The sequence below is a fragment of the Muntiacus reevesi genome, chromosome 3 (assembly GCF_963930625.1).
Source record: "Muntiacus reevesi chromosome 3, mMunRee1.1, whole genome shotgun sequence".
In the NCBI taxonomy this organism is placed as follows: Eukaryota; Metazoa; Chordata; class Mammalia; order Artiodactyla; family Cervidae; genus Muntiacus; species Muntiacus reevesi.
This window is the reverse complement of record NC_089251.1, coordinates 17,721,996-17,841,204: the sequence shown is the minus strand read 5'-3', so window position 1 is coordinate 17,841,204 and position 119,209 is coordinate 17,721,996. Positions and strand designations below refer to the sequence as shown.

The 119,209-nt window shown below is 43.7% G+C and overlaps 1 protein-coding gene and 1 non-coding gene across 2 annotated transcripts; both read left to right on the top strand.

The window, feature by feature from the left end:
• The first annotated feature begins 1,708 nt into the window (after positions 1-1,708).
• Positions 1,709-104,039, top strand: MBOAT2 (membrane bound O-acyltransferase domain containing 2). The gene is made up of 13 exons (XM_065928559.1): positions 1,709-1,879; positions 47,831-47,976; positions 52,000-52,077; positions 71,737-71,832; positions 81,203-81,258; positions 81,838-81,892; positions 85,431-85,614; positions 91,143-91,335; positions 91,908-92,011; positions 92,951-93,015; positions 94,282-94,414; positions 95,096-95,247; positions 97,918-104,039. The coding sequence occupies exons 1-13, from the start codon at positions 1,787-1,789 to the stop codon at positions 98,141-98,143; spliced, it is 1,581 nt and encodes a 526-aa protein (XP_065784631.1). The 5' UTR covers positions 1,709-1,786; the 3' UTR covers positions 98,144-104,039.
• On the top strand, positions 85,960-86,032 carry TRNAK-UUU (transfer RNA lysine (anticodon UUU)). The gene has a single exon. It is a non-coding gene; the product is annotated as a tRNA-Lys (tRNA).
• Positions 104,040-119,209: the final 15,170 nt, after the last annotated feature.

Sequence of the window (119,209 nt, the reverse complement as noted above, 5' to 3'; positions counted from 1 at the left end):
TTGAATCAATTAGTCCAACCGCCTCCTTTTCAGAGAGACCACTAAGTTCCAGGAAAATTGATGATTTACTGAAGCCTGTGTATACAAATCTGTGCTGTCTCACCATCCCGAGAGTCTACAATAGCTATCAAGTAAATGGCACGCTTGACAGTAGGTGAGAATTTCTGGGCTGGGTTTAAGAGCGAAGAGGAAGAGGGTGTAGTATTTAAGAAAAACTCCTAAGGCCCATTTCTTGGATCCCAATCCAGCCTCGGCTATTTATTCACAGTGCTGTCTTGGGCAAGTTACTTCTCTGTGACTCCATTTCTTTAGTTGAGGGTGTTAACTAAACTAACTATAAACTAAACTACCGTTTAGTTAACGGCACCACCCTCACGTGGTTGGTGTGGGGATTAAGTGAGCTACACCTTTAAAACAGCAATGAAAGCATTATGAAGGCGTGCGGTTGAAGTCTAACGAATCATTGTTTCTACGAAAAATTTCAGACGCTTAGATCTTCCCATTGTGAGCTCTCCCATGCTCTATCCTGGCATTCCTCAGCGTTTTGAAACCTTCTAAACAAAGTCGATACCTGCATTTTCGAAGAACTCAAATGGTTCACGTTTATGAAATACTGAACAAACAGATACACATTACACACACCAGCACACATCGAACGCACGTGTTAACAGCACAATAGAAAGAGTCTGGGGGAGCAGGTGCTTCAGGGGTTATTAAGAAATGGGGAGAAACAGCGTTCGATCCGAGCAAGGCGGTCCTGGGATGTGGATACTGGCAGTTAAGGACACACACAGGCCGCAGGCACGGGTGACAACCGCGTCCCTCCCTGGGGCTGGGCGCGATCACGGCGTCGAAGGGGACCAGTCTCACCCCGCCAGGCCCAGGTGACCGAAAACTGGCCCCAAGTTTGTTTTTTTTTTTTCACAGCAATCGTGTGATGCTGGCTATGGGACAGGGAGGCCTGGCGTGCTGCAGTCCATGGGGTCGCAGAGAGTCGGACACGACTGAACAGCAATCCTGAAGACAAAGGCACTTCTTATCTAGGTCACCATTTTGGGGGGTCTGTGGCCCTCCTCCTCCTCCCAGCCCCCCCGCCCCCCCCCCCGGCTTTGTCCCCAACTTCCCCCAGCGCTGGTTCGACGGCGCCCCGCACGTCCGCCCGCCTTTGTCCGGCGGCCGCCCGGCTCCCCTTTGTTGTCCACCGCTGCTCCTGGAGAGGGGTGGGCTGGCCGCTGCGTTTGAGGAGAAGGAAGGAGGAGGCGCTGGGGCGGGGGGGGAGCGGGGAGAGGAGGCGGAGAAGCCCGCACCCGAGGCGGGAGGCCTGCCCGCGAGCCGTCCGCCAGCCGCAGCCGGACAACCCCTGGTTCTCCCCACGCCAGACTCCGGGTCCCCGGGGGGCCCGGGATGGGGGCGGAGCGCCGCGCGGCCGGCGGGCCCTGATTGGCTGCGGGCGTCGAGGCGCCGCGCCGCGATTGGGCCGCGGGGCTGTCTGGCGCGAGGGCGCGCGAGGTGGGGAGGGGGCGGCTGGAAGCTGCTGGAAGTCAGGGGGCGGGGCGCGCGCGGGCGGCCCCGGGGGGCGCGGGGGGGACGACACGAGGGCGCGGCCGCGGGCCAGAGGGCGGGGGCGCCGAAGGAGGGCCGAGCGGGTGGCCGCCCCCCCGGCCCCGCCCCGGCCCCGCCCCGCGCGCTCCGACCGCGGGCGGCCAGCGGGGCGGGCGGGCGCGCCGGCTGTATCCCCATCCTCTCGGGCGCGCACGAGCGGCTCGGGCGGAGCGGCAGGCCGGCCATGGCCACCACCAGCACCGCCAGCACCACCAGCACCACGGGCTCCACCCTGCTGCAGCCCCTCAGCAACGCCGTTCGGCTGCCCATCGACCAGGTCGGTACCCAAGGCGGCCCCGCTGGCCCCGCGCCGCCCCCTCCGCGCGGGAGCCGGGGCGCGGGGGCTGGGGCGCGAGCCCCCCCGAAGGGAGGGGCGGCCCTGCTTGTTATTGTCCTCGCGTAGCCAGGCGCCGACTGCACACCCCCCCGCCCAGCTGCCCACCCTGCCCCCACCTCTCCGGGGCAGCCTGGGGGTGGGGGGCGCGCGCAGGGCCCCCGACGTGCGCGCGTGCATGCTTGGCCCCGGCTCTCCGCCTGGGCAGCGCCCGACCCCGGCGGGCAGTCGGCGATCGAAGCCCCGAGCGGCTTCCAGTGCGTGGTGGGCACGGGTGTAGACAGTGCGTGGAAAGGCTGGCTTTGCGGGAGCCCGGGGTGTCTGTGCCCTGCGCGCGTGGCACCCGACGTTCCGCCGGGGGGTGTAAAAAGGATGGATGTGCCTAGGTGGAGGGCGCGCTTGGACGCGCCGTGGTGTGGCCTGGAGGAGGCCAGCTCCGGGGTCGGCCACTGGCCCTTGGGGACAATTGGCGTTGAAGTGCGGCTTATTCGAGGAGACCCCCTTTTGGCGGGGGGGGCGGGGCGGGAAGACAGAGGTTCTGCAGAAAAGTCAAAGTGAGTTTAATGACCAGCGTTTCCAGCGGAGAAAGTGGCAACATTGTAGACGGGAGACACCCTACCCCGCTCCCGAAAAGCATTTGACACAGTATAGGGGAAGATTTGACATTTCAGTCCTCACTTGGGAGTTTGCAAGGAAGGCCTAAAGGGTTACTGAGAAAGAAACAGTCTTGAGATGGGAAAAGCAGCGCCATTTTTTTATTCAGAAAAGAAAGTTTGGGAGTTGTCAAGAGTGATATTTAGGGCAGTTGGGGGCTCAGAGACCATTGCTTTAGCCCCAGGCTAGAGGTAGTTCGCTGAAAATTTTGCTTCAGATTGCTTCAAGTGGACCTGATCTAGAAGTGTTTGCACTTTACAGGGGATCCTGGGTCACTGTCCTCTTGAACGTGTCGCTGTCATTGATGTCATCAGGGATTTCATTTCTAATACAGGATTCCTCTGTGTTCAGACTCCGTTTCATAGCAGCAAGAGGGGACATTATCCCGTGCTTAACGTGACACTTGGTACTTTGTGCTTCACTGTTGGAAAAGTAAAACAGAATTATGTCCAATGAGTATAGAAAAATTCTGTCTCTGTTCAGATAACTGAATTCCTTATATTTCAGTCATAACTGTTGGTTCTTAGTGAATACTATCCCCCATACATCTTTTTTAAAAATTAAAGATTTTACGTTATGTTGGAGCGTAGTTGACTTACAATGTCGTGTTAATATCAGATGTACAGCAAAGTGATTTGGTTATATATATGCAAATATCTATTCTTTTTCAGATTCTTTTCCCATGTAGGTTATTACAGACTGTGGAGTAGCGTTCCCTGTGCTGTACTGTAGGTTCTTATTGATTATGTTTTCTATAGAATAATGTTTATAAGTTTCTCCCAAACTCTTAACCCCGTACATCTTCAATGAAAGTTAGAATATGAATCTTGCTAATAGATTCAGGTGCTGATAGTGAAATTCATTGCATGTTGTAAGAAAGTAGTCTTCTCTGTTTATTAATAAACCGACAAGAACTCAGGGTTTTTTGTCTTCTCAGTCCTGTGGAGAATTCTCACTTTCCTGCGGTGGAGCACAGTGTATACCTTTTAGTGTATTACAACCCCCTTGACTTAAGTAGGTGGCAGCTAGGATATCAGCAAATGCGGGTAGGTATCCGTTTTTTGAAAAAAATGTTTTGCCATTGAAAGCAAGAAAGATAGGCCTATAGCTTTTCACTTGATTTAGGGATCAGGATTGTGTTCTTTTTCCTCCCTCTATCTGTTTCTCTCTCTCCGTATCATGATGACATATTTTCTCTGCTGTGCTAATGCCTTTTAGTTTTTATAATGCTTGTAACTTTAAAAGTGATTTGATGTAATGAAATTATTTAAAAAAAATCTCAGCAATCAGGAGCAAGTTCATTTCGGTCCTGACATAAAGCAGGAGAATCAAGGGATGGTGACAGGACTTAAAATTTTGACTTTCCTCCTTTATCATCTACAGGTATTTTTTCTTTTTTTGTTGATTTACTTTCAGCTGCGCTGGGTCTTCATTGCTCTGCATGGGCTTTCTCTAGTTGCAGCAGGCTGGACCACTCTTCTTGGTGGTGCGCCAGCTACTCATGCTGTGGCCTCTTGTTGCAGTGCTTGGGGTCAGTAGTTGTGGCTCATGGGCTTAGCTGCTCCGCTGCACGTGGAATCTTCCTTAGTCGGGATCGAACCCACGTCTGCTACATTGGCTGCTGAATTCTTAACCACTGCCGCCACCAGCGAAGTCCTCCACAGCTTTTGATTTTGTACTTTGAACACCTTCATTCTCTGGAGACTACTCTGAATTTGCATAGCCAGTTGTATTTTGGGTTGTTTTTTTTCTTAGCAAGTCTTAATATTGGTTTAATACAAGGCTTAACTTTTTATGGTGATAATACACTGTTTTTCTGAAGCACCGAAGAATTAAATTTTTTTTTTTGCTGATAAAGCACTTGGAATAACTAAAAACTCATTTAGTAAGACTAGATAAGTAGTCATTGAGCCACTATTTTGAAGTTGAACAAAACAGAAATTAAATTTGGTAACATGTAAATAATCGGGTCCCAGTTGAGAGAAAGCCTAAGAATTAGTTGTAATCAAATAGTGTGATTCAACCGGAGAAAGACAACTCAGGAAATGAAAATGTAAAAATATAACTTCTTAATATGTTAATTTGGTATGTGCTAATTTACAGTATTTTGAAAAATTAGGAAATTATAAAAGCAGTTATTTGAGGTCAGAGGATGAGAAGGACCTTAGAGCCAGAAAATAGCTTTTTATGATAGAGTATGAAATTTCGGAAATGATAGAGATTATGTATGGGATATAAGAATGCACGTTGCAGGATCATGTAGGTGAGAAAGGAGGAAATATGTTGCGCTGAGGCCAGGCAAAGAAAAGGAGCAGAGTTACGGCTTGACTGAGACTCCTGAGAGTTCCAGAGACACCTTGAGGGAACCGTAGTGTTTGTTCAGTAGGTCTTACATTTAAATATTGATAAATACGACTGAGTGACTGAACTGAACTGAAACATATAAATCTGGTATTGAGTGAGGTTCCGTGATGCTCTAAGATGGGAAATATCTAGCATCTGATGTTTTCCCTTTCCAGGCATTGCATTCCAGCCGACTTTATTTCTAGGGCGGTTTGTTATCACTAAAGGGATCTGTGAGGATATTTGGGCTAAGGTGGGGAGACAGGGGCCAAACGTGTTACTGAGAAAACATCAGATGTCATTGAACAGAGTTGTATTCTTTATTATTTGCTGAGAATTTTTAAATGGTGAATTTTTAAAAAGCCCCAACATGAATACCAAACAGGAGACAGTAATTATGTGTCCAGATCAACCTTTTTTTTAAGAGCGTTCTTTTTTTTTTTTTAATCAGATCGAGGGATTCTCTAGCCTTTTTCTTCTTCCCTCTCTTTACCCTTCCTTTTAAACCATTTTTCTTCTTTTTTTCCCTTGATGCTGGAATTACAGTGAGGTTGAAGTAAGTTTCCCTGGTGATGTGATGTCCAGGATGGCATACTTGGTCTCATGCGACAGGGCTGTTCGGGACAGGGTCTTTGTTTTAGAGATGAGGTGCTGAACTTTCTGGGGCAAGGAGAGGGGCGGGAGGGAGACTCAAGATATTTTGAAAGGTTTGGAGGAAGGAGAAATAAGGCCCAGTGGTTGTGACAGGTTCTGCAAAGTCAGGTAATAATCGTCATGGGTAAAACCTGACAGTTGACACACCTCTTTTACATTCTTTGTATCATTCTCCTCCATCCTCGCAACACCTTGTAAAGTCAGATAAAATTCCAGGCCTGAACTATTTTAGCTTCAGGTGTGTATGAATGTGGGGTTTCCCTGGTGGCTCAGTGGTAAAGAACCCGCCTGCCAATGCAGGAGACTTGGGGTCCATCCCTGAGTCGGAAGGATCCTCTGGAGGAGGAAATGGTAACCCACTCCAGTATTCTTGCCTGGAAAATTCCATGGACAGAGGAGCCTGGAGGGCTACAGTCACTTGGGTCACAAAAGAGTTGGACACGACTTAACGATTAAACAACAATATATGTGCATATGGTATTAAACATTTGAGTAAAAACTCTGTTTTAATTAACATGTGGCAAGTTGTTTGGTAGATCATTGTTTTAGATCCAGGTTGCCCAGTGTATTTTTGAAGGACAAGATGGAGAGGAAGAACTTTCCTAACGCCGAAGTGCTGGTGGAGATGGTTGGGGTGGGGAAAACCCAGTGTGGACAGAAGAGAGAATCCTTGTATCCTTTTTTTGGGGTCATTTTGTTGATTGATGGTTTCTGTGTCTTCTCCCCAACTTAATGACATGTAAACAACCCAGGAACTGAAATACTGTCTTAGGGAAAAGAGTAGTTTAAAATGTTAACCGCTTTAATTCTCCTACAGTTGTGTACTGTGATGAACCCTGTTCTAAGGTGAAGAAGCAAATGACATTCTCAGTTTTGAGCCTTTTTAAGATTATGACTTTCAGGAAAAGAAGGTTATTGGCAACAAAACAAGCAAATCAAAGGTCTGTTTTATTTTAAAATTGCCATTTGAATGCTTTAGGTTTTGGACATAAATATTTAACTCATTTGTCTCTCCTGTCTAGTTTTACACTTGTAATGAGCCTCAGCCTTCATCCTGAGAACCCTGCCGTATTGAGGCAGTCTGCTGTGGAAGAGTCCTTTTAATCAGGAAGGCATATGGGCCTGAGAATCTTGACTCTCTCTTTTGGGCCCTGCCAGTTAACTAATTTTGAATACGTCACTTTACATTAATGAGTTTCCCCCTGTGTAAAATGTGTGTTGCACTTGGTTTTAAGATTCCATGATTCTGTGTTAGTTTCATCCAGCTGCCCCAAATTCTTTTTGGACTGAGTTGAAGGGAGTATAAATATGAACTCGGGGAGGAAAATGGACTAATAAATTTTGATGTCTTCAGCAATAAGTTTAAACTGCCCATCTGGTTAGTCCCAGGGCAAATGCAGAGGACCAGGTGCTCTAGGTTGTAGTCTATGTCGGTTTCCCTGTGTCAGTTTCCCTTCCTTGATAGAAAGTAGTAATGCCGTGGCAGGGTAGAAATGGCGTGGTTGGTTTGGAACGAGATTCTGCCAGCCTTGTGCTTGTTGGCAAATTACTGTATATTTCCTGAAGACCCAGTTTCCTCATCTATAAAATAAAGATAATAAATAGTAACTTATTTGTATGCCAAGACATGGAAGCAACCTAGATGTCCATCGACAAGTGGGTAAAGAAGTTGTGGTACATACACCTAATGAAATGTTACTCAGCCATAAAAAAAAATGGATTTGAGTCAGTTCTAGTGAGGTGGATGAGCATAGAGCCTGTTACACAGAGTGAAGTGAGTCAGAAAGTGAAAAACAAATACTGTATATTAACACATGTAGAGAGACTCTAGAAAGATGGTACTGATTAGCCTATTTGCAGGGCGGGAATAGAGATGCAGACCTGTGGACACAATGGGGGAAGGAGAGGGTGGGATAAATTGAGAGTAATATTGACATATATTTACTGTGTAAGATAGATAGCTAGTGAGAAGGTGTATACCACAGGGAGCTCAGCCCAGTGCTTTGTGATCATCTAGAAGCGTGAGATGGGTCGGGTGGGAGGGAAGTTTAAGAGGGAGGGGATATATGTGTACTTATGACTGATTCATAAGAAACCCATGGTTTCTGTATGGTAGAAACCCAACACAAAATTGTGAAGCAATTATCCTCTGATTAAAAATAAATAAAAAATAAATAGTAGCTATTTGTAGATGATTGTGATGGTTAAAATACATGACCTATGTAAAAATACCTGGCTCTTGGTATATGTTTGCTGCACGTTCCTTTCTTCTTTACAAAGTATGAAATATTTGGGATGTGTCTTCTATTTTTCTTTTGGGGAGCTGACATCTGTTCATATATATTCCATTTTAAGTCTCTAGGACTTCCTTTTTAGGAAGGGAAATTTCAGGCTCAGGTTTAGTCCTATCCCCCACATGGTGATTAAACTGGGATTAAAATCTCATTTTGAATTTGGAGTCAAAAGTGGTTTTTCTGCTTCCTCACTGTTCAAGAGTTCTTTGTCCTCTGCTTTAAAAATGCCTAAATAGGCTCAGATAACTCTAGTCTCTGTTTACCGTGGCCCATTAGAGCTGACTTTCCAGGGAAATAAAACAGCTCACAGACAGCTTTTGCATGCAGTCAGTTTAGCAGGTGGGATTCTGCGATGATAGAACTTGGCAAGATTTCTTTCAAATAAAACAAGCTGCAAACAGGGGCCCCTGGAAGAGTGGTCGTGTAATGGTTTTATGAGTGACCTGGGTCCTGCTTTGGTAAATATGTAGGATGCGGAACAGGGCAGGGACAGCTGAAGCGTGAAAAGGTAGAATTGGGTTTCAGGGGATTTGAACAGGCAGCATGTACCCCCTCCTTTGCTTATCAGAATCCTCGCTGCTCTTTCAAGCCCGCATCCAGTGCCCCTTGCCCATGAATCTTCTCCCGAGTCCCATCTGATGTGATTGCTGTCGTGTTTGAACCACAGACGCATTTTGGATCTGGCACTGTTCTGGCATTTATGTTCTGCTTAATGTTGTATGTATCTGTTCGGGTTCTGGTGGGAGACAGGCTGAACTAGGTAACCACGGAGACTCCAAGAACCATTTACTAAGAGGCGGACAGGTTTGGGGCAATCAACGAGGACTGGATGGTCTCCCAGGGCCAACTCCTCTGGGCCTGGGGGAGCGAGAGGAGGGAAAGACAGAGTCCTTGGGAATGAGACCCGCCCCGCAGGGGTGGAGGAGCAGCTGTGGCCCGCCGTGAGGACCCAGCCAGCCTGCAATGGGCTTGAGGGAGAGGGGAGGGGGGTGAATACCCCACTCCCTCCATCCTCTCTTTCCGGCTGGTGCCTTGGTCAGAGGGCAGGCTGATGCTTCGGTGGGGGCTGGGGGGGGGCACAGAGTGCATTGGAGAGTGGATCTGGAGGGCACTGAAGTCCTGTGCAGGACACTGCCATCACTGATGGGTCCTTCACGTGTCACTCATCTCTCCACGTGAGGAATATGATAAAAACCCTTTTGTCGGCCATTAACGCGCGTCCTCCTCCCGTCTCTTTCTTTGCAGTCGCATATTTTGAAAGAACAGTTGGCTCATGCCTCTTCCATTTTTCTCATTTCTGTTTACTTCCAGCCATCATAATCAGGCTTCTGCCGCCAATGCGAATAACCACACCCAGTGGCAGGCTTTGTGCCTTGTAAAACTGATGGGTTACATGCTTACAACGCTGCCCTGCTTCCAGGCTGCCCTTCTCAATGCCGTTCTCTCTTTTCTCTTTTCTTTACTTAGGTTTCACTGGGTGTTATTTGCAGCACACGAGATCACATGAGATCTCTGATTGTCATTGCCGCACACGTGGGATCTTTCGTTGCAACATGTGGGATCTAGTTCCTTGACCAGGGATTGAACCCTGGCCCCCTGCATTGGGAGCTCGGAGTTTTAGCCACTGGACCACCAGGGAAGTCCCTGCAGTGCTTTTTAAAGTGTGACCGCTAAGATCTCTAAGACCATTTGTGTCAAAAATCGTGAGGATAGTTGTTTAAAAATGTTTATTCCCAGGCCCTCCCCAGACCTACAGAATGAGGGCCAGGGAACCTACGTTTTTAACCAGGCTCCTTCTTAGCCCCTCCCCTACCATCAGAGGTAGATAGCTACCTGATAGATAGAACCTTTTTTTTTTTTTTTTTTTTAATATTATTTTATTAGTTGGAGGCCAATCACTTTACAACATTTCAGTGGGTTTTGTCATACATTGACATGAATCAGCCATATAGTTACATGTATTCCCCATCCCGATCCCCCCTCCCACCTCCCTCCCCACCCGACTCCTCAGGGTCCTCCCAGTGCACCAGGCCCGAGCACCTGACTCATGTATCCCACCTGGGCTGGTGGTCCGTTTCACCATAGATAATATACATGCTGTTCTTTCAAAACATCCCACCCTCACGTTCTCCCCCAGAGTTCAAAAGTCTGTTCTGTATTTCTGTGTCTCTTTTTCTGTTTTGCATATAGGGTTATCGCCACCATCTATCTAAATTCCGTATATATGTGTTAGTATACTGTAATGTTCTTTATCTTTCTGACTTACTTCACTCTGTATAATGGGCTCCAGTTTCATCCATCTCATTAGAACTGATTCAAATGAATTCTTTTTAACGGCTGAGTAATATTCCATGGTGTATATGTACCACAGCTTCCTTATCCATTCATCTGCTGATGGGCATCTAGGTTGCTTCCATGTCCTGGCTATTATAAACAGTGCTGCGATGAACATTGGGGTGCACGTGTCTCTTTCAGATCTGGATTCCTCAGTGTGTATGCCCAGAAGTGGTATTGCTGGGTCATATGGCAGTTCTATTTCCAGTTTTTTAAGAAATCTCCATACTGTTTTCCATAGTGGCTGTACTAGTTTGCATTCCCACCAACAGTGTAAGAGGGTTCCCTTTTCTCCACACAGATAGAACCTTTTTAAAGTTCTCTATATTATTAAAAGAATTATTATTCTCTGTATTATTAAAAAAAATGTGATGCATTTTTTAATTGTTTGCATTTTTCAATGTTTGCATTTAACCAATTAACTTGTAGTCTCTAAAATGTAATGCACTGTAATTGTGCTATTGACAACATAGTCACAGTTTTGGGAAAGATAAAATCCATAGTGCACACTGGGCAGTGTGACCCTGAGTTTTCAGCGAATGGTGTACATGTGTCCTTGTAGTCCTATCGTTGTATCTGTAGTGAGTGTACATGTGACCTCATTGGAGAGCATGTCAAGAGTCTTAACTTTGGGATCCTTCCAAACCACGAGGCCTGCTCTGTAAGAGGCCCTGCCCCCACCCCCAGCCCCTACCACATTCTATGCGCTCACCTCTGGGAACCCCAGGCCTGAAGGAGAGGCCTAGAGCCTCCCTGAGCCAGTGGAGGCCAGCTCCCCTTCTGTTACTCAGATTCCACCCTCACTTTGGTCTCCTCTCACATACCTCCAGCTGTCTCTGGCAGGAGCTGGAAGTTGCCAGAACTGCCAGAGGTTGTCAGGCTGGAGGTTAGATCCTGGTCTGCTGCCCACAGTACCTGCATGAACCAGTTACTTAAGGTTCCCACCGTATGTCTTCCTATCTTTTAACTTCATGCCTTTGATCAGACTTCTTCTGCCTGAAATGCCCTCTGCACTCCTTTGGGCCAGCAAACCTGTACTTGGCAGTACTCAGCTAAAGCCTGTGCCTCGTTGATGAAGAATTTTAAAGACTGGAAAATCCCTTGGACTGGCAGGCTACAGTCCATGGGGTCGCAAGAGTTGGACATGACTTAGTGACTAAATCACCACCACCATCCCATCCTTTCCAGTCCCTTGCTGCTCCCTCTGGGCCTCCTGTGTGTCTGACGCAGGCGCACACAGTAGGTGAATGCCTGCTGCTGCCTGAGGCTCTGGGCATTCTGGGTGGAGCCTTGTCAAGGAGGTGCTTCTCGAACCTCTGGGGTGTTTCTGCCATGAGGCTGGCGCTGTGGAGGAAGCTCAGAGAGGAGACAGACAACGGACAGACAGTTGTCCTGTTTTTATCTAGAAGGAACAGAGAGCTGGGCTTTGGGTGCCCTGCCCTCTCTCTTGTGGGTGGGGGCCCTGCAAGAGGGTTCCTTTCAGATACCACCCCCCCAGCCAGCTCCCCCAGCCAGTTAGTCCAGGAAAGCCCGGCTAGTGGCAGGTGTCACCAGGGGCCCCTCCCCGGGTGGCCCGTGTCCTTGGGGAGAGATGAAGCCAGGGGCCAGCCCAGCTACCAATCAGATGGACCTCACTCTTCCACGAAAGTCCCAGCCTCCTACCAGCTCAGCATCGGACAAAGATGCTTTCTGTTTTAATCCGTAATCCCGTAGAAGCTTTTTTAGTTTTTCGAGGTTTTCTATGCCAAACTGGTTATCTATAGAAGGTCAGAGTTATAGGTAGTATATACATTTAAATATATTTAAGTTACTCAGTTACATGTTATTTTAAAATAAATAGCTCCCTACTTATACAAACAAAAAATTCTGAATTCTTTCCTTTTCTCTTTGAAGGTAGGTTATAGGTAAAACTACAATGTATGAAAGACATTTAAGTGATACTTACCTTGTTAAAACTGCGGAGTGAGGCGCTGCGTTTTGCAAAATACTAGTTTCAAAACCACTGGTCCTTTGGGTGCATAATAAATAGTGATTGAATTGAGTGTATCTGATTTAACAATATGAAATATCAAAGGTAAATGTGAAGACTTGCAGTGAAGTACTAGAAATTAATTATATAGAAGGAGACTTGCCTGAGACTAGCATTAAATTTTATAAACCATGGGAGTTTCTGTGTATTGTAAGGTGTTGTGACCTGACAACGTCATGGGTCAGGTGAAGTGGTTAATATCAACATGAATTCCAAATTTATGTCCTGGCCAGGCAAGGAACATAAATAGATGTAAATGAAGGTATGCACAGCCTGACTGTCTGGAACACCCATGCCCAGCCTAAAAGGAAAGCCCACATTCACATTCACTGTTGGTTACCAGAGCTGGTTTTTCAGGGGAAGCCGGACTTCTGGATTTTTTTGTGTGAAAATTTGTGATTTTTAAAATTTTGCCCAACATTTTCCTAAGTTTTCTTTCTTTTTGAGCCCAAACATCTTAGCTAAGGCCAGATTTAGCTTATTGGGCATTAGGAAGAAGGTTGCTGTTTCTATTACAGTCGATAGTGGTCATCCAGTCTGAAGGACACTGTCTTCTTTGGAGACATCAAGGATACTTGACAGACCCTATGATAACCATACCAGGCAGTCAGGGCTGCAGAAAGCTTGGGGACCACGTCATGTGATCCTTGAAGATGTAAGTCTCGTGTTTCATCACTTAGTAATTTTGTCCTTTAAACTGGCCAGCAGGATTTCAGATTAAGTTTTGTCTGACTAGTTCTTGTCATTTGGAAAGAGTCACATCTCAGAAATAATCTTGAACATTAATCTCATTGAAGTGGAAAGGTTGGAATTTCCCACTACTACCATTTTATTTTTTTTTGCAGATGGATTATTTCAATTATTACTGGACCTAAGTGGTCAAGGCTGTTTTATGGGGTGTGAAGTTATGAAAAATATGTCTAGCTAGTAGAGAATAAAGTCATACTTGGAACAGTCTTGATTGCCAGATAAACCCCTACCAATAAGTGTACATTGAATTTTGGCCAGCATCTTTTATCTTATGATAACTGTTTGGGCTTTGAAGTTTAAGTTTAATCTACAGTGAGTTTCACTTGAGGTTTAAGTTTAATCTATGTGAGTTTCACTGTGAGTGTTCGTGTGCCTTTTCTAATACTGGGATGGACACAGCTGTTCTTGTTAGCTGCTTACCAAGAATAGATGTGACGGAGACTTTTGGTGTCTGTGTAGAGCTGAGAGGGTAGAGATGGAGGGCAGGGTAGGGTGCCCTTGGCTGCTGCTTATACCTTCGGGGATGGTTTCGTGTGCTCAGTCTAAGATTATCATCCGCCATGGGATCCCTGCACCTTTCCTGTAGGATGAGACGAGTCATATCTTCTCCTTTTGTTCTTGGAAAATATTTTAAAAGCCACACAGTAAAGGAAAATCTTGGTATATTTGGCATCACAGCTTTGAGCTTCAGCCTTCCATTAGATTTGAGTGGAAATTCTGATAAACTAGTCAAAATTGAAGAATAGAGTTTCTGGGGTCTTGTTGAACTATATGTTTTTTCTTCTTTCCCATATGGATTGGAAGGATTCGTTTCTAAAGAGTTAGGTTTCTTTTTTTAAATTTTAGGAAATATAAATTAGTGGAGAAATAAATATGTTGTTCCGAGGTTTTTGGCACAGGCTCAGTTTCAGCACATGGGACTATGAAATAATTTATAAAGTAACTCTGTTAGGAACGTGGCATTTGGTAGGAAACACGTGTCAATTTAGAAAAAAATCCTGCATGGAATATTAAAGATAGAAGGATGTTGGGATCATTTCAGCGAGGACAAAATAGATTGAAATAGTGCCAGAAGGCTGGTCTTGGATTGTTTCCCCTTTTTTTGTATTGATTTTACTGAAAGCAGGAACCTCTGGAAAATAGTGAAAATATTAAATTGGTTTTGCCCTCTCTGCCCCTAACTCCAGATTTGATAAGTGTACCAAACATCGGAGTTTTAGCTCTTGTAAGATGAAGCACTGTCAGTACAGGCCAGCGCCCTGGCCAGGCTGGTAACGCGGGTTTGCAAGGAGACTGGTCATCTTTCTGCTGGACAGTGAGCAGCGAGCAGTGAGGGAAAACCTAATGTGCGTTAGTAGAAGTTATATACTGGGGGAGATGGTCAGGGTCAAAATCAAGAGCCTTCTCTGAAACTGGGGCCCAAGTCAGCTATGTAGGAGCAGTGCGAAAGACAGGCCTTTGACAAGTTGGCATCACTCTGACAAGCTGAGAATGTGTTAGTCTATAGTGAGTGTTGTTTCTTTTAGAAGGTTTTTATACAGGGAAGCTGCTGGGTCGTCGGTGTCATTGTAGGTGTTAGGGATTACCGTTTTGGCAGTAAAGATGGAAAAGAATGTAGGTAGCACTGTCGATCCAGCACGTGGTGTAGGCCAGGGGTTTTCTCAGGCCCTGGGGAGATGCAGAGATAGCGTGAGCCAGTCTGGCTCCCCAGCTTCTAGTCCAGAGGGAGGGCAAACCCAGACACACCTGTATGGCGTGTGAGGTGTTTCAGAGGAGAGATGCCGGGCTTCGTTGGGACAAGGCTGCTGTGCGGAGTCCCCGTGATAAGGGGCTTTGAAGAGACTGGACTGTGCTTTTCTCACATCCGTTTTGATGTAAATGGTCCAGATTGGTGGTTAGATCCACTCCACCTGGTCCTACCGAGAACAGTGTTCCTCCCAGCACGTGTTCTGCTACCCATCAGCCTGACTGTGGTTGAGGCTGGTTACCTGAGGGCAGAGGTCCTTACATGCGAGGTTTCAGGGGAGTCTCCTGCTGCTGCGGTGTGGTTGCTCAGTCGTGTCCGACTCTTTTGTGACCCCATGGACTGCAGTGCGCCAGGCTTCTCTGTCCGTGGGATTTCCCAGGCAGCAATAGTGGAGTGGGTTGCCATCTCCTTCTCCAGAGAATCCCCTGCAGCGCTGTTTAAAACGCAGAATTGCCTAAGCTACAACCAGAGTTTTTAATTCAGTTAATTCCGAGTTTGCAAGTGTGAACGGTTCCCAGATTGTGTAACTGCTGTGATTCTGGCGACCAGACCTTGAGAACTTGAAGGGGAAAGAGGAAAAAGACAAGGAGGGTCCCAGTTGTGGGCCAGAAGTGGCACATACATGTTACTTAGACTGTATTTCCTTTTGCCAGCGCTCTGTCACGTGGCCATAGGTCCCAGGAGGGGGCTGGGTGGGGGTCGGGTAGGGAAAGGCTGTACCACCCTGGAACCTTCTGGAGAGAAACATCTGTAACTCGGGATTGGACTGGTTGGAGCGAGGTAACATTTGAGCCAGCATCTTGGAGGATAAATTTTTTCTGGTATTCCAGAGCAGAAGTGCAACTGGTAGTTAAGCAAACAGTGTTTGCAGAGGCACGCAGGGCAGGCTCACCCTTTGAGTGAGTATGGACGGGTGGCTAAGCTCCGCCTGAGGCCTTGAGCTACGGCAGTGAGAGCGGAGACAGGCAGGGTCTGGTGATGCCGCTGGTTAACAAGCAAACAGGTTTCACGGGTTAAGAGTCCAGCGGTTAAGGCTGTGGACTCAGGAGTCCGCTTATGTTCAAGCTCTGGTTCTGCGTGAGTGGTCTGAGCCTTGCTTTATCTACGTTGCAGAGCCTTGTGGGTAGTAAGCACTGTGTAAACGTCAGCGGTTGTGGTTGTCACACTTGTGGTGTGAACTGCTAGTGTGAAACGAAATCTTCCCCCAGAAGTCTCTGGTGAATGGTCGTCTGGCTTCTGCATGAAGGGTTCTGTGATGGAGAGCTTGCTGTCTACGCTGGGGTAACCAGGCCCATTTCTGCATAGCTGTCGTGGTTAGAGAGTTTGTCGTCTTGGTGCTTACAGACTTTCTGGAGTAATCCAGAAATGGTCTGAATAAGCCCACTTCTTCATGGTCACCTTTTGGATTGTGGTAGACACTCCATTCTGTCTTCACATGGTTGGCTGATGAACAGGTGCACGTTAGTAAATCAGGTATCGATACCCCTAAACCTTCTACTGTGGAGTAGAATGTTGCTAGCTCTCCTGCACCTGGAAGTCCAATTTCCAAGGGTGACGTCTTTAGAGCATTTCAATGTTGGCATCCTTGTTTGAAGACTTGTTGCTTTTTGCCTCTAATAATTTGCAGTCATATCTGACTCTTTGCAATTCCACAGACTGTAGCCTACCAGGCTCCTCTGTCCATGGGATACTCCAGTCAGGAATACTGGAGTGGATTGACATTCCCTTTTCCAGGGGATCTTCCTGACCCAGGGATTGAACCCTGGTCTCCTGTGTTGCAGGCAGATTCTTTATCATTTGAGCTACAGGGAAGACTTCTATTATTTGTTAATGTGTACTAAAAATAAAGCTTCTGACTTGGTAATAAGCATGTTTTTTTGAGAAAAGTAATAGTTGAGACACTGTGGAAACCATTAGGCATGCCCCAAATACCAGCTCTTTAGATTCAGTGGACTCATTGTACTCATGGCTGATTGTTTTCAGGCATGAGAAAAAGAGCGTAACAGAAGAGCGTGGATGAAATACTGGAAATGTATGATCTAAGGTTGCCTCTAAATAAGGGTCCATCAAATCACAATCTGTGTCTGATGGTTGAGGGTTAAAATCAACAGAGAGTCAAAGCTGAAAGTATCCAGACAGATCTCAGAGATTTCTTTGTCTTCAGCTCAAGTAATCACAGCGTGTCCTGTAATCATTTCTGCAAACACGTCTGTGGCCTCAAAACAATAGGAAGTCTCTTAGAGCATTCTTATGAAGACCATTGATCTCAGGTTTGATCAGTGAGAATGAAACATGTTTTGGGAACCCCAGTTCTCTTTAACACTTTGCTTTTGTCCATATTTCTTATATATTTTTATTATGTATGTATGATTCATTATGGATATTAATGGCGTGTGAGTTTAGAGTTCTTTCTCCTTGTGAAATTGAGATGACAGAGCTAATTATTTGGCTTTTAGTTCATTAGTGTAGAGTTCCCAAATAGAGCTTCTTCCTTAAAAAGGTCATTTTTTCAAGACTTAAGAGGGAGCTAAGATGGCGGAGGAATAGGATGGGGAGACCACTTCTCCCCCACAAATTCATTGAAAGATCATTTGAACAAACTCCACAAAACAACTTCTGATCGCTAGCAGAGGACATCAGACACCTAGAAAAGCAGCCCATTGTCTTCGAAAGGAGGTAGGATAAAATATAAAAGATAAAAAGAAAGACAATAGAGTTAGGGACGGAGATCTGTCCCAGGAAGGGAGTCTTAATAGAGGAAGTTTCCAAACACCAGGAAACCCTCTCACTGGTGGGTCTGGGGGAAGTTTTCATGACTTAAAAGGAACTAAATAAGTAAAAGTCAAATATGGTTCTTAAAGGTTTTTTTAATTTTATGATAGTACACTAAACAATTTTATAAGTAATAGAATTATAAAATAATATAATCTTTTCCTGACTTCTAAAAAATTTATAAAATTTTCCTCAGTGGCTATAATGTTCTTCATAAAGTTGTCATATAAATGAACCTTTCTCAACACTCACATTAACTCATTTGCTTTCCTGTTAATAGTATTTATACTCATCAATTACAATAGCATTTTATTGTCATAGTAACAAGCAACTATTTATATATTAACTGACAGAATATTAATATAAAAGTAACATAAGATGATTTCAAGTGAAATGTAGCGTACTTATCTCTATATATGTATATTTGAAAGTTAATTTTCATTTATAAACAATAAATATGAATGACATTATATTAGTGGTGTTATTTTGCTGATCAGAAATGACAGTAGGTTAAAAATCTAAATGTAAGCCTGGAAACCATAAAACTCCTAGAAATAAGCATAGGTAGAACAGTCTTTGACATAAATTGTAAGTCTCTTTTTGGACCTGTCTCTGAAGGCAAAGAAAAAAAATGTAAAAATAAACAAATGAGACCTAATTAAACTTAAAAGCTTTCGCACAGCAAAGGAAATTACTGACAAAATGAAAAGATAACCTACTGAGTGGGAGAAAATACTTGCAAATGACATGACTGATAAGGGACGGATATCCAGAATGTGTAGACAGCTCATACAACTCAATATTAAAAAAACCAAACAACCAATTAAAATATGAGCCGAAGACCTGAATAGACGTTTTCCCAGAGATATCATACAGACGGCCAACAGGCACATGAAAAGACGCTCAACATTGCTAATCATCAGAGAAATGCAAGTCAAACCCACAGTGTTATCACTTCACACCTGTCAGAGTGGCCACCATCAAAAAGACCACAAATAGCAAATGTTGGTGAGGCTGTGGAGAAAAGGGAACCTTCCTGCACTGTTGGTGGGAATGTAAATTGGTGCACCCCTGTGGGAAACAGTATGGTGGTTCCCCAAAAAACTAAAAATAGAGCTACCATATGATCCAGCAGTTTTACTCCTGGGTGGATGTCTGAAGAAAATAAAAACACTAACTTGAAAAGATACATGAACCCCAGCATTCATAGCAGCATTATTTACACTAACAAAGATATGGAAGCAGCCTAAGTGTCCATCAGCAAATGAATGGATAAAGAAGAGGATATATCTGTGTGTGTGTGTAGCGTACACGTATATACATATATACACAGGTACACATATGCTTGCATATATATAATGGAAAAATTAAATTCTGCCATTTGCCACAACATGACAAAGACAAATGCTGTATGTTTTCACTTATATGTGGAATCTGAAAAATAAAAGCAATGAATGTAACAAATAAATAAATAAATTTACAGATCTAGAGAACAAACTAGTGGGTACCAGTTTGGAGAGAGAAGCAGGGAGGGGCAAGATAGGGATAGAGGATGAAGAGATACAAACTACTAGGTATAAAATGAGTAATCTACAAGGGTATATTATACAGCATAGGGAATATAGTCACTATTATAATGACTTTAAATTGCATATTATCTATAAAAATATTGAATCATTGAATGTAATATAATATTGTACATCAACTGCACTTCAATTTAAAAAAAAAGAAATGAGAGATTAGTGTATCTCAAATGATAAAATTGAGATAAGTGACAAATTCCAGGATGCTGGAAGTGACCAGGAAAAGGCATTAGGTCTTTTTGTCCTTTCACAGGCTGTGATTCAAAGCAAAGTAAAATAGTGGATTTGAACTGAGTGTCAGAGTGAAACCAAACTGTAGTTCATCTATAACGAAAATTGAAAAGCGGGTGAAATTAGTTTTCTTTTGTTTGTTTTTTGCTCATTGGGAACTGATTCTTCTCTGTTTATAGCAAATGGATGTGTTTGATATTTGTGCATCTCCAGTTTTGTGAGTTTCAACTAATGTATTGTGTACCTGAATAGGGAACTGAATATAGTTTATATGTTTTCTGTCTGATTTTAAAAGTAGTATATGTTCATTCATAAAATGCAGAAAGGTATAAGATGAAAATTTAAAAATCACTCATTGTTTTTCAACTTTCACAACCATTTTATTTAGTGTGTGTATTTAAAAAAAATTGGTTGCATACCAAATATGAGATTGTGGTAACCTTTTGTTTTTGCTTAACACTTTGATAGTCACATCCAAAACCAATGTAATGTTCCATAATTTGGCTATATCATATGTAATTACTCTTCTGTTATGTACAATTTTTTGCTACCATGATTTTGCAACAAACTTCTTTGTATATATATTTGGTGTATATTTGCTGTTAATTTCCTTAGGAAAAGAAGCTTTTCAGTCTGAAGCAGTATGCAGAATCACTGGTTTTGAAACAATTATTAGAACTTTCGCTTTTGCTTGTATTATAGTTTCATGGTTCACATGCTGTTGAAGCCTGGCTTGGAGAATTTTGAGCATTACTTTGCTAGCACGTGAGATGAGTGCAATTGTGTGATAGTTTGAACATTCTTTGGGATTGCCTTTCTTTGGGATTGGAATGAAAACCAACCTTTTCTGGTCCTGTGGCCACTGCTGAGTTTTCCAAATTTGCTGGCATATTGAGTGCAGCACTTTCACAGCATCATCTTTTAGGATTTAAAATAGCTCTACTGGAATTCCATCACCTCCACTAGCTTTGTTTATAGTGAAGCTTCCTAAGGCCCACTTGACTTTACATTCCAGGATGTCTGGCTCTAGGTCAGCTCTAGGTGAGTCACCATCGTGGTTATCTGGGTCGTGAAGATCTTTTTTGTATAGTTCTTCTGTGTCTTGCCACCACTTCCTAATATCTTCTGCTTCTGTTAGGTCCATACCATTTCTGTCCTTTATTGAGCCCATCTTTGCATGAAATGTTCCCTTGGTATCTCTAATTTTCTTGAAGAGATCTCTAGTCTTTCCCATTCTATTGTTTTCCTCTATTTCTTTGCATTGATCACTGAGGAAGGCTTTCTTGTCTCTCCTTGCTACTCTTTGGAACTCTGCATTCAGATGGGTATATCTTTCCTTTTCTCCTTTGCCTTTCGCTTCTCTGCTTTTCATAGCTATCTGTAAGGCCTTCTCAGACAACCATTTTACCTTTTTGCATTTCTTTTACTTGGGAATAGTCTTGATCACTGCCTCCTGTGATGAATGTCACTAACCTCTGTCCATAGTTCTTCAGGACTCTATCAGATCTAATCTCTTGAATCTATTTGTCATTTCCACTGTATAATCGTAAGGGATTTGATTTAGGTCACACCTGAATGGTCTAGTGGTTTTCCCTACTTTCTTCAATTAAAGTCTGAATTTGGCAATAAGGAATTCATGATCTGAGCCACAGTCAGCTCCTGGACTTGTTTTTGCTGACTGTATAGAGCTTCTCCATCTTTGGCTGCAAAGAATATAACCAGTATGGTTTCAGTATTGGCCATCTGGTGATGTCCGTGTGTAGAGTCTTCTCTTGTATTGTTGCAAGAGGGTGTTTGCTATGACCAGTGTGTTCTCTTGACAAAACTCTTGTTAGCCTTTGCCTTGCCTCATTTTGTACTTCCTACTTTTGCATTCCAGTCCCCTGTGATGAAAAGGACATCTTTTTTGGGTGTTCATTCTAGAAGGTCTTGTAGGTCTTTGTAGAACTGTTCAATTTCACTTTCTTTGGCATTACTGGTTCGGGCATAGACTTGGATTATTGTGATATTGAATGGTTTGCCTTGGAAACGAACAGAGATCTTTCTGTCATTTTTGAGATTGCACCCAAATACTGCATGGTGTGAACTCCCAGATGTTCAAGCTGAATTTAGAAAAGGCAGAGGAACCAGAGATCAAATTGCCAACATCTGTTGGATCATCAAAAAAGCAAGAGAGTTCCAGAAAAACATCCACTTCTGCTTTATTGCCTGTGCCAAAGTCATATATGGATGTGAGAGCTGGACTGTAAAGAAAGCTGAGTGCCGAATAATTGATGCTTTTGAATTGTGGTGTTGGAGAAGACTCTTGTGAGTCCCTTGGACTGCTAGGAGATCTAACCAGTTCACCCTAAAGGAAATCAATCCTGAATATTCATTGGAAGGACTGATGTTGAAACTGAAAGTCCAATACTTTGGCCAACTGATGCGAAGAACTGACTCATTGGAAAAGACCCTGATGCTGGGAAAGATTGAAGGTGGGAGAAGGGGACGACAGAGGATGGGATGGTTGGATGGCATCACTGACTCAATGGACATGAGTTTGAGTAAACTCCAGGAGTTGGTGATGGACAGGGAGGCCTGGGGTGTTGCAGTCCATGGGATCGCAAAGAGTCGGACATGACGGAGCAACTGAACTTAATTGAAGCCTTTGACTGTGTGGATCACAACAAACTGGAAAATTTTTCAGGAGGTGGGAATACCAGACCTCCTAACTTGTCTCCTGAGAAATCTGTGTGCAGGTCAAGAAGAACCAGTTGGAACTGGACATGGAACAATGGACTGGTTCCAAATTGGGAAAGGAGTACATCAAGGCTGTATATTGTCACCCTGCTTTTTTAACTTGTATGCATAGTACACCATGCAAAATGCCTGGCTGGATGAAGCACAAACTGGAATTAAGATTGCCGGGAAAAATATCAATAACCTCAGATATCCAGATGACATCCTTATGGCAGAAAGTGGAGAGAAACTAAAGAGCCTCTTGATGAAAGTGAAAGAGGAGAGTGAAAAAGTTGGCTTAAAACTCAACATTCAGAAAACTAAGGCCATGACATCCAGTCCCATCACTTCCAGTCCCATGGCAAAAAGATGGGGAAACAATGGAAACAGTGAGAGACTTTATTTTTTTGGGCTCCAAATCACTGCAGATGGTGACTGCAGCCATGAAATTAAAAGGCGCTTGTTCCTTGGAAGAAAAGCTATGACAAACCTAAACAGGATATTAAAAAGCAGAGACATTACTTTGCCAACAAAGGTCCATCTAGTCAAAGGTATGACTACTATTTCCAGTAGTCATGTATGAATGTGAGAGTTGGACTATAAAGATAGTTGAGCACCGAAGAATTGATGCTTTTGAACTGTGGTGTTGTAGGAGACTCTTGAGAGTCCCTTGGACTGCAAAGAGATCCAGCCAGTCAATCCTAAAGGAAGTCAGTCCTGAATATTCATTGGAGGACTGATGCTGAAGCTGAAACTCCAATACTTTGGCCACCTGATGTGAAGACCTAACTCATTGGAAAAGACCTTGATGCCGGGAAAGATTAAAGGTGGGTGGAGAAGGGGACGACGACAGAGAATGAGATGGTTGGATGCCATCACTGACTCGATGGACTTGAGTTTGAGCAGGCTCTGGGAGTTGGTGATGGACAGGGAATCCTGGCCTGCTGCAGTCCATGGGGTGGCAAAAAGTCTGATACGACTGAACTGATCTGCATTACAGTTCATTTCCTCTTTTAATATTTTATTTTTTATTGGAATATACTTGCTTTACAGTGTTACGTTAGTTTCTGCTGTACCGCACAGTGAGTCAGCTGTATGTCTGCCTACATCCCCTCCCTCTCTAGCCTCCAGCCCACTCCTGTAGGTCGTCACTGAGCATGGAGCTGAGCTCAGTGTGCTGTGCAGCTGTTTCCCACTAGCTCTCTGTTTTATCCATGGTTCAGTTCAGTTCAGTTTAGTCGCTCAATCGTGCCTGACTGTTTGTGACTCCATGAACTGCAGCACCCCAGATTTCCCTGCCCCACGGCCTTTCCCAAGTACTGAGGGGATTGAGGAAGGGCCTCAGAGGTGTGGCCTCTTTTTACACCTTGCCTCTGGCAGAGTGAGGGGTCTTCTGCCCTCTTTCTGTAGGTGTCCGTTTACTAGGTTATTTTCCCCACTAGACAGGTCTTCCTGTCTCTCCATCCCTGGTGCCTCCCTCTGTAGACATTTGTCAGATGTACACATCACATACAAGTTTATGATGATTATATTTCTAATTTTCAGAAACATGATAATGAATTTCAAGCCTCCAAACCACCTGGAAGTCTACCAGCAGAATTTCACTGTTGTGTTCAAACCTATGCAGAGCATCGCACACCAGTTCTCCTCGCCGGCTTGGTTCCCATTCCAGTTGGGTTTCGTGTTGACAGAGTTAGTCACCACGAAGGGGACCCACACTTGGGCGGGCCGGCTGGCGCTGTCAGGGTGTGGGAGGCTGGTGTCCCCGGCCCGCCTTGTGCTCAGAGGTCCCGAGACCCTGCCAGCGAGGGTCACAGTTAATGGAGCAGACACTCCATTCTTCCTTCCCTCCTCTGGGAAGCCCTGCTTTATGTTCCCGAGAATAAGAAGGAAAATTCCACTCTTCCTTGATTTCTCTACTTGTAGGTGAAGAAGAAACAAAAAGCGGTCATACAACTTTAGGGGATGTACTGTGAAGGGAGCGATATCAGGCATTTAATGCTGATCATAACAGGCTCCCCAGGTGGCGCAGGGGTAAGGGACCCACCTGCCCGAGCAGGAGGTGCAAGAGATTGGGTTTGATCCCTGGGTGGGGAAGATCCCCTGGAGGAGGAAATAGCAACCCTCTCCAGTACTCTTGCCTGGAGAATCCCACGGACAGAGGAGCCTGGCGGGCTACAGTCCGTGGGGTCTCAGAGTCAGGCAGGACTGAGTGACTGAGCCACACATACACAGATCACATGTCACAGTCCTGCTCACTTAGGATGGACCCGCAGGCTCTCCCATGGTGTGGCCTTGCTGACCTCTCTGACCTCATTTCCGACCATTTTTTCTCTTCTACCGTGTCTGCATCGGCCCCTCCCAGCTGCCTGCAAGCTGTGCCCGTGTTCCCCCGGGGCGGCCCCGATGCTCCTGCTTCCAGATGTCTGTGTGGCTCACCCCCTCTCTCACTAGCTTTCTGCTCAAGACTTGCTAAAGGCGGCTTTCTCTGGTCTCCCCATCCCCACATTGACCCTCCTATCATTTTGCCTTTTAAAAAAACCTTTAGTGATGCAGATACTTTTTTATACGTTGGAAGTCTGTTGAGAATTGTAGGTTGTAGTAGGAGATTTTTTTCTTGGCTGTGCCAGGTCTTAATTGCTATATATGGACCTTCCTTTCTGCATGTGGGATTTAGTCCCCTGAGCGGTGGGATTGAACCTGGGTCCTGAGTCTTAGCCGCTGGACCACCAGGGAAGTCCCTGTCTTATCTTCTTAAAATAGCGACCTTCCATTCTTTTATACACTTTGACATTATATATTTATTTGTTTATTGTCTGTTTCTCTCTCTAGATGTAGTCTCCACGAGAGTAGAGACTTTGTTTTTTCTGCTGACTGGTGCCTGGAATGGCGCTTGCCATGTAGCACGTGCTCGGTGCAGACTTGTCTGTTGTGTTAGAGAACTGTTGATGTAATGACTGTATGTGTTCTTTAGAAAAATTTTATTTCTTAAACCTAACTGAACATAATTTGTAGCAGCAGTGATAGGACAAACGAGCTGTTTTAGCATGAACTTCTATTTCCTTTCTTTCAATTTCTATTAAGCTTAATGCGGTATCAGTTTAGGAATTTATCTTTCTTTTCTAAGGAGACAGTGGTTTCAAACTGTGATATTGCTGCTTTTGAGAAAGGAAACTTACCCTCTTTAAGCTGTAGAAGTCTCCGTTCCCTCGTATGTAAAGTAGAATGATCATGTTGGCGTTTTCAGGTTCTTGTAATCAATAACCCTTCTTGTCAAATTCAGCCCTGGCTGAGGTAGAGAGAAAAGAGTCAACCGTGGATCAGATGGTCAGTCTTACTGATAAAAGCTGGGTTGGAGGGTGTGACTTAGCTGTCCTGCCGCATGGAGCTCCCAGCACTTTGCTGTTGTTGTTCAGTCCCTAAGTTGAATCCGACTCTTTGTGACCCCATGGGCTGAAGCACGCTAGGCTCTCCTGTCCTTCACTGTCTCCTTCAGTTTGCTCAAACTCATGTCCATCGAGTTGGTGATACCATCCAACCATCTCGTCCTCTGTCGTCCCCTCCTCCCCCTGTCCTCAGTCTTTCCCAGCTTCAGGGTCTTTTCCAAAGAGTCAGTTCTTCACTTCTGGTGGCCAAGGTATGGGAACTTCAGCTCCAGCATCAGTCCTTCCAATGCATATTCAAGGTTGATTTCTTTAAGGATAGACTGGTTGGATCTCTTTGCAGTTCAAGGACTCTCAAGAGTCTTCTCCAGCACTACAGTTTGAAAGCATTAATGCTTTGGCGCTTAGCTTAATGATTCGACTCTCACATCTGTACATAACTACTGAAAAAGCCATAGCTTACGGATCTTTGTTGGCAAAGTGATGTCTCTGCTTTTTAATACACATCTAGGTTGGTTATAGCTTTTCTTCCAAGGAGCAAGCGTCTTTTGATTTTGTGGCTGCAGTCACCATCCACAGTGATTTTGGAGCCCAAGAAAATAAAATCTGTCACCACCTCCACTTTTTCCCCATTTATACTTGCCATGGAGTGACGGGACCAGATGCCATGATTTCCACTCTTTGAATGTTGAGTTTTAAGCCAGGTTTTTCAGTTTACCCCTGTCTTGCTGTATCTCGCTGTATAGCACTGTTCACCGAACCTGTGGTAGGCAAGGCCTGAGCTCAGAGGCTGGAAGGAGACTTTAGGAGCCGTAGGAGCTGCAGACACGTTTACTGTCTCCTGACCGGCACGGCAGCCGTAACACAGGCTGTCTCCTGCCTGATGCAGCAGCTGTAGCAGCAACCATAATGTAACCATAACGTGGCCATAACACGGCCATACCATAGCTTCACGTAACATAGCCATGATGCCGCTCCACTGCAGCCCCGGTGCATGAGCAGCCGGGGCTTTCACGGTGAAGCTCATACGGTGAACTGCACAGAGTCGCCCATGGCCAAGCAAGCCCCTCGTGACGCACATGTACAGTACCGTCAGCCATCTCTGCTGTCACGCGACCGTGCAGAGTCATTGTTTACAGAACGAGGGGTGAGAGAGCCTGACCGGCGCCCTCTTGGTCATTTCCCCACAACCTCCAAGTTAGTTTAACTCGCCCAACACAGGCAGAGCTGGGCGCCTGCAGGTTCCCCCAGAAGGAACTCAGCTCCCTCCGTCTGCGTCCCACACGGTGAAGCAGGCTGAGGCTGGCAGATCTAAAGAATGCCCGAAGGCTCGGTGAAGGTTTTCTTTCTCTGATGGGGAGGGTGGGAGCATTGCCTTGGAAGACACCTCTGGCCCCAGGAACTAAAGGCCGCTCCCCAAGTAGGGAGTACCTGTTGTGGGGAGGGCTTTTGTAAGATATTTTCTCTGTAAAGAGTTTGGAACGTAGTAAGAGCTGAATAACTATTAGCCATTACTGTTATAACACCTGTGTGTGTCATGACTTATAACAGTTATCCTACTGGACTCTAATTAAAGTTTTCAAAAAAAGCTATTCACTAAGGTAGATTGTAAGCCCTGGAGGGAAGGAGCTCTTCATTATCTCTTGAATCTCTAATACTGGACCAGCTAGTGTTGGCTTGTAGCATCCGTGAAAGAATGTTTGTTTGAGAAGAATGGCTTAGTGGAAAGAACGTGGGTTTTGGAGTCAAGAAAAAGGAATCTGCTTTAAATTCTTCTGATCGCAAAAAGGAGATATGAGAGAGTTCAGTTCAGTTCAGTCGCTCAGTCGTGTCCAACTCTTTGCGACGCCATGAATCGCAGCACACCAGGCCTCCCTGTCCATCACAAACTCCCAGAGTTTACTCAAACTCACGCCCATCGAGTCGGTGATGCCATCCAGCCATCTCATCCTCTGTCGTCCCCTTCTCCTCCTGCCCCCAATCCCTCCCAGCATCAGTGTCTTTTCCAATGAGTGAACTCTTTGCATGAGGTGGCCAAAGTATTGGAGTTTCAGCTTCAGCATCAGTCCTTCCAATGAACACCCAGGACTTATCTCCTTCAGGATGGACTGGTTGGAGTAAATAGCAAGAAAAGAAAATGGAGTAATACCTATATATTTAAAAATTTTAATGATAGTTGAAACAATTTCTGCTTCACCGAAGAAACTAGCCAAACGAAGTAACACACACCTGAAATGTTTCAATTTATCTGGGTTTCCTTGTGTTTCTCCCCATTCATATGTGGTCAATTTTCAAATGTTAGAATGTGTTTCTAATTAAAACGTAAGGACACAGTAGGAGAAATTATCATTGAAGTGTACAGTGAGGTCTTTTTTTGTTAGGTCTCAGTATGAACAGTAAGTGATACTTTAGAGGAGGGTATAGATACATCCACAGAGTTTAAGGAGAGTGGCATCATCGGTAGTAGAGAGTCAACAGCCTGCCTTCTCTAACAGCCTGTCCTTTTTTTATTTTTTATTTTTTTCAGTGGGTTTTGTCATACATTGATATGAATCAGCCATAGAATTACACATATTCCCCACAGCCTGTCCTTGAACACAGGCTCCTTATTGTCCTCGGCGTTGTTTTAGTTTTAGCAGTTTCGGTTCCCTGCCGGCGTTGTCACGCCGTGGTGACAAGGTGCAGGCTGTAGTGATGTCAGTGCCCCTTTTCACCAGGGGGAATGTTACCTCCTTTCACTCTGACAGGGACAGCCTTTCAGCTGTTCTCTTCCTTTACCCTGGGGCTTCCCTAGACTTTTCCATTCCTGGGAATGGATGCAGATTAAGATGTCATCTGGGATGGGGAGGGAGGGGGGTTCAGAATGGGGAACACATGTACACTCATGGCTGATTCATGTCAATATATGGCAAACACCACTACAATATTGTAAAGTAATTAGCCTCTAATTAAATAAGTAAATTAAAAAAAAAGATGTCATCTGGCAGATTCTCAAGATCAGGTTTGGTCTCAACAACTGGGCGAGTGTGGCTCCCCGTGGCCACGGTGGGGTGGGGTGCGTGCTCGCCTGGAAGCCCCCTCCCTCCCCGGGAGGGACGGTCCCTGGAGCACGGGGCCCTGGTAGGGTCCTTCCCGAGCACGGGACAGGAGAGGACTTGTAGTCCCACAGTCCAGAATTAGCACCTGCATATGGGAAAACAGTAATTTTCCTGAACACCTGTTTTTAAGACGGGGGAGAGTCATGACTGTTTTCCAAGTTGTTGAGAGTATTATCTGATCACTAGAGGATGTAAGATGCCTCAGATGCTCTAACGGCTCAACAAAGGGCATTTTGAAGCCCAGGCAGGTGTTGTGATGTCATGTCCACGCGGTGGGCGCTTCTCTGTGCTGGGCATGTGCTGTTCCTTCTCACTGCCCACTTCACTTCACTGCCCCACCTGATTGCACCCTGAGGCTCTGGATGCAGCCAGCCAGCCAGGGCGCAGCTGCCCAGGGAGCAGCGGGGCTTGGGCTGGAACCTGGAGCTGGCGACCCTTGCACTGTGTGGGTCCCCTGCCGTGGGCACACGTGCCCATACGTGCTTTTGATAGGCGGTTACTTCTGAAGTGGGTGAGGGGGGTAAATCAGGAGGAGTTTGATGTAAGCAGAAACACACTACTGTAAATAGAATAGATAACCAACAAGGCCCTACTGTATAGCGTAGGGAACTATACTCAATATTTTGTAGTAAGCTATAGGGGGAAGAATCTGAAAAATAATACATATATGTGTGTATTTATACGTGAAATCTCTATGCGATGCACCTGAAACTAACACGGCATTGTAAATCAGCTATACTTCAATAACATTTTTAAAAAAGTATATCATGGAAAGGTTTTTTTTGGTGTGTGAATTTACTACTTAGAAGGTAACCTTTTTAGAATTATGGGTTTGTTTGGTAAGTCACTTCTAGTAGGATACAGAATAGAATCCTTAAAACTGATCATTTTTGTTGGCAGCTAGATAGGAAAGAAAACTGTTTCCTTTGTTCTGTGGACTGGGGAGCATAAAATCTTAATGGTGATTGTTTCTCTTTTGGGAGGAAAAAAGCTTCCAAAGACTTAGTTTTAGACAGAAAAGGAGTCAAATTTTAAAACTGTTTTACGGGACAAAAAATTTTGTCCTGTAATTTATTGTTTAGAATTTTGTAAAATAATACATTTAAACAAATTCTGTCCCGTAATTTATTATTTAAATTTTTCTTTATATAAAAAATTTTATTACTAAAATTAGCAATACTTGCCCACTAGAAATTTGGAAAGCATATTGCTAACTTAGAATTTGAATTCCGAATCCTTAGGGATGACGTGCACTTTGAGAGTTTCTCTTTCTGTCCATGGATCGTGGTCTCTTGGAGGCTTCCTCTTGCCATCTCCAGTGTGGGTGCACTGCTCCCCTGGCCTCTGCACAGGCTGCATTCTGCAGCTTCCTTTTGCTGCATTTGTGAGCCAGATTATTTCTCAAATCCTTGCCTTCTTATTTGCTATAGACTTTTATTTTTGCTGAAGCCCATCTCCAAGTAACTCCCCAAGAAAGAGTATAAGGACAGTAAGTTTCCTGAGTCTTTATGTATTTGAAATAATCTTCATGCAGCTTTAGGTTGAAAAGAACCTGCCTGAAATGCAGGAGACCTGGGTTCCATCCCTGGGTGAAAAAGATCCCCTTGGGAAGGAAATGGCAACCCACTCCAGCATTCTTGCCTGGAGAATCCCATGGGTGGAGGAGCCTGGAGGGCCATAGTCTGTGGGGTCGCAGAGTTGCACGTGACTGAGTGACCAACACTTTCACTTTTTCACTAACTTTCCCTTTTAACTCCTAAGACCCTGTGCCATTGTCTTTCAGCGTACAGTATTGCTGATAAGTCTGAAGCTAGCCTAGAGTCTCTTCACTTGTAGTTGACCTGATTTTCTTTCTTGAAGAGTCGTGGGATCTTCAGTTTTTCTTGATGTTCTTAAATTTCACATTATGTCTGATTACTGATACTTGGTGAGTTTGTTCAGATCGAAGACTCATGTTTTTTAGCTTTGAGAAATCCTCTTGAATTACTTCTTAGATAACCTCTCCCTTGTCTTGTCTTTGTTGTCATTGTTTTCTTTCTGGACCTCTTATTTATTATGGTAGTGACATTTTGGATGAATTCTGTATCTCTTGCTACCTGTGTCTTTTGGAGATTTCCCTCAACTTTATATGTCAACCTCTGATAGATTGTATTTCTCAAAAAATAGTCATAACGATCTTTCTGGCACATGTCCCTCCCCATCAAGAGGTGGAATGTATTTCCTTGGTCTTGGCTAGGTTTCTGACTGCTCCAGCTGACAGAGTACAGTGGAGGTGATGCTGTGTGATGTTGGGGGGTTAGGTCACTAAAAGGCCACAGTTTCTGTTGCTGTGGGTGTGTGTGGCTGTCTGTCTGTCTCTCAGAATGCTGGTCCTTGGAACCCAGACACCAGGGCACACATGATAGGATTTAAAAAAATGAACTTTTAATGTTAAAATGGTTTTAATTTACAGAATTGTGAAGATAGAAAGTTCTTATATAACCCACATCCACTTTTTCCTGTTGTTAATGTGTTACGTTAGAATGCTCCTTTATTGTAATCAGCGAACCAATATTGATACATTATCATTAACTAAACTACATGCTTTAGTTGGATTTCCTTAGTTTTTATTTAAGGTCTGTGTGAGTTAATTTGGGCTGTCATTACAAGTAACAATGATTGAATGACCTCAACAACATTTATTTCTCATGTTTCTGGAGGCTGAAGTTTGAGATCTGGTGCCAGTGTGGTGAGGTTCTGGTGAGGCCTCTCTCCCTGGCTTGCAGATGGCTGCCTTTTTGCTCTTGTGTTCATATGGTCTTTCCTCTGTGTGTGTGGGGTGGGGGGTGGTAGGGAGGAAGGGGAGGAGAGACAGGGCAGGAGCTCCCTCTCTGGTATCTGTTCTTACAAGGGCACCAATCCCATCACAAGAGCCCCATCCCAAGGGTTCCATCTCCAGATTCCATCACATCAGGAGTTAGGGCTTCGGTGTGTGAAGTGAAAGTGATAGTTGCTCAGTCATGTCCAACTCTTTGCGACCCCGTGGGCTGTATGGTGCATGGAATTCTCCAGGCCAGAATACTGGACTGGGTAGCCTTTCCCTTCTCCTGGGGATCTTCCCAACCCAGGGATCGAACCCAGGTCTCCCACATTGCAGGAAGATGGTTTACCAGCTGAGCCACAAGGGAAGCCCAAGAATACTGGAGTGGGTAGCCTCTCCCTTCTCCAGTGGATCTTCCCGACCCAGGAATCGAACCGGAGTCTCCTGCAATGCAGGAGGATTCTTACCAATTGAGCTATGAGGGAAGCCAAGTGTATGAATTGAGGGGGGGGACTCAAATATTCAGCCCATAACAAGGTCCTTCTTGTGACCCAGGACCCTGCATGGGATAGTCCACACTTAAATTCAGTCATCATGTTTGTTGGGTTCCTCCAGACTGTGGCAGTTTTTCTCAGATGTCCCTTGTTTTGGATGAGGTGTCCAGCTTTGAGAGTCATCAGGGGTTGTGTAGAAAGCCCTGCGGGTGGGTTTGTCTGAGGTTTCTCTCATGACTGATCTGGCCGGGGGGTGTCTGGGAGATGGAGCCTGGAGGTGCTGGTCACTTCGGTCACGTTGTGTCCAGGGCACATGCTTTCCACCTGACCTATCGCCACTGGTATCGGCCTGGTCTCCTGGCCGAGGTGGTGCTGCCAGGCCTCTCCAGGGAGGCTTCTCCCTTCTACCCCGACTTTCTCCCACACCGTCATCTGGAAGAAGGCAGCTGAGCAGCCCACACTAGGGGGCAGACCCTCCGAGGAGCCGAATGGAGAAATGAACTCGCCTGGTTTCCTTTTCAGAAGACCTTGTTAGCGTGTGGAGCATGGGAGGAGGACCAGGAGGAGCTGAGTGTGTTGGCGACAAAGCAGAGGGCTTGCCCAGGGGCTCCTGAAAGGCGGAGCAGTTGTGACTCCGAGATGTCCTGAATGCGCAAGGAGGGGGGCTTGGGGAGGGGGACGCCCGTCCGGTGGGCTTGGCCTAAACAGCCCAGCAGACAGCGGGGGTTGGGGGAGAGGTGGCTTTGGAGCGTGCGGAGGGAAGGACCGAGAACCTCCTCTGTCTGTGTTAGGCTCAGGGAGCCCTCGAAGAAGGAATGATGAAGAGCCCATTGCCCTTGAGTCTGGAGTCCAGGGTGGAGGTCTGGGGCTCAGGATTCGATTTCCAGAATCCTATTGTGCTTTCAGACCAAGACTTTGGCTTTGCTAGAATGAGGAGCCTCTGGTAGTTTGATCAGAACGATGAGGAAAATTCAAACAAACGTCCTTTCTGAGAGCATTGTGCATAAAAAGAAATGCTGATTGTGGTCAGTGTTAGCAGCTTGGTGTCCCAGCTTTTAGGGCCAGCCCAGTGGCGGAAGATTCAGAATTCGATTTGGATGTCTTACAGCTTTTTGGGGAAACATGGGAAATTTTTAGTTTTTGTCCCTGAGGAACTGTGTACATATGTTTTGGGGCCGCAAAGACAGCCAGTTGTGTTTCCTCCTCCTCACAGGGAAGCCAGGCGGGGGTCGGAGCCTCCAACCAGCTGGATTTCCATGTGGCCGCCGCCTGTGGCTTTAGTCTTCTCACAGGCAGGACACCGGCCCCTTCCGGCTTCCTCCTGCTCTTGCTCCCTCTCCTGTGACCCGTGGGGTGACTGCCTTTCCTGTCTTGATCTCTCTCCTGGTGATGATGAAGAGAGGGAGGTGGAGGATTTACATCATGTGCGGCCGTGATAGGACTTTCTAAAGGTCTTTGACAGTCGTCTATCAGGTTACATAACACTTGACTGGTGGTGCTGATGACTTAGGTATAAGCTGCTGTATTCATAGAACTTGGGCTTCCCCGGTGGCTCAGCAGAAAGAATCCACCTGCAATGCAGGAGACGTGGGTTTGATCCCTGGGTCAGGAGGATCCCCTGGAGGAGGGCCCAGCAACCCACTCCAGTATTCTTGCCTGGAGAATCCCGTGGACAGAGGAGCCTGGTGGGCTACAGTCCATGGGGTCACAAGAGTGGACACAGCTGAAAACACTGAACACACACGCATACATAGAAATTGGTCCATTATCATTTAGAAACCAGAGTAAATGAATAATTTGGGGGGATCTATGGTTCTCTGGGGCTTCCCTGGTGGCTCAGATGCTAAAGAATCCACCTGCAATGCATGAGATCTGTCTTTGATCCCTGAGTCGGGAAGATCCCCCGGAGGAACGCATGGCAACCCACTTCAGTATTCTTGCCTGGAGAATCCCACGGACAGAGGGGCCTGGTGGGCTAGTCCATGGGGTCTTAAGAGTCGGACACTACTGAACGACTGTACACAGCACAGCACATGGTTCTTTCATTTTTCTCCCCCAAAGTTCCTTACTTGTTTGTAGAGGGTTTTTGTACTGGTGCATCTTACCTTTTCTGGGGAGTTGTTTGTAAGAAACAGGTTTGCAGGAGATGGTACACCAGCTCCATGTGCTCTCAGAGGATGCAGGGTCCTCACCCGTGCCTCCAGCTTCAGGAAAATCTTCCTGAGCTCCCTGGCACCCTTCTTAGGGCTCATCCAGGAGAGAGGAGTGACTGTTGGAATTTGGGGTTTATTATCTCCTTCCTTTTCTTCATAGTGTTAACCAGAACATAACATTTAGTTCTGCCCAGTTTTGACTTTTGACCTTTATGTAAATGATTCATACTATATGTTTTCTTCTGCGTCCTATTTCTTTGATCAGGCTGTATTTGTTTATTGTGGTGGCTGTAGCTTCGGTTCTTACATTTCCACCCTGGTCTGGTGTGAATACACTCTCACTTGTTTGTCCTCCTGTCCAAGGATGTTTGCGTGGTTTCTGGGTTTTACTGTATAAGTAATGCTTCCATGGATGTTCTTGTTCACACGTTGTTGTCACATGAACAAGAACCTGTGAGAGTTTCTCTAAGTTTATTTCCTTATGGGTCAAATTATAGTCATGGAGAATGTATCTTTAACTTTGCTGAATAATGCCAAGCTGTTTTCCAAAGTAGTTATAACCAGAATACACAGCGGGGTATTCAGTTTCTTTCATTCCTCATCCATACCAGCACCTGGCTTCTGCTGTTACAAGATTGATAAATTTTGGTCAGTCTCATGGGCGTGAAAAAATACTTTGTGATTTTACTTTTCATTACTCCTAAAAGTGAGGTTAGTGTGTTTTCATATAGTTCTGGAGATTTGTCTTTCCTCTGTTGTGAAGTGCCTAATCCTGTCTTTTGCCTATTTTTAAATTGGATAGTTGTGTTTCTTTAAAAATTTTTTTTTTTAAAGAATATTTCTAGTAATTCTATCCTATCCTACATTGAAAGCTTCCTGGTGGCTCAAATGGTAAAGAATCTTCCTGCAAGGCAGGAGACATGGGTTTGATCCCCGGGTCAGGAAGATCCTGGGAGAAGGGAATGGCAACCCGCTCCAGTATTCTTGCCTGGAGAATCCCATGGACAGAGGAACCTGGCAGGCTACAGTCCATGGGGTTGCAAAGAGTGGGATACAACTGAGCAACTAACACTTTTATCTTGTATTAGTTCTGCCTTTATTTTTAAAAATATGTATTTATTTATTTGTCTGTGTTGGGCCTTGGTTGCAGCATGCGGGATCTTTTTAGGTACAGCAAGTGAGATCTAGTTTCCTGACCAGGGATAAAACCCAGGCACCCTGCATTGGGAGCACAGAATGTTGGCCACTGGACCACCAGGGGAGTTTTGTCTTTTTCATCTTGGTTTTTAGAGGTTCTCTCTGTTTTGGATTCTTCATTATATGTATTGCAGAATATCTTCTCCCCATTTGTAGTTTGATTTTCCATTTTCCTATGGTGTCTTCCAATGAAGACATCCTTGATTATTTATTTTAAAAGGTAATTTTAAAAATTAAAAAGTTGTGAGAACATGTATACATACATATATAAAATTTAGCATCTTAACCATTTTTAACTGTATGGTTTGGTAGGGTTAAGGATATTCACATTGTTGTGTGACAGATCTCCAAAACTTTTTCATCTTGTAAAATGGGAACTGTGCACCCATTAAACAACTCTCTTTCCCCCCTTTCTCCAGCCCCTGGTAACCACTAAGTTACTACTCTCTTTCTCTGGGTTTGACTGTTTTATATGCTTCATGTAAGCTCATGGAGCTTCTTGGCTGCATCATGGAGCTCCCCACTGGGGGTCTGAACCAGCCGGTCAGGTAGGCAGACTAAGTCAGGTAAAGGATCAGAAGGGTGCATCATGTTTGTTTGGGTTTAGGGAATATATTTCATGATCTAGAAGAGTGGACAGAGATTATTATTTTCATATTAAGAAACTCTTGTATAAAGTGATACAAATGTGATATACTGTGGTATAAAGTGATGGATGCCAGAGGTGACCCAGTCAGGGCTGGAGCGGGGGTCTCTGTTGATTGTTAGGTGGTAATGAGCTGCTTCATTTAGACCCGCAGCTTCAGCCTGCTATGATGCGTTCAGTGCTGTTCACCCCGGTCCGTTCTGTGCTCTTTGTCATGTGTGGTTCCCAGCCAGCTGGTTGCATGCCACTTGGCTTATCCTTTGAGGAGAACCTCTGTTAAAGTCAGGGGCTCACAGACTTGGACTGTTCTAACTTTAATCAGGGATGTGTGCGCACGACACACCTCCAGACGGAGCTGCTTTCTTGTGAGTCATAAACACCACCTTCCACAACTTAATTATGGGACTTTGTCAGCTCTGTGGTGCTGCTTAATATTCACCTCGGAGTTGGTGTAAATATTTGATAATCTGGATGTGCAGATGGTCTGCCAGCTGTGGCTTCCTTTTGAGCTTGGGAGCAGGAACTTGTTAGCGGTTTTCAGGGAGTCTCTGCATCAGGACTGGTGGAGTCTGATCTCCCAGGACCCCCTGCATGACCGGACCCAGGTGCATCTCTTGCAGTTGACTCAGCATCTGTCAACTGTGGAGTTTGGAGGTCAATTACTTGCTGTGATTTGGATCCAAGAACTACTTTTCACCTCATGCTTAAAATAAAATGACATCCAGCAACAGGAGGATGAGATGATACATAAATTTGGAATCATATTGTGACTGGAATAAGATAACAAAATTTGAGTTTGCATGTATTTAACACACATGTGCTAAGTGCTGGTCATATGTCAGAAATAGATGCTGAGAAATAAACAAAATAGATAAAAATCCCTGTTTTAATGAAATATGCATTCTACAGATATCTTAGTGAGTGACTCTAGGATAATTCACAGTGCATGACAGCGTGAGGCACAATGGTCGATTATGATTTTCTGGGTAGCAATACCTGAAACCTTTAAAATTCTAAAAAAAAAATTTCAAAGTGCTTTCATTGGCCCATTCACTAATGTATTCTTTAAGTGCTTAGTGGCTAAGTATTCCAAAGGGAAGGAGTTCAGATCCCAAGGTAAGCATTAAATGTTAATACTTATTATGTTGACATGATTGTTATTGAAAAGTATACTGTTTTTGATGGGAAGCAGTATTATTTCAAAATCAAATCAAGACATTTGTAAGTTGGTATTGTATTGAACTGAAATCTGACCATAATGAGGCAGCCTAGGAGAAAAGTGAGTTTTTTGCATCATTTGAAGCCTTGTGTAATTAATAGGATAATTGAAATTGACTTTTTTTTTTTAGGATAGATACTTTTTACTCAGTAGCACTTAGGTCCCCATGGACTGTAGCCTGCCAGGCTCCCCTATCCATAGTATATGTTAAAAAACTATTGAGTGGGTAAACAACAGGGTCCTTCTGTAGAGCACTGGGAACTATATTGAATATCCTGTGATAAACCGAATGGAAAAGAATGTAAAGAAGGAATATATGTGGGACTTCCCTGGCGGTCCAGTGGTTAAGACTTTGTCTTCCAATGCCAGAGGATGCGGGTTTGATTCCCTGGTCTGGGAGCTAAGATTCCACATGCCTCACGGCCAGAAAACCAAAACATAATACAGATGCAATTCCAGGACTTTAAAAAATGGTCCACATCAAAAAAAAAAAAAAAAAAGAAAAAAATTTTAAACAAAGGAACATACATATGTGTATAATAGTCACTTCACTGCACAACAGAGATTGGTGCAGTGTTGTAAATCAGCTGTACTGTGGTAAAAAATTAAAAAAGATTGGGAATGCTGCTTTAGATTGGAAGATGTATGGGGCTTTTGAAGATGTGATGTTTGAGTAGTGATGTGAAGGGTGAAGTGTCGTGTCTGCATTGTGTGCATTTCAGGTGGGGATTGGGGAGCCTTTGGCGTTGAGGTGGAGACCGATCTGCTTTTGGTCACTGTGGATCAGTTCGCCTTTTCTAGAAATTGATATAAATAGAATCATTCTCTTTTTTTGTTCTAAATTCTTTTATAAACTTAAATTATTCTGAGATTCATCTATGTTGTGTGTGTCACAGTAGTTCATTCCTTTTTCTTGCTAAGTAATATCCTCTGTGTGAATGTGCTAGGATTTGTTTATTCAGTCAGTGTGAGTTTAGATTCCTCTTCCTTTTTCCCTTCAGCGGGTCTTCTGGTTTGCTAATATTATTTGTAACCACCTAAGAGATAAACATTTCACACACTCACACACTTTCTCTGTCTTTCTCACTCCAAACACTCCCAGTGGAAGGGGAGATGCCTTCTTGTTCTTATATTTATTCCCCTTTACCCTGTTAAGCGATGAGCTCCTAGTCAGTCACTCGTCAGAGGACACTCGACAAGCCCCGTTGATGGGAAGCAGACCAGCCTCTTCTTTGTGTCTGTGCTGTGTGCGATATTTTGGGATGTGTGTATGGCGAGTTTATCTGGATTCAGCTTGTTTCCGCAGATTGCTTTTTCTTGAGCTTCATAATTTAGCAGCTGTAGATGCAATTAATGGAACATGTTTTAATTTCACAGGTAAACAGAAACAAATTCCTTCTTAGATCATAGGAATCTTGTATAGATGGTAAGACTGAAATTAAATATGCTCTTGTCAACATGGTAGGTAAGAGATAGGTCCTTTTCATTGCTGGTGTCTTGATTAAATCCCTTGCTTTCTGCTTCTGTTTTTGGTGCCTTTGGAAAAGCTGACTGCTTTTTTGGTTTCTGTGGATGATCTGAGAATACGCTTCAGGATCTGTCCGTTAATGAACACCCGGGAGTTTGGCTGTTTTTAACGATGTTGAATTTAGCTTGGAGTAGGAGGCTAGGGGATGTCTGGGCTCTCACCTTGCAGCTCTCCATGCTGTCGTCTGGGGAGGATGAGAGGAGACAACACGTAAGGGACAGGCCTGTCCTGGTGGATGTGGGTCTCTGCTGGCTGAGCCCAGTATGTTTTGTTTATGTGGGATTAGGTAGGCAGTTGCTGTATAATCTGGGCGTCAGGATGGAGTCCCCAGAGGCCTGCCTGATGCCAGTCCCCTTTCTCCCAGCCCCCTTAGTGGCCACCATTGTTCTCGTTGGTCTGTGTGTCTCCTTGCACACCTCTCTGTCTTCTGAGCACAGGACCTGCCTTGCCTGTGTTGTTTCTTCTGCCTAAACAGTAATTGTCTACAGAATGTTCAGTAGAATGCGTCAGGTCTCTAAGAAAGAAGATAAAATATGAGCTGTTACATTTTGAGTGCCAGTGGGCTTCCCAGCTGGCGCTAGTGGTAGAGAATCCGCCTGATAATGCAGGAAACACAAGAGATGTGGGTTTGATCCCTGGGTTGGGAAGATCCCCTGGAAGAGGAAATGGCAACATACTCCAGTATTCTTGCCGGGGAAATTCCATGGACGGAGAAGCCTGGTGGGCTGCAGTCATGGGGTTGCAAAGAGTCAGACACGACTTAGCAGCTGAACAACAACAAAAAAGTTAGTTTTACCACTCATGTGGGCATCCCCACACAGTATGGTTGATTGCTTGTTTGGGGGAACGTTTTATAAATATATGTTTATATGTGGTATGTGTTCCTCTGAGTTAAATTGAAGAGATGTGTGGCTGCTTTCATATAGAGCCGTGTGTTTAGTCCATATGCTGTAAGAAGCTGTAATTTTTCACTTTCATTGTCTGTGTAGTTGCCTATTATATGACTATACCACAGTGTATTTAGCCATTTTGCTGGTGGTAATGGGCGTTGGGTTTTTTCTGGCACTTGGCCATTAGGAATAGCACACTTGCGAACATTCTTGATCATGTCTCCTGGCCCCCACATTGTCCGTCTACATACTGGCCTGGCTGAGTAACAGGGAGTGAATAGCTATAGTCCTGTAAGAAGACGCTTATCTGTGTCCTCAACTGTTTGGGTCAGCGTGTGTGAGAGACCCCATCGCTCCACACCAGTATTGTCAGACTCCGAACTGTTTGGCAGTCTGGTTGATATATAATGGTATCTTATGTGGATTTAATTTATATGATTTCCGAAAGATTTAAAGAGTGGCTCTTGCATCACATTTGGGCCCCGTCATATCTATTTGACTTTGAGGTCGGTTGATGAGGACACATTTCTGAAACATAAAGCACCCCAGCTTTGTCTGGAGAGTTAAAAAAAAAAGAAGAATTCGAAGTTCTGTTTCAGACCAGGGGAATAAAAATTCTGGAGTGAGTATTGAAGAATCTAGTTCCAGTCAGCAGTGTAGGTGGTTACTGCACAGCTGGACTTACACTAACCTGGATGCAAGCACAGTGCTGAGGATGCTACAGGTTGTGTCTGTGGGGCCTGGAGGACCCCGCTCATCCTTGTCCTCGGGCTCTGCGCCTCGTTCCCCAGCTCTGCCCCTGCAGTCTCCCTAAGACAGACAGCCTGCTTCTCTTGTGAGCCACTGGCTGAGGATGTAAGTGTGCTATCCAAAAGCCTTTTATACTGATAGAAAACTACTGTTAGATATAATTTGTCTTCCACTGATAGAGATACAGAGGCAGCTGCTGATTTGGGGGGTACTTCTGTTATTTGTTGGATATTGCACGTCATCGTTTTAAAAAGTTTTATTGAAGTAGATAGAGTTAATTTGCAATGTTGTGTGAATTTCTGCCGTACAGCACAGTGATTCAGTTATACATATAACATATTCTTTTTCATATTCTTTTTGATTATGGTTTATCACAAGATACTGAATATAGCTCCCTGTGCTATACAGTAGACCTTTTTGTTTATCCATCCTGTATATAGTAGTTTGCATCTGCCAATCCCAAACCCTCAATCCCTCCCTCCCCCTTGCCAGTCACAAGTCTGTTCTCTCCCTATGTCTGTGAGCCTGTTTCTGTTTCATCACTTCAGTTCAGTCGTGTCCGATTTTTCATGACCCCGTGGACCGCAGCACGCCAGGCTTCCGTGTCCATCACCAACTCCCAGAGCCTACTCAAACTTGTGTTCATTGAGTCAGTGATGCCATCCAACCATATCATCCTCTGACGAACCCTTCTCCTCCCACCTTCAGTCTTTCCCAGCATCAGGGTCTTTTCCAATGAGTCAGCACTTCGCATCAGGTGGCCAAAGTATTGGAGTTTCAGCTTCAACATCAGTCCCTCCAACGGATACCCAGAACTAGTCTCCTTTAGGATGGACTGGTTGGATCTCCTTGCAGTCCAAGGAACCCTCAAGAGTCTTCTCCAACACCACAGTTCAAAAGCATCAATTCTTCGGCGCTCAGCTTTCTTTATAGTCCAACTCTCACATCCATACGTGATACTGGAAAAACCATAGCTTTGACTAGACGGACCTTGGTTGGTGGATAGGTTCATTTGTGTCATATTTTAGATTCCACATGTAAGTGACATCAGATGGTACATGTCTTTCTAGTGTTTCCCTTCATGTTGAGCTGCCTTGAAATTTAAGGTTTTTCACTCTGAACTTATGTAAGTCAATTGTTGGCTCATTATGGAATGCTTAGCTCTGACGTGGGGCTAATTAACTTGTATGGCATGGGTGGCAGTTTACACACTTTTTCATACAAGGTGTAGCTGTTGGTTTGGTGTGTCCGTGGAGGAGGTGAGGGTTAGGGTCCTCCTCTGATGTCACTATCTTGGACCCTTCCCTCCCTAAGTGCTTTTATAAATTTATTTTGGAGCATTATTAATAATTTCTTTGAATAACCTTAAAAATAAGTGACTCTTACTGTTAGTTCTTCTGTTGTCGTTCTGTCATTCAGTTGTGTCCGACTCTTTTGACACCTCATGAACTGCAGCCCACCAGGCTTCTCTGTCCATGGGAGTCTCCAGGCAAGAATACTGGAGTGGGTTGCCATTTACTTCTCCGGGGGATGTTCTGGACCAGGGATCCAACCCTCATCTCCTGCATTGGCAGGCAGTTTCTTTGCCATTGCACCACTGGGAAATCCCTGCTCTTTCTTTGGAGTGGCATAAATTTACTGAGTAGCAGTCTTTAAGCCTGCGTGCTTGGACACTGCTTTAATTGTGAGATTGAACCACATCATTTGATGTCAAAGAAAATTCTTCTCTCACCCCATCATGTGAAGCATGCTTCTTAGAAGTCATCTTCCGGTGTGTCTACAACAGCTGCTTTCATAGGTACTTCAGTCTGCAACTTTTCACAAAAGGCTTCTTTTGTATAAAATGGGAAGTGTTATAGAGGAGTCTTAAATGAGCTAGGGTTTTCATCCTTGCTTCTTTCTCTGTCCTGTGCCCTGCCTCCCTTCTCACCCCCTCACTCCCAAACTTCTTGGGGGCAGTTTCTTTAAAGGTACATCAGGTCATTTGTCTAGGTATATTTTCAGCAAAATGGTGTTGAAAAAAGGAACATAAAATTGTTGCAGTATAAATTTCTTTCCATTTGGAAGAAAGCTTGTGTGAAGGATTGACCCATAACAGCAGGAACAAGTGTACACAGGCTCTTGTGTGTATTATTGTGTGTATTCAATTCAGTTTAGTCACTCAGTCGTGTCCGACTCTTTGTGACCCCATGAACTGCAGCACGCCAGACCTCCCTGTCTATCACCAACTCCCGGAGTCCACCCAAACCCATGTCCATTGAGTTGGTGATGCCATTCAACAATCTCATCCTCTGTCGTCCCCTTTTCCTCCTGCCTTCAATCCTTCCCAGCATCAGGGTCTTTTCCAATGAGTCGGCTCTTCGCATCAGGTGGCCAAAGTATTGTAGTTTCAGCTTCAACATCAGTCCTTCCAATGAACACCCAGGACTGATCTCCTTTAGGATGGACTGGTTGGATCTCCTTGCAGTCCAAGGGACTCTCAAGAGTCTTCTCCAACACCACAGTTCAAAAACATCAATTCTTCAATGCTCAGCTTTCTTTATAGTCCAACTCTCACATCCATACATGACCACTGGAAAAACCATAGCCTTGACTAGACGGATCTTTGTCAGCAAAGTAATGTCTGTACTTGTTAATATGCTGTCTAGGTTGGTCATAACTTTCCTTCCAAGGAGTAAACGTCTTTTAATTTCATGGCTGCAGTCACCATCTGCAGTGATTTTGGAGCCCAAGAAAATAAAGTCAACCACTGTTTCCACTGTTTCCCCATCTATCTGCCATGAAGTGAAGGGACCGGATGCCATGATCTTAGTTTTCTGATGTTGAGTTTTAAGCCAACTTTTTCACTCTCTTCTTTCACTTTCATCAAGAGGCTCTTCAGTTCTTTTTCACTTTCTGCCATAAGGGTGGTGTCATCTGCATATCTGAGGGTATTGATATTTCTCCCTGCAATCTTGATTCCAGCTTGTGCTTCTTCCAGCCCAGCGTTTCTCATGATGTACTCTGCATATAAGTTAAGTAAGTAGGGTGACAATATACAGCCTTGATGTACTCCTTTTCCTATTTGGAACCAGTCTGTTGTTCCATGTCCAGTTCTAACTGTTGCTTCCTGACCTGCATACAGGTTTCTCAAGAGGCAGGTCAGGTGGTCTTGTATTCCCATCTCATTCAGAATTTTCCACAGTTTATTGTGATCCACGCAGTCAAAGGCTTTGGCATAGTCAATAAAGCAGAAATAGATGTTTTTCTGGAACTCTCTTGCTTTTTCGATGATCCAGCGGATATTGGCAATTTGATCTCTGGTTCCTCTGCCTTTTCTAAAACCAGCTTGAACATCTGGAAGTTCACGGTTCACGTATTGCTGAGGCCTGGCTTGGAGAATTTTGAGCATTGCTTTACTAGTGTGTGAGATGAGTGCAATTGTGCGGTAGTTTGAGCATTCTTTGGCATTGCCTTTCTTTGGGATTGGAATGCAAACTGACCTTTTCAAGTCCTGTGGCCACTGCTGAGTTTTCCATATTTGCTGGCATATTGAGTGCAGCATTTTCACAGCATCATCTTTCAGGATTTGAAATAGCTCAACTGGAATTCCATCACCTCCACTAGCTTTGTTCATTGTGATGCTTCCTAAGACCCACTTGACTTCACATTCTAGGATGTCTGGCTCTAAATGAGTGATCACACCATCGTGATTTTCTGAATCGTGAAGATCTTTTTTGTATAGTTCTTCTGTGTATTCTTGCCACCTCTTCTTAATATCTTCTGCTTCTTTTAGGTCCATAACTTTTCTGTCTTTTATTGTGCCCATCTTTGCATGAAATATTCCCTTGGTATCTCTAATCTTCTTGAAGAGATCTCTAGTCTTTCCCATTCTATTGTTTTCCTCTATTTCTTTGCATTGATCTCTGAGGAAGGCTTTCTTATCTCTCTTTGCTATTCTTTGGAACTCTGCATTCCAATGGGTATCTTTCTTTTTCTCCTTTGCTTTTCACTTCCCGTTGTGTGTATTAGGTGTTGGCATTTTGTTAACCAGAATGGATGTATTTTGCAGATCACAAATTCCCTATGTGGTCTCGCCCATAGCCATCAAGTTGGACCTTCAGATGTTCTCTAGAAGTAGAGAGGCAGCCAGGGAGCAGCCTAGACTCAGACATGGGTTGGAGCCCTGGGTGCTCACTGTTACTGTAGATGACCTTGAGCTCGTGGAATGAACTAGGGAAGCAGCCTCTCGTTTTGAGGATCAAAGGATAGAAGCAGGGGAGAGTGCCCGCACGTGTTGGGTCTCCATCCCGGCCTTGTAGGTCCCTTCCTTTGTCCTTGTTCTCTCTTGTCTCCAGCATGTGTTGCCTTCCCTGACCTACCCCACACGTGAAACAATGACTAAGATGTGGTTTCAAGTCACAAGTGCTGTTTGGACATCTGGGCATGTACCCTTTCCTTCTGTATAAAGGAACAATCTGGATGTTCCCACTTGCCTGTCCTCGAGGATTTTTGCTTGATATCAATTGTGCTAGTCCCTTCTCCTGGAGCTCCCACCATCACCTGATGGGCTGAATCCGTCTCCTTTGCAGCCCTTCTCTCCAAGGCCTGGGTACCAGGTGTGCCTCTGGGTCCCCCCATCAGGGTGATCGACAGCATCTGCTCCCAGGGTTCGCTTCCGGGCACTCGAGCTGAACCCTAATTCTGTGTTCCCTAGTTTTGGAGCAGGAGCCCGCTTTACACTTCTAGGTGTCTGTCTCCTGCACTGTGGTCCCAGCCCCTCTTGGATCATGTCTGCATTATTGACGGCCGGGTTATCTAAACCCGGAGACCTCGCTTCCTCATCTGTGGCCTTCTGCCCTGGATGTGCTGTCACCAGGCTCCCTGGGGAAGCTGCAGTTGCCAATTCAGGTGGCTGGTCTCAGCCCTTGCGCCCTGTGTCCTGACGGTGCCCACGGCCTCACGAGCCTCCTCTTGCCCTGCCTCACACAGCATGCCGTCCTTGCAGCCCTGACCTGGCCGGGCCATGGCTTGCAGGCTGTGGGGTTCTGCCCTGGGTCCCCCGTCTCTTCCACAGCGCCCCTTCGGCCGTGTGCATCACTGTCAGACGCGCATCTGTTCCGAGGGCCCGGACATGCTCGAGTGTGCGCACTGGCCCCCCGGTGCTCTGGGACTGAGCGCAGGCGAGGGGGGCTCATTCTTCCCTGGACCCTTGCCCCCCACATGGGCTCATGTCTCTGTCCCCTGGTGCTGGCGGCCTCTCCTGGCCTGTCAGGCCCTGGTCACTTCCCCGATGGCCCAAACATTCTGAACATGCTTCGTCCTCCTGGTTCAAGGAGGCCAGACCAGCCGCGGCCTCAGCCTGTTCGGTGCACCCCTCGCTCTGTCCCTGATCGGTGGGCGCAGGGCTTGGGTCCCATCACTCCCTCTTAAATCACCCGTGTTTTGCGTCACACGTGGTCTCAACCCTGAGTGCCTCTGCGTGGCATGTGGAGCCCCTCCGTCTCTGAACAGCCCCCCCTGCTGCATTCCAGACCCCCCCTTTCTGACCCCCCTTCCCCTGTTCCCCGCATCCTGACCCCCCTCCCCCTACTTTCTGACCCCTCCCCCACATTCTGACCCCTCCCCCCGCATCCAGACCCCCCCTCCCCCTGCTCCTGCATTCTGACCCCCTCGCCCCGCCCCCCGCATTTGGACCCCCTCCCCCACTGCTCCCAGCGCACTCGGAAAGCCTCAGTGAGTGCTGTCTTCACCTTAGGTTCTTTGGTCTTTGTTGAAGATGCCCTTTCTCTGATTTTCCAACACAGTGGTTCTCACCTCTGGAGGATGACCGGGACCTGTGTTTTTCTTTTTGAATTGTCGATTTTGGTACCTGCCCCCAAAGATACCTATTCAGTGTCTGGAGTGTGAGGTCTCATTTCATTCTCTTTATCTGTAAGATGACTGTGTTGAAATGAATGGTTATAGAGGTAACAGAATTCTGCAGGCAGCGGTTCTGGAATGCTCCTGCAGTAGTTCCCTGCTTGTTTTAGGTGAGACAAGTGTGAAAAGAGAGGGAGGATGGAGAGGGAGGCAGCGAGTCCTTGGTGGTTACCAAGCTCCGCTGGCGTTGTGTGTCATGTCACCTACTTAGTGAGAGTCACTCCTTCACGCGCTCTCCTTCAGGGTGTCCTGAGTACTTTCTGTCCAGCCTTTAATAACTGAGTTGACGTTTCTTCCTTGTATACATGTTTCCTTTTTTCATTAGATTCTGAATTCATCCAGGGCCAGCAGTGGAACGTCAGCATTTTATGACTCCTGTGCTGTGCCCAGAACAGATGCTCCATGCATTTTTGTTTAGTTACAAGACAATTGAAAGAAAGTTTTTAAACTGTAGGAAGCTTTGTAGTTGTGAGTAGTTTTTAACATCTATATTCATTTTCCTGGTATATCTACTTTTTGCTTAATTAAAAAAGTATTCTTGGAAACCTTTAGGAGAAAAAAAATGCTTATTAGAACCTGTTGGAATGACATTTTGCTTGTATTGAGTTTAACTGTTTCAAAGAACAATGGTCTCTCAGGCAATGTACAACAATGTCCAACTGTTTTTCTCCTTGTAATGCAAGAAAAAGCACATAGTTGTCTGTGTCTCTGGGCAGAGATATCTCTGTGGATCTGTGGCGGTACTGACGTATGGCTGGGCGATTGATTCCTAATTTAGCTTCCTGAAACAGTGGTTTTCTTGTTGTTACGTGATTCTTAGAGGTTCCTAATGTCAAATGAATTTTTCTTTTATTTGTAGATTTTAAGACCCATGTTTCTTAGTGTTCTAGGAGAACCTACTTCATAAGAAACAGAAAAGGAGATTTTTCTCGAGTCTTTAATACCACAGGAGAGGCTTGTTTGTAGTCTTTTTTTAAAAAAAATCATTTTGTGAGGGCAAAAGAAATGTTAAAAAGTTAAGGGATAAAACGAGCTGCAGTCCTGTTACCAGCTGGTGTTTCATTGCTGTAAATAGAGGGTAATGTTGTCCCTATCGTTATGAGGACGTTTAAGGACTGTCCTTGGTGGGCTCAGGGGTGGTCTCTTTCACGGCTTTCTGGGGGCTCCTTCCTCTTGTTCACCTGCTGACCTCCTGGACCAGTCCCTGAGGCCCCCGGAGCTGAGACACATGACTCCTTTCAGGGCTGACTTTAGACCAGTCGCATCCCCTTGACTCCTCTGCCAGGGATGCCACCGAACTCCTAACGGCAGAGGGTGCATCCCACAGACTCTCAAGGATCTTGACTGGATCTTAACCCAGAGGAGTTTAGGAGAAGCTCACAACTCTTCTTCTCTACCAGTTACGGGGTCGCCCAAGTCATTAAAATAAGTCTCTCTTTCCCTCTAACCACATGGTACCCTGTGCTTTCCCCTCCCAGCCTGTCCCCACGCTGGGCGCCAGTGTTCCTGCTGCGTGTAGCACTGACGTGTGCATCATCCCTTCCCTCTGAACTTGAGGCTGTCATCCTGGGAAAGACGCCCTGGATTTTGTTTTCGTTTCTTTAGCAAACTGGAAGATCTTAACTTTAAGTAACCTTGGTGTTTTTGTCATGAGAATTTTAATGTAACATCAAATTAACAATTCAAGTCTGTGTTGCTAATACAAAATTTTAATTTTTCTTTGCAGGTCAACTTTGTAGTGTGCCAACTCTTTGCCTTGCTAGCAGCCATTTGGTTTCGAACTTACCTACATTCAAGCAAAACTAGCTCTTTTATAAGACATGTCGTTGCTACCCTTTTGGGCCTTTATCTTGCACTTTTTTGCTTTGGATGGTAAGTAATTATTTTGATATTTAATGAAGATTTTGGATGTCTTTGTGAATTGTGTAGAAAAATACATTATGTAGGGTTTTGTTCTTATATTTACCTATAACGTTTCACATTTTTTGTTTTTAATAGAAGAGATAAAGAGTGGAAGGTGGATAAAGAGTGGATAAAAGATAAAGAGTGGAAAGCTCTGTCTCTTCAGTTTGAGCTCGGAGGACAGTGTACTGTTTATAACTTATGAAAAAGGACAAATGAAGAAAAAAGACATCAAGACATTTTATTCTGTCATGAATAGCTCTTCCACCTATTTTGCAGATCTTTTATGCCAGGGCAAATGAGCCATTTAAAATAACTTGTTCCTTACTGTGCCAGTGGCTTTTAAGAGACTGGTAAAGCCCAGTAGAACTCTGTTATCTTTTTTTATTTTCTACCATTAGCCAAATGAGGTGTTTTGTTGGGTTGGTTTTGGTCGGGAAGAATTATTTATGAATGGAAAGCTTTTATTTATGGCCCTTCAGATGCTCCATGTGTCTGAGTTTCTTCCACTTTGCTCCTTTCTTCATTATCAGGACTATTCTTCATAGTTCCTCTTTGTCCCAGATGACGGTGGTTGTAGGAGGAGAGCACAGTGTCTTGGCATAACAGCAGAGAAGGATTCTTGGTGATTCCTCCGGAATTTTCCTTCTTGTTGTTCAGTCGCTCAGTTGTGCCCGACTCTTTGTGACCCCACGGACTGTAGCATGCCAGGGCCTCCCTGTCCTTCCCCATCTCCTTCTCATCTGAGAGCTTATGCTGCTGGCTCCGTGGCTGTGTTTGCTCTTTGGCAGATTGTTGTTTGAGATGCAGATTCCCTGAGAGAATGCCAATGCAGTCGCTTGATGGATGGTTTAGGGTAGTTCCTGTTGTGGGGTGTAGAATGGTGGATTTTGACAGTGCCTCCGTGTTTGTTCTTGGAGGTTCTTTTTGATTCTTGGGAGGGCTGAAATATACTGGTATTTCTTAATCTAGATTTTTCCTCTGGCAACTGTGTATGTGTCCTAGAAACTCATGAAAATTCAATTAGGGATTAATTATTCCTTCTCTGCCTTGTTGCCCCGTGACCAGTCCTCTGATAGGCCCTGCCAATGGTAGGTGTGTGTGGAGTCCCAGGGTTTCTATGCGATTTCTTAAATCAGATCTAGGCATGGTTTCTCCCCTTCCTTGATAACATCAAAGTTTTCTTTGGTTTCTCAGGGGATTTCTATTTAAACTTATCTTAAATCATGCCATGGGTGTGTATGTGTGCGTATTTAACTTTGGTTCACAGAGCTTTTCAAATGCAAAGTACCAGAAAATAATAGAATGAACCCTCAAATGCCCATTATCCAGCTTCAACAATTGTTAAAATTCCACCATTCTTATTTCATTCTTTCCTCAACTTATTTTTCTGGAGTATTTTCAAGCATATCCCGGTTTACACATTTTACCCATGCATATGTCAATGTTCAACGTGTATTTTGTCAGCATATTTATTGTTTTTCCTTCATTTTTAAAAAGTTTTATTTTATTTTTAATTGGAGGATAATTACAGTATTGTGTTGGTTTCTGCCATACGTCAACATGAATCAGCCACAGGTATATGTATGTCCCCTCCCTCCCTGCTTCCTCCCCATCCCTCCCCTCTCGGTTGTCACACAACACCTGACTTGAGCTCCCTGCATCATATAGCAAATTTCCTTTTATACGTGGGTAGTATATATGTTTCCATGCTCCCTCTCTCTAATATCCCACCTTCTCTCTCCCCAACTATGTCCAAAAGTCTTTGCTCTATGTCTGCATTTCCATTGTCGACAGCATGTTGTAAGGGGTGGAGAAGGCTTGTCCAGAGTGACCAGTTCCAGACACCCTTCACTTTGTGATCTGTGGACACAGAGAAGGCCGAGATGTGATCCGTGTTTCCTGGTCCCGTGTGACTGGGAGTCCTGCTGGAGGGAGAGGTGTTTACTGACTGGGGAGGGTGATTTCTTGCTGTGAGATCTTCTCAGATGCTCTATCCCAGTGTCCCGAGGAGCTCACCTTAAGGTCAGGTGGTCATAAGTATGTCAATTTATATGTGAATAACTAGGATTTTAAAAAAGCATACTCTGTTCTTTTCTTGAAGGAGAAACTTTTTATATTCCTTTCTTTGGGAAAAGAGATTGCTTATGCCTCTGCACCAGGTAAAAGATAATTCTTTGCTACTTGATATAAGTGGGGAAGTAGAGTGTCCTTCTGTTTTGCATTTTAGCACTTTGTTTCGTTAGCCTCAAAGGCAGTCCTGTCTCCTATTGATTTTGACAAGTTGTCTTTTGGAAGACTGTGTTAGTGGTTACCTAAATATAATTGACTCTTTTGCCTACTTGTATTTGGCCTCAGCTTTTTTTTTTGAATCATCATTTATAAATTTCTTTTAACTGAGAATTAGTTTATACTTTTAATTACTTGTTTAGCTATTTGACAGCAGTGCAGGGTAATGGACTGGAGCTTAGACTGAATCCAGACAGACCTGGATTCCACTGTGGGTGCCTCAGTCTGGCAGCACTGTGACTGGACACGTTATTCAGCATGGTTAGCATCACTTTTGTCACCTGTAAAATGGAACCAGTGGTGGTTATGAGACTTGAAAGACATAATACTGCAGAAGGGAGCTTGGCACAGTAGCCAGCTCCTTTCTGTTTCAGATTATGGACACATAGGTTTTTCTGATTGGTGGCCCTCTGGTTATATAGTAACATTCCGGGCCAACATTGTTTCCCTGTGTGTGTCTGTGTGTGTTAGGCAGAGGAAGAGACAGGCAGATGAACTCTGTACACTGGGTAAGATAAGTCTCTTCTATACCTGCCTTCGAGCCTACTTCTTATTTGTAATATTTCTGTGGAAAGTTAAAAAATAGTTAAGTAGCTTTCCACAATGGAGGTGCCTGTTATTCTGTGATGCTTAGGTTAGAAAGTAATTTTAATCATAGTTTAAGATCCTTATTAATACTTTAAATTGTATACAATGATTTCAACATTTTTTTCATACATTATTCATGCTATCAAAGGGGAAAGAAAATAGACATTTTGTGTGTGTGTGTACATCGCATGTGTGCACAGTCTTAGGGACAGTTTGGAGGGATTTTTTTTTTTTTAAGTATTTATTTGTTTGGCTGCATTGGATCTTAGTCATGGTGCGTAGGCTCAGTAGCTGCATGGCATGTGGGATATTAGTTCCCCAATCAGGGACTGAACCCACATCCTCTGCATTAGAAGGCAGAGTCTTAACCACTGGACAACCCAGGGAGTCCCCTGGATGGATTTTAAAACCAGAGATCTAAATCATGTTTTGCCTGACTTTTGTGAAATGGACGGATAAATTAGTTCTCTCATTTAATGGTGTATTTCTACATTAGAACATTAGAAAACACTGTACTATTTCTGTGAGAATGTTTTGTAGATGGATTACTGCAAATTAAGGACTGATTAGATTTGTATAGGGACACTTACTTGATTCGAGCCATCGTGTTTTCAGAGTAAATCAATTTGGGTGTACCCGCTTTTAAATCAATTCTAAGACTTAGTATTTGGGGCTGTTTTTTAAGTAACGCTTGCAAAGACTACTACAGATCCACAGCTGTATTGGTGTAGTCAGTCAGGTAAGCAGTTAAGTGACATCTGTCAGGATGATTCTGAAATCCAGGTTTCTCACTCCTTTTCATACTTTGCTTTAGTGATGGAAAAGCAGTAATGCTTCAGTCTCAGGACCCCATGGAGCTTTCATGTAGCTGGGAAATGTGGGATGCTCAGCCCCCACGTGTGGCTTTCTGGAGTTCTTATTTCTCCAGCCCTTGTGGGGCTTGTAAGATGAGACTTCTCTGTCCACAGTGTTAGGCTTTGGAGGTTTTGCTTCCTTATTTTCTTTTCTGGGAATGTTCTGGGTTATGCACAAGCACTTTTTATCCTGAATCACTTCAACTCGATGTTTGTGTGCAGGCCCTTCTAACCCTTCTAACAGTGCTCTTACTTTTTACAGGTATGCCTTACATTTTCTTGTACAAAGTGGAATTTCCTACTGTATCATGGTGATAATAGGAGTGGAGAACATGCACAAGTAAGTGCTCATTTTATTCACATATAAGACAGGTTCCAACATAATCTCATCGGGCCCAATAGAACTTTACCACATTAAAAATTATTCTGAATTATGATCATTTTTTCAAGACCATAGTTGATATAAAAACAAAACCCTTGGTATGCATCACTCCTTCACTCTTTCATGTACTCAGGGCAGGGTTTCTCAGCCTCAGTGCTGTTGATGGCTGAGGCTCGATCCTTCTTTGGTGGGCGGGACTGTTGTGCACCCTGAGCTCCATCCGTCGCTCCTGCCCACTCGATGCTGGCAGCCTCTTCTCCCCAGGTTGTGACAACCATAGATGTTTCCAGACAGTTTCACACGTCTCTTGCGGGGCCAGACCTCTTCCGGGTGAGGACTGCAGGCTTAGTCTTAGGGTGACAGCAATGCAGAGACAGAGTAAGCAAATAGATTAGAGAGAGATTTAGAAGGCACTTGGTGATTGGTGGGAAAGAAGGGTGTCAGGGTGACCCCAGGTTCCTGGTGTGAACAGTAAGGTAAAATGGAAGCAGAATTTCGGAGCATGGTGAAGCCTGGGGGTGGGGAGCATGTCTAGGGGATAAGCATTTCAAGCTGTGTGTGTGTGTGGGTGTTAGTTGCTCAGTTGTGTCCGACTCTTTGTGACCCCATGGACTGTATCCTGCCAGGTTTCTCCGTCCATGGAATTTTCCAGGCAAGATATTCACCTAAAACAGCGCTTGGTATGAAGTAAACACTCTTGAGTATTTGCCGAATAGGTGCCTGTGGACTTTAGAGTGTCTGTGAGACAGTTAATCGATGGCTGGGAGCTGGTGTGGAGGTCTGGGCCAGAGATGGACACTGGACACTGGAAATAGACGTGGTTGGACACCCAGGGGCCGAGGCACCCACAGACCTTGGTGGCAGATCCTTGGGGGTGTTCTGTGCTACCTGTGGTGCACCGTGTCTCTGAATCCTGACATTTGTGTGGCTTCAGGAGTTTTCGTACAAGGAATGATGGACCTGTAGCTAATTTATTAGTTTTTTCCCCCCAAATCTCATTCTGTTCTGCATCTTTGGTGACTCGTGGGTCGCCCCGTCTGCTTTGATGCCGTCTCCCCTCAGTTTGCAGTGGTGCCCCCTGTCTCCCTGGATCCCTGTCCCTGCTATATGCCAGAACTCTAGGTTCTTGGTGTTTTGACTCTGATTTTTTTAAGAGGAGGAGTAAAATATTTTGATTATGTATCATGTGAAGCAATTTTTACACCATCGCAACTCTGCTTATGAAATCTCACACAGATGACAGGTTCAAGGTGAAACTGTACTTAATATCTGAGAAAAGGAGCTTCGTGTTGTAAATCTGGAAAAAGAAGGAAAATCTGATGGGATTACTGAGAACAGAGGACTTGTATATACCTGCATGAATGGAAGTCATAACATGCTTCTAAGTAGGAAGTGTGTGTGTGTGTGAGTGTGTGCACGCGTGTGCACTAAGTCACTTAGTCGTGTCCGACTCTTTGCGACACTCTGGACCATAGCCCACCAGGCTCCTCTGTCCATGGAATTCTCCAGGCAAGAATGCTGGAGTGGGTTGTCATGCCCTCCTCCAGGGGATCTTCCCAACCCAGGAATCAAACATGCGATTTCTTACCTCTCCTACATTGGCAGGTTCTTTACCCCCTGGCGCCACCCGAGAAGCCCCCAAGTAGGAAAGTTAGTAAATTCATATTCAGTCAAAGGAAGCTGTTTATTTTTCTGAGAGGCAGTGGCAGTCTGTAAAGCTACCTGTTAGAGCTTCAGCCCCCGTCTGGTTTGGAGCCCTTAGCCACGTGCGGCCTGTAGATTTAAGTGAATTAACGTCTGAAGCCCAGTTGTCCAGCCACACTGGCCACATGGCACGTGCTCGACTCCCAGGGGTGGCTGGTGGCCTCTGTACTCAGCAGCACGCAGAGAACGTGTCTGTGGTGGTAAAAGCTCTGCTGGTGCCGCGGCTGCGGACCCGCAGGCGGGGACAGGTGGTTTCGTTACTCTTTTACAGTATGTTCTGTGCACATATGCACTGCCAGTGTTTAGAATTCAATGCCATCAGTGGAGCAGGTGAGAGTAAATGGGTTTGCCACATTAGTTGCAAGTGTTGGCAATAAAGAGGAAGTAATTAATGTAGAAAGTGTGTCTTTTCATCTCTTTTCACTCCTTCCATTTCAGTTTATACTGGTATGTTTTTCCTGTTTGATTTTGCCTTTTTCCTCGGTTTTTTTTTTCTTTTAATCCCTTTTTTCACTCAGACTTTTACATTAGTTTTAAATGTTCAGTGGGTTCGAACTTAAGAATTTAATTCAAATATGCTTGGTGGGGCTTATAGCATTCCTCTGTTGTTTAAAGTTATTGTTTATGTAAATATCATGCACTTCTGTTTATTTCTTTTAGTCTAGTTTTACATGGTATGTATAATGTGTTTCTTTGAACATCGCGGGTTTAAATTTTAAGTGAAGGATTTGGACTCCCTAAGTATTTAACAGTTTAAAAATTCTTGGATCTCTTTTTTTTTGTACATTTTGTAAGCTATTCATACTGTAGTTTTTGCAATCTCTGTAACAAATCCATTTGTAAATTAAAATATTTTAATACAGTGTAAGCCTTATTTTTGTAGCTTCCTTTAACACTTATATGTATGCTGTTTTATTCTGATCCATAATGAGATAATTTACCTTTAAAATGTATTCTAGAATTCAGTGCTTTTTTTAGTCTACATTTTCATATAAGCTTTGAGAGTTTTGAGGAAAAATTTAAAAACCTTAAGTGATAGAGGCAAAAAGAAGAAAGAGTATTTAGGATAAGAAGGTCCTATGTATTGGGATATTGATTCTCCTTAATTAGTTTGGGGAGAAATTAACTTTCACAAGTTTGCCCGTCCTTTCTGAGAGCAGGGGTTGGCAGACTGTGTGTGAAGGGCCAGAGAGCAAATATTTTAGATTGTATAGGATACGCAGTCTTGTCATAGCTTTTTCCAGTTCTCTTGTTGTACACTAGACAGTATGTGAATAATGAACTTGACCATGAGTCCATCAGACCTCATTTACAAAAAAAAAAATATGCATTTCAATATAAATAATTGTGATCCGGGGACTCCTGCAGGCACAAAAAGTAGTTTTACTTACAGTCAAAAGATGTTGAACGTCGATCCCTCTTTTAGTGGGAATTTAGCTTCTGTTATTGAAATATTCTCATTTTCACATGACTGTGAAATAACTGCCCAACTATCTAAACTACGAAGAAAATGACTAAATTTTAATTGTGAAAGGATGCTTGCAGTGTTTACATTATCATCACAGATCTTAATGTGTTTTCTTGCCAATAAAAAGGAGGAGAGGAAAAAAGTCAACAAGCAGGTGAACTGTATTTGGCCAACCCCAAGTACTAAACGCACTCCTGTTCCAGGGACATGAAAAGACAGAGGCACGCAGACACATGCTCTTCCTCCTAGTTTCCAAAATACGGAATAAAGCTTGCCAAGTGGTAATTTTAAACCTGTGATAGCACAAATGATGGAATAATGAACTTTATTACTGATTTGCTGTGAATTATTGTGATGAAGCAGATGGTTTCTAAAAAAGCTGGTTAGAAGAGGCAGGAGGTTAGAGCCGTGTTTCAGGCCCACCGGCCGGGAAGTGGGAGGCCTTTTCCCTGGAGAAGGTGGCACAGCGTGGCTGGGGCCTGTGGTGTTCAAATGGACTCAAAAAGCTTTTGTGGACGGACGTGAGAACCTAAGTGCCCTTCATGTTAGTTTTGTGTTTTTTAACTTTTCTATGGGAAGACTTGTTCTGAGTTCCAAAGACCAGGCTCGAATTTTGGAACACAGCACCAGGGACCTGCCCTTATTTATATGTAAACAGCAGACCCGTGAGATGAGAAGAGCCTGTTACCCTTGGGAGGTTAAACTGTAGTCTTTTCTTGATAACTTGGCAGGTAGTTTTCAACAGAGCAAATGACCTACAGGAAACATATAAAAGATATAGACACATCCAGTAAAACCACACCTGTCTCGCGGGTTTGCCAAGCTTTGTATGGGATTATGTTGTAAAAGCTGTAGGAAAGTGATCTTCAACCCACCGTCACATGGGCTTGGCTACCCACCCCTTTGAACAAACCCGAGACAGTGAAGATGTGGTCCTTACCCTCTGAAAGGCAGCCTTGAGTTGTAGGTATTGCACAGTGTCAGCCATGCAGCAAGCTTCTGTTCCATTATGCTGGGACCCACTGATGGATAAAGGATGGGCTCAGTCTCTGCAGGACACGTACTGTCAAACTGGCAATCACACTGTCATTGTCACTACAGAAGAGGGTGCACTCAGGGCTGAGGGAGCAAAAGGAGCTACCAGCTTGGAGAGTAATAAAAAAAAAAAAGAATCTTCATCAGCCATTTACTGTGTGCTCAGCAGAATGAAACAGAGTACAGATATTCAATGTGAAGTAAAACTATGCTGAAATATATCTTTAAATATTGGGAGATACTAAAACACGTGTTCCTCGGAATCCCCTTGTAGTGATGATAAAATTGAGCAGCCGGCCTTGAACAGGAGAAGAGATCAAGTTTAAACTCCCCCTTCTCCCCAGGTGGCCGTAATGATTCATTGGAAAAGCACTGGATTGGGGGCAGATGTTTATGGGTCTGATTCAGGTTCTGCTAAATTTCATTAGCTCTGGGACCTGAGTCACGTCCCCTTTACCTTTCTGAGTCTAAACTGCATTAAACCAGGTGACTCACCTGGGCGCCCAGGTGTGCTTTTCCCTGCATCCAGGGCTCGGCTCCCAAGAAGAGGGTTCCCGTGATGGGAGAGGTGCTTTCTGAGGCCATTCCTGGGCACCAAGTGCTTTGCTGCTGATGTCACATCAGACTTTGCTGTCAGGGTTTGCGAAGTTGCTCTAGTTCACCTTTTCTCCTCCCAGGCTATGAACTGCTTGGGGCGGTGGGGGGTACCGTCCACTTTTTATAATCCCGGTGTTGAGCCTATGGATGATAGAAGCTCAGAAGGAGAGGTTCTGTGTTCTGTTGAGTGCATGTTTGTGGGCTTTTTTTTTGCATCTCTCTTTTTTGAAAATATATATATTTTTAATGTGGGCCATTTTTAAAGTCTTTATTGAATTTGTTATAGTATTGCTCTGCTTTATGTTTTTTTGTTTTTTGTTTTGATCTGCAAGGCATGTGAGGTCTTAGCTCCCTGTGAAGCGTTAGTTGTTCAGTCATGCCTGACTCTTTGAAAGTGACCCCATGGACTACAGCCCACCAGGCTTCTCTGTCCATGGGATTCTCCAGGCAAGAATACTGGAGTGGGCTGCCATTTCCTTCTCCAGGGAATCTTCCCGACCCAGGGATCGAGCCTGGTTCTCCTGCACTGCAGGCAGATCCTTTACCAACTGAGCTGTGAGGGAAGCCCTTAGCTCCCTGACCAGGGATCAGACCTGCACCCTCTGCATTGGAAGGTGAAGTCTAGCCACTGGACCCCCAGGGAAGTCCCTGGCATCTCTTTTTGGTGGGGTATTTCTGAGCAAAGGTTATCTGTCTGTGCGGAGCACCTTGAATGGCATGCTTGATGGGTTGACCAGCAGTCTGTGGTGTTTCCTGCCTCCCTCCCTGCTTATCTGCCCCTGAGACTGGGTGTGGAGCTGTGGCCCTGGGGTGGGGGTTAGATCAGGGAAAGACCAGGCCGTTTTAGCTGATGTGCTTTTAGCTCAGTCTTCCATGCCCCTGAAGAGCAGGTGGGGCAGAAGTCCATCGTCACCTGTCACCGCCAGTGCTTACAGGACTCCTGCAGTATGAATTCCTGAATAGAGATAGCATGAGGGACTCTTGACTCCACTGGGGAGGAATGAGGATTTTGGAAATGCCATCTGGCAGACAGAAGCCTCAAGTCACTTGGAGATCTGTCCTCACAAAGGTAATGAGAGTGGTTAATGGCTCAGCGGAAACTCTGTAGGGAAATGTACTAACGTCCCTGAAGACAACCCGAGATCCCATGAGAGGGAATAAAACGTGGCAGGAAGGAACCTGGACTCTAATAAAAAGTTTTTCTTTTCCGCTCTCTGTGGACTGTACTTGAAAGCCTTTCAGTGGCTTGGAGTGAAGGTGCAGGCTCTTTGGGTATTGCTGTGCTGTCCTGAGCTAGAAGCTGTATTTCAACCAGAAAACCATAAGTAATTCTAAAATGGGTTTTTCACATTATCTTCTCCTCATAGCAGTTAATGTGGCAGCAATCATTGTGTATCCATTACTGTCCAGGGTGCTTGGATCGCACTAATCCTAGCAGCAGCCCTGGAGGTGGGCACACCAGGGGATCTGTTTCCCCAGTAGCAGGTTAGTAAGAGGGGAACCTGGGATGAGAACTGGGTGTGTCTGATCACACCCAGCGCCCAGGCTTTTTGTTTCTGCACTTTATTACTTAAGCATTCAGCTTTATGATGTGAGAATGTGTTGTTAAAAAGAAGTACCCTGAGTTGATTGAGGAGAGGTAATGGGAGCCAGCAGGGTCCTGAGCACAGTGAGGGTTGGTCTTCCTTAGCACAAAGACACAGATAGTTTTTATCCAAAAAGATGCAATGGCCGTTAGGCATATTATGCTTAGGATCTGAGGTTTTTAAACATTCTCAATTCTCAAAGAAAGGAAAGCCTGTTACTTGGTGAGAGGCAGTAGGATGTCCAGGCCCTGTTGGATTCTGAAGAATCTTTAGGACCTTGGGCTTCCCTGGTGGCTCAGTGGTAAAGAATCCGCCTGCAATGCAGGAGACCTGGGTTCGATCCCTGGGTCGGGAAGATCCCCTCGAGAAGGGCATGGCAACCCACTCCAGTATTCTTGCCTGGAAAATCCCGTGGACAGAGGAGCCTGGCGGGCTGCAGTCCACGGGGTCACAAAGCGTCAGACATGGCTAAGCCACTGAGCACATAGGCACACACATCACGCCCTCAAACCCTGCATGTGGGACAGGGCCTGATTCAGATTCCATCATGCTGTCTAGTCACTGTAGTATCTCTTGTGGAGATTTTGAATTCTAAGTTGTGTTTCCAGTTGTAAGCTGAATCTCTGTTAAGGACCCAGTCATCCTTGAGCAAGGAAGGGAAGTTTCTTTCCCTTGAGTCAAGGGTTTCTGTCTGAAGTAGGAAGAATATGTTAACGTGGAGATGAATGTGTTCATCTCCACACACAAACACACATCCCTTGGAAAATAATGCTGTTACTTCGGGTGTTGCCGTTACATCTGAATGTGTTAGAATAAGAAGTCCACAGGTGGACTCAGGTAATGGGGCTATACCATAAAGAGGGCTGAGGGCTGAAGAACTGATGCTTTCAAACACCATGCTATTTACATAAAATATGTGGTTCACACTGAAATTTTGTGAGAGAAAAAGGTTGCATGAATGGTGTATTTCTTTTTCTTTACTTTTAGGTAAGAAATGAGGAAGTTGTTTGGGGAAATTAGGGCTTGCTGAATGCTGAGTCTGCCTGTGGTGTATTGTTATGGTAAATATGTAGGCTTGATATGGGCAGGTTTTGTCTTCTCTATGTTAGAAACAGTATGATTTAATAGAGTGTTTGGACTTGAACTTTGGAACTTGAATGGTGGATTGACTTCTGTGTGCAGTCACTTTGTTGAGCGCTCTCTACAAATATTCCACTTAACTCTCCCTACAGTCCTCGTAGTGTTAGTCATTCAGGCATGTCTGACTCTTTGCGACCCCATGGGCTGTAGCCCACCAGGCTCCTCTGTCCATGGAATTCTCCAGGCAAGAATACTGGAGTGGGTTGCCATTCTCTTCTCTAGGGTATCTTCCCCACCCAGAGATCGAACCCAGGTCTCCTGCATTGGAGTTAGACTCTTTACTGTCTGAAACACCAGGTCATTATCCACTGTACAGAGGAGACCATAGTTCCAAGACGTGAGGTCACTCAGACCAGTAGCAAAACCAGTAATGATCAGTCCTGGACATCTGTGAAATTCCTGTGGTTATTGCTGATTTATGGAGATTCTTTTAAAGTTTTCTTTTTAATTAGAGAAAAAGATATTCTCACCTACTTACCAGATAACATAAACAGCCTGGGTTATTTTTTGTAGAATAGCAGTCATGTTAGAGATGTAGTGACTGGGTTTGTCTTAGTGATCATTAGAACGCAGTGTTGGGGTCTTTTTAAAAGGCTTTACCTCCCAGAGAAATATTTGAATAAAAGTGATTTTATTCTCTCAGTAATCTACCTTAATTTAAAATTGTTCAGTCTTTTGCAAGTTCCATGCTTGAGGCTGATACTTATTTAATTACAGAATAAGTATAGTCTTTAAAAGTGCTACTTTAATGTCAGTTGGCTAAAAAAAGACTTAAAATACTTTCTGATACATTAATCTGTATAGGGAAAAGACAGTGACCCCATCCTGCTTGCTGCTGCTGGCTTATTAAACAGTTCTTATTTAGAGTAGTTATGGAGAGAAAATCAGAAGATAAGAGGGCAAAATATCTGATGAGTTGAAAAACAGTAGGGCATTTTGCTGAAAGGATGTTATAGCAGGTGAGCCTGGGCACCTATTTCTCTTAAAAGTGTGAGGTTTTGCTTACACTTAGTGAAGCCCAGAGAAGAGATGGGATTGCTCGTCTTTTCCTGGCCTGGAAATTAATCTTAGGGTATGACAAACTATGTGCCTTAGCAGGACTTGCCTTGGGAAGAAGGTAACAGTTTCAGGATGGGGTTGGCATGATTTGCCTTTCAAAGTTTCATAGAGAACTCATTTTGTTGGAGCATAGCTTCATTTCAAAAGCTTCATTCTAATAAATGAATTATTAGAGAGCTGTTATTTAGAATAGTGCAAGATAATAGATGATAGTACAAGATAATAGAATAAACTTTTTTCCTTAGACAAGAGAGCTTTAGAAAGTGTTCAGAGAACAGACTTGAAGATAAAATCCAACGAAGAAAATGATAAAAGTTAAGAAACGAGTAGGATGGAACTCCGGAGGACAGTAGACAACTTTAATTACAAATAAATCACTCTTAATAGCTAAATTGCCAGTGATATTTATTAAACACAAATGCTAAGGTGCTTTCCCATGCAATCCTTACAGCCGCCTGTGCTGTAATCCTGTATCTCAGCTTTATTGTTGAAGAAAACAGACATTCAGAGACCTAGATGCTTTCCCCAGGTTTATACAACTGGTCCCCAGCAGGCTCAGAATTTGAAACCCAATCTGTTCAGCACCAAAACCCCATGCAGCCAGCTGCTAAACTCAGTTCCCGGCTGACCTTCACAGCGTGTGGATTTTCCATGGGAAACAGGCAGTGTCCTGTCCATTTTATTTCGGGGTTGTTTTCCTTCATTGATAATTGGTGTGTGTGCAAGTAATATAAATTAATCTTAGTTTGAAGGCTGAATTGGGAAGCTAAAATTCTTTAATTCTAATTCTTGGGTTAGTTTGTTAATTTATCCAGACTTAGCAGCTGAGCAGTGAAGCCAGTGGGATAAATCTTCACCTCTTCCTTCATCTCCCCCCACCACCTGTATTCACCATCACTGAGAATGACCTTGCTTCATCAGTTTCCTCTTGGGTCGTTTGAGGCGTGAACACCTGAAAGGCATTTGAGATCGCCCCTGACGCGGTCAGCTCTCAGTGGGCGGTGGGGATGCCCCACTGTCCTTATGTTCCTCCCGACCCCTCCAGCTCTTAGATCGCTGCTCTAGCTTCCTTAGATCCGCTGCACACATCGTCTTCTTGCTGCCCTCTCTTTGAAGGTCTTCACAGAATGAATTGAATCACCTTTTTCCTTTTCTGCTTTTCCACCTATGTGGTTTTCACCCCGAAGGGTAATGGAAGAAAGGTGAGTGATCGTCTGTGCAGGTGGGAAGGGAGCTCGGCACCCTTTGTTACAACATGCAGCCCCTGAAGAGCAAAGATTGACAGGTTCCTGGTCTTCCGGTCGGGAGGGGCGCCGGGTCCCTGACTTGGAGGGTGGTTGTCCCTGGGGTTGCAAAGAGTCGGACACGACTGATTGAGCGCAGCACAGCACAGGAGAACATGAAGCCTTTTATAGACCTTTGTTTTCACGGTTCTGGTTTTAGTAGCAATTAGAATGGACTGAAATTTGGATGCGTTTTTGTGGGTAATTGTCTTTTTCAGTTTAAGATTCTGTCATTACACGGACTGCCAGATACAGTTTTTGATGTTTTTAAAGCTTTTAAAACTTCATTTCTGTGTATTTATTGATTTAAGGACTATCTAATCAGATGATATTTTTAACTACAGCCCAGACGTCTGAAATCTTGATGTAAACTATTCACTTTTCTTTTTCCTTTCGGCCAAGCACAAAGCGTGTGGGATCTTAGTTCTCCAACCAGGGGTTGAACCCATTCCCTCGGCAGGGAAAGCACTGGGTCCTAACCATTGGACCACCAGGGAATTTCTATTAGAAGTCTTTGCATTTTGAACGATAAAATCATCCTGCTTGATACCAAGAGCCAATACCCAATTTTATTTCTATCTTTGAGTCAACTTTGGAAATTTTCTCTATAAAACACCATTAAGTGACTTTGTTATGTTGCAGAGACAGGTGTGGGAGCAGAGTTAGATTTTAAAAAAGAGCTGAATAGTCGCCACGTGATTTGGGTCCTTTCTGTCGTCGGTAAACAATGTGAGAAGGAAAAGGACCCAGTGCCCTCATGTATCCGTTTCTCAGTTTGTGTCTGGTCTGGTGGACACAGCTGAGCTCCTTTCTTGTTGTCACGAATAAGGCTTTGTAAAAGAACAAACACAGCCCCTCACACCTTGTATTGTGCTTGTAACTCGTGCAGACCTTGTTGTTCCAGGTGAGAGGGCTCCTCGGCGGGGAACCCGGCAGGCCCTGTCTTCCGAAGAACAGCAGTTTTATCAGGGAGTGTAGGTGACCTGCAGGTCTCTAGGAAGACAGTAAGAGAGAATCTGGAGTCTCCCCATCCAGGGAGAAGCCCAAGTGGGGACCCTGGGGAGGAGGTCCCTTCACCCCAAGAGGACAGTGGCACTCTAGCGACTGGAAACAGAACAGGGGCCTCTGAGTCTTGTATGAAGACGACGTGGTGGCTGGTTTTTGCTGGTAAAGCAGCTGGTTTTATAAAAGTGTTTTAAAATTCTTCTGTTAGAGTCACAGACTCTCACAGAGCTGCTTTCCAGCCACAGGGCCAGCTCATGTTCTGAGTGAGGGCTGGCAGGCTCGTCCCACCCCGGGGACTTTTCTAGGTGTGGATATATTTCTGATTTTCTGAACCTATTTTAGAACTTGAATTTACACCCCCCCCACCCCTAAATCATATTTCCACACAAGCCTACCAAATCCTACTTTAATTAACTGATGTTTCAGCTACTGAGGAGTGAAAATCCACACATTTTCTCCCCCCAAAGTAGCAATAAAACTGGTCAAAACCATTGTTGGGCCCTGAAAATTTACTCAAAGCAAACAGCAATTAGAGAAGCTTTTGTTTAAAAGAAAACTGTTGACCTTTGAGAACAGTGGGAACGGCGGTGTTCCCGCCTGGGCTCCCCCCACCCCTCATTCCCTGGCAGAGAGTTCTCCTAGGGCAGGGCCGGCTGCAAAGACCGCGGCTTTGGTTGACTTGCTTGGGGGTGGAAGGCAGAAAACCTGGGCAGTGGCTCACAGAGGACGCCTCTAGCCCTCCCGTCCTGAGGCTTTGGTCTAACGTATAGCAGAGAGATTCTTGGCAGTGAGAGAGCCATGGGGAGCCTAGAGAAGATACCGATGCAACCATGGCTGCCTGGATACTGCCTCCACGTCAGGGGAAGTGTGGCGGGCCTGAAGGAGAGAGACGGCCAGAGCGGGCTTGAAACCTGCTGGACTGTTGAACGAGCTCTCAGACCCACACCTGAAACCCTCAGCAGAGGGCAGAAGCCTTACTGGTGGCAGATGTTTAAGCACAAGCCCTGACTAGCCCTTGACTGACCACTGAGATTACAGACACAGGGGAGACTCTGAGAGCAAGGCTGAAAAATAAAACCGTGAGTTTAAAAATCGGAGGGGAGGTGTCAACTGCTGTGTACCATGGGTGAGAACCAGCACCCTCCAGAATCACTGCAAACAGTGACCGCAGCCATGAAATTAAAAGACACTTGCTCCTTGGAAGGAAAACTGTGACAGACCCAGTGCGTGCTTAATCGCTCAGTCGTGTCCCATTTTTAGCAACCCCCATGGACTGTAGCCTGCCAGGCTATTCTGTCCATGGGATTCTCTAGGCAAGAATACTGGAGTGGATGGCCATTCCCTTCTCCAGGGGATTTTTCCCCATTCAGGAATTGAGCCTGGGTCTCCTCATTGCAGGCAGATTCTTTACCATCTGAGCCACCAGGGAAGCCCATGACAAACCTAGACAGTGTATTAAAAAGCAGAGACATTACTTTGCCAACAAAGGCCCATCTAGTCAAAGCTACGGTTTTTCCCGTAGTCATGTACAGATGTGAGAGTTGGACCATGAAGAAAACTGAACGCTGAAGAATTGATGCTTTCAAATTGTGTTGCCGGAGAACACTCTTCAGAATCCCTTGGACTGCAAGGAGATCAAACCAGTCACTCCTAAAGGAAATCAACCCTGAATATTCACTGGAAGGACTGATGCTGAAGCTGAAGCCCCAGTACTTCGGCCACCTGATGCGAAGAGCTGACTCATTGGAAAAACTTCTGATGCTGGGAAAGATTGAGGGCAAAAGGAGAAGGGGACAACAGAGGATGAGATTGTTGGTTGGCATCACTGACTCAATGAACATGAATCTGAGCAAACTCTTACATATCATATGGTAATAGTAGCACAAAGGACACAGAAAAAAATGAAGCTGTATTGTAGCAAGCTTGCTGTTTTATTAGAATTAAGTCAGCGTTGATCTGAGCTAGGTTTCTGGCCGGAGTGGCCAGGTGGACTATGCTATGTAGGAAATGGGGTGGCTGGGGAGAGGCCGCTTACTGGGAAGGGGGCTTTCTTTGCATGTTAAATTTGAGAGACCTTATTAAATATTCATGTGGGAACAGCCATCAGACAAGTGTGGTGTTCAGGGTAGAGGCTTTCAAGCCTTCAGTGCAATGAAATTAAGAAAGAAATGTGTCTGGAAAAGAGAAGAGGACTGAGGCTTCAATTACCAACTGGTCTGGAGTCACCAGCTAGGAAGAGACCAAGCCAGCTTTCCAGCCCAAGCCAGTTTGGACTCCAGAGTTGACTTCTGTGTTTTCTTGATATGCCCTAATTTACAAACCTGACTTTTTCTCCTTAGTTTCTCTGCTGATATAGTATGAGATATTTTTTAGTTTCTCCTTAGAAACCCTCAACACTGCTGTCACATCCCCGTCTTAACTCAGAACTTGTTTCTTCCTGCTATGTAACTGCTCCCCTGACTCCCAGCCTTATTATCTCTTACCATCCATCCTGTGTGTGGGTTAAGTCTCTATTACTTGCCTAAGAACTATTTCACTATATAACTCATTGCTTAAAAATCTTTGAATGCCTACAGGAGAATAGCCAGAAGTACTCAAGACACTCATGGCCCTTCTGAATACCCTGAACCCTATTTTATGCACTAACTTATTTCCTGTAGTTTCTCCCAGTTTTCACTCATACGTGTCAGGCTGGCCAGTCCTGGCTCTGGGCATTTAGCCTCACAGGGAGGCATCATCTCCTCTGTGTCGCTCCTGTTCTGTATTTGCAGCTACATCCGCATCATCGTCGTCCCGGGAGGAGCCCTCAGTTACTTCCCTGGCCTGCAATGAACATCTTTTCACACTGCTTCCGTTCTGTTCTGCCACTTTACAGAATGCCTTCTCTTTGTCAAGCTCAGTGCCAGGCTCTCATAGACTCAAATGTCTGAAATCTTGAAGGAGTGCCGTCTAGGGAAGGATACAACGTCTAAGAGAACAGTTTTCACAAGATACGATAAAGATGCTCTAAATAGACACAGTGAGACAGGGGTGACTGGCATCTCAATAGCTAATCCTGGAAAAACTCAGCACTGTCACTCACCATTGGCTGTCAGACGCTATGCTGTGCTCCCTGGCTTGATGTCAGGTTCCTGCAATGGAGAAGTCATATCTCACTGCTCTTTCTGTTTCTTCTATAAAAGGCAAGTGTGTTGAGTTAAAGTGACATCTTTAACAGGCAAAACTCTCAGAAGAGATAAGGCATGTGATTTCAAAATGTGAAGAGTGGCTACTGTATATCTCTACGAGAATGTGTTTATAAATGTGATAATAATGGAAGAGGGCGTCTCTGGTGGCTCAGTGGTAAAGAATCCACCTGCCAGTGCAGGAGACACAGGTTTGATCCCTAGGTTGGGAAGATCCCCTGGAGAAGGAAATGGCAACCCACACCAGTATTCTTGCTGGGAAAATCCCATGGACAGAGGAGCCTCTTGGGGCTGAGGTCCAGGTGAAAGTGAAGTCACTCAGTTGTGTCTAATTCTTTGTGACCCCATGGGCTGTGGCCTGCCAGGCTTCTCTGTCTATGGGATTTTCCAGGCAAGTATACTGGGGTGGGTTGCCATTTCCTTCTCCAGAGGATCTTCTCGACCCAAGGGTCGAACCTGGGTGTCCCACATTACAAGCAGACTCTTTACTGTCTGAGCCACCAGGTGGTCCCGGGCTGTAGTCCAAGGGGTCCCAAAATGTCAGACACGACTTGGCAGCTAAAGAACAATAGTGGAAGGAGCCTTTCAACTTGGCTTAAGACTTCATCTAGTTAGATAGTTGATACTCACCTGTTGGTTACCTGAGGATAAGCCTTAACCTTTGGTCCTAATACCTTAGCAGAAGCAAAGTGTCTTAGAATGTGTTACTGTGTACAAAGTAAAAAGAGCAAGAAATGTTAAGGATTGCATTTACTAAAATTCCATTAAGTTGATAACTGGACTTTTAGAATAAAAGGCAAATACTATCAAAAAGATTTTAGAAAACTGATGTTTTAATCATGGTTATAAGACTACATTTTGAGGCTTCCAGTAATTGTAGTAGATTTAACACACACGTTTATCTGAAACTCAGAGAAACAGAAGCTGGAACCTAAGTGCTGGCGAGGATGGTGCTGTTGAGGATGGACCAGTCTGTCCTGCCAGGTCCAGGATGGGTCGGGAAGTGGCGTCTGGGGAGCAGAGCCTGCGTGCAGGGTGTGCAGCTGCAGGCGGCTTGGTCCTGGTGATGCATGCCGGACCCTTAGAAACTATGCCTATGTGACTTTCATAAAAGTAGAGAGATGAAAGAAGGGCCAAACTCACTCTGGGTTGCTGGTTTTAGAATAACAGCCTCATTCTCAGTTATACCACCCCATAGAAAATGAATTCTTCAGGTTGCCTCACGCATGATAGCCACTAACTATAAATGAACAGACTTGATTAATCATAAATTTTTAAATAGGAAACGAACAGTTTATAAGCAGTCAGTCTTTCCAGGTCCCTGCTGACTTTATCAGACTTAAGGTCCTATTTTGAAATATATCCGGAAATAGAACACTCAGCTTTCATTTTATTTCGTTCGCCTGTAGGTCCCAACTGTCATCATGCCTAATAGTTGTGTTCGTATTCACACGAGTGTTGTGTTTGTATTTAAAGGCATGGGACTGGATGAAATCATTTTGGAAATAGGTATAAACGGAGAAGAGGATTGAACCCTGGAGTCCCAGGTTGAGAAGGAATCTGCAAAGGAGATTATAAAATTTGTTTCCAAATAATTTTAAAATCAACTTTCTTTAGGTAAAAATTACCTTAAACAAAGTAGAACCACCAGCTCAGTGAGTTTTGACAAATGTCCAGACCTCTATCACCACCCCCCAAATCCAGACACAGGATACTTCATTCATCCCCCAAGGTTCCCACATTCTCTTTGTAATCTTTACAGCCCAGCCCCCTGCAACCTGCTTGCTCTCTGCTTTTTCTACCACCTTTGATCAGTTCATCTGTTTTAGAATTTCATGTAAATCGAACTGTATAGTAAGTAGGGCTTCCCAGGTGGAAATCCCATGGACAGAGGAGCCTGGTGGGTTACGACCATGGGGTCCCAAGAGTTGGACACGACCAGGCAACTGAGCCCATACCACAGTTAGCCCTCAGATGTGTTGACCTTTCCTGAATTGGGGCTGCACCCAAAGCCCCCTGAACTTGAGCACCCTGAAAGTGATGAGTTTCATTTGACTTCACATTAAAACAACGGCTCACTTAGTTTTTGCCTTTCTCTCCATCAAGATTTTGAACCTTTTGGTGATGTTGCCTGTTTTCCTCTTTTTCAGTTCTCGGCATTTCAAGCCCATTAATTCCCATAGTCCCTGAGCACTTTGTTTTTCCCTGAACAATTTCCACTTCATATCTAATGTCTAGAGAATGGGTGTTTTAAATGTGGTTTCTCTTTTTAAAATGGGGCAGTAATTCAGCACTTATATTTGAATGAATAATAGAATGTTCTCTCTGGAACTCTTCAAATCTTATTGATTTCATTTTGTTATAAAGGATGATAGTATCAGGATGCTTTTAAAACTGCACAGAGCAGAAATCCCAACTCATAGTGGTGTAATGGTATAGGGGTATAATGGTAACCAGTGCAGAGAGATTCACCTTTCCAGGGAAAGGTCACGAGGCAAGGCAGTTCTTGTTGATTAACTCAGCAACTCTGTTTTTATGAGGGCATCAGAAAGTTCTGTATTTTGTTTGATTTAGGTTTTCTGCTTCACCATCTCACCAGATTGTAGGCTAGCTGCGCTTAATCGACATAGCAGTAGCAGGGGTCCTGTGTTGTACTCTGCTTAGTTGCTTAGCTATGTCCAACTCTTTGCAACCCCAGGGGCTGTAGCCCACCAGACTCCTCTGTCCAAGGGGATTCTCCAGATAAGAATACTGGAGTGGGTTGACATGCCCTTCTCAGCAAGTGTCCTACTTGCTATTTAAGGAGATAGCCTTTCTAAAAACTCTATGTCTTGTTTCACTGACAATACTTAAGTTTCACACCCACCTGTAAACTGTCAGTTGCAGGGAGTATGAGACCACTTGACAAATCAGAGGCTTTCCCCATCACCCTTCCCTGCAGCCTAATTCAAAAGATAACAATGAAAATGTGGTGCGCTTTGGTATCGTTTTGGAATGCATTTCAGTTCTGGATAATAGGAGAAAACCCAGCACCTCAGATTTTTTCTGGACTTAGGTTATTCAGAGCCAGTATAGTTGCTCAACAGTGTTTATTAAAGAGGCAGGTTTCTTTCTTGTTTTGCAGTTCTGTCCTTCACCTGTTAGCTCACTACTTCAGGGATGCAAGGTGGTTCTGCTACAGCCATCAGATCCTTTTTCTGTGTAGAAGGAATTCATACCATGCCAGCTACATGTATCGCCTCTTTTTTCTTTGATGCTACAGAATGCTTTCATTGATTTTTGACAAACTCATAACTAATCCATGATCGCAATTCAATTATGAGTTGACAGAATTAGACCACAGATTTTTCCGGTTCAGTGAAGAAGTTGCTTACATCATGGGCAAACAAATGTGGTTCAGTTATTGAATGTTGGTTGATATTTTTGTTTACATTAATGAGTAAGTTGAAAGTGAAACACTAAAGATACAGGTTGACACTTTTCTCTTTTTGTCCATAATGTGAGTAAGAGCAACTTCTTTGCTGAATTGAATAATAGTTTTTGAATGCTAGAAGAATAAGATTTTCTGGGTTTTTCTTTTTTTGAGTGGGGGGCTATTCACAATGTCATAGTTGCAGGTCATGACATACTTTTAAAAGTTTAGTGTGTATTATTAGCATTCTCTTCATTGCTTCTGATTAGGGTCAGCAAACTTCTTTCATCAAGAGCCAGATAGTAAATATTTTAGGCTTTGAGGACCTTGTAGATGCTGCTGCAACTGTTCAGCTCAGGTGTTCTGATGCCAAAGCAGCCATAAACAGTTTACATGTAAATGGCCTTGAGTGGTCAAACAAAATTTGATTGACGGAAGCAAAGCAGGGAGTGAGATTTATCCTACAGGCTTTGGTTTGATTATCTCTGGTTTGTTCAAATGGTAAGTCATGTCTGACTCTTTGTGACCCCATGGACTGCAGCACTCCAGGCTTCCTTGTCCTTCAGTATCTCCTGGAGTTTGCTCAAATTCATGTTCATTGAATAATCTATAGTGTTTGCCAATTACCAAGGTGTAAATACTTCTACACCACTAAGTTTGGCTTCCTATATTGAATCATTTTTGCACTTATCCAATAAACCCTGCTTGATCAAGCTATCTTAAGTTATAATTAGTTTTAGTGTGCTAAACTCTTATTAAAGATTATTTCAGTTATCTAGTGCAGATGTCTTTGCTCAGGAATAATCCAAGTAGATCAGAATTACCTATTTGTCTGAAGTATGAAAGGACCCTTTCCTAAAACCTCCTGAATGACCTATTTGAGAAGTTTAATATTTTAAATTAACTACAGTGGGTTTTTTTTTCCTGTTGATTTCTTTTGTGTTATGTATGTTCAGAAAGTCCTTCTCCAATTTGAGGACATTTGAATACTTATCCACAGCCCGTATGTGTTTTAGTATTATACTGTATATTTAATTCTTTTTATCTGTCTAGGATTGTTTCGATGAACATATAGCTCCATTCACCCACCCAAATTGTTTAACTCATTAGGTGACAATCCATTCACTCCTGCTATTATATGTATGTAATATGTATTACATATGTGATATGCATTACAGCCTTCATTTTACACAGTGATATATATTCTAGAATCTGTGAATTTCTGTTCTCTTGATATGTAAATTAGTTCTCCCAGATGATGTTTTAAATTCTTTTTTAAAAATAATTAATTTATGACTGTGCTGGTTCTTTGTTGTTGTTATGCCCGGGCTTTCTCTAGTTGCAGCAAGTGGGGGTGGGGGCGGTGGGAGGGGGGTGGAGAGTACTCTTTAGTTGTGGTACGCGAGCTTCTTATTGTGGTGGCTTCTCTTGTTGTAGAGCCCAGGCTCTAGAGCGTAGATTCACTAGTTGCAACACGTGGGTTTAGTTGCCCTGCAGGAAGTGGAATCTTCCCTGACCAGGGATTGGACCCATGTCCCTTGCATTGATGGGCGGATTGTTAACCACTGGACCACCAGGGAAATCCTGATGTTTTTAATTATTGTAGCTCTCTCCCATGCATCTTAAGACTGAAAATTATTAAACATTTATGTTTATAAAATGTGAGTAAGTGCCACCTGATACACACTGTTTATGATTTTAGATGATTGAGGACAAGTCTTAAAAATACTCTTAAGAACTTGTTTGATGTGTGTTTCAGCCAAATATTTTCATACTAGATTTTGTTTTCTAAAAAGAAGGAAAAATAAATAGATACCAGTACTTACCACATTCAGTTTTACGTTGTGAGCATGACTTTCAGATACATAATCTGTTATGTGGAGGTTTTTCAGAAGGAAAAAATGAATAAAGGTAGGAACTAAATGTGTTTGCCGTTGAAAATGGTACAAAATTTAAGGAAACTGAAGCAGACACTAGTAAAGAGTTTTTACAATTTATCAAACAAAGCCATTTGTGGAGTAGATGTAGTGATGTTTATAATTTTGAACCATATCATATAGTTAATATGTTAGTTTAAAATGTATTTTTTTTTAACAAAATGAATCTTTTTATTTCACTAATCTAGCTTGTTTTTGTTTTCCAGATATTGTTTCGTGTTTGCTTTGGGATACCTCACAGTATGCCAAATCACTAGAGTCTATATCTTTGATTATGGACAATATTCTGCTGATTTTTCAGGGTAAGATGAAAACTTTGATTCAGAAGTCTGTTTATCTATTCTAACATGTTGGTTAAAAGACAAAATATAGTTCCATTTAGTAGCTCAAATGAAAAACTTTTTTCGTTTAAAATTCTTTTTGTAAATTTAACATTTTTCTTCTTTTAAAGTGGTCTTTTATAGTGATGTGTAAGTCACAAAAATAACCTTTTTTTAAAATTGACTTTTGTAAAATTTCTAAATATATGGGAATAAAATTTGTTGTATGACATGCTGATATTGAAAGCATTTTCTAATTCTGGGCTTCCCTGGTGGATCAGATGGTAAAGCATGTGCCTGTAATGCAGAAAACCTGGGTTCAATCCCTGGGTCAGGAAGATCTGATGGAGAAGGAAATGGCAACCCATTCCAGTATTCTTGCCTGGAAAATCCCATGGACAGAGGAACCTGGTAGGCTACAGTTCATGGGGTCGTGAAGAGTCGGACATGACTGAGCGACTTCACTTTCACTATCAACTTATAAACAGCAGGAATTCTTAAAGCAAAAAGCTATTAAGCAGAATCAGTAGGTGTATTGGGCCACCTTGAATCTTGATGAACTTAGATAGCCTAGGTCACATGTTGTCATCTTAATGTAATGAAAATAGGAACTAGCTACGTGTATTTTTAAACTGCCACATTTACTAAGTAGTTTAACATAGCAGATTTTCAGTTTATTAATAAGAATTGGTAGAAGTACAAATTCGTGTGATCCAGTGTTCACTGGAGCCTCATAACCCCTTCTTCATTTTTTATCTTAGTCATTACCTTTTTTATTTCCCTTATCTGCTATTCTAAACTCTCATCACTCTCTAGCTAAGGGTGGGCTAACCACTAATGAAGCACATTGCTCTCGTGACTTTACATAAAGCAAGTTTATTTCTCATTCACACCAGCCCACTGAGGAGGGGGCCTCTGCTCCCCACAATCATTCAGGGAACCAGGCTCCTTTCTTGTGGCCCCGCCTACTTCAGGGTCTCTAGGATCCTCTTGATTAAATCAAGGGAAGGGTGTGTCCTGTAGTGAGCTGAGCACAGAGAGAGCATGCCTGCCCTCCACTTTTTCTCCCACTCTGTTGGAAAAAACTAGTTACATGACCCCACAATTTAGAGGATAGTGTACATTAAGAACACTGTGCGTGTGATAGGATCTTAAGTATTTTACTAAAATAAAAATTTTTCACTTGAATATAATTTAAAATATTTAAGTGTGTCGAAGAAATATAGCATTTTACAGATGGACAACCTGATGTAAAACTCCCAGTTTAATATGTAATTTTTATCCACTAGGGAAAAACATGTGAGCATCATCAGTGAACTGGTACAAAGACAGAGACACATCAGCTCAAGGAGACCATTGTGGCCGAACTAAGTTAGAGTGCTCCCTTTTGTTTTAATGTGCACAGAAGAGAAAAGAAGCATTTAGAAGCCTTGAGTGTTACAACACATGAGCACAGAAGATCCTGACTTGCTCCTAATTAGGGTAGATATGGGAGCCATCCAAAGTGGTGTTGGCAGTCTGAGGAGCGTAGAGCTGAATCTAGTGACCCATTCTTTGTGCTAAGCTCTCCAGTGCCCTGAAGTTAGACACACAGGGAGTGAAGCCAGGCTCTTGCTGAGGAATCACATGGGAGCTCTTCCATACCAGCCAGTGTTACTTGCAAAGGTGTGGAACACTGATTTTGTGTGTGTGTGCATGGGTGTATGTGTGTGTGTATGTAGATAGAGAGATAGGCTCAAGATACATTTAAAATGCTGAATAGATTAAAGGGACTCACCTGTTAATAGAAGCTTCTTTTTGCAGAAAGGTTGAAAGGCTAGGTTGTCAGCTGACATGTTGGCCTCAGAAAATAGGTACAAGAGAAGTATAAAACAGTTAAATAGCTTTCCTTTATATTAGCAATAACTGGTTAGAAAATGTCATAGATAAGAGATTGGAGTTTCAGAAGCAATAAAAACTATGAAATGTTTAAGGAAACATGTAGAAAGAAATGTAGGGACCTTTGTGTAGACATTTTTGTAGTAAACTATTGTGGGAGGAAATGGCAACCCACTCCAGTATTTTTGCCTAGAGAATCTCATGGACAGAGGAGCCTGGCTGGCTGCAGTTCATGGGGTTGCAAAAAGTCGTACACAACTGAGCGACTAATACTAATATGATGAAGCTTTACTATAGGACATATAGAAGACTGACTGGCAAAGCATCTTGTTTATTCAGAGAGTAACATTCAGTGTTGTAAAAACAGTCCTTTTTCTCTGTTTAACCTGTAATGCGATTGAGGTTTTGATCGAAATTAGGCAAATTGAGGTTTCGCTAGAAGTGTTTGAGAGGAGCAGATTCAGTATAAAAACATATACTGCTTGTCAAGCAGACATCATTTGAATATTGTAGGACTGACATAGGAATAGCCAAATCCAAGAAGTCCGCGTAGAGAAACAGATCTGTGGATCTGGGATATAAATGTACAGAATGATGATGCTGGGACTATGGGTCAATGAGGAACACCCCTCTCAGTTATTCAGGAAATGGTATTGAGACAGAAAAGGAAAGGTGAATGCTTGCCTTCTTGTAGATGGAAGCAGGAACAGATTTTGGGGGACAGGCAGGAAATGAGTTCTGGTTGGAATATGTTGATCTTTGTGGAGCTGAAGCGTTGGTTAATGCATCCACTAAACAAGATGTATGTGACATATTTTCCCTTGAAATCAAGAATACATTTTAGAGCTGAGCAGCGAGCCTCAGATACTCAGTTGGTATCTTATTGCTGGCTGCCCCTATGTGTTCGTGCATTTGCCATTTTTTTGGGTCAGCGCAGTACATTCTGCTGGGGGCTGAGTACTCTGTAGGTGACCGTCCTGTCGAGCAGAAGAAGGGAGGGACCATGTGGTCTAAAAGCTTCATTCTGGCTCCTTGCGCTCACTGAGCTGAGTCTGGAAGGGCCCTGGTGCTCTCTGCTGTGCCCAGTAACTATGTTGTAAATAGTGTTGGCGTAAATTATTCAGCCGATAAACTGTCCATAGTGTTCTGTGTATCTTGTTTCAGCAGGTGGGGGCTGTCTCCTGACACCTTAACCTACATTTGGTTAGGGAGTGCGTTCTGCCCAGCTGCTACTCATGTAGTTCAAGTTCCCGGGAGAAAACAGGCACGGTCTTTTATAAGGTTTGCTCGGTCTGTTCCCCTCCCTACCCGAAGCTTTCCCCCGATTGTTTTTTTCAATTTATTTCTTTTTAATTGAAGGATAATTGCTTTACAGTATTGTGTTGGTTTCTGCCATCCATCAACATTTCCCCCTGACTTTATGTTTGTTCACAAAGCAGTGTGGTATAATGATATTTATCATAGATCTGCAGTGTTCCCTTACGACTCTAAAAAGTTGATCAGTTCAGTTCAGTCGCTCAGTTATGTCTGACTCTTTGCGACCCCATGGACTGCAGCACGCCAGGCTTCCCTGTCCATCACCGACTCCCAGAGTTTACTCAAACTCATGTCCATTGAGTCGGTGATGCCATCCAACCATCTCATCCTCTTTCGTCTCCTCCTGCCTTCAATCTTTCCCTGCATCAGGGTCTTTTCCAATGAGTCAGCTCTTCATATCAGATATTGGAGTTTCAGCTTCAACATCAGTCCTTCCTATGAATATTCAGGACTGATTTCCTTTAGGATGGACTGGTTGGATCTCAAAAAGTTGATCCCTGGCCCTCAGAGTCCACGCCGTGTGTGCCGGGCCTCGCCTCTCTGCCCACCTCGTCTGATGCTGCGGCCATGTAACTGCTTCCGTGCCCCCATGCTGCTGCTTCTACCCACCAGGTTCTCTGCCGGGAACACGCCTCCCAGCCTGCCCGCACGTCCAGCCTCCTGGCTCCTGGAGGCTCAGATGAAGCGGCTTCTGTTCCAGGTGTTTGCCTATAAACTTGCTCAGTTTCTCTGCACGTTTTTTCACATGTTCGGCCCTCGACACTTTTCCATGTAGCTACTCGCGTCCCCGTTGAGCTCCTGCTTCAGAGCAGGTTCCTTCAGGGACAGCACTTAGCAGTTAATTATTGCAGCCGTCCGGTACCTTCTGCTGAGCAGCGGTTCCGGTATCTATTGGACGAGGGTTTTATCAGACATCTGCTGTACCTCGGATACTGTTCATGGCCTTTGTCCTGTTGCTGTTTTATTTAATCCACACAGTGGCTTTATTATCCCCATTTTATAGATAAGAATTTGGAGGCTGGGGAGTTAAACAGCTCCCCCGTGTCCACAGTTGATGAGTAGTGGAGTCAGGACGTTTTCTGGTTTGTGTCCAGCTGCCTGTCCACACCTCTCTGCCCGGTTGTCCAGTCAGCATCTTGCACTGAACTTGCCTGACCCGGACTTCCAGATGCCCCTGCCCTGTTCCTCCTGCATTTCTTCCCAGCCAGCTCCGTCTTTCTGTTCCTTTCCGCTGGTCAAAACCCTTGGTGGCCTCAGGTCTCAAGCCCTGGTTCTGATCCACTGTCGAATCATCATCGGGTCCCGCTGTCTTTGCCATCAGAAGACAACTGGGATGCACTACGCAGGGTCTGTGCTGTCATCCTGCTCTGAGATGCCATCCTCGCCTGCCTCTTGCCCCCAGCACCCCCCAGCCCTCTCTACCCCGGGGCAAATATACCCATTAACACCTAGTGAGCGGCCTGCCTGTTGCCCTCCATGGTCCCCAGTCTGTCTTGGGTCTCAGCGCTGTCCTCACAGTCCCTGCGGGAGCCTCCTAACTCTGACCATCCCGATGCTTCTGTCTTCAGCATCTGTCCTGTCTTTACTCACCGGCTCCAACCACATCCCCGTCCTCACTAGGCTCTCAGCAGGCCAGGTCAGTCTCAGTGCCCCCAACCCGGGCAGGAGTGCTGGTGAGCCTGCCTCTGCGGGGCTTGGTCCGACTCAACTTCTCCGTGAAGCGTCGCCCCTGGGTGAGGCCAGTCCCCACCAGCATCCTGGCTCTCCTCTCCCCACCCTTTTTGTTCTTCTGCTCAGCACACAGCAGCAGCTGGCACACCATGTGTTTACCTCTGAGTTCAGTTGTTATCCATCCCTCCCCTGTACACGAATGAGAACCCTGTCTCATTCACAGCTGTGTCTCCAGCACCTGGCGCCTTGTAGGTGCTCATTAGACGCTTGTTTTCAAAACGAGCAAGTGAAGGGGCTGGATGGATGGATGGATGGCTATCAGGAACCTTTTCCTCCCCTCTCACAGTGCATTCCTTTGGCTTTAGGTTCGAGGGGTTTGTTGGTTTCAGTGGATTTTGCTGTTTGCAGACGAGCCCCTAAGCACTTAGACATGCCTGAAAGCGGACAGGTCAGTTTGCTCTGTTGTCAGGTCCCTGTATCCTGGTGGCATGCTGACCTTGTATCTAGTGTGTGGGGGTGTGTGTGTATGTGTGTTAGTTGCTCAGTCGTGTCTGACTCTTTGCAACCCTATAGACAGCAGCCCACCAGGCCTCTATGTCCATGGGATTCTCCAGGCAAGAACACTGGAGTGGGTTGCCGTTTCCTTCTCTAAAAGGAACTATAGAAAGAAGGAAAGTGAAGTCTCTCAGTTGTGTCTGACTCTGCGACCCCATGGACTGCAGCCCACCAGGCTCCTCCATCAATGGAATTTTCCAGGCAAGAGTACTAGAGTGGGGTTGCCATTTCTTTCTCTGCTTGTATCTAGTGGGTGCTCATAGTTGCTTTGTCACAGTATCCTTAGAGTTTAGCAGTCTCTTAGAGATGACAGAACAATTCAGAAAGAGATTGTTCTTTTTCAGCATTCATCCTCTAGTGATGTTTACCTAGAGTTTGAGTTTGACTGCATGGCAGAACCAAATTCTGTAACTCTCACTCATTGTAGAGAAAAAAAGATGGCATGTAAACGTTTTAGTTACAATAAGAAAGTTAATTTGTATCTTTTAAAAAATTTATAAGAAGTCTAGAGTCTCTTTAGTTCTTTACATCAGATGGGTATATATTTTTCTATATTACCTGAAGCTGTTTTATCAGTTGAGTATTTATTTTAAATAGCTAGATTCCATATTTTTCCAGTTCCAAGTAGAGTGCTGGGGGAGAGTGTTTGTAACTCCACCTCAATCTAGCGATGTCACTGCGCAGAAGGTACAGGTGGCTCCATCCAGGCCCCTCCTTGCTCGATGGAGGCAGGGAAACCAATTGCCTGCCCTCTCCCATCCGCCTCGCAGCCTCCACCCCAGGGAAACAGGAGAGTCTGGTTCACATAGGGCTGGCTCAGACTTTTTAGGACCAGGAAGGTGATTAAATTGTGAATGCAAAGCAAACAGGTAGTTAAAATGTCAATAAAGGTGTAAGTGAGAACTGCCTGAGTCACTCCAGATTGTCCCCATTCAGGTATTTACGAGCACAATGCACTGTTAGGAAAACCGCCCCAGCTGGTCTCTTCGTAAGCTGTGGGAGCGTTTTCATTTAGAAGCGTCTTCTCTGCCTGGGAGGTACTGTGTGACGGGTGAGGCCAGTCCTCCTCCCTCTTCCATCCGCTGTGTCTCCTGATCTCTGTCCTGTGCCTGTGCTGGACCCATCTGGCCACCTTCCCCTCCCCTTGACTCTCCTCATCTCTCATGAGTCTGCCTGTCCTGCGCCATACTTTTTTTACTTTCATTTATCAAATACTCCTTCAGTCTGTTTGTCCTGTGCCAAACTTTTTTAACTTTCATTTATCAAATACTCCTCCACAGTCACTCCGCGATACTTTTGTCTTCTGTCATTTTATTCTCACATTCACCACTCCCTGACCCCAGCCCATGACAGGTTGGACCAGAGGCTGTGGAATGACCACCCCTTTAAAACCAAAGGAAGTGTTCGGGCTTAATGATTATCTGTTAAGGAAACAGTAGGTGATGTGAGACGTTTTTGCAAACCAGTCAGAACCTTGAGCCCAATTACTTGGCAGGTAGGGCTTCCCAGGTGGCACAGTGGTAGAATCCGCCCGCCAGTGCAGGACACATCAGTTTGATCTCTGGGTCGGGAAGATCTCCTGGAGAAGGAAATGGCAACCCACTCCAGTATTCTTGCCTGGAGAATCCCATGGACAGAGGAGCCTGATGGGCTACAGTTCGTGTGGTCCACAAAAGTCGGACATAGCTCAGCGACTGAATGCGTGCGTACACACACACACACGCACACTCAGCAGGTACCGAAGGTGCAGAGGTGAATAGGGCAGGGTTCCTGCTGTTAAGTAGTCCATGAGTTTCGTGGTAATCCAAAAATAAGCCAATAATTACAGAACAGTCTGGTGACTGTTTTCAAGCACAGAGGAGAGTGGACATAAGGGAGGGAGTCTAATCAACTTACATAAGGAGTGATGGATCTTAGTGGGCACTCAGAAGTTTGGGTTTATGTGGTATTTTAGAAATAGTCACCCGGCATATATCCTGTGCCAGGCAGTGTGCTCGGCTCTGGAGGGTCAGTGGTGAAAAAGACCATTCGCTCCCTATCACATGAACCTTCTAAAGAGTGAAGACAGCTTTTAAAGCCCCTCCGTAACTGGGTAAATGAAGCATCCGTGAGTGTGAGAAATTCTTTGAAGAAAGCAAGCAGGAAGCTAAGATGAAGTGAAAGGTGTGTGTCCCATTTGGGCAGAGGTGGCTTCCTGGGACTACAGCTGCCCACGGGCCTCTTGTACAAAGTGACTGTTAACGCTGAAACTTGAAGCAGGAGAAGAGCCACCCTTGCAGAGCAGCTCCAGGGAGTGTGGTTTGGGTGGAGGCCAGCGTTTGGAGAGAGTGGAGTCTTTGTATGTGCTTCTCCTCCTTTTTAATATTTGTTTATCTGTGTATGTTTGGCTGGTGGGTCTGCATTGCTTCGCGGCTGTTCTCTAGTTGTGTCATGCAGAGTCTGCTCTCTAGTTGTGGAGCACGAGCTTCTCATTGCGAGGACGCTTCTCATTGCGAGGACTTCTCTAGCTGCAGATCACAGGCTTAGTAGTCATGGCACACAGGCTTCGTTGACATGTGGCATGTGGGATCTTCTCCGGATCGGGGATCAAAGCTGTGTCTCCTACACAGCAGGCAGATTCTTTACCACTGAGCCAAACTGGGGAAACCCCGCTTCCATGTTCTTTCCGCCCCCGTGAGGGAGCATAGTTCTTAGACCCAGCAATACAGCCTCGCGGCACCCAGTCCCCCAGCTCAGCTCACTTTCATGAGAGCCTGCACTCTGCACGCCTGGGTCTGCCAGGTGACCACTGGCCACAATGAGAGCATACGTGCAAAAAGCACATATTAATATTTGCCTTTGGGGAACATCTGATACACATGAACTGAGCAGTTTAGCATGTCACTGAGTTGAAAAATAAATTTATTATTTTATTGGTTGTTTTTATGATGTTTTAAGGTGATGTGAGAATTAAAATCCAGAGCAAAGGGTATTTTCTTTTTTCCTTTTTGAGCTAAACTATGCAATGAATTTAAGCAGGTGAGAAAAATTACTCTTTTCCCCTGGGAAAATCGAAGTTTCAAGGCATTTTTTATAATCCTCAAAGGCATGTAAACTATCTTCCAAGGTTAAAACGGCAGCTGGCTGTTGAAAGCAGCCTGGGGGAGCATTTGGCTGAGGAATAATCTCCCGAGAGAGAGTGGTGTTCACCTAGGAAAGAACTTTGAAGGGAACCGAAGAAGAAGATTCTCCTGCTGGTAGTTTAAGAGCAGTCGTCGTCTCCTGCTGGTAGTTTAAGAGCAGTCGTCGTGTGACAGGGTTTCTATGAGATCTTGTCTGTTAGGTGAGGGGGAGTGACCTGCAAGTTCTTGGGGCCGAGCTCTGTGTATCTCATGCTGGTGGTTGTTCAGTTGCTCAGTCATGTACCACTCTTTGCGACCCCATGGACTGTAGCACACCCTGCTCCTCCGTCCTCCAGTATCTCCTGGAACTTACTCAAACTCATGTCTGCTGAGTCGATGATGCCATCCAACCATCTCATCCTCTGTCGTCCCCTTCTGCTCTTGCCCTCAGTCTTTCCCAGCATCGGGGTCTTTTCCAGTGAGTCGGCTCTTGGCATCAGGTGGCCAAAGTATTGGAGCTTCAGGTTCAGCATTATGGGTTGAATTTTGCCCTCTTAAAAGATATATTGAAATCCTATCCCCAGAGTCTCCTGTAGAGGACAAGCCGCCTCTTAAAGCAAAGCAGAAAGCCCAGATTCCCTGTCTTCCGTCCCGTCCCCAGACTCAGCAGCCCTGGAGTTCTGTCTTCAGAATCCCTTGGGCTCTTTTTTTCTGTTAAAAAAGTTTCAGGATTTTGCAGTCATATAAGCAGAATAAACTCTTTCATGTATCATAAGTATTATTTTAAATTTCTGCTTTTAAAATATTTATTATTATTTTTTTTTTCACAGCCCAATGATGATAATTACCCAGAAGATCACTAGTTTGGCTTATGAAATTCATGATGGTAAGAATTTGAAAATTAATCTTTCATCACTGAAAAAGCCATATTCTAACCACCTTTTGTTTGAGAGATTACCGTAACTTTCTGTTGTTTGTTAGAGGAAGGAAACGGAGGGAGGGAAGACAGGAAAAATACTGAATTCTGCTTTGGCTTCCCTGGTGGTTCAGATGGTAAAGAATCTGCCTGTAATGCAGAAGACATGGCTTTGATCACTGTGTTGGGAAGATCCCACGGAGAAGGGAATGACTATGCACTCAGTATTTTTGCCTAGAGAGTCCCATGGACAGAGGAGCCTGGTGGGCTACAGCCTATGAGGTCACAAAGAGTTGGACACGACTGAGTGACTAACACTAAGGTTTCTAAAGTGTGCTCATTTTCCTTCACTGTTTATTCTTAATTTTGCATTCAGTTCAGTGACAGAGCCTGTGCTGTAATGAGAAAGAAAGGGACCAGTTATACCAGTTATACAAAAATTGAGATTTTGGCATGAATTTCAAATGAGGAAAGTGATGCAAGGGAAGAAGTATGCTTCTTTTCTTGGGAGAAAGCGTAACTAATAAATTGTCTGTTTTTATTTCTCAGGGATGTTTCGGAAGGATGAAGAGCTGACTCCGTCACAGCGGGGGTTAGCGGTCAGGTACATGCCTATAAATCGTCTCCTGCCAAGGTCCCCGCCGTCTCTGCCAGGACACCTGTGTACCCAAGGCCAAGGCCGACTAGTCCCCCTCGAGGCTCTTATTTCACGGGAACCAAACCTTGCTCCCTCTGCAGCAAGTCTGGCTGGGCTAGGCCTGCCTTCATAGGCACCACTGAATACTGTCATCATACAGTGTGCACCTCCTGTGTACCATATCCTGACTCCTGAGAGGCTCTGAGTTCCCCCGAAGACAGGAAGTCTGCATGGTCTTCATGTAGTAATTATGAGTAATAATTGCAGCTACCGTTTGTAGACCAGTGACTTGATAGCAGGTCCTAGGCTGCAATATGTTAAAACAGCACAAAGATGTTGTGTTTTGAAATAATGAAGAACCTTATAATGTTCACCTTGCTATTTGAGGAATTCCTTCTGCGATAGACTGCTCTGTCATTTATTGTGGTCCCCTATGGATTAATCTAAGGACTAGCTTAATTTCTTGGCGGGGCCTGCCTTAATCTAATATAATTAGAGATAAGGTACTCATTTTACTTGAAGAAAAGCATCCTGCAAGCGCCTTATTTCCTGTAAATCTGGGACTAGTATATGCATGGCTGTCAAATGAAGGGGATTGTGTAGTAGGAGGTCCTGCCTGAAGTGCTCACCTTTGATCCCAGGTTGTATGTCTTGAGAATCTTCTTATACTTTCCCCATCTTTAAAATTACTCTCTTTTGATGTTCACTACAGCCAGTCTTTATAGATCAGTAAATATGCACTTGAATTTATTTGTTTGGTGAGAGGTTAGCTTGATCTGGACTCTGTGATCCGTATGAGTCCTTGTCCATCCCAGGAACTGCTCGTTAATAGACACTCAGCCTTGGTCTCCGCTTTCCCTCCCAGGTGGCCGCCTGGCAAGATCCCAGAGCTGGTTAAATTCAACTCTCTGCTTGTCTGAGCAGTGGAAGGAGGCAGAGAGGACTCCTTTCAGATTTGCTACCGAAACGTAAAATCACAGAGCTCATTGTTGCCCACAGTTCTCTCACATTTCCACGCACCGTTGATAGCAAATCAATGTTTATGGAATGAAGAATGAAGCTTCCATTGATACCATAATTAGAGTATTATAGTTATGCTCAGTTCGAATTTTAATTGCATGTGTTATAGTTATCAGCTTCTTTCCTAACATGACTTGTCGTTTGATATGACAGTTGAGCCAGAAATGACTTCAGCAAGTTTAATAGATCAGAATTATCTCCCGTCCTTCCAAATTGTGATACATTGTTGGATGCTGTAAGATGAGCTACGGCTTAGATAACCTGGTGTTGTTCTGGTCTTGAAATAAGCAGTGTTGAAAATGAGGCTCTGTTGCTGGTGCATAACGGGCTGTTTGCAGCTTTGTGATGACGGGGCACGTGTGCTGTGTGTGGGGTGGTGATAAAGTCTCTATCTCGGCCCAACATGGGAAGAACTACGAGGGAACATCTGCCAGAAACACCTTGCTCTCATCACTTTTGAGCCCTCAAGAAAAAGTACTTAAGGTTCTAAGCACTTTGAAATGTAGAAAGGTGGCTCAGTGGTAAGGAATCTGCCTGCCAGGCAAGAGTGGGTTCGATAACCTGGGTCGGGAAGGTCCCCTGGAGAAGGAAACGGCAACCCACTCCAGTGTTCTTGCCTGGGAAATCCCGTGGACAGAGGAGCCTGGAGGGCTGCAGTCCATGGGTCACAAAAGAATTGCACATGACTGAGCGACTAAACAACAACAACAAAATGTAGAAAAATTTAAAAGGCATTTTGAGAAAGTGGTGACCTAGCTGAGTGTCAGGTGGACCAGAGCACTGTTTTCTCTTTGTTTTATTTTTATAAAAACATTTATGAGGAGGTTCTGTTGACTCCTCTTGGCCATAGAGAGTGTTTGCATATTTTTTTTAGGATATCACGTGTCATCTTAGAGAGGCAGATGGGGCTATAACATGTTTAAGAGCCTCCTTATCATCCCCAGCTGTAGCTGCTCTTTTATTTGTGGTGGTTTATAGTTGTTATTGAATGGCAGACTTGACAGATGGAGCTGTTTTTGTTCTTTTTAAATATATATATATTTTTTATTTGGCTGTGGTGGGTCTTTGTTGCAGCATGTGGGATCTCTAGTTGTGGTCCAGGGACTTAGTTGCTCCATGGCATGTGGGATCTTAGTTCAATCCCTGACCAGGGACTGAACCCTCATCCCCTGCATTGCAAGGCAGATTCTTAACCCTGGACCACCAGGTAGGTCCCAGAGGTGGTTTTAAGGTATAAAAAATACACATTTCTGATGCATTTTCATAGTGTCCTGTGTTACTGGTTTTCTCTGGGTTTCCTGCATCGAGAACTGGAATGCTTGGTAAATTTTAGATACCATGTGCCATTTGGACCAACCTGAGAGCAACTGAATTAAAAATGTTGGGAGACATCCTTGACTCCTTTCTCCCTCGCTCCCCACCCCCATCCATCAGCAGACCCCAGGGCTGTGCTGCCAGGCTGTACTCAGACGCTGTCCCCCACGTGGATCCAGCTCCGTCACCTCCCCCTGGATCCCACATCCTCCTGCTTGGCGGCCCCTCCTCCACCCTCCTCTGTCCATACACAGGGGCTCGAGGGCTTCTTTTGAAAACATAGGTATTGAAAACCCTACTGTAGTAGAGAAGGGAATGGCAGCCCACTCCAGTAGTCTTACTTGAGAAATCCCATGGAAGCCCGGTGGGCTACAGTCCAAGGGGTTGCAAAGGGTCGAAAAGTGACTGAGCCCCTACACCACCACCACAACCACCACTGTAGTTTTTCAGCACATTCTGAATAAAATCTGAAGCTCCCACCATGGTTTGTAAGGCAGGCCCTGTGTTCCCCACCTCGGCGTACTGACACCCGTCCTGCCTGCCTCCCCAGTTCAGCGCCTCCAACTGCACTGGCCTCCCTGCAGCTGGACCTGCCCTGGCTCTTTGCTCCCTATGCCTGGAGTCCTGGTCCTGGACATTCACACGACTCCCTTACTCATCTCCTGATCAGAGAAGCCTTCCTGGCTTGTTAATAAAATGCCCCCTTCCCCTTGTAGAACTTAGCTGTCTGAAATTACTTTGTTTTTTATTGTTGATTTTCTGCAGCTGTTGCGTAAGTTCTCTGAATGCAAAATCCCCTTGTGGTATTTACTGCTGTGTCTCTAGACCCGGAAGCATGGGCACACATAGATTTGTTAAGCAAGTGAGTGAGTGAGTGACTAGTAAGAGATTAATCTTCTGCCATATCTTGTCCACCTTGACTTTGTTTCATGAGGAAATCAGATAAAAACCATTTGCCATGGCTCATAAAGACCCGGATGGAAATTCTTTTATCCAGAAACACCACTGAGCATTCCTTCATCCTGAACCTTTAGATTCTTATTGTTTGGAGCAGATGAAAATCACAGCTTGCTTTATTTTGGAAATGGTAGGAGGAGTTGAGGTTGGAGCTGATCACTCTTGTTTCGTTTTCACAAAGCAAACTTACACATAGTGTGTCTCTTTGTTGCAGGCGCATGCCCAGTCTTCTGGAGTATTTAAGTTACAACTGTAACTTCATGGGTATCCTGGCAGGCCCACTCTGCTCTTACAAAGACTACATCACTTTCATCGAAGGCAGATCATACCATATGACGCAGTCAGGTGAAAACGGGAAAGAAGAGATACAGTACGAAAGGACAGAGCCATCACCAAATGTAAGACCTGGAGATTCGTCTGCAGCATTTCTAGCATGTATTGATTAGCCTTGTTTATTTCAGGAGACCAGTGTTGTCATCTTTTTCTTTAAAAACATTTTTCAAGGTAAATGACTCCACGTAGTACCTAGTGGTGATGCCTTAGAAGTACAACCATGATTAAAGAACAAAAGTAAGGTTACCTATGAAGTGAGGAAATGCTTTATAGTCATGGAGTATTTTACAGGAAAACCTTTATGAAAGGCCACTCTCCTCCTTCAGGTTCTGCACACCATAAATAAGAGGTTATTGACAACAGCATATCTCACAGTTTGAATATACTTTAAATTAGAATTCCAAGGGAATTCCCTGGTGGTCCAGTGGTTAGGACTCTTCACTTTTGCTGCCAAGAGCCCAGGTTCAGTCCCTGGTCAGGGAACTAAGATCCTACAAGCCACGTGGGTCTGGCCAAAGAAACAAAACCAAATAAATGTGTCTAACGATAAATTCCATATGTACATAGTTCACACAGTCAAACAGTGGGAGTTATTTACAGATCACTCAAACCCAGTAGAAAACTCTTTGTGTTACGAGTGGGGTGGGGAGACTCTCTGCATGCCAGGTGGGTCAGTCAGGTCCCCGGTGGCCCGTTTGCTGGGGGCCTCCCAGTTGTCTTCAGCTGCATTAGTTAAGGTACAGGTTTGGCTGCTGAGCCAAGGACCAGAATGACAGTGATTTAAACAAGGGGGGAAGCTGTGTTCTCCTCTCACTCAACATCTCATGTGTCAGTGGTCCATGGATAACAGGACGGCTCCATGGGCTGGAGCTCCAAGTACTCCCAGGTTTGCCATTCGTAGGGTGTTTCCCTCAACTCCATGGTCTAAGATGCTCACCACAGAAGTTATCCATGTTACTCGTGACCACATAGCTACACTCAGCTGCAGAGGAGACTATGACGTGTGACTTCAGCATGTCCAAACAGAAAATCCTTCACTGTGTAAGAAGCAGAGGATGGCTCCAGGGAACCCCTGTCAGTCTCTCCTGTGATGTCTGTAGGTGTTTTCTCTGGGGCTATTTGGGTTCTTGAGTGAAGACTTCTCCTGTCTTCTGCCGTGGGGTGACCAGACCTTACTGCTGGTCCCTGGAGCTGGGCACTGAGTGAAGGGGGTGGGGGGTGGGTGGCTGCTGAAGGGTATCACGTCTCAGGATGCATCAGCCACGTATCCACATTCATTCCAGCCCTGCTGTGGGCCTGCGTCCCTAAGCCTGGTTCTTCTCTAGTGAGGCTTCCCTGAGGGTTAACGTCTGACCTCCTGCCAGCATGGGGGAGGGGTTGTCCAGCTGCTCAGCGGGAGACCGGGAGAACTGGGGGTTACATCTGCCTTCCCAGCTTTAGGCCCCTCACCCCTTGCCTTTCCAGGTTCCTAGTCCCACATTGGCTCAGCTGTTTAAGGGGGTATCCTGGGTGTGTGTGCCTGCTGGTATTTGAGGTCAGATCAGTTTTCATTCCAATCCCTAAGAAAAGCAATCCCAAAGAATGCTCAAACTGCCACACAATTGTACTCATCTCACACGCTAGTAAAGTAATGCTCAAAATTCTCCAGGCCAGGCTTCAGCAATACGTGAACCGTGAATTTCTAGATGTTTTAGAAAAGGCAGAGGAACCAGAGATCAAATTGTCAACATCCACTGGATCATCAAAAAAGCAAGAGGGTTCTAGAAAAACATCTATTTCTGCTTTATTGACTATGCCAAAGCCTTTGACTGTGTGGATCACAATAAACTGTGGAAAATTCTGAAGGAGATGGGAATACCAGACCATCTGACCTGCCTCTTGAGAAACCTGTATGCAAGTCAGGAAGCAACAGTTAGAACTGGACATGGAACAACAGACTGGTTCCAAATAGGAAAAGGAGTACGTCAAGGCTGTACCTTGTCACCCTGCTTATTTAACTTATATGCAGAGTATATCATGAGAAGTGCTGGGCTGGAAGAAGCACAGGCTGGAATCAGTATTGCCGGGAGAAGTATCAATAACCTCAGATATGCAGATGACACCACCCTTATGGCAGAAAGTGAAGATGAACTAAAGATGAAAGTGAAAGAGGAGAGTGAAAAAGTTGGCTTAAAACTCAACATTCAGAAAACTAAGATCATGGCATCTGGTCCCATCACTTCATGGTAAATAGACGGGGAAACAGTGGAAACAGTGTCAGACTTTATATTTTTGGGCTCCAGAATCACTGCAGATGATGATTGCAGCCATGAAATTAAAAGACACTTACTCCTTGGAAGGAAAGTTATGACCAACCTAGACAGCATATTAAAAAGCAGAGACATTACTTTGCGAACAAAGGTCTGTCTGGTCAAGGCTATGGTTTTTCCAGTGGTCATGAATGGATGTGAGAGTTGGACTGTGAAGAAAGCTGAGCACCAAAAAATTGATGCTTTTGAACTATGGTGTTGGAGAAGACTCTTGAGAGTCCCTTGGACTGCAAGGAGATCCAACCAGTCCATCCTGAAGTAGATCAGTCCTGGGTGTTCATTGGAAGGACTGATGCTGAAGCTGAAACTCCAGTACTTTGGCCACCTGATGTGAAGAGTTGACTCATTGGAAAAGACCCTGATGCTGGGAGGGATTGGGGGCAGAAGGAGAAGGGGATGACAGAGGATGAGTTGGTTGGGTGGCATCACCGACTCAGTGGACATGGGTTTGAGTAAACTCTGGGAGTTGGTGATGGACAGGGAGGCCTGGAGTGCTGCAATTCATGGGGTTGCAAAGAGTCAGACATAACTGAACTGAACTGATGTTACTTTAGGGTTTCCCAGGTGGCTCAGTGGTAAAGAACATGCCTGCCCATGCAGGTGACGTGGGTTCAATGCCTGGGTCAGGAAGATCCCCTGAAGGAGGAAGTGGCAACCCACTCCAATACTCTTGCTGGAAAATCCCATGGACGGAGGAGCCCAGTGGGCCACAGTCCATGGGTTTGCAAAGAGTTAGTCGTGATTGAGCATGAGCATGCAATAACTTCTGTTACGTTAACTGTTTTTAAACTGAGACCTAGAGACTAGGGTGTGTAGTCTAAGGGCCATGGTATTTCTGATTATGTTACTAAAAGGATATATCCAATATTTAGGTTCGTGTGTGAGGTCATTTGGTTCATCTCACTTCATTTATGATTGTAATTTTTCTTTAATTACCTGCTGCAAATCTTTCTATTCAGATGTGTAGCTTAGGTATTTTAGAGGTGGAGGGTGAAGGAAAGGTAACCTTACTTTCCTAGAGAAAGCTTTGAAAGATGACCAGGAAAATGAGAATAAGAACAGCTGCAGCAAAGAGCCCTTGACCGTCCAGCATCTCCTGATAAGAGCAGCCCGAGAATGAATAAAGCTTTTTTTGTGCAGGAATAAAGTTCAGGAATCTGGCACGTGCTCTCACTCTTGCCTTTGAGCCTTGCTTTTGGCCCCATTACAGAAAGTGTTAAATAAGTGTTTATCTGCAAATTATTGCAGTTAATTGGAATATTATTTGATCCCTGTGTGGGACACTAATCCAAGTATTTTGTTTCACTCTTTTATCTGGATCCGGCCTCTTCTTTTGTCTACTTCTTTCTTTTCCTCTGTAGCCTGTAGAATCTCCTTTATATAGAATCAGATTGAAATAGTCTGGCCTCCTGAAAACACAAAAACGCCATGAGTTGGATTCTGTTGAGGTAATTTAACCTTACTGGAAAAAAGTAAAGGTCAGCCTTTTCTTTCCATCAGAATCTTTTGTATAGATCTTTTGTTTTCTTGGTTGTGTTGCTCTTTTAGTTCTATCATCTTGAACAAAATTGCATAAAAGAACTTTCAGGTTTAAAGAAATGTAAAAGTTGTTTATTGTAAAAATAGTTTCCATGAAATACCTAGAACTTGGAAACTAGGGAAAAGGCACAGTGGAAAAAAGTAAACCGTGTGTGTGTGTGATCATATAAAAATCTCTACCCACTCCAACATAAACCACTGCAGGATCCTCTATGACCCACCTCCCAGAATACTGGAAATAAAAGCAAAAATAAACAAATGGGACCTAATTAAAATTAAAAGCTTCTGCACAACAAAGGAAGCTATAAGCAAGGTGAAAAGACAGCCTTCAATATGGGAGAAAATAATAGCAAATGAAGCAGTGGACAAAGAATTAATCTCAAAAATATATAAGCAACTCCTGCAACTCAATTCCAGAAAAATAAATGACCCAATAAAAAAGTGGGCTAAAGAACTAAACAGACATTTCTCCAAAGAAGACATACAGATGGCTAACATTTTTTCATGTGAAAAGATGCTCAACATCACTCATTATCAGAGAAATGCAAATCAAAACCACAATGAGATACCGTTTCACGCCAGTCAGAATGGCTGCTATCCAAAAGTCTACAAGCAATAAATGCTGGAGAGGGTGTGGAGAAAAGGGAACCCTCTTAGACTGTTGGTGGGAATGCAAACTAGTACAGCCACTATGGAGAACAGTGTGGAGATTCCTTTAAGAACTGAAAATAGAACTGCCACATGACCCAGCAATTCCACTGCTGGGCATATACACTGAGGAAACCAGAATTGAAAGAGACACGTGTACCCCAATGTTCATCACAGCACTGTTTATAATAAGGACATGGAAGCAACCTAGATGCCCATCAGCAGACGAATGGATAAGAATGCTGTGGTACATATACACAATGGACTATTACTCAGCCATTAAAAAGAATACATTTGGATCAGTTTTAATGAGGTGGATGAAACTGGAGCCAGAGTGAAGTAAGCCAGAAAGAAAAACACCAGTACAGTATACTAACACATATATATGGAATTTAGAAAGATGGTAACGATAACCCTGTATGTGAGACAGCAAAAGAGACACAGATGTATAGAACAGTCTTTTGGACTCAGTGGGAAAGGGCAAGAGCGGGATGATATGGGAGAATGCCATTGAAACATATAAATCATCATGTGTGAACCAAATTGCCAGTCCAGGCTCAATGCATGAGGCAGGGTGCTCGGGGCTGGTGCACTGGGATGACCCAGAGGGATGAGATGGGGAGGGAGGTGGGATGGGTTTCAGGATGGGGAACACATGTACACCCATGGTGGATTCAAGTCAATGTGTGGCAAAACCAATACAATATTGTAAAGTAAAAATAAATAAATAAATAAATAAAACAGGGTGGGGGGAATCTCTACCGAAACTTATTAATGATAACATTTTTACATAGTCATCGTATATACCTGTGTTTGCTTTTAGATTATTATTATTTTTTCAATTACTGAAAGTCCTGCGAATACAAATTGGGGTTTCTGGTGTGATTTGAGCCATGACTCAGAGGTAGACATAAGGCTTCATGTATTCAAACTGTGAGACAGTGAAGGCTTTAAATGCTGAACATGACAGAGTTCAGGATTTTGACTGAGTTATACAGGGTTAATAACTATTTTCAGAGTGAGTCATCTGGCGATAATACCTGGAAGAAAGAAAAAGGAGTATGGATTAGGTTTATGACGACTTGTCTTGCTTTCAGGTCGCAGTTATTCAGAAACTCTTGGTCTGTGGACTTTCCTTACTGTTCCACTTGACCATCTCTAAGATGTTACCTGTGGAGTACAACATTGATGAACATTTTCAGGCCACAGCTTCATGGCCGACAAAGGTGATCTATCTCTACGTCTCTCTTTTGGCTGCCAGACCCAAGTACTATTTTGCATGGACGTTAGGTAAGTAACGTATGAACAGGCTTTGCATTAGCATTGGACATGTCAGTAGCCAGGAGGGTGCCCTCTTGAGGATGTGTAGTTCAGGACCAGTGAGAAAAACTGGGGTCATCTGTGCAGGAGAAGCAGCCCTCACAGTTCATGTCCTGTGTATAAGGACTGATCCTGAAAACTGTTGAGAAGTATTGGTCACTCAGTTGTGCCCGACTCTTGGCGACCCCGTGTACTATAGCCCCACCAGGCTCCTCTTTCCATGAGATTTCCCAGGCAAGAATACTGGAGTGGGTAGCTATTCCCTTCTCCAGGGGATCTTCCCGACCCAGGGATCGGAACCCAGGCCTCCTGCATTTCAGGGAGATTCTTTACCATCTGAGCCACCAGGGAAGCCCTAAAAACTGTTAGATCCTAAAAGCTGGATCAAGGCCTATTGTATTATAATATCGGATAAAAATGAGAATAAATCCACTTTATTTAAGAGTTAAAGGGCGTAGTCTATGATAACATATGTCTTCTGGGTCAGCATGGCAGTTTGTTACACAGGGTCGTAACGCTTCCTTTTCCCTTGTGTCCTGCAGCCGACGCCATCAACAATGCAGCGGGCTTTGGATTCAGAGGTTATGACAAAAATGGAGCCGCTCATTGGGACCTAATTTCCAATTTGAGGATCAAGCAAATAGAGGTTAGTGCATCATCAAGCAGTCAGTCACTGTAGGATTCTTAAGTGGCATTACTTGCTTTTGTAGATTACAGCATGATGTTCCAAGAATGGTGCTGAAAGATTTGTAACAATAATGCTCACTTTCACTCAGCCAGTATTTGTCGGTCATCAGCTGCGTGCCCCAGGCCATGGGGATCTGGTGAATAAGATTGGTACCGTCTGGGCCCGAATCCAGTGGGGGTTACAGAGAAACAGAAAGATTGGGTGTGATCAGAGAGGCAGAGCAGTCCAGCTTGGACTAGTGGCCCAGGGAATGTGTGCTGGAGGAAATGATGCCATAGGCTGAGTTCTTAGTAGGAGGCAGCCAGGCACTCCAGTCAAGCGGGGCAGCCCGAGGTGGGGACAGGGTTGTGGCCCTTGTTGTTACCTAGCGGTACTGACAGGTGAGGCTGGAGGAATAGAGGCCCTGCTGAGCACAGTCTTAGAGGCCTGAGTGAGGGGCTGGGGAGGTAGGAAGATGTGCAGGCCACTCCTCCCAGGGAGCAGGTCCAGAGGGCCCGCGATTCCCCGAAGTGGGGTAGGGGAGGAGTGAAGGAGGTGAGGGCACGGGGTGGGGCTGTGCCAGTAGTGGGGCATCCAAGCTGTGCCCAGTGACCGGCCACTGCTGTTCATTCACGTGCTCTGCTGGAGTGTCTTGGGATGATTCCATGATGGCCCCTGTAAGTGTTATTAACGCACAGGAGAAAACGGCGCAAAGTTCATTTATAACACCTTAGAGGTGATCCCCACAGTAAACTTCTTTCGTAGAATGATGTTACTCCATTAGAAAGCAGTATTTAGGAAAGAGACCGTACCCCATCATCAGCGTCAAGTGTGTACTCTTAGCCCAGCAAAATGTTGCTTACCTTTTAAAGCTTCATTGTTTTGTCCGCTGAAGAAAAAAGTTCCTTTGTTTTCCAGATGTCAACAAGTTTCAAGATGTTTCTCGATAATTGGAATATTCAGACAGCTCTTTGGCTCAAAAGGTAAGCTCCTTCCAGAACCGTCTTCAGCTGTGCTTTGGCCTCTGGGTATTGAGACTGAGCTTCCCTGGGTTCACATTCTTGATTAGATTAAATTAAATGAACACTATGACTTTGTGTTAACCAGGAAACACACTTAACTGTCCTCCAAAGCAGGGTGGTACCAAGCCTGAGAACTGTTTAGCCTTAAGTCCTAATGTAGCTACCACAGACCTCTCCACTTGCCTTGAAAGGTGCCCACCAAGGTCTGAAATTGCCAGTACATCCCTCATTTATGGGAGATTTGACCAAACAAAAGTGACTACATAACCACCATATATGTATGCATTAGTTTTTCCACAATAGTTAAAATATTCCAGTACAATAGACCTTTATATGTTGGGTGCAGGATCTGAAGACTGAACCTCTGCAGTTGGAGTTCAAGGTCTTGTTAGAAACACGGCAGAGTAATCTCCACATGCTGGTCCTTGTAGTGAGGATGACGATGAGAAGGGGGGGTGGGGAGAAGAGGCACTTGAGTTAAGAATCATAAAGAGGAGGTTGTCCCATGCACAGGGGGAAGACAGGACTGATTACAGAAGGCTAATTTAGGACAGTGCATAGAAACTCCCAGGGGTCCTGTCTCCTTGTTCCCGATGGGATACCACCAGGTTTTGAGTTTATTTCATACAACGCTGCTCCTGTGATAGGGGGTCTCTAAGCACCATTCTCTGTAATGCCCTTTATTTATGACAAATAATGACCTTTACCTCTTGAAATACCCAAATATACTCTCGTCACTTCATGGTACCCTGAAGTCTCCCCAGTGGCTGCACATTTTCTGAGCTAATTGTTATTTTATTTTTGTTGTTATATTTTAAATTTCATACCTTAGGAAAATCTCATTTTCATGTACCTTCTCCATCTGTGACAGGAAGACTTTTAAGCACAGCCTGGTTCCCAGTAGAGTACAGTTGGATCAATTGAAAGTCCTAAATGTTAGTGAAGAAAATAATAAAATAATGTAAGATAAGAGTAACTTTTATATTTATTGAAGTTTTTCTGTACATAGGATAGACTCCCCATACACTAGAAATGATCATTTTGGTGATACCAATAAGAAGACAAAAGTGAGAAATCTTTTTATAAACCTCATAGCAGCCATAACCTCCCTGAGGCTAATGGCCAAGCTAAGTTGTGGTGGTTTTCCTAAATCCTAACTGGGTCTGAAAGAATGATGGTCGTGGGCTTGACAGGCTTCTTATCCCTCATATGTGTCGTGGTTTCCAGGGTGTGTTACGAGCGTGCCTCCTTGAGTCCCACCACCCAGACCTTCTTCCTCTCTGCCATCTGGCATGGGGTGTACCCGGGCTATTACCTGACCTTTCTCACCGGAGTGCTGATGACGCTGGCGGCCCGAGCTGTGAGTATGGGGGACGCCTTCTCATCCTGCAGGGCCAGTCACGTGGACTGGGGGCGGAGGCTGCCCGCCCACTGAGCAGCCTCGCTGCTTTGGCCGGGCCAGGCCTGAGCTCCAGTGGGTGCGCCTGGCACGTGTGTTGAGGGAGGTAGATAGGCCCCGCTCACACTCGTTTCATCTGAGAGGAAGGCCCAGCAAAGTGAAACACGGGGAAGCCAGGTGTGCCCGGTCTGCAGGTTACACGGCAGCATTTCAGGAGCTCTAATGGCAGCCCACTCCAGTGTTCTTGCCTGGAGAATCCCAGGGTCTGTGGGCTCGCACAGAGTCGGACACGACTGAAGCGACTTAGCAGCAGCAGCAAGCAATTGTAAACTTTGGGGGGAAGCTTTTAATTTTGATACAATTTCAAATCCACAGAAAAGTTGTAAAGAAGCTCCTCTGTGCTCTTCACCCAGATTCACACATTTTGCCCCCATGCTTCACCATGCTCTTTCCATAGTTTTTATTCCTATTGATAGGTGTATTAGTTTTCTCTGAACCAGCTTTGCCCATAGTAACAGTACCATTTTAGATGCCCAGCAGCAGTGTATGAGAATTTCATCTATTCCACATCTTTGAAACAGTTGATGAAGTCGGTATGATTCCATAAGCATTGTTAAAGATGAATATTTCTGTTTATTTCAGGTGAGAAATAACTTTAGACATTATTTCATCGAACCTCCCCAGCTGAAATTTTTGTATGATGTTATAACATGGATAGCAACTCAGATAGCAATAAGTTACACAGTTGTGCCATTTGTCCTTCTTTCTATAAAACCTTCACTCATGTTTTACAGGTAAGTGTTAACTCTTTAACAAATGTGCCATTGGAAATTTGTAAAAAAATTTTATTGAAGTATAGTTGATTTATAATTTGTGTTAGTTTCAGATGTATACCAAAGGTTTTCATGAATATATAGTGTATGTGTGTATATACGTATATATATATACACACTTTTTAAGATTGTTTTCCATTATAGGTTATTACAAGATATTGAGTATGTTTTCCATTATAGATTATTACAAGATATTGAGTATAGTTCCCTGTGCTATATAGGAGATCCCTATTGGTTATCTATTTTATACATAGTAGTGTCTGTATTTTCATTCCAGCCTCCTAATTTATTTCTCCCCTGTACCCTTTGCCCTTAGGTAACCAACCATAGGTTTGCTTTCTGTGTTTGTGAGTTGATTCCTGTTTTGTAAATATCAATAAGTTCATTTGTATCATATTTTGAAATTTAGGAAAGTTTCTTGCTTTTAGGTAGAATAGAAAAATAGAACCCAACTTATTTCCTGCAGTAAAGTGCCTTGTCAGTTACTTTTACATCTTAAACCTAGCCGTCTCAAGTTTATTTATGGAATGACTAACACCGTTCAGACTTGAGATGAGAGTGTGACTTCGAGGACTATCACCTGGGTACTTGCTGCTTCAGATCTCTTAAAAGTTTCACTGGAAAGTGGAGCTCTTCTTTCTACACTTGGACATGAACGACATGGTTGTGGCAATCATTTCGTGACATAAAACAGATCGAATCATTGTGTTGCACACCTGAAGCTAATAGTGTTACTTGTCAGTTGTTTCTCAATTTAACAGAAAGAGACACCAGGCTAGCTTTGGTCCATGGGCCAAGGTATCGCGTCCCCTCTCGAGAGCCAAGGGTGGTGAGAGCCCCCTGCTTGAGAGCCAAGGTTTGGGGGTGTGTATGTTACAGCAGATGCTTACGAGTCACTGGAGATATTTTAGGGGCGAAAGTAAATACTGGGTTGGCCAAAAAATTCATTCAGGTTTTTCAAATGGACTTTTTTGGCCAAGGCAGTATATCCTCTGATAGTCACTAGAAGCTATTAATAAAGTCCATGGACCAAGAGTTTAGGCTATCAGACTGCTAACTTCAAAAGAAAAGGAAAACCTATAGAAGATGAACAATAAAGAATATGATGATAAAAAAAAAAGAATATGATGAAGTAGTTAAAAAAGTATAGCTGTTCTTTATAACAAATTATTAATTCTCTTAATTTCTTTAATCAAAAGATAATCAATTAGTTAAATTTCACTGTGGGTTCCCTTTTCACTCTTAGAGTTCATTGGTACATTGTCAGCTCTTGTTGTTAATGTTGTTTAGTCGCTCAGTTGTGCCTGTCTCTGTCATCCCATGGGCTGTAGCCCATCAGACTTCTCTGTTCATGGGATTTCCCAGGCAGGAATGATGGAGTAGGTTGCCATTTCCTTCTCTAGAGGAATTATTGTCATCTGTACATGATAGAAATTATTATTTTGAATTCCGTATTTTATCTATTTATCTTCTCTCCCTCACCCACCAAATTCCCCTCCCCCATATTAGATAGTGATCTGCCTGAGATCAAAAGCTTTATTCGTTCATAAATTCTTTATTATCCTAGCATTTAGAATGACAGCAAGAGTATATGGTCACAGAATTATTGAATTGAATATGATAAGAGTCATACAGGAAGACATAAGTAACTCCTGCTAAAGTTTTCATTTTAACAGAATTATTACATATATTTAAATGTGATTGAGCTATTTATTGGATATTCTGTCTCAGGAATATTGAGATTTATAGCTATAGAAGCAGTAGGTCACATTGGTTTATATTTAATTTGAGGCATGATACTTCTAATAATATTTTTAATAATGTGACCTTTATTTTGTGACAGTAACCATCAAGAAGGTATATTGCTTATCAGTTACATCACTGGGCTTCCCTGATAGCTCAGTTGGTAAAGAATCCGCGTGCAATGCAGGAGTCCCTGGTTCGATTCCTGGGTTGGGAAGATCCCCTGGAGAAGGCTACCCACTCCAGTATTCTTGGGCTTCCCTTGTGGCTCAGCTGGTAAAGATTCTGCCCACAATGCGGGAGACCTGGGTTCAATCCCTGGGTTGGGAAGATCCCCTGGAGAAGGAAAGGCAGGCTACCCATTCCAGTATTCTGGCCTGGAGAATTCCACAGACTATATAGTCCATGGGGTCGCAAAAAGCCTGACCCGACTGAGCGACTTTCACAACAACAACATAACATCACTGGAATACTTGTAACTTAATTAGGGACAGTATGTAGCAGGCAGGACTTTTACTGTGTCTTTACCATCTCTATTCTTTACTCAATATTTGACTCTGAAGTTTTGAGAGATATTTTCAGATCTCTGCAGCTATTAATAAGTAAAGTTTTGTTTTTGTTTTATTTAGTTCTGGCCTTAGAACCCTTAGAAAGGAATGTAATATGATGTCTAGTATCACGCTTGTAATTGGCCTAGGTTTGTACAGTCCTTTATAAATACCCACAGGCATGTATGATTGAAGTTTCATCTAAGGGGGATTGTTCTTCTAGAATAATGTAATCAATATATACATCCTAAGGGGCTTGGGACAGTTGTGACAGATGTCAAATTAGGTCTTGTTAATTATCAGAATCTAATAAAGTAAACTTTTCCTTTTTTTCTTTTAGCTCCTGGTATTACAGCCTTCACTTTGCTGGTATCTTAGTATTATTGTTGTTGCCAGTGAAAAAAAAACAAAAAGGAAAGAGTACACATGAAAACGTTCAGCTGTCACGATCCAAAAAGTTTGATGAAAGAGAAAATTCTTTGGGACAGAATAGTTTTTTCACAACAAATAATGTTTGCAATCAGAATCAAGAAATAGCTTCTAGACATTCATCTTTAAAGCAATGATGAGGAAAGCACTCTGATGGCTATTTTCTGTATGTTAAGGGGAACCAATCTTAGCACCTTTCAAGGGGTCTGTGTCTGTTGGGGAAGAGATCACATGGGGGGAAATCGGCCGGTTTTAGGTAGGGGATTCCCTGTATACCAGCTTGGAAATGGAGCGAAATACCCCTCCCATGCCATGTCCTGGTGGGCCACGCCTTATCAAAAAATATTTCCATTCTTTCAGTGGGCACTCAGGACCTCAGCATATGTCCATAGAGTCATATGTGTGCCCTGTTGCTGAATGTGCGCTGTATGTCCCAAGGCACTGAAGAGAGGGAAGAATAATCATGTCACTCTGGATGACTGAGAAAAATTAACTTCTCCAAATGAATGTCTTGCCTTAAACCCTCTATTTCCTAAACTGTTGTTTCCTAAATGGTATTTTCAAGTGTGGCACGTATTCGCAAGTGTGGCACTGTGTGAACATTCTTTCACTATTTGATACTGTGTGCTGCACAGGAATTCCAGAAGAATTTGAACAGGATTATTTAAGATTGCGGATACTTTAAAATGCAATAAACATCGCAGTATTTGAAGGGTTTTCCTAAAGTTTCTCAGATGATTACAGTATGTAGTAGAACTGTAAGCAGTGGCGGATGCCAAATTGTAGGTAGTTTATTTTCCTGGAGAATTTGATCACCCTGTGTCAGACAGAGAACCCTCAAGGAAGGATTCTTAAACATAATGAAAGGTTGGTGATGTAATATTTTAAGCTTATTCTTCTTCTTCAAAAAAGAGAGAAGATGACAAACACAAGAAGGCAGGCATGAATGAAGCGCTGCACCCGGCCTGTAGCACCTGTGTGCATACACACACCTGCATGTGGCAGGGGTCCAAGGCTCTTCACCCCTCTTTACCTGAGTTCTTTGTGATCCTGTAAGACATAAAAGTTTAATAACTTTATAATCACGTTGGATTTTTAAGAAATGTATCAGACATAAGTTATATAGAGTTATAAAAGGATAATGAAAGTAATAGCGGGAGATTGCTTGAAGGCTTTGAAAGAGACATCATTGAGTGAAATTACTGTCTAGTGAATCACTTTTTTAATCCTTGAACAGTTGAATTCATATTTGGTTACGTTTTAAGAAAATGGAAACTTAAAAGTCATTCGGTCTGAGCCCCCCCTTGTAGAGAACAATATAAATTAATTTCCAAACTCTTTTAACTTCTCCGGTGAAAGTTTTACCGTTAACTCTTGTTAACGGGTTTCAGATTCTTGAAGCAGAAAATGTGCGTTTTATCTTACAGGCCGTTTTCATCATAATTCACTTTGCCTTCAGTGGCTGGTTCCTCCTTTGATCCCACAGTCTTATGATGCTGCGGCAGTAGAAGCAGAGGAGAGGGTTGTGGTGCCAGCTTGGTATCAGGGTTCTGGTGGCCCAGGGTGATGAATAATGGGCCAACAGGAAGAGGATGGGCAGGGTCTTCTGACTTCACTTTTCTGTGATCCTTCTTTTGTGGAATTTATTTTCTTTTTTGCCTTAAATTTTTAAATTTAAATGCAAATTGCCTATCTATGATGAATCTCTTTTTTTTTTTTTGTCATTAATAAATTTGCAAATGAAAGTTAACAACAGAACAACTCTTTGGCTTAAGCTGTGTAGTATTTCATTTTAAAACTAAAGGAAAAGGAAAATGTGCTTGGAACTTCTGAGGTCTAATCAGCAAAAACACCTTCCTAGAACTTTAGCAATAACCTTGTCTTTGTTGATATGAAATGTTTTTATTTTTCTAAAGGTAATTTTTTTCCCCCACCTGATGAGGTTAGTTAGCCATGCCCTGTTACCTCCTGGGAAAGGATGGATGGCTAAATAAATTTTCTATTTTCCCACACACTTGAATTTAGGTGAACTGTAGAATGTGAGAGGCTGGAAAAGAGTAATCATGGAAAGTATCTGCTCCCCGCACCCCAACCCCATACCATGCCTCCTCCGTTAAATGCTGCAGAGAATCTGATCACTATTAAGAAAAATTAAACAAATTTAGAGATTAAAAGACAAGTCTAGGCATGTCATAAATGAAAACAAGAAAGTGTAATAAAAGATCTTTTTATTCAGCCTGCCTAGTCATTAACAAATAATCATGATTTAGTTCTATTATCTGATTATATTTTATTTCTCAGCCTGTAAACTTAGTATCACTCTTAGCTATTTTTTTGCTCAGTGAATGTTATCATAGCACTACCATCTAGAAAGCAAGGTGACAGTCCGACTGATTTCCATCCCCCTGGATTATCTAGATTTTTGTTTCTGTATGACATGAGTTTTTGAATAGCTTTTCTTTAATTTTGGTGAAATTTTGATTGTTAAGTATGCAATCTAGAAGACAAACTAAAGAATTCTGATTCTCAGCTTGACCTTCCTCCTTAAGAAGAGACTTTTTGTGCTCTATAAATTGAATATATCTACTTGAAGTGTTGTAAGGGTTAATACTTTACTTCTAATTATGGTAGAAGAATTGAAAACTGGTATATCTCTACTATGTTAAAGGGATTCATTGTAATATATGATTGCTTCTGTTTTAATCAACAGGATTCAGTTCATATTTATATTATTTCTTCATTCTTCAATTATCATGAAACCACTCCAGTTATATTTTTGGTTATTTTACTACTCAGGGAAAAAAATGAACAAAATAATTCTTTTTCCCGCGGTTTTATTTTTTGAAACCGTAGCATTTAATTTATTTTGATGTATCTCACCTGTCACCATTTACAACAAGCTTTTTCTTCGTTTTTAAAATAAACATTTTTAATCGGAGCTCAGGGTAATTGAAGAAATTTATTTAGCTTCTAAAATACCCAGTATAATAGAGAAGGTTTGTTTGGCTTCCAAAATGTCCAGCCACCACTTATGCCTCCACCATACTTTTGATTAAAAAGTATTTTTGTTAATTGATTCCCACTATGTGAAATTCACATACGGGATTTCCACAGATACCAGGTTTGAAGAAGAAAAATCACAGTATTAAAGAATGGTTTTTAAATATGAAGGTAAGGGATGGTGGTCCAATGGTTAGGATGCCGAGCTTCCAATGCAGGGGGCACGGGTCTGATCCGTGGTTGGAGAACTAAAGATCCTGCATGCTGTGTGGCACAGCCAAAAATAAAATAGAGAAGTTAAACTTTTATATATATGTGTGTGTGTATATATATGTACATATACATATATAAATGAAAAATGGAAGTAACCTGAACCAAAGCACTGATTGTCCTGGGAGGAGACCTAGGTATTTGTCAGGCACCATCATTAGGGAACCTTGTGACCTGTGACCTGCCCTCCAGAGGAAATTTCCTTAAGAAACCCAGAGGGTGACTTCCCAGAGTTTATGAGCAGTTGTGTTTGTAACAGTTGGAAACCATTTGCAGCATCTGTAAGAGTCACCATCAGGATTGTCTTCATGGTCATTTACTTTGATAACTTGAGCTCAAAGCCCTGACTTTTCAAAAGGTTTTTGAGGCAACAGAGGAAAACCTTACAATCCATTATTTCAGAAGGTGTGGCAGCATTCCATTTCCACTGAATACAGCCCTTAAAATGAAGCTTTCATAATGAAATAGTGTCCACTGAAGAAAATATTTTCTCTTTTTGCTTTCTCTGCTTTTTTGGTTTCTGTCTGTGCTACGTACAGTTGAAGAAGATATATGCTAAAAAATATTTTATATGAATTGACATTTTATTGGACAGGGTTTGCCAACTTCTCAAATAATATTTAAAGAAAATTTAGTTATACCTTATTTTAAACTACAGAAAATAATTACTTTAAAATGTTTCCATTAAAATAATCCTAAAATATATATTTTTATTCAAGGACTAGATGACATATAGGACAAAAATCTTTCCTATTTAAAATGTATACCTTGTAAATTGCATTTGTAAATTCATGACCACCTCTGGACACTTAGGCTTTTTTTGTTTCCTTATTTTAAGTTGTCTAAATTATTAGTTTATTGATTTGAAGAGTTTTGCGTTTTAGTTGAAAGAAAAAAATTATTTGAGAGAATAATTGTTTCAGAATGGTGCCTCTTATTACTGTGTCAGCAAAGCATTTGTCCCAAGTTTTAGATATAAACCAGTATTTTGTGGAGTTTTATTCAACCACTAATAGTCCATCCTGGCTGAAGTTGAATATACCAGATTTGACAGAGGTGCAGAACTCTAAACAGCACTGTGAAATGTAATCCTAACTGCCCTCAAGGATCTAATAAAGCTACACTTAACCCAGTGTACATTTAACAAACACCTGATCATTTATACACTTAAAGTTAGATGCTGAAGTTCTGCTTTCTACAGTCCTTGTAAAAGTGCTTGTGTATCAGGGCACACTCTTTATTGGGAAGAGGAAGATTGGCATTAAAAAAAGAAATGACACTCTGAATTGTGGATTTGCAAGACTAGGATGCAGAGGGTCTCTATGGTGTTTTTCTTCAGCACCACGTAGTCAAATCTATTTATAGTAATTTATTACACAAGAAAATTTTAAATGAAATTTTCCACATTGGCATTTTGTAGGACTGCTCTTAGAGTCAATGACTAAGCTGCTTTTTCAGGCTCTTGTACAGAGCATGCAGCCAGTTACATTTTACTTGGTGGGCTGCTTAATAATGTTTTTATGTATTTTCAGATAATATTTATTTTAAGGGATTTTTAACATTATGCAAACCCCAATAAAGAACTGAGTCGACAGGTCATTGATTGAGAAGACTTTCTGAAATGGAGCCTAAAGACACATTTTTATGCCAACTAATCTGTCTTGCCTTTAAAACATTTTAACTGTCTTCTTTCAGTACACCTTTTATAAAGCAAAGAGACAAAACAAAAACCCCTGAGACTTTATATAAGTAAGAGTATAAAGATCCATGCAAAATGACTATCTAAAGCTTACTCGGTGATGCGTAACCATCTCTCCAGTCACATTTTATCAAATTTTGCTACTATAAAAAGAAATGGAAATAATGATGGAAAACCAAAAGTTACAGAGCACCATCAGTGGAATAACTAACCATTTTCTTAACATTTGGAATGGAAAAAGTGACTGGCTGCTTTTTCCTGGAGTCATAAATGTATCCTGCCCAGTCTCTGTGCTGGAGTAACTTTGAGAAGTTGATCTGTTAATATTCCTCTTTGTTTTTTCCTACTAGAGGGCAAACACATGTAAAGAATTTCAGATATGCTTCTTTTACGATATTAAGTATTTCTGGTTCTGTATCTACGGGTTTGTCATCAAAGTACATTTGCTCCTGACTTTTTATTACAGGACAGAGAAATCAAATGTCTAGCACACACTCGCTCCATCTTCAGTCACCTGTACACAGCTGTCTCCCCAGACCTGCAGGAGCATGATGGAAAGCAATAGGAATGAAAGTAAAAATAATTGTGGCAAAACACGAGAAACCCTCCTCCATAGAGCGTGGAAATGTGTGATTTCATTCCTGCCTGCCTTTAAAGGTTGCATCTTGATGTCTGCGTAGGAGTAGTTGAACATTGTCACCCCAACACGAGGGGCTCCGAGCTCCAGCAGCTGGTATTCAAAGCCCTTCACTTGCCGTCCCTGGGGGAGAAAAAAATAGATCGTGGTGTTCTGTGCTTTATGTTTTTATGATTCCAAAATATTTTTTTAAAGAAGTGTTATTTTTTGACAGATCCATGAACTAGTTCCTGTTGTCTGGTAAATGAAAACTACCACTGTGTCCGTTACACTGTGACGTGATATTTCATAACCACACGTTTCTAGTCTGCGTCCCAAGAGCTGCACTGGTAGCTTATTGCTGGGTTTCAAAGATGTTTTTAACTGAACATCTAAATGTTTTTTTTCTAATTTGTGTGTCTTTAAAAATGATTAAACAGTAGTTTAAAATATGTATGTGTGTGTTTGCTAATTGCAGAGGCTTTAAATTCAGTCTCTAGAACTGACTATCAGAAGTAACAGTCATGAGAAGTAATGGTCTTTTTTCATTGAAGGATTCTTCAACTGGGTGGTAATACTCCCAGGAGTCTCTGACTTTCTAACTGGTTAAAAAAAAAAGGATTCAAAAGAAACTATTGTCAATTATAAACACTTGGGGAGGCAATTAGAACAACCTTAGGTTAGTAGTATATAGCATCAGAGGATGAGATAGTTCGATGGCATCACTGACTCAATGGCCATGATCTTAAACAAACTCCAGGAGATAGTGGAGGACAGAGGAGCCTGCCATGCTGCAGTTCATGGGGTCAAAAGAGTTGGACATGACTTAGTGACTTTATGTATGTAAAGAACAAACAGCAAGGTGAGGAAGATGCTGCCTGTCATCAATTACAACGAAAAAGAGTTGACTTTCCCAGTCCTGCTGTTGGCACGTCCACTGCACTTGTATCTGGATCTGGTTTTTGCTTTTGTGAAGCAGAGTGTTGGGGCAGCCACCCATCTCTGCACCGTGGTTACAGACTTAAGGGAATTTTGGAGTGCACTTCTGGCTCTTGCAGACACGGTCTTGGACAGCTCTGGAGAAAACATATTACATCGTAATTTTACAGAGATGCTAGATGAATACCTATGAATAAGTCCAGTTTCGGTCCTTTTTTCCTGGAAGGCAGCAATGGTGGGTTTGAATGACCCCATTTGGAGGTTCGTTAAATTGAGCCATGACCAGGAATTGCTCGCCAACACAGTACCTCCATCGGCTTGTCCTGACAGGCTCAGCAGCAAAGGTAACTTGATTCACTTCACAGTAGGAGAGGCTGGGAGGCCAGGTAATAACAGGACTCCCCTTGTTTATAGATGAACATTGCAAGAGGTTTTGTAATTTTTTTCTCTCAATTCTTCATTCCACAATTATTTAATGAGTTCCATCCCAATGTATTAGGTAACAAAAGAATCAGGTCCTTGCCATTGAAGAGCTAATAAATAGTCACCATATAATATGGTAAATGCTTTGTTAGAGCCAAGAACTATTGGTGGGGTCAAGGGACAGGAAGAGACACAGAGGAGTTGGCACTTGGGTTTGCAAGGAAGCATTTTATTGGGCTGAGAAAGAGATGCAAGGGAAACTATTTAGAAAAGCAGTTTGTGGTTAGTATTCAGTTGCTAAGTCATGTCCAATTCTTGTGACCCTATGGATTGCAGCATGCCAGGCCCCTATCCTCCGCTCTCTCCTGGAGTTTGCTGAAGTTCATACCCACTGAGTTGGTGATGCCATCTAATCATTTTATTGTCTGCTACTGCCTTCTCCTTTTGCCTTAAATCTTTCCCAGCATCAGGGTCTTTTCCAATGAGAAAAGCATATGTCAAGAGATTTATAGTGTTTACAATAAAAACAAGGAGAGTTATGCAAGTTTTGATCTACTATGTGCTGACTTTCTATTTAACAATAACTTCATTCCTCCCAATTAGAAACGGAAGTAATAGGAAAATACTGAGTTTAGCCAGTGCTTAAAAATAAAACTTTACAAGCTATTTCAAGCATATAGTTCAGCACATAAAACAGACTCTTATGTGCCCACCACTCAGAACAGATGTTTTGCTTTGCCACGTTAGGTTTAAAGTTTTTCTTTTTTTCATAAAAAGAAAATTGAACATAGGGCCAGCTCACCTGCCCCCGCCTCTTCCCCCTCCCCCTCCCTCTCCCTCCTCTAATGTCACAACTACATCAATGTGAGCCTTTTGGGGTAAGCTTTTCATCTGATCACCTTCATTCTTAAAAGCTTAGCCTTGTGACTTAAAAATTATTTTGTGCTCACTTTCCTATAGTTTTCTCGGTGTTTATAGCAAGATGGATTATGTTGGCTCAACCTGCTTATTGCTAGAGCCACATGTCAGGTCAGATTTTTAATGTCATTAAAAGATGGCATTTCTCTTTACTGGTAAGATCCTTTCTATTATGATGGATCTTTTACTTTTCGAGTCTGCTTTGTGTTGTGCTTGAGTCTTCTTTTTTATTACATCATCCCAAATGACACCCATGGTGTCCTTTAGCCCAGACTGACACTCCTCCCAGCAAAAGGGTAGGTCTCGATCTACTAGCCAGGGTACAGCTGGACGCTCTGTGCCCAGGAGAGGGGTGCCATTTCACCCATTGCCATCGATTTTTTTCAGGATGAGCATGACCACAGCCTTAGAAAAGTAGGCCTATGATCGGATCTTAGCTGCCTGCTGTTGATAACTGTCAGTGGGGAAGTCAGCTGCCCAGCATCCTGAGACCGAAAGCCATGAGAAGATGAGGCCTTTCCAGTTGGCCAGACGGGCTGCCAGTCCCCTGGAAAGTTGAGTTCCTGTTTTATCTCTCCATGCCTTTTTAATGCATGAGTCATCAGCCTCAAGAAGAGGCTATAGAAAGATAAAATAGCAAGTACTGGAAATCCATCCTACAATCCTGAACCTCTACAATAAATCTTACAGAAAGAGTCAGCATGGCACCCCTGCTTCTTAAGTGTCCCCAACACTCACTGAGCCACTTCTGCAAGGGTCGTTTCTTGGCTCCTGCTGAATAGGGTGGTTAATTCTCTTTTTGTATTGTTTAATCTTTGCCGCATTTGGTTATGTTGACCACTCTCTTGAGGTTCTTTTCTCAGTGTCTGTGAAACTGTCCCTGGCTTCTCCTACCTCTGGAGAATCATTCTTAAGTCAGCTGAGATCCCTCGTCTTGGCTTCAGTTCACACACTCATCTGCTCACATAGGTCCTCTGAGCTGGTCCTAACTTCAGCTCAGACCTCTGTCCCCTAACTACCCCTCACTCCCAACTCCAGCTAAATATCTCCACCCGGAAATCACAAGCAGACTCAGAACATCCAAACCTGTCATCCTGTTCCATCACCCTCAAAACGTGTGATTCCTCTTGCCCTGCTCAGGTCATTAAATGTCGTGACTGTTTGCTTCATCTCCCAAGTCAGAAGCCTGTCCATCCCCTCACCCTTTCTGCCTTGCCCACCATCATGTGTCACCAGCCGCCATATGTCCTCTCTCCTGGACAAGTGGCTCCATTTCCACCAGCCCTGGCTCCCCATTCGTCACCTAGCTCATAGCAACGAACTTCCAACTGGTCCTCCATCCTCCAGCTGTCAGTCTAAAATGCGGCCTTGAGTCATCTTTCTGAAGTCAATGGATTGGGTTTTTATTTTCCTGCTTCAAAAATGAAACTTAACCAAAGCCTTTGTGATAAACTCAAAACTTTCCATGATCTAATAACCCCTGCTTAGCCCTCAGCGTGCTTCTCTCTCCTGATTTACCCCTTCCAGTACGGACATAGTGCCGTAGATTGAATCTGTCCCCCAAAGTTCATGTTGAAATCCTACTTCCAAAGGTGATGGTCTTTGGAGGTAAAGTTTGAGGTGAGTGGTTAGGTCATGAGGGCAGGCCTTCATGAATAGGGTTTATTGCCCCTACAAAAGACTCCAGAAGAATCTAAAGAAGAATATTTATATATACATATAAAATATGCATATACATATAAGATATTCATATACATATGAATGACTGACTCACTTTGCTGTATGCCCAGAACTCACACAAAATTGTAAGTCAACTATACTTCAATAAAAAAATAAAATTGAATTTGAAAAAGACTCCTGAGAGCTCCTTTGCCCCTTCCACCGTGTGAAGATATGGCAAAAAGTTGGCCATTTGCACCCTGGAGGAGGGCTCCCATCAGAATCTGACCGTGCTGGCATCCTGGCCTTGAACTTCAAACCTCCAGAACTGTGATGAAGAAGTTTCTGTTGTGTATAAGCCACCCAGTCTCTGGTGCCTTGTTACAGCTGTCTGAACAGGCTAAGGCACCTTCTGCTCAAGTCAGGTTGGGTCATTATCCTTCCTCCAGTCTCTCTCTCTTGCCCCTTACCTACTGCCCCCTTTACCCAGAAATCCCATATACACCACATCCTCCCCACTCTTCCCTTCCCACTAACTCCTCTTCGTCATCGAGGGGCAGCCTCTCCGTCACTAGTCAGGAAAGTTCAGTGAGCTGGTGCTGTGTGTCAGGCACCAAGATGAATGGGAGTGTGCTCAGTCGCTCCGTTGTGTCTGACTCTTTGCGGCCCCACGGACTGTAGCCTGGCCATCTCTTCTACCCGCCAGGCTCCTCTTACCCATGGAATTTTCCAGGCAAGAATACTGGAATGGGTTGCCATTTTCTACTCCAGGGGATCTTCCCAATCCAGGGATCAAACTCACGTCTCTTAAGTCTCCTTCTTTGGCAGGAGGATTCTTTACCACTCGCTCCAGCTGCGAAGCTCACTGAGATGAATGCTAAGCATCAAACACGAGATGCTTTTCCATAGGCAGCTCTTCCTGAGCCTTGCCATCACAGGTTCTCTATTCCCATATGTACCTTACCCTCATCACTCAGTGCTATCATTGTTAATATACACATTTGTTCAGAGTTGCACAACCAAAGGAGGAGGTTGGGTGACGGATGCAGAACATGCAAATTCATGAATTATCTGTATTTACTCCAGACTACAACACAAGAGAAGACTCTACACATGGACATCACCAGATGGCCAACACTGAAATCAGATTGATTATATTCTTTGCAGCCAAAGATGGAGAAGCTCTATACAGTCAGCAAAAACAAGACCAGGAGCTAACTGTGGCTGAGATCATGAACTCCTTATTACCAAACTTAAACTGAAGAGAGTAGGGATAACCACTAGACCATTCAAGTATGACCTAAATCAAATCCCTTATGACTATACAGTGGAAGTGAGAAATAGATTTAAGGGGCTAGATCTGATAGCCTGATAAACTATGGACGGAGATTCCTGACATTGTACAGGAGACAGGGATCAAGACCATCCCCATGGAAAAGAAATGCAAAAAGGCAAAATGGTTGTCTGAGGAGGCCTTACAAATAGCTGTAAAAAGAAGCAAAAAGCAAAGGAGAAAAGGAAATATTCCCATTTGAATGCAGAGTTCCAAAGAATAGCCAGGAGAGATAAGAAAGCCTTCCTCAGTGATCAATGCAAAGAAATAGAGGAAAACAACAGAATGGGAAAGACTAGAGATCTCTTCAAGAAAATTAGAGATACCAAGGGAACATTTCATGCAAAGATGGGCTCAATAAAGGACCGAAATGGTATGGACCTAACAGAAGCAGAAGATATTAAGAAGAGGTGGCAAGAATACACAAAAGAACTGTAGAAAACAGATCTTCACGACCCAGATAATCATGATGGTGTGATCACTCACCTAGAGCCAGACATCCTGGAATGTGAAGTCAAGTGGGCCTTAGAAAGCATCACTACACACAAAGCTAGTGGATGTGATGGAATTCCAGTTGAGCTGTTTCAAACCCTGAAAGATGATGCTGTGAAAGTGCTGCACTCAATATGCCAGCAAATTTGGAAAACTCAGCAGTGGCCACAGGACTGGAAAAGGTCGGTTTTCATTCCAATCCCAAAGAAAGGCAATCCCAAAGAATGCTCAAACTACTGCACAATTGCACTCATCTCACATGCTAGTAAAGTAATGCTCAAAATTCTCCAAGCCAGGCTTCAGCAATACGTGAACCATGAACTTCCAGATGTTCAAGCTGGTTTTAGAAAAGGCAGAGGAACCAGAGATCAAATTGCCAATATCCACTGGATCATCAAAAAAGAAAAAGAGTCCCAGAAAAACATCTATTTCTGCTTTATTGACTACGCCAAAGCCTTTGACTGTGTGGATCATAATAAACTATGGAAAATTCTGAAAGAGATGGGAATACCAGACCACCTGACCTGCCTCTTGAGAAACCTGTATGCAAGTCAGGAAGCAACAGTTAGAACTGGACATGGAAAAACAGACTGGTTCCAAATAGGAAAAGGAGTACGTCAAGGCTGTATATTGTCACCCTGCTTATTTAACTTATATGCAGAGTATATCATGAGAAACGCTGGGCTGGAGGAAGCACAAGCTGGAATCAAGATTGCTGGGAGAAATATCAAAAGCCTCAGATATGCAGATGACACCACCCTTATGGCAGAAAGTGAAGAGGAACTGAAAAGCCTCTTAATGAAAGTGAAAGAGCAGAGCGAAAAAGTTGGCTTAAAGCTTAACATTCAGAAAACTAAGATCATGGCATCTGGTCCCATCACCTCATGGGAAATAGATGGGGAGACAGTGGAAACAGTGTCAGACTTTATATTTTGGGGACTCCAAAATCACTGCAGATGGTGATTGCAGTCATGAAATTAAAAGACTCTTACTCCTTGGAAGGAAAGTTATGACCAACCTAGACAGCATGTTAAAAAGCAGAGACATTACTTTGCCAACAAAGGTCCCTCTGGTCAAGGCTATGGTTTTTCCAGTGGTCATGTATGGATGTGAGAGTTGGACTGTGAAGAAAGCTGAGTGCCAAAAAATTGATGCTTCTGAACTGTGGTGTTGGAGAAGACTCTTGAGAGTCCCTTGAACAGCAAGGAGATTGAACCAGTCCATCCTGAAGGAGATAAGTCCTGGGTGTTCACTGGAAGGACTGATGCTGAAGCTGGAACTCCAATACTTTGGCCACCTCATGGGAAGAACTGACTCATTGGAAAAGACCCTGATGTTGGGAGGGATTGGGGGCAGGAAGAGAAGGGGACAACAGAGGATGAGATGGCTGGATGGCATCACCGACTCGATGGGCATGAGTTTGAGTAGACTCCGGGAGTTGGTGATGGACAGGGAGGCCTGGCATGCTGCGATTCATGGGGTCACAAAGAGTCTGACACGACTGAGCGACTGAACTGAACTGAATAAACTAAGTCCTTTAGCTATGGGACCTCCATTCCCACGGACCCTCGTTACTGGCCCAACTTGTGGTTGACACAGGGATAGAGTCCCAAAGTCCCCATGCTGCACGGGAGAGACACAAACGTGTCAAGATGCTTATATACTAAAGGCCACATTTAAGGCATGAGGACCACGTACATCTCAGGTGTGGGTATAAACAGAATCATTTAGAAAGGCAATCATTGCTATATATGTGCTAAACTGAAGCAATCTATAGTTCTTGATACAAATAAATTACCTTTTACACAAAGCAAGGACATTTTGTGGAATTTGATTAATTTTAGAAAATCTACAGTGCGCCAAAAACCATAACACTAAGACTGAGGTGTTTTGGATAAACTATAAGGTCCTACTGTATGACACAGGGAACTATATTCAATATCCCATGATAAACCATTATAGGAAAGAAATACAAAAGAATGTGTATATATATACACATATATATGTATATATGTGTGTATGTGTATGTGTGCATGTGCATGAGTGTGTGTGTTCAGTTCCTCAGTTGTATCCAATTCTTTGTGGCCCCATGGCCCGTACTCACCAGGCTCCTCTGTCCATTGGGTTTTCCAGACAAGAATAGTGGAGTGAGTTTCCATTTCGTTCTCCAGGGGATCTTCCTGACCCGGGGATCAAAACTGCATCTCTTGCATCTCCTGCATCCTACCACTAGCACCACCTGGGAAGCCCTATATATATATATAACTGAATCACTTTTCTGGACAGAGAAATTAACATTGTAAACCAATTATCCATCAATAAAAAACAGACTGAAGGTGTTTTGTAGACAAGGTTAAGTGTTTTCTATCCAAGGCTTCAGATTAGGAATTACTCATCGGTTCCTCCACACCCACACTAACTGATGTCCCCACCTTTTAGATTAAGCACCACACAGCTAGTAAAATGCATCCAAAGGAGTCAAACAAAGCCCCGTCGTCTGTCATTGACAACCAATTTTAATATTTTGGGGTTATTTCTTGTCTTTTTTTTTCCTACTGCTAGATAAAGAGATATATTTTACAAAATAATTTTGCAAGCTTCATTTTTCACTGATATTTTGTATCTTCTTTCCCTATTTCACCTGATAAGTTTACTTAGAAGGACAATAACAAGAAAAGAGAAATGAAGCCTGTAGATTAAATAAGCCACATGGGTGTCACTTAAGTCATGTCTGACTCTTTGTGACCCTCTGAACGATAGCTTGGCAGGCTCCTCTGTCCATGGGATTCTCCAGGCTGGAGGATCCATACTGGAGTGGGTTGCCATGTCCTCCTCTAGGGGATCTTCCCAATTCAGGAATCGAACCCACATCTCCTGCCTCTCCTGCATTGCAGTCAGATATTTTTACCACTGAGCCACCAGGGAAGCCCTAAATAAGCCACATGCTCACTGAACTCTCCTGCACCCTGTAAAAACCAGAAAATCTGTTGTCAGGTTCATTTATAAATGTATGTTAAACAGTAAGAGAGTAGGTTACATCTGCTTCTCTGGCTTTATACTGGATGCCCAGTATTTCCCTGAAAGTGATTTTATTTCAAGGACACATCAGGCCATATATAGATAAAATGTACTAAAACTTGTATCAACTTTCATCAAGAACAGATAAATAGACAATGGAATGATTCAAGACACATCCAATATAAGCAAACCACCCAGATGACTGTCATCTGACTCTGAATCAGTTTGCTAAGGAAGAAGCTGACTAACAATGAAGAACTATGGAATTTTATGCCAACAATCATGTGCCCCTGACATTTTATTCCACTAGGAGTTTGGACCCATAAGCCACAACTTAGTAAATATTTTTAGTATATCATGGTGGCGCTTTTGGTGCAACTTCCTCTGTGGATGGCTAAACAATTTGAGCTTCATGCTGCCATGGTGAGTGCATGGAAGTGTCTTTTACATCCAGAGTCATAGCATTTGAATGTGTTTATGTTTGCCTGGTCATCTCTATTTTCATCAGTATTTTAAAATGGAAAACCTAGCTATCCCCCTACAGCTCTGTGCAGTCCACCACCAACTTTCTCCCCAGTCTGCCACTACCCTGGGATTCACGGCACATTGTTGGTAAAATAGCCTCTGTTTCCTCAAACTCTTTCCTCCACCTCTTGTGCTAATGAAAACCCAGGCCTTGACTTCCCTTGCAGACTTCACAAATGGTAGCTGGTTTCCCTTGCTCATCACTGGGCCTGAAGGTAGGGTGGGTACTTTCCCTCCTCACTGGCATATGTAGACAATCACCCCTGTTTTCTTCCTAAAATACCAGAGTTTAGAAGCTCATGTCATCCTACCTTGCTGCCACCATGAACAGACTTCCCTGGTCACTCCCCACTAGAAAAGATTAAAGTCTGGTTATTGTCATTCTCCAACACAAGACCCTTGATGATGTCAATATCCTTGGAGAAGAGCCTGCCAACACTCTGGCCTCCCGGTTGCCTGCCCAGCTGTCCTCCCATGATCCAGCCTCCATTCTACTCAGATCGCCTGTAGGTGTGCATTAGATCTTGTTATCATCAACAGTCTCCATTTCCTGCCTTTCACTCCCAACCACCTCCCACTCTGTCTCACTCCCTTTAGTAGACAGACCCCATCAACGGTTTGACACCACAACGCATACTTCGATCCAGTGATCTTAACTCACGTCCTTACTCCTCCAGGTGGCGCTCGTGGTAAAGAATCCACCTGCAATGCAGGAGATGCAAGAGACACAGGTTTGACTCCTGGGTAGAGAAGATCCCCTCCCTGGAGGAGGAAATGGCAACCCACTCCAGTATTCTTACCTGGAGAATTCCACGGATAGAGGAGCCTGGCAGGCTACAGTGCATGTGGTTGCAGAGAGTCGGACACAACTGAGCATGCACATGCAACCTAACTCCTCCCTTAACCTACATAGACTCTCTGCTCTGTAATTAGTTTGTAGTAATGCTTACTACTGCGGCTTCAGCCCTGTTGATTGCTACAGGCATCTGTCCTAAAAGCACAGAGATTCTGATGAAATCTATGTTGTGTGATCCAGCAAAGAAGAAAAATGCAAAAATATGTTCTCAAATAAAGAGTTTATTTTATATATGTGTATACCAAATACTTTGGGACTTCCCTGATGGCTCTGTTGGTAAAGAATCTGCCTGCAATTCAGGAGACCCAGGTTTGATCCCTGGGTGAGGAAGATCCCCGGAAGAAGGGCACAGCAACTCACTCCAGTATTCTTGCCTGGAGAATCCCATGGACAGAGGAGCTTGGCAGGTTATAGTCCATGGGGTTGCACAGAATTGGACACGACTAAGTGACTAAGCATATACCAAATACTTTATATATATATACACTAAGTTTTTTAGAATACTCTTAGATTTACAGAAAATGTGGTAAAGATAGTATAGCATTTCCATGCACCCCACATGTTTCCCAATGGTTAACATCTCACATTAGCCACAATAATAAACCAATGTTAAATAAAGTCCACACTTTATTCAGATTTCCTTGGCCTTTTTGTTTCAAATCTCTTTTTTAGAAGTCAGGGAACTCTGAGTGGTAAGTTAAGGGAGATCGCTTCTTCAAATGTTTCTGTATTTTTCAAATACTTTATAATGAATACATATTCTTTTTTTAGTCAAAGAAAAACATTTTTTTAAAGCAAGGTGGTGTGTGAAACATCTTAAGATTTCCGTGGAAAATCTGATGTACAATGAAATTGAAACCATGTGAAAAGACTGGACTGCTGAAGTCATTATCTCAATATGCTGATCCTGTTGAAACAGATGAAAGTGTGATTAAAATTACAGCCTTGATGGGAAGAGTGGTAAGGAATTGAAAGCTAACTCGTGTTCTTCCCTCTCCGTAACATCACATGGCAAGTAGGAAAGCCAGAGCCTTGAGGTGATTTGAGTGATTCTGAAGCAAGAAACCCTTAGGGTGCCTTTGCCAGAAAGATCTAGACGAGCTGCATAAACCCCAAAAAGACCAATGGAGAGAGTGATCCATTTGAAACAAAATTGAGGAGAAAGAATTTCAGTTCTATTTTTACAACCATCATATCATCACAAGATGAGGCTTTGAATCCACAAATATGAAAGGAGTTAACGGCATTTGGCAGAAGTGAGAAAATATTTATTATCACAATAGATAAAATTTACTAAATGTAACCACTATGTAAATGGAGAAGAATGGGCTACAGTGGAGTTAAAATGCAACTTTAAATAACAAGGTCCTACTGTAGAGCACAGAGAACTTTACCAGTATCCTATGATAAACTATAATGGAAAATAATATTTAAAAGAATGTATATACATGTGTAACTGGATCACTTTGCTGCAGAGCACAAACTAACACAACATTATAAATCAACTATGCTCCAATAAAAAAGGGAATTAAAAAAGTTTTTTAAAAACCACTTTATTTTTCCTGAGGACAGCTCCTGTAAATGCTCCCTGTCTACTTGTTTCCTGGACAACATTTCTGATTGGTCTTATAATTTTCATAATCTTGTCTCCTCAGTCTTCGAGCATTGAATATCACCTAATCACGTTTGGTCATTAAAAATCCTTATTTTAGTAATGAAATGCCTAATCTGGACTGTTAATAAAACCCCTGAATATAGAGTTTCTTCCTTCGCCAGTTTAGTCTTGGCATAGAGGGGAGGCATGCATGCATGCTAAATCTCTTCAGTCAAGTTCGACTCTTTGATGCAACGCTATGGACTGTAGCCCGCCAGGCTCCTCTGTCCATGAGATTCTCTAGGCAGGAATACTGGAGTGGGTTGCTATAGTGGGAATTTCTAATAATGTACTTTCACAACCTTGAGAAATTTCATAGAAATAGCACCTGGAAAAACAGCATATATCAAGAAACTGTGTTCATGATTATTTTTCATTTTTCCTAGAATAATAGCCTTGTTATAGAGCCTAAGGCCAGACCCAGAAGGGAGTATGACTGGGATCATGAAAGCATAGACCTTGGAACACCGAATCAGGTTGGCATTAGGTATGAACGCTGCCTATGCACTTGCTGATTGTTTCTGAGACTATCCTAGAAGGAAATGGCCTGGGGTAAAAACAAGGAGATCTGGACTATGTCAATGTATTGTCTTGGGAAAGATAGATCAAAGAAAGTTTTGTAGTCTGCAATTAGGAATAAAAGCTGGAATCAGAGTGGACTCTGCACCTCAGTCCAGTAGAGGCTGCAGGTCCCCTGACCCGTTGCACTAGATTTCGTGTTCTGTTTTCATTCTCTTTGCTTGCTCCTGTACCTTTAGGGCAACAGGTTGCCATGTCCTCCTTCATGGGATCTTCCCAACTCAGGGATTGAACCCATGTCTCCTGCAATGGCAGGTGGTTTTTTTTTTTTCCTTTTAGCACTAGCGCCACCTGGGAAGCCCATGGAAGGGGGACCCTAGTCCATCAACCCATTCTCCCTCCAGGGTTCCTCCATTTTCCTGCCATCCTTGCACTCCACCCGCCTCCTCTACTCAAATGTTCACTAAAGGAAAGCCTGTTTCTAGTAGCTTCTTTCCAGGCTGTCAACTGGACTAATTTGAAAATGTTCCTAAAAGGACGATTTGTACACTGAGTACCTTCAGGATTTTTACCTGGCAGGAAGAGGCAGGGAGGGGGTTTGGGCAGCATGGGCAGTTGTCTTGTCAGTGTCTGAGAAGGAATGTCCCACTTCTAGATTGTGGTTTGCAAAGCTCTTGACTGACAAGCCCCGATCTCTGGTGGTGTGGTGCTTGGGACAGCCTAAGCTGGAGAACCACCACATCCGTCCCACCTCCCCCTCTCACCTACCATTGTATTCCAGTTGTCCCCAAGATTGGTGCCTTGGCTGTACTGGTTCAGTGCCACTCCCCGTGGTTCATACCTGGAGGGCAGGAGTCGGCCTAAAGCCAGCCCCCTGGGCTTGCTGTGGAGCAGCTGGTTCACCAACCAGGGGGTGCTGCTGGAGGGACAGATTACAGGGTGAAGGGGCTGGGGGTGGCAGTGGCGAGGGAGGCTGGAAGGTGAGGTCATAGGGGCAGTTCTTCTCAAAAAGATGTTCCATGGGGGAATGCTCAGGGACTCGAGATCCCTGTGTCCCCGAGGCATCATTTCCCAGCCCACACACCTCACGGAGACCTGTTAGTGTCCACCTGCTGATAGATAATCCACATTTTGCCTTTGGTTCCACAAACTCATCCAGAAAGCCTGTTAAAATCCCCAGGGAAGAACCAATCTGTGCTCAAGAGTAGCTCAGAATGTCAAAAAACTCAAAGGCAAGGCTTAACGTATAGACAATGTTCTTAGAAGCAGAGCAACCTGGATTTTCCCAGTACTGGGAATGCTGGAAACAAATTTAACCATTGAGAGACGAGAGTGTAGCCTTTTATGTATGGTATCTTGGAAGGTGTCAGGAAGTCTAGAGTCTCATCTCATTTTTAATATTGTTGCTCAGGGATTCTTTTTTTTTTTTTTTTGCTCAGGGATTCTTAACTATTTTTTGTGTTATTGTTCTTTTTGGCAGACAGGTAAGACCTATGATTCTCTTCTCACAATATATTTAGATTGATAAAATAAATATGATTACAAAAGACACCAAATACTTTGCCAACAAATGTACATAGAGTCAAAGTTATGGTTTTTCCAGTAGTCATGTATGGATGTGAGAGTTAGATTATAAAGAAAGCTGACTGCCGAAGAATTGATGCTTTTGAACCATGGTGTTGGAGAAAACTCTTGTGAGTCCCTTGAACTGCAAGGATATCAAACCAGTCAATCCTGAAGGAAATCAGCCCTGAATATTCATTGGAAGGACTGATGCTGAAGCTGAAGCTCCAATACTTTGGCTACATGATGCCAAGAGCCGACTCATCAGAAAAGACCCTGATGTTGGGAAAGACTGAAGGCAGAGAAGGGGACAACAGAGGATGAGATGGTTGGATGGCATCACGGATTGGATGGGCATGCATTTGAGTATGCTCCGGGAGATGGTGAAGGACAGGGAAGCCTGGCATGCTACAGTCCATGGGGTTGCAGAAGAGTCAGACACAACTGAGTGACTGAACAACAACAACAAAAGACCATAATATTGAAATGCACTCATTAAAATATATTAAAAAAAGAACAACACAACAACAATAACAACAAAAGAAAGCCTGTCAAATGCCTTGCTGATTTTTCAGATGGTTCATTATAGTGAAAGCCCCAGCTTCCATACTGGGGCCATAGATCCCTATGAAATCACAGATTCTAGTTCCCCTATTGCTCTCACAAACAGTCCTACTAAAAGTCCACCTGCTGTCCTGTGCAGGTCCTCAAAAGATTGTTTGACATTGAAAAAGGACATTAACATTTGAAATCACTTATTTGGACACACTGGGACAAAACCGAAGATTGAGAACAGTGTTTCATTGGGATCAGCTACGGAGATATTTAAAAAATCTCCAGCAAGAGTCAAGTTTTGATTTTTTTAAAAATGAAGTAAGGATGATTCTGATGTACCAAGTTTGGGCATTATTGAAAATCATCTCCTAATCAATCAATCTGACAACTTACGGAAAAAGTCAACAAAGGACCAACATCCAGTCCCACATTAGGTGTGGATGCCTGGGACCATGAGACGGCACCCAAAGTGTGTGATAGAGTCTTAAATTGTGCTTTTTCTTCCTTGAAGGCTTGCCTAGGCCACTCACTCCTCTAAACCAGGTGAGTGAAACTGGTGTGGAATAAAGATGGAGTGAACTTATAGTGGGGAAGAGACAGGCTAAACATGCTTTAACACATACTTTCTAGTACCTCCTGTGCCCCAGGACTGTAGACTAAGAAGTTAATACAGAAGATGGATGATGAACTCTTTTTGAGGTCACACAGAAAGCTCCATAAGAGAGGACCGCCTCCTTAAAGACAAAAAGAATTCATCTGTCAGACTCTGCTGGACAAGAGGTGGAGAAAGAACAGCACTCTGGAAACAAAGTGGAGATGAGACCTAGCATGGCCCACATGTTCCAGGAACTGAACTTGCCAGCCTGGGATGAGGGCAGGGGAGAGTGGTGGACAGTAGGCTGGAAAGATGTCTGGCAGGGGCCAGCTCCAGGGAAGCCTCATGTGTTAAGTTCTATTCGGGAATTTGGTCTATGGAAACTGAAGGCTGCAGAGAAGTTTAATCCAAGTGACATGATCCCCAGTCTCCTGGGGAAACAGTGGGGCGCCAGCAGAGGCAGGGGAGGGTAATTGGGGGCTTTTGATATAGTCTTGCTGGGGAGCTTCTGAAGCCTTTAAGCAGATCACGGGTGCTGAAAGTGGCTATGATCAGGCAGTGGGCTGACT

What these genes read in the sequence shown, in the direction of transcription:
- MBOAT2 (XM_065928559.1), top strand. Translation starts at nt 1,787, where the DNA reads ATGGCCACCACCAGCACCGCCAGCACCACCAGCACCACGGGCTCCACC. An exon ending in GGAGTGGAGAACATGCACAA is followed by an intron (nt 52,078 to 71,736) that starts GTAAGTGCTCAT and finishes TTTGTTTTCCAG; the next exon opens with ATATTGTTTCGTGTTTGCTT. An exon ending in CAGCGGGGGTTAGCGGTCAG is followed by an intron (nt 81,893 to 85,430) that starts GTACATGCCTAT and finishes TCTTTGTTGCAG; the next exon opens with GCGCATGCCCAGTCTTCTGG.